Source organism: Staurois parvus, unplaced genomic scaffold (assembly GCF_062004578.1).
Source record: "Staurois parvus isolate SC_StPar_1 unplaced genomic scaffold, SC_StPar_1.0 ptg002937l, whole genome shotgun sequence".
In the NCBI taxonomy this organism is placed as follows: domain Eukaryota; kingdom Metazoa; phylum Chordata; class Amphibia; order Anura; family Ranidae; genus Staurois; species Staurois parvus.
The window spans coordinates 1-105,000 of NW_028320733.1; the positions used below are offsets into that span (position 1 = coordinate 1).

General features: G+C 48.5%; 2 protein-coding genes across 2 annotated transcripts; one reads left to right on the top strand and one right to left on the bottom strand.

Moving 5' to 3' along the window:
* Positions 1–13,517: 13,517 nt before the first annotated feature.
* LOC149428900 (homogentisate 1,2-dioxygenase-like) lies at positions 13,518–76,237 on the top strand. Its single transcript, XM_089666956.1, has 14 exons — positions 13,518–13,653; positions 41,226–41,297; positions 43,851–43,939; positions 45,876–45,981; positions 48,441–48,491; positions 48,673–48,764; positions 53,195–53,229; positions 60,025–60,104; positions 60,211–60,310; positions 62,359–62,483; positions 63,707–63,811; positions 63,899–64,025; positions 70,811–70,992; positions 75,619–76,237. The coding sequence occupies exons 1-14, from the start codon at positions 13,639–13,641 to the stop codon at positions 75,745–75,747; spliced, it is 1,308 nt and encodes a 435-aa protein (XP_089523082.1). The 5' UTR covers positions 13,518–13,638; the 3' UTR covers positions 75,748–76,237.
* Positions 76,238–79,206: 2,969 nt separating this feature from the next.
* Positions 79,207–88,286, bottom strand: LOC149428901 (NADH dehydrogenase [ubiquinone] 1 beta subcomplex subunit 4-like). The gene is made up of 3 exons (XM_089666957.1): positions 88,056–88,286; positions 82,295–82,441; positions 79,207–79,333 (listed from the first exon to the last, which is right to left on the bottom strand). The coding sequence occupies exons 1-3, from the start codon at positions 88,230–88,232 to the stop codon at positions 79,271–79,273; spliced, it is 387 nt and encodes a 128-aa protein (XP_089523083.1). The 5' UTR covers positions 88,233–88,286; the 3' UTR covers positions 79,207–79,270.
* Positions 88,287–105,000: the final 16,714 nt, after the last annotated feature.

Below are 105,000 nucleotides of genomic sequence, written 5' to 3' on the forward strand. Positions count from 1 at the left end.
CTGCAGAGAGAGCCATACAGGGGATCGGTTCCAGTAACTCCCCACCACACTCATCACCCTCCCTGTGCACCATACATTTCCCCCTGCTGCCCAGGCCCCTCCTGTGTTCCCCCACAGTGCTGCCGGCCTCCCTCCTCTCATTCGTACCCGCAGCACACAATAGGAGAGTGGGGGAAGGGTCTGGTAAATATGTCACATTTACTGGCCCCTTTCCTGAATTAACACAATGAGTGATCGATACCTATCACTCACTGTGTTCATTCATACTGAAGCATAGTAAACTGTGTTTTTTTTTTTTTTATGGGCGGGGGCCCTGTCGGGTTACCTCTATGGGGCCCCGTGGTTTCTAACAGCGGCCCTGATGACAGGTGGTGAGGAGACAATATGTTGCCTTCTCACCACCTGATCTATACCCATGATTGCCGTGCAATGCACACAATTGCCGCATGTTAGTACGCAATTAGAGGTTTAAATCGGGTATGAGGAGGTGACACCGTGCCCAGTGATCTGACTTCTCCCGCGTTGTTCAGGCAGACTGCTGCCTCTTTAACCACTTCCAGTCCAGACACTCCCCCCCCCCCCCCCCTTCCAGTGCGGACACTTTCCCCCCCTTCCAGTGCGGACACTTTCCCCCCCTTCCAGTGCGGACACTTCCCCCCCTTCCAGTGCGGACACTTTCCCCCCTTCCAGTGCGGACACTTTCCCCCCCTTCCAGTGCGGACACTTTCCCCCCCTTCCAGTGCGGACACTTTCCCCCCCTTCCAGTGCGGACACTTTCCCCCCCTTCCAGTGCGGACACTTTCCCCCCTTCCAGTGCGGACACTTTCCCCCCCTTCCAGTGCGGACACTTTCCCCCCTTCCAGTCCGGACACTTTCCCCCCTTCCAGTCCGGACACTTTCCCCCTTCCAGTCCGGACACTTTCCCCCCTTCCAGTCCGGACACTTTCCCCCCCTTCCAGTCCGGACACTTTCCCCCCTTCCAATCCGGACACTTTCCCCCCTTCCAGTCCGGACACTTTCCCCCCTTCCAGTCCGGACACTTTCCCCCCTTCCAGTCCGGACACTTTCCCCCCTTCCAGTCCGGACACTTTCCCCCCTTCCAGTCCGGACACTTTCCCCCCTTCCAGTCCGGACACTTTCCCCCCTTCCAGTCCGGACACTTTCCCCCTTCCAGTCCGGACACTTTCCCCCCTTCCAGTCCGGACACTTTCCCCCCTTCCAGTCCGGACACTTTCCCCCCTTCCAGTCCCGGACACTTTCCCCCCTTCCAGTCCGGACACTTTCCCCCCTTCCAGTCTGGACACTTTCCCCCCCCCCCTTCCAGTCTGGACACTTTCCCCCCCCCTTCCAGTCCGGACACTTTCACACTTCCCCCCCCCCCCTTCCAGTCCGGACACTTCCCCCCCCCCTTCCAGTCCGGACACTTCCCCCCCCCCCCCCCTTCCAGTCCGGACACTTCCCCCCCCCCTTCCAGTCTGGACACTTCCCCCCCCCCCCTTCCAGTCCAGACACTTCCCCCCCCCCCTTCCAGTCTGGACACTTCCCCCCCCCTTCCAGTCTGGACACTTCCCCCCCCCCCCCCTTCAAGTCTGGGCACTTCCCCCCCCCCCCTTCCAGTCTGGACACTTTCCCCCCCCCCCTTCCAGTCTGGACACTTTCCCCCCCCCCTTCCAGTCTGGACACTTTCCCCCCCCCCTTCCAGTCTGGACACTTTCCCCCCCCCCTTCCAGTCTGGACACTTTCCCCCCCCCTTCAGTCTGGACACTTCCCCCCCCTTCCAGTCTGGACACTTTCCCCCCCCCCCTTCCAGTCTGGACACTTTCCCCACCCCCCCTTCCAGTCTGGACACTTTCCCCCCCCCTTCCAGTCTGGACACTTCCCCCCCCCCCTTCCAGTCTGGACACTTCCCCCCCCCCTTCCAGTCTGGACACTTCCCCCCCCCCCCCCTCAAGTCTGGGCACTTCCCCCCCCCCCCCTTCCAGTCTGGACACTTTCCCCCCCCCCCTTCCAGTCTGGACACTTTCCCCCCCCCCTTCCAGTCTGGACACTTTCCCCCCCCCTTCCAGTCTGGACACTTTCCCCCCCCCCTTCCAGTCTGGACACTTTCCCCCCCCCCTTCCAGTCTGGACACTTCCCCCCCCTTCCAGTCTGGACACTTTCCCCCCCCCCCCCTTCCAGTCTGGACACTTTCCCCATCCCCCCCTTCCAGTCTGGACACTTTCCCCCCCCCCTTCCAGTCTGGACACTTCCCCCCCCCCTTCCAGTCCGGACACTTTCACACTTCCCCCCCCCCCTTCCAGTCCGGACACTTCCCCCCCCCCCCTTCCAGTCTGGACACTTTCCCCCCCCCTTCCAGTCTGGACACTTTCCCCCCCCCCCTTCCAGTCTGGACACTTTCCCCCCCCTTCCAGTCCGGACACTTTCACACTTTCCCCCCCCCCTTCCAGTCCGGACACTTCCCCCCCCCCCTTCCAGTCCGGACACTTCCCCCCCTTCCAGTCCGGACACTTTCCCCCCCCCTTCCAGTCTGGACACTTCCCCCCCCCCCCCCCCCCTTCCAGTCTGGACACTTTCCCCCCCCCCTTCCAGTCTGGACACTTTCCCCCCCCCCCTTCCAGTCTGGACACTTTCCCCCCCCCCCTTCCAGTCTGGACACTTTCCCCCCCCCCCTTCCAGTCTGGACACTTTCCCCCCCCCCTTCCAGTCTGGACACTTCCCCCCCCCCCCCCTTCAGTCTGGACACTTCCCCCCCCCCCCTTCCAGTCCGGACACTTTCACACTTCCCCCCCCCCCCCTTCCAGTCCGGACACTCTCCCCCCCCCCTTCCAGTCCAGACACTTTCCCCCCCCCCCTTCCAGTCTGGACACTTCCCCCCCCCCTTCCAGTCTGGACACTCCCCCCCCCCCTTCCAGTCTGGACACTCCCCCCCCCCCTTCCAGTCTGGACACTACCCCCCCCCTTCCAGTCTGGACACTTTCCCCCCCCCCCTTCCAGTCTGGACACTTTCCCCCCCCCCCTTCCAGTCCAGACACTTTCACACTTCCCCCCCCCCCCCTTCCAGTCCGGACACTTCCCCCCCCCCTTCCAGTCCGGACACTTCCCCCCCCCCCTTCCAGTCCGGACACTTTCCCCCCCCCCCCTTCCAGTCTGGACACTTCCCCCCCCCCCCCCTTCCAGTCTGGACACTTTCCCCCCCCCCTTCCAGTCTGGACACTTTCCCCCCCCCCTTCCAGTCTGGACACTTCCCCCCCCCCCCTTCCAGTCTGGACACTTTCCCCCCCCCCCTTCCAGTCTGGACACTTTCCCCCCCCCCCTTCCAGTCCGGACATTTCCCCCCCCCCTTCCAGTCCGGACACTTCCCCCCCCCTCTCCTGTCCAGGCCAATTTTCAGCTTCAGCGATGTCACATTTTGAATGACAATTGCGCGGTCATGCGACACTGTACCCATATTAATTTTTTTGCATTTTTTTGAGACCAATATTTTGGTAGTATTCACCTCCGGGATTTTTATTTTTTTGCTATATAAATGAAGTACAAACATTTTGAAAAAAGTGTTTTTCTTATAAAATTTTGCAAATAATCTTTCTTCATATATCTTGGCCAAAAAAATCCAAATTAGTTTATAACCAAAAATTATAATTTTTCAAAATTTTTTTTTTTACAATTTTTTTTTTTGTTTATATTATTATTTATGGGTTTTTTTTTTACATACTATCACCATAGTGACACTGTACTACTTGTGGGGGCTGATGAAGATTTTTTTTTTTCTTTTTTTTTACACTGATTGCTTTTACACCCGTAAAGGATGTAAAAGCAATAATGTCTCCTCTCTGGCTGCATTCTTGCAGCCATTGAGAAATACTGTGTGAGCTGTGTTTGGTCACAGCTTATCACATGGTACAAGGCTGCTGTGAATGGCCCTGTACCTTGTGATCTCTGTGATCATTCACAGATTTCACACGTAGTAAGCAATGATGTCAGGAAGTGACATCTTGATCACTACTATTCATGTAATCACTGATTGGCCAATCAGTGATCACGTGATCTGGACCTCAGACAGAGGTCCCTACAGCGATCGCGGTGCTGCGGTGGAGCAATGGATGGGCGGGTACGTTTAGAAACGTCCACCGCTCTGGCTGTGCTCCCGCCTGGCCGTTTATGTACATGGGCCGAACGGGAAGTTCTTAAAGCGGAGCTCCACCCCAAAGGGCAAGTTCCGCTTTAAGGACTGCTCCCCATTAAGGATTGGCACCTTTGGGGGGCGTGGGAGGAGCGGGTACCCAAATTTGACAGGTACCCGCTCCCACTTCCGGTCCGATCGCCTAGGCGATCAGAAACGGAAGGTGTCCTCCCCCCTTCCCTCCCCGTTTTTTGTAGCTTTTGACTTTTATTTTTTGACTGGGTGAGTGGAACTCCGCTTTAAGGGTGCCTCCCCCGGATGTACAGGATCCCCGCCACCTCCCCTGGCACTGGGCGGTCCTTAGGGATTCAGAGAGTGTTTGTGATGTGATAGTGTCATCACCATTTTCTGTGACATTGTACATCATGGGTGACGCCCCCCATAAGGCGGGTCCCTGACACCCTGCGCTCACAGGAAGTGGATTGCATGATGCTGGGTGTCAGTGAGCCCAGAAGAGGGCCACACACTGGATCACAAAAAAGACGAGTCTGCAGAGGACAGCCCTAGACAGAGGGCGAGTTCTGCAGCAAGAAGTGACAGTTGTATCACCCTCTGGTTTTGGGGGGAATGCTTGGCTGGAGCAGAACTTTATCTCTTTCAGCATGTACCAAAAACATTCAAATTTTTCAGTTTTCGCCAGACTGACCGTTTTATTGCATCGAACGAACACCAGGCAGGACTGTAATAGTCGTCACTTTTACCTTCCTAATTGCTCCTCTTTTCTTGTCTGCAGATTCCAGGCTACTCAGACCGGAAGCGGTTCGGAGGATCATTCAAGAGCCTGCACTATGACTGAGATCATTTGGGGAGGAGATGCCACACCTGACACCTCCCATGAAAATGTGTCCTTGCCCGCCCCCTTTAAAGGAGCAGAACAGGGAATACACCCACTGCATTGTGGGAACATTTTTTAATTTTTTTTCCTGGTTCATACCTGCTCTGCGTCCCGAGGAGGAGCGAGCACACACAAGGTTTCATTTTTTTAATCTCCCCACCCGAGGCTGACTGTTCGAGGGAATGACACCCACAGACAATGTTTTCGTCACTGGTGTCAGGTTTATGTCACACGGCCACTTCATCTGCAGATATTGCTTAGCAGAGAAAAAAAAAATGGCATGCACCAGGGGCGGATTGTCAACTCGTGGGGCCCTTGGGCAATAGGGGATCATGGGGCCCCTGTGTCCTTGCCCAAACTCAAAAAAGCCCATGAAAAAGGTACCAGGGGCATCTCATGGGCCCCCTACTGACCCCGGGCCCTCGGGCAGCGCCCGAGTTTCCAAATGGTCAGTCCGCCCCTGGCATACACTCTGCTAAATATGCATTCGTACATTTGGGACGAATTCAGCCCTTTTTCCTGGACTCCGGTTTTTGGAGAATTTAGGCCAGTCTGACCAGAGTATGTGCCGGGAATATGTTTTGCTCATGATACCTAGTCCCTCCTGCTTGTTGGACGCCACGGGGAGACTGAAACATATCATGGAAAATTGCAGGCACGCTGTGATCTGTTATGGAAAACGTCTTTCGTTTTTCCATGTTTACCTTTTGATGCGTTTTTTTTCCCTTGTCTGTTCTATCACAGAGATCAATGCAACCAATAAACCGAAACAAGACCCGTGTGTTACTTCTTTAACCACTTGCCTTCTGGAAGGTTTTACCCCCTTCATGACCAGGCCATTTTTTTGCTATTCAGCACTGTGCTACTTGAACTGGTAACGGTCAAGCAACACTGCACCCAAATGACATTTATATCATTTTTTACACCAACAGAGCTTTCTTTTGGTGGTATTTGATCACCCCGGAGTTTTTAATTTTTTTTATTATAGAAAGGAAAATAAACTGAAATTTTTGAAAAAAAACATTATTTTTTTACTTGCTGCTATTAAACGTCCAATAAAATCAAGTTTCTTAAAGTTTGGTGGAAAATGGGGGTAATGGTCTGAGAAGTATTGATCTCACTCCAGCATGTGCAGTGATATGTAACAGGTGTAGTGCAATATACTCCATATTGCCAAAAGGTAGCTCAGACGATGGAGAAGAGGTCCCTGTTAAGATCAAGCATACCTGACCCCAAGAAGCTGAAGTGCTAGGATCACATGACTTGTCTCATATGCAGCAGAGTACCAGTACTAGTGCCGCACTACCTTTTGGTGAGCTGGTGAGCACCAGTGGCCTAGTACAGTTGCAAGAAAAAGTATGTGAACCCCTTGGGATTACATGGAGTTTTGCATGAATTGGGCATAAAATGTGCTCTGAACGTCGTCTAAGTCACAACAATAGAAGAACGCAGTCTGCTGAACATAATACTACACAAACATTAGATGTTGCCATGGTTTAATTGCACATAACATGTAAACATTCACAGCGCAGGGAGGAAAAAGTATGTGAGGCCCTAGCTTAATGACTTCTCCCAGAGCTAATTGGAGCCAGGAGTGAGCCAACCTTGACTCCAATCAGTGTGATGATATTGGATGTGTTGCTGACAGCTGTCCTGCCCTTAAAAAACACACACCTGTTTTGGGTTTACTGGTTTCAAGAAGCACTGTCTGATGTGAACCATGCCTCGCAGAAAAGAGCTCTCAGAAGACCTACCATCAAGAATTGTTGACTTGCATGAAGCTGGAAAGGGTTACAAAAGTATCTCCTTGAGCCTTGATGTTCCTGTGTCCACGGTAAGACAGACTGTCTACAAATGGAGAAAGTTTAGCACTGTTGCTACTCTCCCAAGGCGTGGTCGTCCTGTAAAAATGACTGCAAGAGCACAGCGCAGAATGCTGCATGACGTAAAGAAGAATCCCAGAGTGTCAGCTAAAGACCTACAGAAATCTCTGGCACATGCTAACATTTTTGTTGACACATCTACAATAAGGAAAACATGAAACAAGAATGGAGTACATGGGAGGACACCACGGAGGAAGCCATTGCTGTCCAAAAAGAAGATTGCAGCACGTTTGAAGTTTGCAAAAGAGCACCTGGATGTTCCACGGCACTACTGGCAAAATATACTGTGGACAGATGAAACCAAGATTGAGTTGTTTGGGAAGAACACACAACACTGTGTGGAGAAAAAAAGGCACAGCACACCAACATCAAAACCTCATCCCCACTGTGAAACATGGCGGAGGGAGCATCATGGTTTGGGGCTGCTTTGCTGCCTCAGGGCCTGGACGGATTGTTGTCATTGATGGGAAAATGAATTCCAGAGTTTATCAAGACATTTTGCAGGAAAACGTACGACCATCTGTCCGCCAACTGAAGCTCCGCAGAGGATGGGTGATGCAACAGGACAATGACCCAAAGCATACAAGTAATTCAACAAAACAATGGCTGCAACAGCACAGAATACGCCTTCTGGAGTGGCCCAGTCAGAGTCCTGACCTCAACCCGATTGAAATGCTGTGGCATGACCTTAAGAGAGCGATTCACACCAGACATCCCAAGAATATTGCTACACTGAAACAGTTTTGTGAAGAGGAGTGGTCCAAAATGACTCCAGATCGTTGTGCAGGTCTGATCTGCAACTACAGGAAACGTTTGGTTGAGGTTATTGCTGCCAAAGGAGGGTCAACCAGTTATTAAGTCCAAAGGTTCACATACTTTTTTCTCCCTGCACTGTGAATGTTTACATGTTATGTGCAATGAAACCATGGCAACATCTAATGTTTGTGTAGTATTATGTTCAGCAGACTGTGTTCTTCTATTGTTGTGACTTAGATGACGTTCAGAGCACATTTTATGCCCAATTCATGCAAAACTCCACGTAATCCCAAGGGGTGCACATACTTTTTCTTGCAACTGTACATCCTGGTCTTTCACATACCAGCACTGCAGTATCACTTGGTGACGTGGCGAGTCCCATAAGTGCAGTACAAGCTGGTGCGGTGGCAAGCACAAGTATTGTCCCGCAGCCACCAAGAATTCGCACACAGGCCCGTAGAGCCCATAGTGTCCTTTTGGATGTGCTTGCAAATCCCGATTGATAGCCCACAGATTCTGCAGCACCCGTACTTCCCCAATTCACTGCCCGACCCGGAATTCAGATGGAAACAGCAAATTTAACTCCTCCCCTTGATTTTTTGGAGCTGTTTTTCAAAAAAGATTTGTACAATTTGCTTACGGGCCAAAGCAATTTATATGCTCAACAATATATCGCCTCAAACCCAAATTCAAACCTTGCCAGACCATTTGTATAGAAACCCATTACGGTTTGCGAATGTAAAACTTTCTTGGGCCTAACCCTCAACATGGGCATTACTAAAAAAGAATGAGTTGCGATCGTACAAGTCCACAGACCCGATTCGTCATGTGCCCATGTTCTCTGCTGACCTGGCCAGGCATAAATATGAGACAATAATGCACTTCATGTATTTCAGTGATCACACTCTGTCCTCCTCGGGGTGACCCTGAACATGACCGGCTCTACAAAATTCGACCCCTCATAAACCACCTCACAGAGAAATTTGCAGATGTGTATACTCCCCAGCAAAACATCTGAGTGGATGAGTCCCTTATTCACTTTGCTGGCAGCCTTGCATTCAAACAGTACATCCCCAGCAAGCGTGCCAGATATGGGGTCAAATTGTATAAGCTCTGTGAGAGGGCCACAGGCTACAAATTTAGGGTTTATGAGGGAAAAGACAAGAGAAGTAGAGCCCCCTGACTGCCCAGACTACATGGGGAGCAGTGGCAAGATAGTTTGGGACTTGGTGTCTTTGTTCTGTAAGGGGTACCACTTGTACATGGACAATCTCTATGTTAGGGCAGGGCTGTGGAACGGACAGGTAGGCCTAGTGGCAGGGTAACGCACTGGCTGATGACAACCACCACCAACAGACCAAAGTCCCTCAGGGCGTGGAGTCTAAGTCCCATGCTGCCCTTCACTAGGGCCCCTGATGGTGGGGATGGACTTGACGCAGCCAGGAACCAGGTCGCAGCCCCCGAGACACCCCGGCTGCGGTAATGGCCGCCGCCAATGGCGTGTAGCTGGTAGGAATGACAATAGCGTAGTCAGGCAGGCCGGGTCGACAACAACGGGACAAAACGGTACAGAACAGTAGACAAGAATCACAGGTCACGGGCCGGGTTCAGCAACGGAAGGTCAGATCAAAGGAAAACACAGAGAATGGTCAGGTCACAAGCCGAGTCAGATTCCAGAAGAGTCACGAGAGTATGAACAGAGCTGTAGCAACACCAAGACACAAGTGCAAAGAGCATGTGCAGATCACAGGCTTATATGTACTCAGCCACACCCCTCTGGGGGATGGACCTCAGAGACCTAAAGGCATAAAAGACTCCCACCATGCTCTGCAGAAACCCAAGATGGACGCCAGCGCATGAAGCCGCACAATCTCTGGGAAAAGGTAGGACCTTGACACTCTATTCAAGCGTGCCACTATTTAGACATCTGTACAATCTTGGAATTGGCTCATGTGGCACCGTGCGACCTAATCGCCGGGGCTTCCCCCAACGGCTTGTAAATACAGGACTTAGAAAGGGGGAGAAAGCCTGCTTAAGGAATGATGAATTGCTCGCAGTGAAGTGGAAGGACAAACGGGATGTTTTCGTCCTGTCTTCCATTTACATAGACGCGACAGTCCAAATTAACACAACATCTGTTGTTGTGGAGAAACCCCTCTGTGTCCATGACTAGAACCTTAAAATGGGAGGGGTGGACTTCAATGACCAAATGATGAATCCGTACTTAGTTTCCCGGAAAGCTTGATACAAAAATATTTTTTTTATTTTCAATTGGCTATATATAATGCTTTTGTAATTTACAAAGCAACTGGACGAAGTGGATTCTTCCTAAAATTTCAAGAAGAGATCACTGCGGCCCTTTTGTATCCAGAAGGCGCTGTGGCCCAATCCTCAAATCCAGATGCAGTTAGCTGGCTGCCTGGGAGGCATTTTTGGGATGTCCTCTCTGGTACCCCAACCCAAAGGTCACCCCAAAGAAGATGTTGCGTCAGTAGCAAACACGGAATAAGACGCAACACCCACTTTTTTTTGTCCCTCCTTTCCTGGCCAATCTGGTCTCTGCCTCAAGGACTGCTTCCGTCACTACCATACACTAGCGGAGTATTAGTATAGGGTACAGCACGGCACAGTTCAGGGCACATATTCACCATTTTCACAGAGGGTCTCCAAAAATGTTCGATAGGAAAGTGTTCATCACATTATGAGAGATCCGAAACTCAGAGGTAGTTACAATAAAGCACTGACCCCGTGCCAGTATGTAAGCAGCGGTTGCACCATGCATGGGAGGTATCATCGTGAATGCCAGGTCAAGGGCAGTAATTCTAGCACTAGACCTCCTCTGTAAATCTGAAATTGTAGCTTGTAAAGGCTGTTAAACATTGCCTATGGATATTAAAAATGTATGCAGTTTGCTGGGCAGTTTCCTGTGCTAAGCACAGGTGGGTGGCACTGCTGGGCACTGATCTTCGGTGCCCTGAGGATCAGTGCCAATCCCTCCTCTGACAATTGCCTGTTATCGGCAGTACTCAGGCTGTGACAACGTGAGGAAAGTGCAGCTGATAACCGGCAACTGTATTTACCGGTGATCTGCTGTGTCATTGGACGCGGCTGATCACATGGTAAAAGGCCGCTGTGATTGGCCTTTTACCACATCATGTGATCAGCTGTGTCCATAGGACACGGAGATCGCCGGGTGTGCTCCCCTGGGAGCGTGCGGGAGGGCGCGTTGTGGGAGGACATCGTATGACACCCTCCCAGAACTGGACAATCGCGCTGTAGCCGTCATTTGGTTGGCTAGCGGTTAAACACAGAATTGTAATGTCCTGAGCAAGAACAAGACACGTCGTGCCCTGGAAAGAGAAATCCTCATGGGTCCCGCTGGTGACACCACTCTGCTGGGAAGGATCCAGAAGAGAGGGCTGGAACGCCCTTTCACCTCCCTGGCGGTATGATTATTTCAGATTTTTGGTGCTGAAAGTGGTGCCATTTTTTTGCATGGAAATATGTATTTTTTTTATTGTAGGCCTGTAATTTAGGAATACAGTGGGGATGGAAAGTTTGGGAACCCCAGCTAAAAATTTGTATTAATGTGCATAAAGAAGCCAAGGAAAGATGGAAAAATCTCCAAAAGGCATCAAATTACAGATTAGACATTCTTATAATATGTCAACAAAAGTTAGATTTTATTTCCATCATTTACACTTTCAAAATAACAGAAAACAAAAAAATGGCGTCTGCAAAAGTTTGGGCCCCCTGCAGAATTTATAGCATGCACTGCCCCCTTTGCCAAGCTGAGACCTGCCAGTGTCATGGATTGTTCTCAATCATCGTCTGGGCAGACCAGGTGATGTCAATCTCAAAGGTTTTGAATGCCCGGACTCATCTGACCTTGCCCCAACAATCAGCACCATGGGTTCTTCTAAGCAGTTGTCTAGAAAACTGAAACTGAAAATAGTTGACGCTCACAAAGCTGGAGAAGGCTATAAGAAGATAGCAAAGCGTTTTCAGATGTCAATATCCTCTGTTCGGAATGTAATTAAGAAATGTCAGTCATCAGGAACAGTGGAAGTTAAAGCAAGATCTGGAAGACCAAGAAAAATATCAGACAGAACAGCTCACAGGATTGTGAGAAAAACAATTGAAAACCCAAACTTTCGATCCCCATTGTAACTCACTGAAATCTGTCCGAACAAGAGTCTAGTAAACATCCCGGGTAGGATAAAACTTGAAACACGAAATCATAAATTATAATTTAATAATCATAAAAAATAATAATATAATAAATTTAATTCCATAATATAATCAAACCAAAAACACTGAAATGTGAAATATAGCGCCAAGTTGGCACATCGCTGAGCTCAGTCGCAGAATCGTTTTCAGTGTCTGATGAGGAATTTCCCCCACCAATCATCACTCAATTCTGCAAGTGGTTCTGATTTACTATCGCTGTTCTCTAGCCGGTCTAAAACCGCGTCTGACCTAAAGGGACGCTTTTTGGACGCCATGGACGTTTATCAGTTTCCAGGCAGAAAGGGCGGTAAAAATGCAGGCAGGGCGCCGGACAAAGCACTCGGGACAAAATGTATGTGAAATGGTTTGATACAGGAATGTTATACTATGTAATAAACCTTTTAAAAAAGATGTCATTTTTTAAAATTTTAAAATTTGGCGCCCATAAGTCCTGATGTCACAGGGACCGGAACACGGAAGCCGGATGCCGGCATCGGCTGGAGGAGATGGCCGGGGACGCTGCAGGGGACACATCGTGGGAGCGAAGGACAAGGTAAGCGCTGCAGGGAATCCCTATGCAGCGCCGCATGGTACGCCCGAGTGTAGCTCGGGGTTACTGCTTTTGGTACTGAAACTTTACCCCGAGCTTCACTCGGAAATACCGCTAGGAAGGTTAAGCACGGTGTCCGGCGCGATGACGTCACTGGACAAGCAACGACTCGTTTCCGAGCATGTGCTTTTGGTGATGGCCGGTCACCTTTCCGAGGTTCGGCTGCCGGGGGGGTAGCAATCCGGAGACCTACCTCACATGCCCACAGAAGGGGCTCTGCATGCCAGCTGTGACACATGGGCCATAGGTCAGCCAATCCTGGTTTAGTTGCTCGGGTGTAACATTATTATTCTTTTTTTTTTCACTAAACTTTATTTTTTAGCACCAAACGTGCAGATTGCCTCTGCTAACCGCCTTCTGAAAATGTTAATTGATTGGCTGTTTTTGATTTTTAGTTCTTCTGCTACTACACCAGTCTTGTCTTCACTTGTTGCCAGGGGCGGACTGACCATTTGGAAACTCGGGCACTGCCCGAGGGCCCGGGGTCAGTAGGGGGCCCCATGAGATGCCCCTGGTACCTTTTTCATAGGCTTATTTGAGTTTGGGCAAGGACACAGGGGCCCCATGATCCCCTATTGCCCGGGGGCCCCATGAGTTGTCAGTCCGCCCCTGGTTGTTGCATACTTGTTTTCATTCAAGCCAGAAAACTTGCAATGTACAGTCTGATCTCTGGGCTCCTTCTACAAAGTTACAATGTACAGTCTGATCTCTGGGGGAGAAGAGACTGAGGAAATGCTGCTTTCTACCTGCAGCAAACTGATGATATCATCTGAGCCTTGGTAAAGTCATTGGACTGGAGCGCAAGGATGGCCTTGGATAGGTAGGTAGGTTCTTTTCTGATCAATGATCCCGTTGCTGTACATCGTGGTACGCCGGGAATTTATTCCTTGAGACTTGTACAGATAATGATTTTGCTGCAGAGGGCTGTGTACTTTTATCTGTGCCGAGTTTTTCTCTCTGAGTTTTTCTCTCTGTGTTTTTTGGTTGTCTTTTCACGTCCCAACTCCCCCCATCCCACCCCCAGCCAAAATTGTGCAAGAGTCCAGAGGCCTGTGTTTGATTAAAGCCACATTGAGGGAATGTTTAAATCTGGAGGAGGCCAGTCAGAGCTCAGCAGAGGAGCAGAGAGGTGACAACGGCAGAGATGGCGGAGCTGAAGGTACGTTTCCTGCTGGAATATATATATATAATTTTTGATGATTTTCTTTTTTTTGGCTAGTAAAATCAGGCGTGGATTCTGACATGTCGAGGGCGGCGGTGGTGAGATCTCTGCCCTGTGTTCCCAGCTCCACCCCCCTGCCGCATTTATTAGAGGGGATGCTGCTGCTGCGATTATTAGAGGGGTCTGCCATGATTATTAGAGGGGACGCTGCTGCGATTATTAGAGGGGACGCTGCTGCTGCGATTATTAGAGGGGTCACTGCTGCCGCGATTATTAGAGGGGACGCTGCTTCAAAGATTATTAGAGGGGACGCTGCTGCTGTGATTATTGGAGGGGACGCTGCTGCCGTGATTATTAGAGGGGGTCGCTGCTGCGATTATTAGAGGGGTCGTTGGTGCTGTGATTATTAGAGGGGTCGTTGGTGCTGTGATTATTAGAGGGGACGCTGCTGCTGCGATTATTAGAGGGGTCGTTGGTGCTGTGATTATTAGAGGGGACGCTGCTGCTGTGATTATTAGAGGGGTCGTTGTTGCTGCGATTATTGGAGGGGACATTGGTGCTGTGATTATTAGAGGGGACGCTGCTGCTGCGATTATTAGAGGGGTCCTTGCTGCTGCGATTATTAGAGGGGTCCTTTCTGCTGAGATTATTAGAGGGGTCCTTTCTGCTGAGATTATTAGAGGGGTCGTTGCTGCTGCGATTATTGGAGGGGACGTTGGTGCTGTGATTATTAGAGGGGACGCTGCTGTTGCGATTATTAGAGGGGTCCTTGCTGCTGCGATTATTAGAGGGGTCCTTGCTGCTGCGATTATTGGAGGGGTCGCTGGTTCTGCGATTATTAGAGGGGACGCTGCTGCTGCGATTATTAGAAGGGACGCTGCTGCTGTGATTATTGGAGGGGACGCTGCTGCTGCGATTATTAGAAGGGACGCTGCTGTTGTGATTATTGGAGGGATCGTTGTTGCTGCTGTGATTATTAGAGGGGTCGCTGCTGCCGCGATTATTAGAGGGGTCACTGCTGCCATGATTATTAGAGGGGTCTCCTGGAACTGCAAAGACTGCAGCAAAGTTGTCCTTTCACAGCTCATAAAAGACTGGTTACAATACGCCCGACAACACCTTGACCCGCTTCTCCGGGCTTTTGTGTGGCGTCGGCGCAGTAAAGGCTTCTTTCTGGCAACTCCACCATGCAGCTCAATTTTGTTCATGTATCGTATTGTGCTTCTTGAAACAACCGCACCATCGTTTTACAGAGCAGCCTGCAATTCTCCTGAGGTTACCTGTGGGGGGTTTCTCTTTGTATCCTGAACAATTCTTCTGGCAGTTATGGCTGCAATCTTCCTACCTGGCCTTGGCTTGGTATCAAGAGATCCCAGAACTTTCCACTTCCTAATAAGTGATGGAACAGAACTGATTGGCATATTCAAGGCTTTGGGCATCTTTTTATATCCTTTTCCTTCTTTATAAAGTTCTATTACCTTGCTACGCAGGTCTCTTGATAGTTCTTTTCTGCTCCCCATGGCTCAGTCTCTAGCCTGCTCAGCGCATCCATGTGAGAGCGAACAAACTCATTGACTATGCACAGACACGACTTGCAATTTAAAAAGCCACAGATGTGGGAAATGACCCTTTAATTGTTATTGTACCCGGTGTGTGTGTCTCCTTGTGTGTCTGTACCAAGGCCGAACGTTCCAGGGGGCGGAGACTTCTGTACCAAGGCCGAACATTCCAGGGGGCGGAGACTTCTGTACCCAGGCCGAACATTCCAGGGGGCGGAGACTTCTGTACCAAGGCCGAACATTCCAGGGGGGCGGAGACTTCTGTACCAAGGCCAAACATTCCAGGGGGGCGGAGACTTCTGTACAAAGGCCGAACATCCTAGGGGGCGGAGACTTCTGTACCAAGGCCGAACATCCTAGGGGGCGGAGACTTCTGTACCAAGGCCGAACATTCCAGGAGGGCGGAGACTTCTGTACCAAGGCCGAATGTTCTAGGGGGGCAGAGACTTCTGTACCAAGGATGAACATTCCAGGGGGCGGAGACTTCTGTACCAAGGCCGAACATTCCAGGGGGGCGGAGACTTCTGTACCAAGGCTGAACGTTCCAGGGGGCGGAGACTTCTGTACCAAGGCCGAACGTTCCAGGGGGGCGGAGACTTCTGTACCAAGGCCGAACGTTCCAGGGGGGCGGAGACTTCTGTACCAAGGCTGAACATTCCAGGGGGCGGAGACTTCTGTACCCAGGCCGAACATTCCAGGGGGCGGAGACTTCTGTACCAAGGCCGAACATTCCAGGGGGGCGGAGACTTCTGTACCAAGGCCAAACATTCCAGGGGGGCGGAGACTTCTGTACAAAGGCCGAACATCCTAGGGGGCAGAGACTTCTGTACCAAGGCCGAACATCCTAGGGGGCGGAGACTTCTGTACCAAGGCCGAACTTTCCAGGAGGGCGGAGACTTCTGTACCAAGGCCGAATGTTCTAGGGGGGCAGAGACTTCTGTACCAAGGATGAACATTCCAGGGGGCGGAGACTTCTGTACCAAGGCCGAACGTTCCAGGGGGGCGGAGACTTCTGTACCAAGGATGAACATTCCAGGGGGCGGAGACTTCTGTACCAAGGCCGAACGTTCCAGGGGGGCGGAGACTTCTGTACCAAGGCTGAACGTTTCAGGGGGCGGAGACTTCTGTACCAAGGCTGAACGTTCCAGGGGGCGGAGACTTCTGTACCAAGGCCGAACATTCCAGGGGGGCGGAGACTTCTGTACCAAGGCTGAACGTTCCAGGGGGCGGAGACTTCTGTACCAAGGCCGAACGTTCCAGGGGGGCGGAGACTTCTGTACCAAGGCCGAACGTTCCAGGGGGGCGGAGACTTCTGTACCAAGGCTGAACGTTCCAGGGGGCGGAGACTTCTGTACCAAGGCTGAACGTTCCAGGGGGCAGAGACTTCTGTACCAAGGCTGAACGTTCCAGGGGGCGGAGACTTCTGTACCAAGGCCGAACGTTCCAGGGGGGCGGAGACTTCTGTACCAAGGCTGAACGTTCCAGGGGGCGGAGACTTCTGTACCAAGGCCGAACGTTCCAGGGGGGCGGAGACTTCTGTACCAAGGCCGAACGTTCCAGGGGGCGGAGACTTCTGTACCAAGGCTGAACGTTCCAGGGGGCGGAGACTTCTGTACCAAGGCTGAACGTTCCAGGGGGCGGAGATTTCTGTACCAAGGCCGAACGTTCCAGGGGGCGGAGACTTCTGTACCAAGGCCGAACATTCCAGGGGGTTGAGACTTCTGTTCCTCCTGTGCCACTGCTGAAGCCACAAGCCGCTGGGAGGCCCGGGTGGGGGGACCGGACCTCCGCAGCCATCCCCGCAGAGCACTCTGCAAGAGACCCCCCCAAGGTCAGGACTATTATTCGCTGCAATGCCCCAGGGTTGGGAGTACCCACTGCCCCTCTGCTAAATACCCCAGGGTGGGAGTATCTGCTGCCATCCCCCCCATACTCTGGGACCTGGATTACCCACTGTGCTGTGTGCTAGACTTCTTTGCTGTGGGCCCCATGATACCCTACCTAATACTCTGGGGCCCGGGTTATCCACTCTGCTATGTGCTGAGGAAGTTCGCCCCCCCGCCTTCTTGTTCCTGTCGCCTGCTGTGAGCCAGGACCTACCTGCCAGAGCCGTGAGTGTCCGCAAGCCACCTACCTCCCTGGAAGCCGCTGCTGCTGAGCGTCTGCAAGTCGCCTACCCCCCCCGGAAGCCGCCTGCTGCTGAGCATCTGCAAGACGCCTATCATGAGTGTCCCTAGAAGCCATGAACTGCCCCTGTTGTGTGCTCAGACTACCCTTGCCATGAACTTTTTGCTAAAAAAAAGTCTAAGAACGCTGGTTTGCCACGTTTTACTGCGTTTTGCCGCATTGTAACCACTTGCCGTCCGGACGGTGGCAGTACAGGGGCGGGTTGCCGTTCATAAATGGCGCCCGCCATTTTGGACTATGGAAGCATGCAGCACCGCGATCTGGTGCCCACTGTGTCACCGATCGTCGAACAGGACCTCTGTGCGAGGTCCTGATCATGTGATCACTGATTGGCCAATCAGCGATCATATGCAGAGTAGTAAGCAAGATGTCACTTCTGACATCATTGCTTACTACGTGTGAAATCTGTAAATGATCACAGAGGTCACATGGTACAAGGCTGCTGTGAATGGCCCTGTACCATGTGACCTCTGTGATCATTCACAGATTTCACACGTACTAAGAAATGATATCAGAAGTGACATCTTGCTTACTACCGTGCAAGCTGTGACCAATCACAGCTATCACAGTATTTCTCAATGGCTGCAAAAATGCAGCCAGAGAGGAGAAATGATTGCTTTTACAGCCTTTATGGGTGTAAAAGCAATCAGTGTAAAAAGAAAAAAAAATCTTCACCCCCCCCACAAGTAGTACAGTGTCACCATGGTGACCCTGTACTGCTAGGGTGGCAGTATGTAAAAAAAAAAACAAAAAAAAAAACAATAATGTAAAAAAAAAAAAAAAAAATGTAAAAAAAAATTTTTTAATTATAATTTTTGGTTATAAACTAATTTGGGTTCTTTTTTTTTTTTTTTTTTACTAAAAAGATAACTGAATAAATTTTTAGACTTTTTCATTTATATAGCAAAAAAAAAATAACAATCCCCGTGGTGAATAAATACCACCAAAATAAAGCTTTATCTGTCTCAAAAAAATGGTAAAAAACTCCTATGGGTACAGTGTTGCATGACCGCGCAATTGTCATTCAAAGTGTGATAGTGCTGAAAGCTGAAAATTGGCCTGGGGGGGGGGGGGGGGGGAGGGGGTGAAAGCATCCGGACTGGAAGGAGGTGAAAGCGTCCGGACTGGAAGGGGGTGAAAGCGTCCGGACTGGAAGGGGGTGAAGGCGTCCGGACTGGAAGGGGGTGAAAGCGTCCGGACTGGAAGGGGGTGAAAGCGTCCGGACTGGAAGGGGGGGAAAGCGTCCGGACTGGAAGGGGGTGAAAGCGTCCGGACTGGAAGGGGGTGAAAGCGTCCGGACCGGAAGGGGGGGAAAGCGTCCGAACCGGAAGGGGGTGAAAGCGTCCGGACTGGAAGGGGGTGAAAGCGTCCGGACTGGAAGGGGGTGAAAGCGTCCGGACTGGAAGGGGGTGAAAGCGTCCGGTCTGGGAGGGGGGGAAAGCGTCCGGACTGGAAGGAGGTGAAAGCGTCCGGACTGGAAGGGGGGGAAAGCGTCCGGACTGGAAGGGGGGGAAAGCGTCCGGACTGGAAGGAGGTGAAAGTGTCCGGACTGGAAGGGGGGGAAAGCGTCCGGACTGGAAGGGGGGGAAAGCGTCCGGACTGGAAGGGGGGGAAAGCGTCCGGACTGGAAGGGGGTGAAAGCGTCCGGACTGGAAGGGGGGGAAAGCGTCCGGACTGGAAGGGGGGGAAAGCGTCCGGACTGGAAGGGGGGGAAAGCGTCCGGACTGGAAGGGGGTGAAAGTGTCCGGACTGGAAGGGGGGGAAAGTGTCCGGACTGGAAGGGGGTTAACAGCTTAAAAAACTCCTCTAGAATCCCACTAGTTCTGTTTTTTTTTCCAGCCAAAAAATGCTGATTCCAGTCTGTGTGTACCTGGGAATGTAGAAGTCTGTGTGTACGGACACCGAGGATAACATGCTGGGGGGTTTACTAACTGTAGAAAAAAACGCCAAAAGCCGCTGTAAAAACGTCCCGTGTGCATGAGGACTAAGGCTCCATGCACACTGGGTGCGTTTTAATGACGCTGGTAGCATTAGCTGTATGAAGTCACAATAAAAGCAGCGTTTGTTAGCATTTTTGCATTAGCGTTTTGCCGCTGTTTGCGTCTTTTAGCGTTTTTTTTTACCATAAAATTTTTTTTTTTGGCTCAAAAAAATTCCAAAAACGCTGGTTTGCCACGTTTTGCCACGTTTTAACAGCTAAAAAACTCCTCTAGAATCCCACTAGTTCTGGGTTTTTTCCAGCCAAAAAGCACCCCTGCTAAAAAACGCTGATTCCAGTCTGTGTGCACAGACACACAGGATAACATGCTGGGGGGGGGTTACTGGCTGTAGAAAAAAAAGCCAAAAGCCAAAAACAGTCGCTGTAAAAACGTCCCGTGTGCGTGAGGACTAAGGCTCCATGCACACTTGCTGCGTTTTAATAATGCTGGTCACGTTACAAACATGAGTTTTTCAGCGTATTTTTGCATTAGTGTTTTGCCACTTTTTTCCATGTTGTGCCGCTTTTGACTCTTTTAGCATTTTTTTACGCGCAGAAAAAGCCCCAAAATGCTGGTTTGCCATGTTTTAACGTGTTTTGCTGCATTTTAAGCCCTCATGCACACTGGGGGGGACATTTTCATCATGCTGGAGACGTTAGCTGTGTAAAGTTAAAAACGTGAGTTTTTCAGCTGTTTTAGCATTTTTGCATTAGCGTTTTCCCGCATTTTTAGCGGATTTTTTGGGTCAAAAAAACTTCCAAAAATGCTGGTTTGCGGCGGCTTACAAGAGTACAAGGATGATGATGATAGATATGGGCTTACTTGCTGACTGATTGATACACAGAAGAGTACAAGGATGATGATGATAGATATGGGCTCACTTGCTGACTGATTGATACAGAGAAGAGTACAAGGATGATGATGATAGATATGGGCTCAGTTGCTGACTGATTGATACAGAGAAGAGTACAAGGATGGTGATGATAGATATGGGCTCACTTGCTGACTGATTGATACAGAGAAGAGTACAAGGATGATGATGATGATAGATATGGGCTCACTTGCTGACTGATTGATACAGAGAAGAGTACAAGGATGACGATGATAGATATGGGCTCACTTGCTGACTGATTGATACAGAGAAGAGTACAAGGATGATGATGATAGATATGGGCTCACTTGCTGACTGATTGATACAGAGAAGAGTACAAGGATGATGATGATAGATATGGGCTCACTTGCTGACTGATTGATACAGAGTACAAGGATGATGATGATGATGATGATATGGGCTCACTTGCTGACTGATTGATACAGAAAAGAGTACAAGGATGATGATGATAGAGAATGGGCTCACTTGCTGACTGATTGATACAGAGAAGAGTACAAGGATGATGATGATGATAGATATGAGCTCACTTGCTGACTGATTGATACAGAGAAGAGTAAAAGGATGATGATGATAGATATGGGCTCACTTGCTGGCTTTGACTGATACAGAGACGAGTACAAGGATGATGATGATGATAGATATGAGCTCACTTGCTGTCTTTGATTGATACAGAGAAGAGTACAAGGATGATGATGATGATAGATATGAGCTCACTTGCTGTCTTTGACTGATACAGAGAAGAGTACAAGGATGATAATGATAGATATGAGCTCACTTGCTGACTTTGATACAGAGAAGAGTACAAGGATGATGATGATAGATAAGGGCTCACTTGCTGTCTTCCATGACCTTTGAAGCTTAGCAGGCTCTGGTTGCACTTTGGATGGGCCCATTAAGCGGAGGGGTGGAGTGGAGGGGAGTGTTCTCTTCCCAGCCAATCACAGCCTCCGATTACACATCTGCCCAGCGGTTCCGACACATGGAATCCACACGGAACTTCAAACACAAGTCAGATTCCTGCCGCTGTCACCGCTTAACCCCGTCCTGGCCAGGACCGCCCGTCGCTCCGCTGCCAACAGCTTTAAAGGATCAGCGCAGCGAAGAAGAAAGTTACTTTGTATCAAAATGATACATTGGGGGGTTATTTACTAACACTGGAGAGTGCAAAATCTGGTGCCGCTCTTCATAGAAACCAATCAGCTTGCAGGGTTTTTTTGTCAAACAAGCTGAAGTTGGAAGCTGATTGGCTCCCAGACACAACTGCACCAGATTTTGCACTCTCCAGGTTTAGTAAATCTCCCCCATTGCGTCAGATACCAGCGCAGAGAAATCTATACAGAACCTGAGATATTTAGGATCCATGCGAACCGCTGCGGGTGTGTATGTTAACCACATCATTGCTTACTACGTGTGAAATCTGTAACTGATCACAGAGGTCACATGGTACAGGGCTATTCACAACAACCTTGTACCATGTGACAAGCTGTGACCAATCACAGCTCACTCAGTACTTCTCAATGGCTTCAGGAATGCAGCCAGAGAGAAGGAGAAATGATTGCTTTTACATCCTTTATGGGTGTAAAAGCAATCAGTGTAAAAAAAAAAATAATAATAATCTTCATCACCCCCCACAAGTAGTACAGTGTCACCATGGTGACACTACTGCTAGGGTGATAGTATATAAAAAAAAAACCCATAATCCTATTAAAAAAATTAAATAAAAATGTAAAAATGTTTTTGAGAAATTATAATTTTTGGTTATAAACTAATTTGGGTTATTATTTTTTTTTACTAAAAAGATAACAATACATTTTGGCCGAGATTTATGAAGAAAGATTATTTATTTGCAAAATTTTATAAGAAAAACACTTTTTTTTTCAAAATTTCTGGACTAATTCATTTACATAGCAAAAAAAAATAAAAATCCCAGAGGTGAATAAATATCACCAAAATAAAGCTTTATGTGTCTCAAAACAATGCTAAAAATTCCTATGGGTACAGTGTTGCACGACCGCGCAATTGTCATTCAAAGTGTGAAAGCTGAAAATTGGCCTGGACTGGAAGTGGGTGAAAGTGTCCGGACTGGAAGGGGGTGAAAGTGTCCGGACTGGAAGGGGGGGAAAGTGTCCGGACTGGAAGGGGGGGAAAGTGTCCGGACTGGAAGGGGGGGGGAGTGTCCGGACTGGAAGGGGGGGGGTGTCCGGACTGGAAGGGGGGAAAGCGTTCGGACTGGAAGGGGGGTGAAAGTGTCCGGACTGGAAGGGGGTGAAAGTGTCCGGACTGGAAGGGGGGAAGTGTCCGGACTGGAAGGGGGGAAGCGTCCGGACTGGAAGGGGGGGGGGAGTGTCTGGACTGGAAGGGGGGTGGAGTGTCCGGACTGGAAGGGGGGGAAAGCGTCCGGACTGGAAGGGGGGGAAAGCGTCCGGACTGGAAGGGGGGGAAAGCGTCTGGACTGGAAGGGGGGGAAAGCGTCCGGACTGGAATGGGGGGGGAAAGCGTCCGGACTGAAAGGGGGGGGAAAGCGTCCGGACTGGAGTGGGGGGGGGGGGAAAGCGTCCGGACTGGAAGGGGGGGGGGAAGCGTCCGGACTGGAAGGAGGGGAAAGCGTCCGGACTGGAAGGGGGGGGGGGAAAGCGTCCGGACTGGAAGGGGGGGGGAAGCGTCCGGACTGGAAGGGGGGGAAAGCGTCCGGACTGGAAGGGGGGGAGAGCGTCCGGACTGGAAGGGGGGGAGAGCGTCCGGACTGGAAGGGGGGGAGAGCGTCCGGACTGGAAGGGGGGGGGAGCGTCTGGACTGGAAGGGGGGGGAGTGTCCGGACTGGAAGGGGGGAAAGCGTCCGGACTGGAAGGGGGGAAAGCGTCCGGACTGGAAGGGGGGGAAAGCGTCCGGACTGGAAGGGGGTGAAAGTGTCCGGACTGGAAGGGGGTGAAAGTGTCCGGACTGGAAGGGGGTGAAAGTGTCCGGACTGGAAGGGGGTGAAAGTGTCCGGACTGGAAGGGGGTGAAAGTGTCCGGACTGGAAGGGGGGAAGTGTCCGGACTGGAAGGGGGGAAGCGTCCGGACTGGAAGGGGGGGAAAGCGTCCGGACTGGAAGGGGGGTGAAAGTGTCCGGACTGGAAGGGGGGGAAAGTGTCCGGACTGGAAGGGGGGGAAAGTGTCCGGACTGGAAGGGGGTGAAAGTGTCCGGACTGGAAGGGGGTGAAAGTGTCCGGACTGGAAGGGGGTGAAAGTGTCCGGACTGGAAGGGGGGAAGTGTCCGGACTGGAAGGGGGGAAAGCGTCCGGACTGGAAGGGGGGAAAGCGTCCGGACTGGAAGGGGGGGAAAGCGTCCGGACAGGAAGGGGGGGAAAGCGTCCGGACAGGAAGGGGGGAAGTGTCCGGACTGGAAGGGGGGAAGCGTCCGGACTGGAAGGGGGGGGAGTGTCTGGACTGGAAGGGGGGTGGAGTGTCCGGACTGGAAGGGGGGGAAAGCGTCCGGACTGGAAGGGGGGGAAAGCGTCCGGACTGGAAGGGGGGGAAAGCGTCCGGACTGGAAGGGGGGGAAAGCGTCTGGACTGGAAGGGGGGGAAAGCGTCCGGACTGGAAGGGGGGGAAAGCGTCCGGACTGGAAGGGGGGGAAAGCGTCCGGACTGGAAGGGGGGGAAAGCGTCTGGACTGGAAGGGGGGGAAAGCGTCCGGACTGGAAGGGGGGGAAGCGTCCGGACTGGAAGGGGGGGAAAGTGTCTGGACTGGAAGGGGGGGGGAGTGTCCGGACTGGAAGGGGGGAAAAGCGTCCGGACTGGAAGGGGGGGAAGGCGTCCGGACTGGAATGGGGGGGGAAAGCGTCCGGACTGAAAGGGGGGGGAAAGTGTCCGGACTGGAGTGGGGGGGGGGGGAAAAGCGTCCGGACTGGAAGGGGGGGGAAGCGTCCGGACTGGAAGGAGGGGAAAGCGTCCGGACTGGAAGGGGGGGGGGAAAGCGTCCGGACTGGAAGGGGGGGGGAAGCGTCCGGACTGGAAGGGGGGGAAAGTGTCCGGACTGGAAGGGGGGAAAGCGTCCGGACTGGAAGGGGGGGGGGGAAGCGTCCGGACTGGAAGGGGGGGGGGGAAAGCGTCCGGACTGGAAGGGGGGGGAAGCGTCCGGACTGGAAGGGGGGGAAAGCGTCCGGACTGGAAGGGGTGGGGGGAAGCATCCGGACTGGAAGGGGGGGGAAGCATCCGGACTGGAAGGGGGGGAAAGCGTCCGGACTGGAAGGGGGGGGGAAGCATCCGGACTGGAAGGGGGGGGAAGCATCCGGACTGGAAGGGGGGGAAAGTGTCCGGACTGGAAGGGGTTAAGTTAACAACATCCCGAAATTGGTTCACAAAACGTGGTGCGATTTGCAGAATCGGATCGCATGGGTGTGAATACCTATGCGATGCAATTCTAGTGCAGACAAAAAAAAAGGGTCCTGCGCCTTTTTGGTGCAGAGGCGGAGCGGTTTGCGCAGGAATGCGGTGCGGTGTGAGTTACATGCGATATGCCGCACCGCAGAAGTGTGATCCCGGGCTCAAGCTCAAAAAATGCCTTCACACCATTTAGCTTCTAGGAGCTTAAAAAAAACACCAGCGCCTATGGCAGCATTCATGAACGTGTACAAAAGCATGCGATTTCACGCAAGTTTTACCGCTGTTACCCTCGCCTTTCCATTCAATGTTAATGACACCCAAATGCAGCAAAAAAAAAAAAGACTTTTTTTATCATGAAAAAAGCGCATCAAATGCAGCAAAATGTGTGATTAAAAAACACACACAATGCTTGGTGTTGAAAAAGGTACAACCTACTTTTGCGCATTTGTCACGGGTAGGCTGGCCCCATTGAAACCTATGGGTGAACGATGCAAAAAAACACGCAAAAATGTGGCGGGATTTGGCTTGAGTTCACAAAACACCAAATGTGAATGCGGCCTTAAAGGTGAACTCCGGGCCAATGGTGAAATACACAGATTAAGGCCTCATTCACATGCCATACACCTCTGCAAAGGACCATTTTTACACGCAGATTGCGTACTGAGCCCTTTGGTTGTCTGGCGTGGATGTACACTTGCGACGCGCTTGGAGTTCCAGACAGATCTGCGCAGATGTCCCCTGGCCATTGTTTTTAACAGGCAGCCTGAGTACAGCTTCCCAGAACACCTGAACCCTCTCTGCGGGTAAAGTTGGCTCTTTGCATGGATGTACAGAACAGACCACCTGTGTGAATGAGGCCTATATACACCATATTGCCCCAAGTATTGGGCCGCCGGCCTTTCCACACACATGGACTTTAATGGCCTCCCAGTCTTAGTCCGTAGGGTTCAATATTGAGTTGGCCCCGCCCTTTCCACACACATGACCTTTAATGGCCCCCCAGTCTTAGTCCGTAGGGTTCAATATTGAGTCGGCCCCGCCCTTTCCACGCACATGACCTTTAATGGCCCCTCAGTCTTAGTCCGTAGGGTTCAATATTGAGTTGGCCCCGCCCTTTCCACACACATGACCTTTAATGGCCCCTCAGTCTTAGTCCGCAGGGTTCGATATTGAGTTTGCCCCGCCCTTTCCACGCACACGACCTTTAATTGCCCCCCAGTCTTTGTAGGGTTCAATATTGAGTTGGCCCCGCCCTTTCCACACACATGATCTTTAATGGCCCCCCAGTCTTAGTCCATAGGGTTCAATATTGAGTTGGCCCCGCCCTTTGCAGCTATAACAGCTTCAACTCTTCTGGGAAGGCCGTCCACAAGGTTTAGGAGGGTGTCTATGGGAAGGTTGGACCATTCTTCCAGAAGCACATTTGTCAGGTCAGGCACTGATGTCGGGGGAGGAGGCCTGGCTCGCAGTCTCCGCTCTAATTCATCACAAAGGTATTCTATGGGGTTGAGGTCAGGACTCTGTGCAGGACAGTCAAGTTCCTCCACCCCAAACTGGCTCCTCCATGTCTTTATGGACCTTGCTTTGTGCACAGTCATGTTGGAACAGGAAGGGGCCATCCCCAAACTCTTCCCACAAAGTTAGGAGCATGAAATTGTCCAACATGTTGCTTTAAGAGTTCCCTTCACTGGAACTAGGGGGCCAAGTCCAACCCCTGAAAAACAACCCCACACCATAATCCCCCCTCCACCAAACTTTACACTTGGCACAATGCAGTCAGGCAAGTACCGTTCTCCTGGCCACCGCCAAACCCAGACACATCCATCGGATTGCCAGACAGAGAAGTGTGATTGGTCCCTGAAGAGAACACGTCTCCTCTGCTCTAGAGTACAGTGGCGGCGTGCTTTACACCACGGCATCCGATACTTTGCATTGCACTTGGTGATGGAAGGCTTGGATGCAGCTGCTCGGCCATGGAAACCCATTCCATGAAGCTCTCTACACACTGTTGTTGGGCTCATCTGAAGGCCACACCAAGTTTGGAGGTCTTTAGCTATTGACTCTGCAGACAGTTGGTGACTTCTGCGCACTGTGCGCTTCAGCATGCGCTGACCCCGCCCTGTCATGTGACATGGCCTACCACTTGGTGGCTGATTGGGTGTTGTTCCCAGTGGCTTCCACTTTGTTATAATCCCACTAACAGTTGAGTGTGGAATATTTAGTAGCCAGGAAATGTCACGGATGGACTTATTGCCCAGGTGGCCACCTATCACGGGACCACGCTTGGAGTCACTGAGCTCCTGAGAGCGACCCATTCTTTCACCAATGTTTGTAGAAGCCGTCTGCATGCCTAGGGGCTTGATTGTATACACCTGTGTCCATGGAGGGGATTGGAACACCTGAATCACATGATATGGAGGGGATTGGAACACCTGAATCACATGATTGGGAGGGGATTGGAACACATGATTGGGAGGGGATTGGAACACATGATTGGGAGGGGATTGGAACACCTGCAGCACATGATTGGGAGGGCGGGGACAATACTTTCGGCAATATAGTGTGTGTGTGTATACAGTGGATATAAAAAGTCTTCACACCCCTGTTAAAATGTCAGGTTTCTGTGATGTGAAAAAATGAGACAAAGATAAATCATTTCAGAACTTTTTCCACCTTTAATGTGACCTATAAACTGTACAACTCAGTTGAACAACAAACTGAAATCTTTTAGGTGGAGGGAAGTAAAAATAAAACACTAAAATAATTTGGTTGCATAAGTGTGCACACCCTTACACTAATCCTTTGTTGAAGCCCCTTTTGATGTGATTCCGGCACTCAGTCTTTTTGGGGAGGAGTCTATCAGCATGACACATCCTGACTCAGCAATATTTTCCCGCTCTTCCTTGAAAAACACTCCAAATCTGTCAGATGGCGAGGGCATCTCCTGCGCACAGCCCTCTTCACATCCACCCACAGATCTTCCATCGGATTCAGGTCTGGGCTCTGGCTGAGACATTTCAAAGCTTCCATCTTCTTCTGGTGAAGCCATTTCTTTGTGGATTTGGATGGATGCTTTGGGTGGTTGAAGGATGAAGTTCCTCTTCATGTTCAGCTTTCTGGCAGAAGCCTGAAGGTTTTGTGCCGATATTGACTGGTATTTGGAACTGTTCATAATTCCCTCTACCTGGACTAAGGCTCCAGTTCCAGCTGAAGTAAAACAGCCCCAAAGCATGATGCTGCCGCCATGCTTCACAGTGGGTACGGTGTTCTTTTGGTGATGAGCAGTGTTGTTTTCGTGTCAAACATATCTTTTGGAATTATGGCTAAAAAGTTCAACCTTGGTTTCCTCAGACCAGAACACATTTCCCCGCATGCTTTTGAGAGACTTCAGATGTGTTTTTGCTAAATTTAGCCGGACTTGAATGTTTTTCTGCGTAATAAAAGGCTTCCGTCTTCCACTCCACCCCATAGTCCTGACATATGAAGAACACGGGAGATTGTTGTCACATGGACCACACAGCCAGGACTTGCCAGGTATTCCTGCAGCTCCTTTCATGTTGCTGTAGGCCTCTCGGCAGCCTCCCAGACCAGTTTTCTTCTCGTCTTTTCATCCATTTTGGAGGGACGTCCAGTTCTTGGTGACGTCACTGTTGGGGATGTCACTGTTGGTGACGTCACTGTTGGTGAGGTCACTGTTGGTGAGGTCACTGTTGGTGATGTCAATGTTGCGCCATATTTCCTCCACTTGATGATGACTGTCTTCACTGTGTTCCATGGTATATCTAATGCCTTGGAAATTCTTTTGTCCCCTTCTCCTGACTGATACCTTTTAACAATGAGATCCCTCTGAAGCTTTGGAAGCTCTCTGCGGACCATGGCTTTTGCTGTAGGATGCGACTAAGAAAATGTTAGGAAAGACCGACTACAGCAGCTGAACATTATTTGGGGTTAATCAGAGGCACTTTAAATGATGGCGGGTGTGGACTGACTCCTGTGTAACATGATTGTGAATGTGATTACTTAATTTTGAACACAGCTGCATCCCCAGTTATAAGAGGGTGTGCACACTTATGCAACCACATTATTTTAGTTTTTTTATGTTCCTTTCCCTCCCTAAAAGATTTCAGTTTGTTTTTCAAATGAATTGTACAGTTTAGAGGTCACATTAAAAGTGGAAAAAGTTCTGAAATGATTTATCTTGGTCTCATTTTTTTTACGTCACAGAAACCTGACATGGGGAGGTTATGTCCTCTTTCTTTGCTGCAGTTTCACTTTCACTTACAGTTCTAATACCCATTTGCAGCAGACTGAAGAGCTCATCTCTCTGCTGTCTCCTTCTATCAGCTAGCTTCTTTCACTGCAGCGGATTCCTCGTGCTGCTTCTCCTTTCCCCTCTCTGGGCTCCGCTGTACTGAAAGAGTCTGATACCAAATGTCAGATGTCAACTTCAGGACCATATAAGCTTGTATATGATTTGTGGCTTTTAGCTCGGCCTGCAGATCAGCTTTGAGGGCCCATTCACACTTCTGTGGCCCCGCATGCTACATGCATTTGTGCCAAGCAGTGCTGTTCATTCTGAATGGCACCCCAATGGACTAGCCGACAGGCATGCCACAAAGGGCAACCAGCAAGCCCACGTTGACTTGCGTTGCCAGCAATAGTTCCATGCACCTTCTTTGTTGCATTACGCAGCCCAATCGAATTAATGTATCTAACAGCATGCGTTATCGTGCTTGTGCCAATGCACCACAATAGTTTGAATGGGCATTGATTCTGAAAATGCCAGTTACCTGGCTGTCATGCTATTCTAATGGCTTGTTTTCCATTGTACTAACCTGGAACCAGTGGCGTTCCGAGGCAGGTACGAGGGGTGGGGTGACACCTACCGCACGGGGTGACACCGGACCCCTCCACAAAAAGGTAAGTTGTAAAGCAAGTTGATGACGCGGGGATCGTCAGCTTTCTATACAACTTACCTTTTCGTGGAGCGGGTCCGGTGTCACCCTGTAGAGGGTGCATGCCGACGATCCCCGCAGGATGGATCGGATCTGCGGATTGGGGAGCATAATGCATCGGAGTCTGATCCATTATGCTCAATCTGCAGATCCCATCCATCCTGCGGGGATCGTCGGAGGGGGTGTCACCAAGTGTTATCGCACCGAGTGACACCAACCCTAGGGACGACCCTGCCTGGAACATGTGTGCATGTCATGTTTGCACTGACTCGACTCACAGATCTGCAAGTTTGTTCAAGCGCCCCCCCCCCCACAAAAAACAACAGACCTCCCCAGAAAAAATAGATTGCCACACAAAAATAGATCCCAGCCAGCATCAATAGATTCCCCCCCCCAGCAACAATGGACGCCTGCAACAAAATACCACCCAGGAACAATAGATCTCCCAGCAGCCCAGCATCAATGGACCCTCCAGCAGATCCCGTCCAGCAACAATTGACCTCAGCAACATAAGCCCCCCACAATCAACAACAGACCTCCCCAGAAAAAAATAGATCCCAGCCAGCATCAATAGATCCCCCCAGCAACAATGGATCCCCCGCAACAAAATACCACCCAGGAACAATAGATCTCCCAGCAGCCCAGCATCAATGGACCGTCCAGCAGATCCCTTTCAGCGACAATTGACCTCAGCAACATTAGCCCCCCCGTCCCACAATGGACAACAGACCTCCCCAGAAAAAATAGATTGCCACGCAAAAATAGATCCCAGCCAGCAACAATAAATCCCCCCCTGCAACAATGGACCCCCGCAACAAAATACCACCCAGGAACAATAGATCTCCCAGCAGCCCAGCATCAATGGACCCCCCAGCAGATCCCTTCCAGAAACAATTGATATCAGCAACATAAGCCCCCCCCCCCCAATCAACAACAGACCTCCCCAGAAAAAATAGCTTGCCACACAAAAATAGATCCCAGCCAGCACCAATAAATTCCCCATCAGCCAGCATCAATAGACCCTTTCTGGACACCCTAGAACCCCATGCCCCTTGCCATTACTTACATTCAGTGCTGGAGGTGCCGGAACTGCGTCCCCCCACATTCGTGAAAAAAAAAACCCCTTGAATTATCATTGAACAGCTGCACTTAGTTCCGCCCTCATCCCTTATGATTGACAGTACATTGCTCTATCAGCAGGAATTTAGGGAAATGAGCTCAGGGCACCACCGGGCCCCCCCACCACCCCCAGATTCCCAGCTTCCTTTATAATTAATAAAAGGTAAATTGCATTTCTTTTATAACAAATTACATTGAAAATACTAGATTGAAAAAAAAAAAAAAATACGAGTGGCTAGAGGTGGACTATGAAAATATATATGATGACAGGTCCACCTTAAGTCATGCATAATAATCCCAGGGGAGTAAGGGGTCCCAGGTACATATGGCGGTCTCGATGTCTTTGGCTGGTGTCTTCGGGGGTTAATCCTGCATTCTCTCCCCTCATGCGATTAAGCACAATGTTAATTACTGGATTCTCAGCCACCTGTAGGAGACGTCCTGCCATTTATAAATAAATGATTGGGGTTTGTTTCGAGTGTCTTACTGCCACGTGCTGCGATCACCAGCGCTGGCTGTGCCGCACCCCGATGGCGCACGGCCTGAAAAGGTCACCCTGCTTGGATATTGGTTCCTTGGTGGGGGGGGGGGTACAGGGGGTGCCCACTAAGATAGAAGGGGAGGGGCTGCTAAATATTTCACAGCTCTGCGTGTGAGAGAGATTAGCAAATGTCACCAAAGCCACAGACAAAGGCGCCAAAGCCTGGAGCTATGCGGGTTTTGATGAAAGAACAAAGTCGAGAAATACATACAGACTGCCTTCAGTTTACTTGTGGATTCTTCTAAAAGTCATTTTTCAGCTCGTCTGCTGTAATTAATGTCATGAATACTACTGCCAGACTCATCCACCCTACCAACCATCTGCCACCCATCTCTGCCAACCCTCCACTGATTTCCTTTCACCTCTGCTCCAAGCTATATCACCAACCACCTAGTGTCCACCACCCCTCTCTGCCAACCCTCCACTGGCTTCCTTTCACCTCTGCTCTGAGCTATATCACCAACCTCCTAGTGTCCACCACCCCTCTCTGCCAACCCTCCACTGGCTTCCTTTCACCTCTGCTCCATGCTATATCGCCAACCTCCTAGTGTCCACCACCCCTCTCTGCCAACCCTCCACTGGCTTCCTTTCACCTCTGCTCCAAGCTATATCGCCAACCTCCTAGTGTCCACCACCCCTCTCTGCCAACCCTCCGCTGGCTTCCTTTCACCTCTGCTCCAAGCTATATCACCAACCTCCTAGTGTCCTCCACCCCTCTCTGCCAACCCTCCACTGGCTTCCTTTCACCTCTGCTCCAAGCTATATCGCCAACCTCCTAGTGTCCACCACCCATCTCTGCCAACCCTCTACTGGTTTCCTTTCACCTCTGCTCTGAGCTATATCACCAACCTCCTAGTGTCCACCACCCATCTATGCCAACCCTCCACTGGTTTCCTTTCAACTCTACTCCAAGCTATATCACCAACCTCCTAGTGTCCACCACCCCTCTCTGCCAACCCTCTACTGGTTTCCTTTCACCTCTACTCCGAGCTATATCACCAACCACCTAGTGTCCACCAACCCTCTACTGGCTCCCTTTCACCTCTGCTCCGAGCTATATCACCAACCTTCTAGTGTCCACCACCCCTCTACTGGCTTCCTTTCACCTCTTCTCCGAGCCATATCACCAACCACCTAGTGTCCCCCACCCCTCTCTGCCAACCCTCTACTGGTTTCCTTTCACCTCTGCTCCGAGCTATATCACCAACCACCTAGTGTCCCCCACCCCTCTCTGCCAACCCTCTACTGGCTTCCTTTCACCTTTACTTCAAGGTATATCACCAACCACCTAGTGACCACCACCTCTCTCTGCTAACCCTCCACTGGTCTCCTTTCACCTCTACTCCAAGCTATATCACCAACCTCCTAGTGTCCACCACCCCTCTCTGCCAACCCTCTACTGGCTTCCTTTCACCTCTGCTCCGAGCCATATCACTAACCTCTTAGTGTCCACCACCCTTCTATGCCAACCCTCCACTAACTTCTCTTCACTTCTCCCCTGATTTCCTCACCAACGACTCAGTGTCCTCCACCCCTCTATATCAATCCCTCCACTGGCTCCTCTTCACCTCTGCCCCAGCTATATCACCAACTGCTCAGTATTCATCACTCCTCTATGCCAATCCCTCCATTGGCTTCCCTTCACCTCTCTTTGGATCTACATAATCAACCTCTTAGTGTCCACCACCCTTCTCTACCACCCCTCCACTGACTTCTCTTCGCCTCTCCCCTAATTTTGCTCACCAATGGCTCAATGTCCTCCACCCCTCTCTGCCAATCCCTCCAGTGACTTTCCTTCACCTCTGCTCCAAGCTACATCACCAACCTCTTAGTATCCACCACTCCTCTCTGCCAACCCTCCACTGGCTTCCCTTCAACACCACCCTGAGCTACCTCAGAAACCACTTAGTGTCCACCTCTCCTTTCTGCCAATCCCACGACATGCTTCCTTTGACCTCTGCTCCAATTTACATCACCAGCTGCACAGTATCCATCACTTTTCTCTGCCAATCCCTCTTCTGACTTCCCTTCACCTCTCTTTCGAGCTACATTATCAATCTGTTAATGTCCACCACCCCTCTCTGCCAATCCATTCACTGACTTCCCTTCAACTCTGCCCCGAGCTACATCATCAACCACTCAGTGTCTCAGTGTCCACCACTCCTCTCTGCCAGTCCCTCAATTTACTTTTTTATTATTATTATTATAATACAGGATTTATATAGTGCCAACAGTTTGTGCAGCACTTAACAATGTAAGCCTTCCTTTGACCTCTGCTCCAAGCTACATCACAAACCACTCAGTGTCTTCCACTCCACCCACCTCTTAGTGTCCACCACCCTTCTTTGCCAGTCCCCCCACTGGCTTCCTTTCACCTCTGCTCTGAGCTACATCATCAACCATTCAGTGTCCACAACCCCTCTGCCAAAACCCCACTTGCTTTGACTTGCTCAACATATACTAAAAACATGCAAAGCCATCTACACCCACACCTGAAATATAACTCACAAGTAGAATGACCATTTAAAGCATATCTAAACCCAAGAACAAAATGAAATATATTGCATCTTACTGGTTTTTAGATATGGTTGCTGCATTTGTTTTCTTTTTTTAGGCCAAGCATATTTTCTGTCTGATCAATGTTTATAAACAATGTTACTTTGTATTTCTATAGCTCCCATCTGAACAATGTTTCTAAACAATGTTACTTTGTCTATCTCCCGTCAGATCGATGTTTATAAACAATGTTACCTTGTATCTCTCTATCTCCTGTCTGATCGATGTTTATAAACAATGTTACCTTGTATCTCTCTATCTCTCGTTTGATCGATATTTATAAACAATGTTACTTTGTATCTATCTGCCGTCTGATTGATGTTTATAAACAATGTTACTTTGTATCTCTCTATCTCCTGTCTGATCGATGTTTATAAACGATGTTACTTTGTATCTCTCCATCTCCTGTCTGATCGATGTTTATTAACGATGTTACTTTTGTATCTCTATCTCCCATCTGAACAATGTTTATAAGCAGTATTAATTTGTATTGCTGTATCCTGGTATCAATAATATGTATAAATGCTGTGTCAAAGAGTCAGTTTTTTTCTTTACAGCAGCTTCTGCATTTTATGTATTTATACAGCAACTCCCAACTGTGATTTTGACAGTTGGGCATTACTGGCAAGTGCGAGGGGGAACAGCAGGGGAGAAGAATGACAGGATGTACTACATACATCTATGTGATTCCATGATTTTGTGAATACCCAACTAGTTACTAAGTCCTGTTATGGATCCTGGAGACTTTGTAGATCTTTGGGTAGGATAAAAGATCCTTTTCTGGGTCCACATCTTACCTGGTAGTCACACTTCATTGTGAGTCTCAGCTGTCCATAGGCCATCTGACTGATGATCGGGACTTTCTCTCTCTCCTTTATATATATGTGATCTGACTGATGATCAGGGTTCTCCCTCTCCCTTATATACACTATATTGCCCAAAGTATTGGAACCTCATCCCTTTAAAACCAAACACATGTTACACTGTTCAACAGGTAAAAAGTTTTGGACATAAAATTAGCTAATCTTACATAATTTTGGGGTGCTGAAAACGAAAATGACCCTAAAAAATGTTGATTGGCTCTAGTTTCCATGATATATTCACCCATCTAATGACGTAAGCCATTCAAAATTATGATGCAACTTCAGCTGCATATTGCGCAATTGATACTGGTGACCAATAGAAAATGTCATGTATACTGAGATGATGCAATATTAGTCTTTAATTGCATCACTTCACTGCATAAAAGCTGCAGTATCTCTAGCTGATTGGAGTTCGTCTTTACATTTGGTTTTCTGCTTATATAGGCTACTCAGTAATGCCTCCAACTTGTGTGAATAAAGCAGATAATTTCTGCTATATCTGCGGTGAAATAACTTTTATCTCACAAAAAAGGAGGATAACAGGAATGATTAAGAAAGCCTGCAACTTGTATTTTGGCTGCAAGATAGGAGACCAGGACAAGAGCTGGGCACCACATATATGCTGCAATTCTTGTGGGACGGCACTGGAGCAATGGTTGAATGGAAAAAAGGCATCTATGCCTTTCGCTGTGCCAATGATTTGGAGAGAGCCAACAGATCATGTTAGTAATTGTTACTTTTGTATGGTGCCTCCAATTGTAAAAGGGCTAAATAAGAAGAAAAAGTTATCTGTGCACTATCCAAATATTCCATCGGCAATACGTCCAGTTCCTCATGGAGAGGGGCTACCAATTCCTAAAGCACCAGAATCCTTCGTGGTTGAGTCAAGTGAGGAAGAACCTGAAGCGTGTAGTCACGTGCAGTTGTAAGAGATAGCCCTTTCCTCGAATACAAGAGAAAAGCCAAGAGAAGCAAAACCGACACAAACTGAAGACAAAACTAGTGAGAATCCTAAGTATTAAAATGATTCAACTTAGCTTATGGCTATAATTTTTCTTGGTAATCCTATGCAATATATTATGCCATTTAGGCTTTGTTATGTAGTCATATCACTTGCTTTATATTTGTGGAAAGACATCTATCTATATAATTATTGTGCATTATGTAGTCATTACGCCTATAGTAGAAAACTTTCCGTTTACAGAAAAACTAGAGCCAATTGACAAATTTCATTGTTATATTTGAACTCAGAATGTGAAATTCATTAAGAAATGGATCCTTTTGTTTCCAAAACTGGCAAAAAATAAAAATTTGTTGAACAGTGTTATTTACAAAGGTTCTGAGGCTAATTTAATTCACATAAGGCACTAAGTGAGTTTAATTACCACCTTAATCAGCCATGGAACCGGTGTAATTAATTTGTGTTTGGTTTTAAAGGGATGAGGTGGCCATTCTAATTGGGCTGCCAGCCTTTCCATGCACATGAACGTTATTGGCAACCCTATGTCCTGCCCTTTGCAGCTATAACATCTTCACCTCTTCTGGGAAGGCCGTCCACAAGGTTTAGGAGGGTGTCTATGGGAAGGTTGGACCATTCTTCCAGAAGCACATTTGTCAGGTCAGGCACTGATGTCGGGGGAGGAGGCCTGGCTCGCAGTCTCCGCTCTAATTCATCCCAAAGGTGTTCTATGGGGTTGAGGTCAGGACTCTGTGCAGGACAGTCAAGTTCCTCCACCCCAAACTGGCTCCTCCATGTCTTTATGGACCTTGCTTTGTGCACTGGTGGGCAGTCATGTTGGAACAGGAAGGGGCCATCTCCAAACTCTTCCCACAAAGTTGGGAACATGAAATTGTCCAAAATGTCGCCTTAAGAATTCCCTTCACTGGAACTAGGGAGCCAAGCCCAACCCCTGAAAAACAACTCCACACCATAATCCCCCCTCCACCAAACTTTACACTTGGCACAATGCAGTCAGGCAAGTACCGTTCTTCTGGTAACCGCCAAACCCAGACATGTCCGTCAGAATGCCAGACAGAGAAACGTGATGGTCATTCCTGAGAACACGTCTCCACTGCTCTAGAGTCCAGTGGCGGCGTGCTTTACACCACGGCATCCGACGCTTTGCATTGCACTTGGTGATGGAAGGCTTGGATGCAGCTGCTCGGCCATGGAAACCCATTCCATGAAGCTCTCTACGCACTGTTGTTGGGCTCATCTGAAGGCCACACCAAGTTTGGAGGTCTTTAGCTATTGACTCTGCAGACAGTTGGCGACTTCTGCGCACTGTGCGCTTCAGCATGCGCTGACCCCGCCCTGTCATGTGACGTGGCCTACCACTTGGTGGCTGAGTGGCTGTTGTTCCCAGTGGCTTCCACTTTGTTATAATCCCACTAACAGTTGAGCGTGGAATATTTAGTAGCCAGGAAATGTCACGGATGGACTTATTGCCCAGGTGGCCACCTATCACGGGACCACGCTTGGAGTCACTGAGCTCCTGAGAGCGACCCATTCTTTCACCAATGTTTGTAGAAGCAGTCTGCATGCCTAGGGGCTTGATTGTATACACCTGTGTCCATGGAGGGGATTGGAACACCTAAATAAAATGAGTTGGAGGGGATTGGAACACCTGAATCACATGAGTTGGAGGGTGGGGCAAACACTTTTGGCAATATAGTGTGTGTGATCTGGCTGATGATCAGGACTCTTTCTCTCCTTTCTATATGTGATCTGACTAACACTCAGGGCTCTATCTCTACTGTGGTAATCTTCTGCTGGGTGAAAAGACTGAGTACTGACAAAACACTAAAAATGTGATATACTACGCACTTGCTCTACAAAGTCTTTCTGCATCGAACTATGTTTGTTTACTTCCAGGACAAACCTACTCAGACTGTTCCTGGGTGTCCCTGTCTCATGCATGATTTACTGCTGCTACCACTTGATCCTGTACCCCTTACACAAAAAAAAGTAAATATCAATTAGTACTGTGATTGGTTGCTAGGGTCTCCTGTACATCATTGATCTTTGCACCATATTATGAAATATAATCATTTTTATTGCTGTGCATCAATGAAGATAAGTATTCATGGCCCCCGTCCCCCTCTGGTTGATGATGCAGTCTCTGAAATGCATCCCAGATGCATCCGGAATCTGACACATTCTAACTCAGCATCTTTATCTGGCAGACAGCGAGTTATGGTGCGTCTGCAGCCCAATACAGGACCAATCAATACGACTCTATCCACCTTCTAGAAATTCCACCCACATCCACCATCAGGAGGACCAGTACTATCCATCTTCTATACTGGAGGACCAGTCCTATCCATCTTCTATACTGGAGGACCAGTACTATCCATTTTCTATACTGGAGGACCAGTACTATCCATCTTCTATACTGGATGATCAGTAGTATCCTTCTTCTCTACTGGAGGACCAGTACTATCCATATTCTATACTGGAGGACCAGTACTATCCATCTTCTATACTGGAGGACCAGTACTATCCATCTTCTATACTGGAGGACCAGTACTATCCATCTTCTATACTGGAGGACCAGTAGTATCCATCTTCTATACTGGAGGACCATTCCTATCCATCTTCTATACTGGAAGATCAGTACTATCCATCTTCTATACTGGATGATCAGTAGTATCCTTCTTCTCTACTGGAGGACCATTCCTATCCATCTTCTATACTGGAGGATCAGTACTATCCATCTTCTATACTGGATGATCAGTAGTATCCTTCTTCTCTACTGGAGGACCAGTACTATCCATATTCTATACTGGAGGACAAGTAGTATCCTTCTTCTATACTGGAGGACTATTCCTATCCATCTTCTATACTGGAGGACCATTCCTATCCATCTTCTATACTGGAGGACCATTCCTATCCATCTTCTATACTGGAGGACCATTCCTTTCCATCTTCTATACTGGAGGACCAGTACTATCCTTCTTCTATACTGGAGGACCAGTAGCATCCTTCTTCTATACTGGAGGACCAGTAGTATCCTTCTTTTATACTGAAGGACCAGTAGTATCCTTCTTCTATACTGGAGGACCAGTCCTATCCATCTTCTATACTGGAGGAGCATTCCTATCCATCTTCTGTACTGGAGGACCAGTCCTATCCATCTTCTGTACTGGAGGACCAATCCTATCCTTCTTCTGTACTGGTGGACCAGTCCTTTCCATCTTCTGTACTGGTGGACCAGGCCAATCCTTCTTCTGTACTGGTGGACCAGTCCCTTCCATTTTCTGTACTGGAGGACCAGGCCTATCCTTCCTCTATACTGGAGTACCAATCCTATCCATCTTCTGTACTGGAGGACCAGTCCTATCCTTCTTCTATACTGGAGGACCAGTCCTATCCATCTTCTATACTGGTGGACCAGTCCTATCCATCTTCTATACTGGAGGACCAGTACTATCCATCTTCTATACTAGAGGACCAGTACTATCCTTCTTCTATATTGGAGGACCAGGCCTATCCTTCTTCTGTACTGGTGGACCAGTCCTTTCCATCTTCTATGCTGGAGGACCAAGCCTATCTTTCTTCTATACTGGAGGACCAGGCCTATCCTTCTTTTATACTGGAGGACCAGTCCTATCCATCTTCTATACTGGAGGACCAGGCCTATCCATATATACATATAGCAACAAAAAAAATTTTCAGCGGAACAGTCAAGTGCAGCATATAAAAATCAAATATAAAAAATGTTCAATAAATGTGAAACAGTAAAGTGCAGCATAAAAGTGAGAATATATAAAGTCCATAAAATATCAGTGGAGTAAGAGCTATAAATTGTCCGTAAGGATATAAGTACGGCAATCCCGGTGAAATATTGTGAAGTGATCCAGTAGGGAATCCACCACCTCTGTCAGATGTACACTCACCAGACATCTACTGGTAAACGGCATGTAAGCACATCTCATCTGGGTACAGGTAACAGCAATGAAGCCTCTGCAAGGGCTGCTCAGCCAAGGGCACAAAACGCAGATGGACCCTCTCATATGAGGAATAGCAAGATGACCACCGTTCCAACCTTCGGCAATGGCGGCGTGATGTCAGCAAGTGCTGCTCTACCCGACGTGTTTCGTGCGCATGCATGTCTTCAGGGGTACGCTCACTGTGGGTGTTGCATGTCATTAGAGACTGCAAAGTCTAGTCTTTTCAATCTGACAGATCCTGCCTTACTAGAAGTGGGTTCATTTAGACGTAAACCGTAACTGGAGGATATTTTGTTTGCTCTTTAAAAATTTTAAAGGTTTTCCCCTATAAATTTGTCGCCTTTTTTCATGATTTTACCATCTCAGTGCTGTTGATTGCCCCCAGCCTCTTTCAACCACTTCCTGTCTACATATACATGCAATGGCAGCAGCAGGGGTGGACTGACAACTCATGGGGCCCCCCGGGCAATAGGGTATCATGGGGCCCCTGTGTCCTTGCCCACACTCAAAAAAGCCTATAAAAAAGTTCCAGGGGCATCTCATGGAGCAGTGCCCGAGTGCTCGAATGGTCAGTCCGCCCCTGGTCAGCAGTACATCATAGCCTTGAACCAGCTTCCGGATAGTGACAACAGTGGACCATGTCTGATCGATGCGTGTCCCTATAGTCACTTGTGGTCACCACCAGAAGCATTGTGAGAGGTGACAACGTAGGAGAGAAAATTGCGAGACAGTTGTCACCCCATTACGAGAAGTGCCTGTTATTCAGCAATCTTGTGACTTCTATCAGTGTCCAGCAGAGCACTGGTTAAAGCTTGTAGGAGGAGTTTTTATTCTGCTCTGACTGTCCTATGAGGCTGCATAACCCCTGACCCCATGGCTGGACAGTGCTGATTGGCCCTTTGCTGATCACATGCACCCTCCCAAGAAAAAAAAAACTCTCTAGCAATAGACACCAAATTGAGCATGTGCAGCTTGCCCCCAAGTCTCTCTTCTATCAGCAGATGGATTGGGGATAGTAGAAGAAGGGGAGGATCAGAGAAGACAGGATCAAACAGTCTTTTTGCACCCCTTAGGTTCCACAGTCAGAATAACAAGTGCCTGTCAGGCTCATTGGAGTTTGTGTTAATGAAGGCTGCAGATTGAAAAAGACTTTTGAAATGACACCAATATGTTAGAGCTTACGAGATTTTAGTGATCATTTACTTTACGTATTTGTCTAACTCAGCCTTTCTCGATAAGGGTGCCATGTCCTTCATGTAAACCTCCCCTGAGTGCAACTCAGGCTGGCCATACACTATACAATTTTCTGTCCAATTTCTGCCTAATTTCCTTTAGATTTACCTTCAACTATGTAGTGCAAGAGCCGGCCTGATTGGATACAACCGAAAGTGTTGTTAGGTTTGACCTCATATTATATGGTTTTTGGTAAATCTAAACCAAAAATCTCGAGAAAATTGTATAATGTATGGCAAACTGCTCAGATCTACACAGTACAAGAAGAAAACAAACGTGTACATTATATTGTATGACAAGTAACAATGTAACATACAATGTATCATCAGTTTGTATGCTGACACCTCTGTCCCTCTCTGTTCCCAGTATATGTCTGGATTCGGCAATGAGTTTGCCTCGGAGGATCCTCGCTGCCCAGGTGCCTTACCTGAGGGACAGGTGAGTCCACAGTACATTATACAGGGTGTCCCTGAAGTCAGGACATGTCGGCCAAATGCAGATTGTCAATACATTTATCATCGTTTTATGTCATTGGAATATTAATCAATAACATCTTCAATGGGATTTCCTCCATTTGTGAGGCAAAGTTCCATATGCTTTGCAAGATTCACATGAACCCGATGCAGTAACTCCCCATTTCCGGCAATTTGAGTACATTCGTTCATGATGCGTTCCTTCAGGTGATTCACATCTGTGATTTTCACTGAGTACTCCTTTAGCATACCTAAAAAAAGTCAAGGGGACCCCGCATTCACTATATCCGCTCCCCCGGACCCCGCATTCACTATATCCGCTCTCCCGGACCCCGCATTCACTATATCCGCTCTCCCCGGACCCCGCATTCACTATATCCGCTCTCCCCGGACCCCGCATTCACTATATCCGCTCTCCCCGGATCCCGCATTCACTATATCCGCTCTCCCCGGACCCCGCATTCACTATATCCGCTCTCCCCGGACCCCGCATTCACTATATCTGGTCTCCATGGACTCCGCATTCACTATAGCCGCTCTCCCCGGACCCCGCATTCACTATATCCGCTCTCCCCGGACCCCGCATTCACTGTATCCGCTCTCCCCGGACCCCGCATTCACTATATCCGGTCTCCCCGGACCCCGCATTCACTATATCGGCTCTCCCCGGACCCCGCATTCACTGTATCCGCTCTCCCCGGACCCCGCATTCACTATATCCGCTCTCCCCGGACCCCGCATTCACTATATCCCCTCTCCCCGGACCCCGCATTCACTATATCCGCTCTCCCCGGACCCCGCATTCACTATATCCCCTCTCCCCGGACCCCGCATTCACTATATCCCCTCTCCCCGGACCCCGCATTCACTATATCCCCTCTCCCCGGACCCCGCATTCACTATATCCGCTCTCCCCGGACCCCGCATTCACTATATCCCCTCTCCCCAGACCCCGCATTCACTATATCCCCTCTCCCCGGACCCCGCATTCACTATATCCGCTCTCCCCGGACCCCGCATTCACTATATCCGCTCTCCCCGGACCCCGCATTCACTATATCCGCTCTCCCCGGACCCCGCATTCACTATATCCGCTCTCCCCGGACCCCGCATTCACTATATCCGCTCTCCCCGGACCCCGCATTCACTATATCCGCTCTCCCCGGACCCCGCATTCACTATATCCGCTCTCCCCGGACCCCGCATTCACTATACCCGCTCTCCCCGGACCCCGCATTCACTATATCCGCTCTCCCCGGACCCCGCATTCACTATATCCCCTCTCCCCGGACCCCGCATTCACTATATCCTCTCTCCCCGGACCCCGCATTCACTATATCCCCTCTCCCCGGACCCCGCATTCACTATATCCCCTCTCCCCGGACCCTGCATTCACTATATCCTCTCTCCCCGGACCCCGCATTCACTATATCCCCTCTCCCCGGACCCTGCATTCACTATATCCCCTCTCCCCGGACCCCGCATTCACTATATCCGGTCTCCCCGGACCCCGCATTCACTATATCCCCTCTCCCCGGACCCTATATGTACACATATAGTGATATTTCCTGTGTCCAGACTTTAGTGACATCCTGTAGAAGAGGTTATTGGGTGGCATCACAAATTCTTCAATAGGGAGAAATAAACTTCCACCATAATGTGTGTGCTTCACTCTCAGTCACCAACCAGATTCCACTATTCTCTGCTGGTTTTATTAATATTATTTTTATTTAAATTTAATATGATACAATAATATAGCTCTGACATATACCGCAGCGCTGTACAGAGATCACTGAGCCAGTCACATGTCCAGAGGAGCTTACATGCTAATGTCCCCTCCCCCACAGTCACATCAGTCTCTGTACCAGAGGAGCTTACACTCTAATGTCCCCTCCCCCACAGTCACATCAGTCTCTGTACCAGAGGAGCTTACACTCTAATGTCCCCTCCTCCACAGTCACATCAGTCTCCGTACCAGAGGAGCTTACACTCTAATGTCCCCTCCCCCACAGTCACATCAGTCTCTGTACCAGAGGAGCTTACACTCTAATGTCCCCTCCTCCACAGTCACATCAGTCTCTGTATCAGAGGAGCTTACACTCTAATGTCCCCTACCCCACAGTCACATCAGTCTCTGTACCAGAGAAGCTTACACTCTAATGTCCCCTCCCCCACAGTCACATCAGTCTCTGTACCAGAGGAGCTTACACTCTAATGTCCCCTCCTCCACAGTCACATCAGTCTCTGTATCAGAGGAGCTTACACTCTAATGTCCCCTACCCCACAGTCACATCGATCTCTGTATCAGAGGAGCTTACACACTAATGTCCCCTCCCCCACAGTCACATCTGTCTCTGCACCAGAGGAGCTTACACTCTAATGTCCCCTCCCCCACAGTCACATCTGTCTCTGTACCAGAAGAGCTTACACTCTAATGTCCCCTCCCCCACAGTCACACACTGTTCAATGTAAATCTGTCAGTGTGTGGGAGGATCCCTGTTTCTATTGTCTGTTACAGAATAATCCCCAGGTTTGTCCGCACGGTCTGTACGCAGAGCAGCTCTCCGGCTCGGCCTTCACCTGTCCCAGGAGCTCCAATAAGAGAAGGTACCCTCTGATGTTCTGTGTTCATTCTGTGATTTGTGCCCAGGATCCGATCTATGACAACCTGAGATGCCAGCTGTATCGTCTAATCCCCCCCGGGGCCCAGTATGTGGCAGGAGGGTCACATGTGGCCCTTTGATACTTCTCGTGTGGCCCTTTGTAGACCCCAGTTATGGCAGTGGGAGCATTGATTTGTAAAGAAGCAGTAATAACAGAGATTTCTAACCATCTCCCATCACAGATTAATGCTGAATTCTTTTTTTAATCACACCAATATTTGATGACAATTAACAATGTATCGACTCATTCATTTTTTTCATCTTTGCATATATATTCTTCAGCTGTGCTGGAAAGTATTCTTCAACGAAACACTTCAGTGGGCCATTCTGGGTTTTTTTCCTAAATGTAGAACTCCCAACCAGGGGCAGACTGACAACTCATGGGGCCCCCGGGCAATAGGGGATCATGGGGCCCCTGTGTCCTTGCCCAAACTCAAAAAGCCTATGAAAAAGGTACCAGGGGCATCTCATGGGGCCCCCTACTGACCCCGAGTTTCCAACTGGTCAGTCCGCCCCTGCTCCCAACATGAGTTTTCTTTCCATCTCTGGATAGTGAGAGGAAGGATTGGATCCCCTTCCTGACACCAGATGCAAAGGGTGCCGGAGTTCCGGTTCAACGTAATTGGAGTCGTTTGCTATTGGTTACCACCCTTGGCACAAAACCACTTCTTCTTGCATTGCTTCCTTCAAGGGACAGTCCACCTAAAAATGATGTCAGTCAGTTGTAGGAGGACTGTTCTGGGCTGGGCTTCTGTTGTATCTTGGCTGGTTGTTTTCTAGCTCAGACTTTGTATGTTCCAACTCTTCCTGTTATATCCTTCATAACGTAAAGAGACTTGGGAACTCAGCACAGGGATGGTGGGAACCCCTCATAATGGGCACAGCGGGTGTACAGACCCGGGAACTCAGCACAGGGATGGTGGGAACCCCTCATAATGGGCACAGCGGGTGTACAGACCCGGGAACTCAGCACAGGGATGGTTGGAACCCCTCATAATGGGCACAGCGGGTGTACAGACCTGGGAACTCAGCACAGGGATGGTGGGAACCCCTCATAATGGTCACAGTAGGTGTGCAGACCTGGGAACTCAACACAAGGATGGTGGGAATCCCTCATAATGGGCACAGCGGGTGTACAGACCTGGGAACTCAGAACCGAGATGGTGGGAACCCCTCATAATGGGCATAGCGGGTGCACAGACCTGGGAACTCAGAACAGAGATGGTGGGAACCCCTCATAATGGTCACAGTAGGTGTGCAGACCTGAGAACTCAGCATAGGGATGGTGGGAACCTCTCATAATGGGCACAGTGGGTGTACAGACCTGGGAACTCAGAACAGAGATGGTGGGAACCCCTCATAATGGGCACAGTAGGTGTGCAGATCTGGGAACTCAGCACAGGGATGGTGGGACCCCTCATATTGGGCACAGCAGGTGTTCAGACCTGGAAACTCAGCACAGGGATGGTGGGAACCCATCATAATCGACACAGTAGGTATGTAGACCAGGAAATTGGTGCAGGGATGGTGGGAGTTTCTCATAATGGACACAGCAGGTGTACAGACCTGGGAACTCCGCACGGGGATGGTGGGAACCCCTCATAATGGGCACAGTAGGTGTGCAGACCTGGGAACTCCGTATAGGGATGGTGGGAACCCCTCATAATGGGCACAGCGGGTGTACAGACCTGGGAACTCAGCACAGGGATGGTGGGAACCCCTCATATTGGGCACAGCAGGTGTGCAGGGAACCTGGGAACTCTCTGGTTCACTGATCCAATGGAGATCTAGTACTATGTACCTCCAGTAGGACACTAGAATATCCTGAAGACCTTTCTTCTCTGACTTGATAATGATGTCTTGTCCTTCACTGTTGGCAGCTGGCTGTATCGTATTTTACCTTCTGTCCGCCACAAACCATTTCAGCCGTACAAGCAGAGTAACCTGACTCATAACTGGGATGAAGTGGAACCGGATCCCAATCAGGTACTGTGGGAAAAAGATCGATATTTTACATTGGGTGATGGATCGGTCATTATAAATGGGTGAAGTAAAAAAACGCCAACAAACCTATCAGTGTGTGAAACGGACATTCCCTATTGACCATGGCCATATCTGTTCACTAGCCACACAGGCTATTCGCTATGGCAACATGGCCAATGGGTGGGAGGGGGTCAAGGGCGCTTAGATGCCAACATAGGGCGCTGATAGTCAGTATCACAATCTGGTGTCTAATTAAATATTCAAGACTGCCTGCCAGTGCTATCCACCCATGCACATCCTTTTTTTTATCTTTACACCAGAGATACATATGGCCAAAATTATGTGGACCCTTCGCCAAACAACTCCAGGTGTCTCCTGCGAAGGGTACTGCAGCACACAAAGACATTTTAGGCAATTGTTCGCTATCAACCTTTTGATGGTGAAGGACCTTTTTTGTTTCAGAATGACTGTGCCCCTGTGTACAAAATTGACTCCATAAAGACATGGTTTGACCTGTTTGGTATGGAGGAACTTGAGTGTCCTGTACAAAGCCCTGACCTCAACCCTACTGAATACTTTTGTGATAAATGGGAATGCTGAGTCAGGTCTTCTCATCATCAGGACCTGACCCTACAATGGGTACAAATTCCTGCAGACACACTACAAAATCTTGTGGGAAGCCTTCCAGATGAATGAAGGCTGTTATAGCCACAACGGAGGGGGCAACCTCATATTAATGCCCATGGTTTTGGAATGGGATGTCCTACAAGGTCACTTGGGTGTGATAGTCAAGTGGGATGTCCTACAAGTTCATAAATGTGTGATAATCAAGAAGGATGTTCTACAAGCTCATATAGGAGTGATGATCAGGTGGGATGTCCTACATGTTCAAATAAGTATGATGTTCAGGTGGGATGTCCAACAAGTCCATATAGGTATGATGGTCAGGTGGGATGTTCTACAAGCTCATATAGGTGTATTATGTCCTAAAAGCTCCTATAGGTGTTATGGTCAAGTGGGATGACCTACAAGCTCCTATAGGTGTTATGGTCAAGTGGGATGACCTACAAACTCATATAGGCATGATGTTCTGGTGGGATGACCTACAACCTCATATGGGTATGATGCTCAGGTGGGACGACCTACAAGCTCATATAGGTATGGTGTTCTGGTGGGACGACCTACAAGCTCATATAGGTATGATGTTCTGGTGGGACGACCTACAAGCTCATATAGGTATGATGTTCTGGTGGGATGACCTACAAGCTCATATAGGTATGATGTTCAGGTGGGATGACCTACAAGCTCATATAGGTATGATGTTCAGGTGGGATGACCTACAAGCTCATATAGGTATGGTGTTCTGGTGGGATGAACTACGAGCTCATATAGGTATGATGTTCAGGTGGGATGATCTACGAGCTCATATAGGTATGATGTTCAGGTGGGACGACCTACAAGCTCATATAGGTATGATGTTCAGGTGGGACGACCTACAAGCTCATATAGGTATGATGTTCAGGTGGGACGACCTACGAGCTCATATAGGTATGATGTTTAGGTGGGATGACCTACGAGCTCATATAGGTATGATGTTCTGGTGGGATGACCTACGAGCTCATATAGGTATGATGTTCTGGTGGGATGACCTACGAGCTCATATAGGTATGATGTTCAGGTGGGATGACCTACAAGCTCATATAGGTATGGTGTTCTGGTGGGATGACCTACGAGCTCATATAGGTATGATGTTCAGGTGGGATGATCTACGAGCTCATATAGGTATGATGTTCAGGTGGGACGACCTACAAGCTCATATAGGTATGATGTTCAGGTGGGATGACCTACAAGCTCATATAGGTATGATGTTCAGGTGGGACGACCTACAAGCTCATATAGGTATGATGTTTAGGTGGGATGACCTACAAGCTCATATAGGTATGATGGTGAGGTGAAATGACCTACAAGCTCATATAGGTATGATGGTCAGGTGGAATGACCTACAAGCTCATATAGGTATGATGTTCTGGTGGGATGACCTACGAGCTCATATAGGTATGATGTTCAGGTAGGATGACCTACGAGCTCATATAGGTATGATGTTCAGGTAGGATGACCTACGAGCTCATATAGGTATGATGTTCTGGTGGGATGACCTACGAGCTCATATAGGTATGATGTTCAGGTAGGATGACCTACGAGCTCATATAGGTATGATGTTCAGGTAGGATGACCTACGAGCTCATATAGGTATGATGTTCAGGTAGGATGACCTACGAGCTCATATAGGTATGATGTTCTGGTAGGATGACCTACAAGCTCATATAGGTATGGTGTTCTGGTGGGATGACCTACAAGCTCATATAGGTATGATGGTCAGGTGTACCCAAACATTAGGCTATATAGTATATATAATTATACATTCTAAATTCCCCTATTAACTAGTTTGTGTTCCTCTGCAGTTGAGGTGGAAATCATTCATAATAGAGGAGAAGAAGCAGGACTTTGTGGATGTAAGTATTTTTTTTTGTAACAAAAGAATCAAACCCCCACCCAGCTCATGAACTGTGTTTGCTGATAATATTTATGTTGACAATCTGTTTACTTTCAAATCTGACAAAATGGCATTTAACTCCTATGTAAATTTAGTTGATAAGTAAGAAGTAATGACCTGTGCCGTCTATGCCTTGGCAGGGTTTGCGCACAATCTGTGGAGCCGGTGATGTAAAGTCACGCAATGGAATTGCCATCCATATTTACACGTGCAACACCTCCATGATTGACAGGTATGAGGGTAATATGGACTTTCTGTACTTTTTCCCTGAACTCACACTCTACCCTCTAATATAGCACCATGTGCAACGTGTATCTTCATACTGTCCCTGCTCTCTATCCTGCCCCTGTCCCTGCTCTCTATCCTGCCCCTGTCCCTGCTCTCTATTCTGCCCCGTCCCTGCTCTCTATCCTGCCCCTGTCCCTGCTCTCTATCCTGCCCTGCTCTTTATTCTTCCTCTGCTCTCTTTCTTGTTCCTGTGTCTGCTTTCTATTTTGTACATGTCCCTGCTCTCTATCATTTTCCTGTGTCTGTGCTCTCTCCTATCCCACTCCCTGCCCTCTTTTATGTCATTGTCCCTGCCCTCTATCCTGTCCCTGCCCCAGTTGTCTATCCTCTCCCTGCCCTCTGTCCTGTCCCTGCTCTCTGTCCAGTCCCTGTCCTCTATCCTGTCCCTGTCCTTTATCCTGTTGCTGCTTTCTATTCTGTCCATCTGTCTGCCCTATATCCTGTCCCTCCCCCTGCCCTCTATCCTATCCCGTCCCTGCCCTCTGTCCCGTCCCTCCTCCTCCTCTCTATCCTGTCCCTGCTCTCTATCCTGTCCCTCCTCCTCCTCTCTATCCTGTCCCTGCCCTCCATCCTGCCCCTGCTCTCTATCCTGCCCCTGCTCTCCATCCTGCTCCTGCCCTTTATCCTGTCCCTCTCCCTGTTCCTGCCCCTGCCCTCTATCCTGTCCCTGCCCTTTATCCTGCCCCTGCCCTCTATCCTGTCCCTGCCCTCTATCCTGTCCCTGCCCCCGCCTTCTATCCCACCTCTGTCCAGTCCCTGCCCTCTGTCCAGTCCCTGCTCTCTATCCTGTCCCTGCCCTCTGTCCAGTCCCTGCCCTCTGTCCAGTCCCTGCCCTCTGTCCAGTCCCTGCCCTCTGTCCCTGTCCCTGCCCTCTATCCTGTCCCAGTCCCTGCCCTCTATCTGCTCTCTATGCTGTCCCTGTCCCTGCTCTCTCTCTCTGTTCTTCACTCTACACTCTGTCCCTGTCCCTGCTCTCTCTCTCTGTCCTTCACTCTACACTCTGTCCCTGTCCCTGCTCTCTCTGTCCTTCGCTCTACACTCTGTCCCTGTCCCTGCTCTCTCTGTCCTTCGCTCTACACTCTGTCCCTGTCCCTGCTCTCTCTGTCCTTTGCTCTACACTCTGTCCCTGTCCTTCGCTCTACACTCTGTCCCTGTCCCTGCTCTCTCTGTCCTTTGCTCTACACTCTGTCCCTGTCTCAGCTCTCTCTGTCCTTCGCTCTACACTCTGTCCCTGTCCCAGCTCTCTCTGTCCTTCGTTCTACACTCTGTCCCTGTCCCAGCTCTCTCTCTCTGTCCTTCGCTCTACACTCTGTCCCTGTCCCAGCTCTCTCTCTGTCCTTCGCTCTACACTCTGTCCCTGTCCCTGCTCTCTCTGTCCTTCCCTCTACACTCTGTCCCTGTCCCTGCTCTCTCTGTCCTTCGCTCTACACTCTGTCCCTGTCCCTGCTCTCTCTGTCCTTCGTTCTACACTCTGTCCCTGTCCCAGCTCTCTCTCTCTGTCCTTCGCTCTACACTCTGTCCCTGTCCCAGCTCTCTCTCTGTCCTTCGCTCTACACTCTGTCCCTGTCCCTGCTCTCTCTGTCCTTCCCTCTACACTCTGTCCCTGTCCCTGCTCTCTCTGTCCTTCGCTCTACACTCTGTCCCTGTCCCTGCTCTCTCTGTCCTTCGCTCTACACTCTGTCCCTGTCCCAGCTCTCTCTGTCCTTCGCTCTACACTCTGTCCCTGTCCCTGCTCTCTCTGTCCTTCGCTCTACACTCTGTAGAGGGAAGGACAGAGAGAGCAGGGACAGGGACACTCTGTCCCTGTCCCAGCTCTCTCTGTCCTTCGCTCTACACTCTGTCCCTGTCCCAGCTCTCTCTGTCCTTCGCTCTACACTCTGTCCCTGTCCCAGCTCTCTCTGTCCTTCGCTCTACACTCTGTCCCTGTCCCAGCTCTCTCTGTCCTTCGCTCTACACTCTGTCCCTGTCCCAGCTCTCTCTGTCCTTCGCTCTACACTCTGTCCCTGTCCCAGCTCTCTCTGTCCTTCGCTCTACACTCTGTCCCTGTCCCAGCTCTCTCTGTCCTTCGTTCTACACTCTGTCCCTGTCCCAGCTCTCTCTGTCCTTCGCTCTACACTCTGTCCCTGCTTTCTCTCTCTGTTCTCCGCTCTACACTCTGTCCCTGTCCCTGTCCCAGCTCTCTCTGTCCTTCGCTCTACACTCTGTCCCTGTCCCAGCTCTCTCTGTCCTTCGCTCTACACTCTGTCCCTGTCCCAGCTCTCTCTGTCCTTCGCTCTACACTCTGTCCCTGTCCCAGCTCTCTCTGTCCTTCGCTCTTCACTCTGTCCCTGTCCCAGCTCTCTCTGTCCTTCGCTCTACACTCTGTCCCTGTCCCAGCTCTCTCTGTCCTTCGCTCTACACTCTGTCCCTGTCCCAGCTCTCTCTGTCCTTCGCTCTACACTCTGTCCCTGTCCCAGCTCTCTCTGTCCTTCGCTCTACACTCTGTCCCTGTCCCAGCTCTCTCTGTCCTTCGCTCTACACTCTGTCCCTGTCCCAGCTCTCTCTGTCCTTCGCTCTACACTCTGTCCCTGTCCCAGCTCTCTCTGTCCTTCGCTCTACACTCTGTCCCTGTCCCTGCTCTCTCTGTCCTTCGCTCTACACTCTGTCCCTGCTCTCTCTGTCCTTCGCTCTACACTCTGTCCCTGTCCCTGCTCTCTCTGTCCTTCGCTCTACACTCTGTCCCTGCTCTCTCTGTCCTTCGCTCTACACTCTGTCCCTGTCCCTGCTCTCTCTGTCCTTCGCTCTACACTCTGTCCCTGTCCCTGCTCTCTCTGTCCTTCGCTCTACACTCTGTCCCTGTCCCTGCTCTCTCTGTCCTTCGCTCTACACTCTGTCCCTGTCCCTGCTCTCTCTGTCCTTCGCTCTACACTCTGTCCCTGCTCTCTCTGTCCTTCGCTCTACACTCTGTCCCTGTCCCAGCTCTCTCTGTCCTTCGCTCTACACTCTGTCCCTGTCCCTGCTCTCTCTGTCCTTCGCTCTACACTCTGTCCCTGTCCCTGCTCTCTCTGTCCTTCGCTCTACACTCTGTCCCTGTCCCTGCTCTCTCTGTCCTTCGCTCTACACTCTGTCCCTGTCCCAGCTCTCTCTGTCCTTCGCTCTACACTCTGTCCCTGTCCCTGCTCTCTCTGTCCTTCACTCTACACTCTGTCCCTGTCCCTGCTCTCTCTGTCCTTCGCTCTACACTCTGTCCCTGTCCCTGCTCTCTCTGTCCTTCGCTCTACACTCTGTCCCTGCTCTCTCTGTCCTTCGCTCTACACTCTGTCCCTGTCCCAGCTCTCTCTGTCCTTCGCTCTACACTCTGTCCCTGTCCCTGCTCTCTCTGTCCTTCGCTCTACACTCTGTCCCTGTCCCAGCTCTCTCTGTCCTTCGCTCTACACTCTGTCCCTGTCCCTGCTCTCTCTGTCCTTCGCTCTACACTCTGTCCCTGTCCCTGCTCTCTCTGTCCTTCGCTCTACACTCTGTCCCTGCTCTCTCTGTCCTTCGCTCTACACTCTGTCCCTGTCCCTGCTCTCTCTGTCCTTCGCTCTACACTCTGTCCCTGTCCCTGCTCTCTCTGTCCTTCGCTCTACACTCTGTCCCTGTCCCAGCTCTCTCTGTCCTTCGCTCTACACTCTGTCCCTGTCCCAGCTCTCTCTGTCCTTCGCTCTACACTCTGTCCCTGTCCCTGCTCTCTCTGTCCTTCGCTCTACACTCTGTCCCTGTCCCAGCTCTCTCTGTCCTTCGCTCTACACTCTGTCCCTGTCCCAGCTCTCTCTGTCCTTCGCTCTACACTCTGTCCCTGTCCCTGCTCTCTCTGTCCTTCGCTCTACACTCGGTCCCTGTTCCAGCTCTTTCTGTCCTTCGCTCTGCACTCTGTCCCTGTCCCAGCTCTCTCTGTCCTTCGCTTTACACTCGGTCCCTGTCCCAGCTCTCTCTGTCCTTCGCTCTACACTCTGTCCCTGTCCCAGCTCTCTCTGTCCTTCGCTCTACACTCGGTCCCTGTCCCAGCTCTCTCTGTCCTTCGCTTTACACTCGGTCCCTGTCCCAGCTCTCTCTGTCCTTCGCTTTACACTCGGTCCCTGTCCCAGCTCTCTCTGTCCTTCGCTTTACACTCGGTCCCTGTCCCAGCACTGTGTTGTGAAATACATTTTATTTTCTTCCTTCTCTGTGACTCTAATGGTCAAACAGTATTGGACATCCAGCTGAGGCCATTCAACCTCTGAGGGTTCACTGAGCCCTCTAGTCCCTACCCTGTCACTGACATTCCCACTCCTTACCCATCATACAGTCACAGGATATCTAGAACAATCTGCGTTCTCTGAAGTCTTCTGATATATTTCCTCTTCCCATTTCTAGGTGTTTAAATAACTCGGACGGCGACTTTCTCATCGGTGAGCGGCACTTTAGCTACAAAGAATCTGAAAAATAATTTCAAACGTTAACGTCTAACAAAGTTAGAACAGTGAAAGAGGGTTCAGGAATCAGGAATATGTGATTTTACTCTTTAAAATCATCAAAAAGCAATGTGAGACAATTGGAAACTATGTGAGTATAACCTGCGCAGAGAACCAATCAGACTGGCTGCTGCTGCTGGCAAAATCACAAATGTGTACCGGAGAACAAATGTGTGAGTGCAAACAGAAAAAGTGCTGCGCTGCCTCTACCAAAGAATAAATAAATAAATGAACTCCCTGCTACATAAAGGAACCCTACAAATGTGCATTTACTACAATGCCCCAATGTGGGCCGACAATTATATCCCTCCTCCCCCCCCCGTGACTACATCATAAATAAACCAATATGTAAGTTCAACGTGCGTAAACGACAAAAGTGCTAAAAATAGCACATATACAATGCCATCAACCTGTGTATACAGTGAAATTGTATAAAACAATATATATATATATATATACACACACACATATATATATACACACATATATTATTATACAGGATTTATATAGCGCCAACAGTTCGCTCAGCGCTGTACATTACAATGGGATACAATACATGAGACAGTACAGTAACAATACAATACACGAGGGGTTTGAGGGCCCTGCTCCTTGGAGCTTACAATCTAGGAGGGAGGGGATGGTGGCACAGGAGGAGATAGCTGTGGGGGATGGAGTGGTAGGAGGAGTGGAGGAGATCGGCAGTTAGCAGAGGGCGGGGTAGGCTTCCCTGAAGAGATGGGTTTTCAGGGTGCGCCTAAAGGAGAGGAGAGTAGGTGATAATCTGGTGGATTGGGGTAAGGAGTTTCAGAGGGTGGGTGATGCCCTGGAGAAGTCCTGGAGGCGGGCATGGGAGGAGGAGACCAGGGAACTAGAGAGAAGGAGGTCTTGTGAGGAGCGGAGTGTGCGTGTTGGGCGGTACTTGGATATTAGGTCGGTGATGTAGTTCGGGGCAGTATGGTGGACGGCTTTGTACATCAGTGTTAGGATTTTGAATTTGATCCGTTGGGCAATCGGAAGCCAGTGGAGGGATTGGCAGAGGGGGGTGGAGGACACTGAGTGGAGGCCAGTGGAGGGATTGGCAGAGGGGGGTGGAGGACACTGAGTGGAGGCCAGTGGAGGGATTGGCAGAGGGGGGGAGGACACTGAGTGGAGGCCAGTGGAGGGATTGGCAGAGGCGGGGAGGACACTGAGTGGAGGCCAGTGGAGGGATTGGCAGAGGGGGGTGGAGGACACTGAGTGGAGGTCAGTGGAGGGATTGGCAGAGGGGGGGAGGACACTGAGTGGAGGCCAGTGGAGGGATTGGCAGAGGGGGGTGGAGGACACTGAGTGGAGGCCAGTGGAGGGATTGGCAGAGGGGGGTGGCAGAAACGGAGCGGTTGGAAAGGTGGATGAGTCTGGCAGCCGTATTCAGGATGGACTGAAGCGGGGATAGCCTGTTGTGAGGCAGGCCAGTGAGGAGGGAGTTGCAGTAGTCCAGTCGTGATATGATGAGGGAGTGGATGAGCTGTTTAGTGGTTTCTGGGGTTAGGAACGTGCGGATTTTGGCCATGTTGTGGAGGTGGAGTCTGCACGAGTTTGTTAGCGATTGAACTTGGGGCTGGAAGGACAGATTGGAGCCTAGAATGACACCAAGTACTCTGGCCTGCGGGGTGGGCCTGATGGTGGCATTGTGTATATATATATATATATATATATATATATATATATACACATACACATACACACACGCTATATATATATATACATGCTGCAAACAGTGACCACATAAACACCCAGCATGCATGAGTAGAGAACACCACCATGATCCTATGATCCTTGGGTGACAGATTTAAATGGTCTGATCATGGTAGTGTTCTCTACTCAGGCATGCTGGGTGTTTATGTGGTCACTGTTGGCAGCGTGGAGAAACCCTCAAAGACCAGGTGAAAATAAAGAAATAATAAAGAAAACGAAGGATTGCTGGTGGAGGAGAACTGTGGAGGTTTTGGAGGAGTTTTGTCGCAGACGATTGGTCTAGAGGTGTTTCCACTATGGAGTCTGTCATCAGCGTATAGAGGTACCTAGACCACACGGACAGCCAACCTTCCTGCAGGAGAGCGCTGCAACATCTCATGCTATAATTGGCCAACCATTCCAGGTGGTCAGTTATCTGTGGTGAGGGGGGGCTCTGGAGGGGGAGCACCGATTGGAGCACAACGCACAGAGAATTGCTATGGATAAGAAGATTTACTACTGTATCACTTAGTATTCACATTGGATGTGGATGGGGGTTTCTTTGTGATGCGATGAAGCCTGCTGACAGCTGAAACATTTAAAGAATGTTTTTAGTTTTAGTAGCTGTCGTGGTCGAACTTTCATTAGGTTCAAATGTTCGACCGCAAACCGAACAGCCCATCACTATTTGGAAGTATATACGATTGGATTTTCAGACTGGACCAATGCTGGCAGAACCTTGTTCTGAGGACTCAGAATATTTGTATGGGAAAAATATATTTACGACCATCTTAGTGTCTTTAGAAGAAGACACCATATTACAATTTACAGCAGCAAAGTCTCACTTTATGGCAGCCACTATAGATACCTAGAATGTGACTATTGTCACTGGAGCTAAAAGTGAGGAAAAATCCAAAATGTTGAGTTGTCAAAAGAACAAGACGCTTATTCCAGTGACAACTGGCCAAGAGGGGATGAGACTGGGTTTGGTCCAAACCAGAAAGCCAGCTGTTGGTGCCAGGCACTTACACAAAGGGGCGGGAATGATCATGACATCATTGCCCTAATATGGCCACTCGGCCATTATTAGGTCGGTCATTGATCAGATATGGCCACTCAGCCATTATTAGGTCGGTCATTGATCAGATATGGCCACTCAGCCATTATTAGGTCGGTCATTGATCAGATATGGCCACTCGGCCACCATTAGGTCGATCATTGATCAGATATGGCCACTCGGCCACCATTAGGTCGGTCATTGATCAGATATGGCCACTCAGCCACTATTAGGTCGATCATTGATCAGATATGGCCACTCAGCCACTATTAGGTCGGTCATTGATCAGATATGGCCACTCAGCCATTATTAGGTCGGTCATTGATCAGATATGGCCACTCAGCCATTATTAGGTCGGTCATTGATCAGATATGGCCACTCAGCCATTATTAGGTCAGTTATTGATCAGATATGGCCACTCAGCCACTATTAGGTCGATCATTGATCACATATGGCCACTCAGCCATTATTAGGTCAGTTATTGATCAGATATGGCCACTCAGCCACTATTAGGTCGATCATTGATCAGATATGGCCACTCAGCCACTATTAGGTCGATCATTGATCAGATATGGCCACTCAGCCACTATTAGGTCGATCATTGATCAGATATGGCCACTCAGCCATTATTAGGTCGGTCATTGATCAGATATGGCCACTCAGCCACTATTAGGTCGGTCATGGATCAGATATGGCCACTCAGCCATTATTAGGTCGGTTATTGATCAGATATGGCCACTCAGCCATTATTAGGTCGGTTATTGATCAGATATGGCCACTCAGCCACTATTAGGTCGGTCATTGATCAGATATGGCCACTCAGCCATTATTAGGTCAGTCATTGATCAGATATGGCCATATTAGGGAAATGATGTAACGAGCATCGTGGCTTTTTTTGCGTGGAATCCCCCGCCATCTGCTCATTGGCCAAGGAATGACAACTGCCTTCTGGGTTTGGATGAAACTTCCCATCATTTCTTGCTGTGTCCCTAAGTCAGGACGTGAAGCAAAATCTCCCCAATGGGACAAAGGCAGGGAAAAAAATGAGTGAGGCTACAACACATCCAAAAATCAAAAACATTTTTTTTTTTGGCTCTAGATATAATTTAAGAGGGATAAAAAAGAATTAAAGTTATCAGTATGTACTTTTCTTATCTCTGCAGTCACTTCCCGTTTGCATCTGGTCCAGAGGCGGACTGACCATTTGGAAACTCGGGCACTGCCTGAGGGCCCGGGGTCAGTAGGGGGCCCCATGAGATGCCCCTGGTACCTTTTTCCTAGATTTTTTTGAGTTTGGGCAAGGACACAGAGGCCACATGATCCCCTATTGCCCGGGGGCCACATGAGTTGTCAGTCCGCCCCTGATCTGGTCATATTTCTTACAGCAGGTCCAAAGTGATATTGTACTCCAAAAAGGCAAATGGATAGAACTGAGGGTGGGAGCTAAGTGGGCGCTGCGTGCTATCATATGTGTCATGTTTCATATGTATGTAAAGGCAGATATGGTGAAGCAAGCTCTGTGCTTTGTATAGATTTAATTTGAATCTCATTTCCTGATTTGGGGCATAGTTCAGTTGTTGGTATAAGAAAAGTTCCTTTGTCAAATACACTATATTGTCAAAAGTATTGGGCCAGCCCTCCAAATTATTGGATTAAGTGGTTCCAATCCCCTCCATGGACACAGGTGTATACAATCAAGCCCCTAGGCATGCAGACTGCTTCTACAAACATTGGTGAAAGAATGGGTCGCTCTCAGGAGCTTAGTGACTCCAAGCGTGGTCCCGTGATAGGTGGCCACCTGGGCAATAAGTCCATCCGTGACATTTCCTGGCTACTAAATATTCCACGCTCAACTGTTAGTGGGATTATAACAAAGTGGAAGCAACTGGGAACAACAGCAACTCAGCCACCAAGTGGTAGGCCACGTCACATGACAGAGCGGGGTCAGCGCATGCTGAAGCGCACAGTGCACAGAAGTCGCCAACTGTCTGCAGAGTCAATAGCTAAAGACCTCCAAACTTGGTGTGGCCTTCAGATGAGCCCAACAACAGTGCATAGAGAGCTTCATGGAATGGGTTTCCATGGCCGAGCAGCTGCATCCAAGCCTTCCATCACCAAGTGCAATGCAAAGCGTCGGATGCCGTGGTGTAAAGCACGCTGCCACTGGACTCTAGAGCAGTGGAGGCGTGTTCTCTGGAGGGACCAATCACGCTTCTCTGTCTGGCAATCCGATGGACATGTCTGGGTTTGGCGGTTGCCAGGAGAACGGTACTTGCCTGACTGCATTGTGCCAAGTGTAAAGTTTGGGGGAGGGGGGATTATGGTGTGGGGTTGTTTTTCAGGGGTTGGGCTTGGCCCCCCAGTTCCAGTGAAGGGAACTCTTAAGGCAACATTTTGGACAATTTCATGCTTCCAACTTTGTGGGAAGAGTTTAGGGATGGCCCCTTCCTGTTCCAACATGACTGCGCACCAGTGCACAAAGCAAGGTCCATAAAGACATGGAGGAGCCAGTTTGGGGTGGAGGAACTTGACTGTCCTGCACAGAGTCCTGACCTCAACCCCATAGAACACCTTTGGGATGAATTAGAGCAGAGACTGTGAGCCAGGCCTCCTCCCCCGACATCAGTGCCTGACCTGACAAATGTGCTTCTAGAAGAATGGTCCAACCTTCCCATAGACACCCTCCTAAACCTTGTGGACGGCCTTCCCAGGAGAGTTGAAGCTGTTATAGCTGCAAAGGGCGGGGCCAACTCAATATTGAACCCTACGGACTAAGACTGGGGGGCCATTAAAGGTCATGTGCGTGGAAAGGGCGGGGCCAACTCAATATTGAACCCTACAGACTAAGACTGGGGGACCATTAAAGGTCATGTGTGTGGAAAGGCAGGAGGCCCAATACTGAACCCTACGGACTAAGACTGGGGGGCCATTAAAGGTCATGTGCGTGGAAAGGCCGGCTGACCAATACGTTTGACAATATAGTGTACGTCGAAATGGAATAATATTGGCTTATTACAAGTCCCAGGATTTATTTTGTAGTTTATGTTCTCATTACATTCTGTACTATAGAATCATTTTGGCAGCTGCTGTAATAAATGGAAAAAAGGACTATATTTCTTATTCCAAACAGAAAGTGTTCCCAGCTGGTACACTGGCGCCCTCTATCGTCTGATTGTAATAACTGTCTGCAAAGAATGGAAAATGTTGGAAATCTTTACACACAGAACTTAGTTTCTATAAAGAGAACCTGTTATTTTAAAAAATGGCAAGGCCTTTCCCCTCCCATTATATGGTTTTAAAAAGAACCCCATATATTTTAATAGCAGTCTGTCCAGTAACATTGTGGGAGCGTTCTCTTTTTCCGTGGTGGTGGCTGGGGGCTCCATTCCTCTAGGACCATGTGGCACTTATATATTGACATATGGAGGCTGCTCAGTCCTGGAGCATCGCAAGTCCAGCCTACCTGATATCAGATCCATACAGGAATTTTAACAAGGCAGTAGTATGTATCATTCAAGCGAGGATAAAGTATTTGTGGAGACCGTACAAATGTAAAAGGGCCCTCTGGGACTTAGGGGCCCATTTATACTGGATGTGGTTCGGATAAACGTGCAGTGATCCCATTCATTGTCATGAGACCTGAATACAACTCACTTCATCTATGGATTGTGGATGGGGGGGGGGGGGGCAAATATCAGCCTTGCACAAGCGATAATACAATTGCCCGCAGTTATGTCATTTTGGGGGGGTTTTATTGCTACAAACAGGTTCTTGTGAATAAAAAAAAAGATTAACAAAAAAAAAAAAATTGAAAAAAAAAGATTAACAAAAAAAAAAAAAATTGAAAAAAAAGATTAACAAAAAAAAAAAAAGATTTAAAAAATTGAAAAAAAAGATTAACAAAAAAATGTTTTTAATTAAAGCATCCTTAAATTTCCTGTGTTTTTTTTTCTCCCCGACAGTTCCTCAGCAGGGAAAGCTCCTCATCCTGACGGAATTTGGGAAGATTTTGGTGGAGCCCAAGGAGATCTGTGTAATTCAGGTATGATAACACTCATTGATAACACTGCGGCAGTGCATGGAGTCTCCTGTCCCATCCCCCATACCTGAAATTCACCTGTTTTCCCCATTCTGCCCCCCCCCCCCAGCAAGGCATGCGCTTCAGCGTGGAGGTCTTTGGGGACTCCAGAGGATATGTCCTTGAGGTGTTTGGCGTCCATTTCGAGCTCCCTGATCTGGGGCCAATTGGTAAGAAAATCTAAATACTGTTAAAAGGAAGGTAAGGGGGGGGGTATTGGTGCTTTTTTTTTTTTTTTTGTAAAACCCGCTTCCACGCCGCCCTATAGCAGAAATAGTGCTACAGGGTGGCACGGATGCGCAAAATCCCATGAGATATATATATATATATATATATATATATATATATATATATATATATACACACACACACACACATACATATATATATATATATATATACACACACATATATATGGGCCCCGGGCGGTGATTCCCCGCCAGCAACCGGCAATCTCCAAGTATTACCGACAGGGGAGAGACCTGTGTATAAAAAACACAGATCTCTTCCCTGTCAGCTCCTGCACACTGCTTTGTATGGCTCTGCATAGCACAGCCATACAAAGCAGTGTGCTTACAGTGTACATCACACACACAGCATACTGTGAAATAGCACACAGTTAACCCTTTGCTCACCCCAGATGTTAACCCCTTCCTGCCCAGTGCCATTAGTACAGTGTCAGTGCTTTTTATTAGCACTGATCACTGTATTGGTGGCACTGGGGATGTCAGTGACACCAAGTCAGTCCCCCCCCAGTGTCAGAATGCCCGCCGCAGTCCCGCTATAAGTCGCTGATCACCTACATTACTAGTAAAAAAAAAAAGAAAAAAATTTCAGTATATATACCGCCATTTGTGCACGCTATAACTTTCACGTAATCCAATTAATTTACACGTATTGGGATTTTTTGTTAACAAAGACACGGAGCAGAATACATTTTGGCCTAAATTTATGATGAAATTTGATTTTTTTAAATTTTTTTACTAGACATGTTTAATAGAAAAAAGTCTAAAGTATATATATTTTTTTTTTTTAAATTGTCCGTCTTTTTTTTGTTTATAGCACAAAAAAATGAAAAAACGCAGTCGACCAAATACCACCAAAAGAAAGCTCTATTTGTGGGGAAAAAGAGGACATACATTTCATTTGGGTGCAGCGTAGCATGACCGCACAATTGTCAGTTAAAGTAACGCAGCGTCGCATCGCAAAAAATGGCCTGGTCGGGGGGGGGGTAAATCCTCAGAAAGGGGGGGGGGGGGTAAATCTTCAGAAGAGCGAAGGGGGTTTTTAGCAAGCTTGCTCTTCTGTATTTTTGTTATTGGATTAAAAATAGAAATGTGCAGATTGGCCACCTAAGGGAGCCTCATTCAACCTCCCTGCTTAAAGTGGACCTGTCAGTAACATTACAAATCTGCATGAATACATTCCTGACCCATTGTTTTGAAACAAATCTTTTTGTCCTGAAAACTTCACCTTTATCATTAGAAAGCTGTCCTTGTGCTCCAGTCAGTGGCTTTGCCTAGGCTGGGATGATTTGATCAGTCTGCTGCAGGCATTAGGAAGCATTTCCTCACTCCCCCCAATGATCAGACAACATTGCATTTGCTACATTGTAACTTTGAAGAGGGGAACCCGGAGATCAGATTGCAACATTGTAACTTTGAAGAGAGGAACCCGGAGATCAGATTGTAACATTGTAACTTTGAAAAGGGGAACCTGGAGATCATATTGCAACACTGTAACTTTGTAGCAAGTCACAGAAGGCTGCAGCAGGGGCTGATCTGTGTCAGACATTTATGAACACAGCAAGGGCATGTGGATTTCCAGTACATGTTTGTGTGCCAGCATCCAAGTTTAGGCAGTAGATGGTCATTCTGTAGAGAAAAATAAATGGAGGCATTGATCACTGTGGCCACTGAATCCACATTGTCAGGCATTGTGATCACTGTACGTGATTCAATGTAACAATTCCAGATATGTAACATTTTATAGCAAGTATGCACTTATTATGAGAAATATGCCTGGTGCTAGGCCTCTTGGGATAGGATATCAGCTGCAAGATCTGTATTTCCCCATTGGGGTGGACCTGTCTCCATTCATAACATTCCCACTATCAGGGCGCCTAAAGGCATACTAGGAGTCAATTTCTTTATTGTGTGTTGTGCGGTAGACATGAAATCACGGGGTTCACACATATACCCATCATGTGTTACCATAGGGGCCAATGGACTGGCAAACCCCAGAGACTTCCTGACCCCAGTGGCCTGGTTTGAAGACCGGATTGTGAAAGGCGGCTACACAGTAATCAACAAGTACCAGGGCAGACTGTTCACCTCCCTGCAGGTATGTCCATCTTTCTGCCAGATACAATGGCAAGCTTGTTCTTCCATATTTTTGTAATAGAGATTTGTAGATTGGCCATTAGAGGACGCCTCAACCTCCCTGCTTAAAGTGGACCTGTCAGTAAAGTGTACCTTGCCTTATCAGTAAAGTGAACCTTGCATCTCAGTGAAAAAAAAAAAACACATGGAGGGAAAAAAGTTAGATAATACCTACCTCTACCTGGCTTCCTCCTGCAGTGGCTAAGCAAGGGTAAAGTCAGATTCCTCCTGATCTCCCAGAATGTTGAATAGTCCAAATCTTGTGAGCTGACCCTGTATTGTGTTGCAGTGTCTTCTTGTGAGATTTAAGCTACTCTGCATTGGTGATGTCTTTGTCGCTTGTAAATTTGGGCCTCGCCTTGCTCTTCAGGATTATCCTGCTGTTGGCCAATTTTACACTGAGCATGTCGAATAGTACAAATCTTAAGAGATGACCCCGTATTGCGTTGCAGTGTCTTCTTGTGAGATTTGAGCTACTCTGCATTGATGATGTCTTTGTCGCTTGTAAGTTTGGGCCTCGCCTTGCTGTTCAGGATTATCCTGCTGTTGGACAATTTTACACTGAGCATGAGTGTTTTTTTTTCTTATTTTTACTGCATTGGTACATGTACTCCATGGAAGTGTCCAAGCCTCCCATGCCCTTTTTTAACAGTAGTTTGCCTATTAGCCCTAAAGGCGGCCAGAATTTAACAGCAAGATTTGTCCCCCATAGACTTCATCAGAATTCATCTGTAACCCTCTGTTCACATATTTGCGGCTGTGCGGACCACGTTTTGCACGGGCACGAGAGCTCATTCATTTGAATGGACTCCCATGCCCGTGACACACAGGGTAGAAGTCCCTGCACTTCTTTGGAAAACGCAGCCGAGGTTCCCAGTACGGCTGCGTTTTCCAGTGCGGGCGGCATGCCATTAGAACTAATGGCACCCACCCGCGGGTCCGCATTTCTCTGTGTGGGTGGCTTTTCGTGCGGCTCCGCAGCGGCACCACCGCACAGATGTGAACCTAGATTTCCCCATCACTACTACATTGATAACGCATGTGAAAATGCATGAACATACACATGAAATGGTGTGAATCTGACCTTAGGGAGATGTTAGATTATAAGTAAAGATTGTACGGCCAGCTTGCAGGTCAGAGAAGAACATTCAACTATTCAGATTTTTGTTTTTTATCCCTCTGAAGGACTTTTCTCCGTTTAACGTTGCCGCTTGGCACGGGAACTACGCACCCTACAAGTACAACCTGGATAACTTCATGGTCATAAACTGCGTGGCGTTCGATCATGCCGTGAGTCTGTGTAATTTCATTTTTTTTCAGATGTTCTTGGAATGTTTAGATGGTGCAGTAACAAAGTTGTGTACATCCTGATTGCAGGACCCGTCTATCTTCACCGTGCTTACAGCCAAGTCTCTGAGGCCCGGTGTGGCGATCGCAGATTTTGTCATCTTTCCTCCACGCTGGGGCGTGGCAAACCACACCTTCCGCCCGCCATATTATCACAGTGAGTAAATTGGGATGCCGGGCTAGGGGTGTCAGGGTGCAAACCAGAGACCTTTGTGGACACTGAGTACTAAAGATCCAGTATTAAAAGATAACCTGTCATCAAGGTGAATTTGGAACTCAACTAGAGTTCCTTCAAAAGGTGCTCGGGGTTCCTTGACCTATGAGCAATGTAAGGGACATTCTTCCTTTTGGCCACCAATATAAGCAGCAGTCTTCCCAATGAACGCCATTTTAGTGGCGGGCAGCACAAGGAGGAAATAAACCACTAGCCAAGAGGAACAATTCCTGGCTCTGATTCTGAGGAAGAAAGAACCGCTCTTCTTCATCCTCTTCTTCTTCTTCCTTCTAATCTTCTCCCACCCCTCATCAGCAGAATCCCCTTCAACAGAAGGTGAGACATGGGACATGGACACCCCTCCCTCAGCCCCATCGGCTTCACCCCCATCCAGCACCCCCACACTTTTGGCCACGTTGTTGAGAATGGAGGTTCTTCCCAATGAACGCCATTTTAGTGGCGGGCAGCACAAGGAGGAAATAAACCACTAGCCAAGAGGAACAACTCCTGGCTCTGATTCTGAGGAAGAAAGAACCGCTCTTCTTCATCCTCTTCTTCTTCTTCTTTCTAATCTTTTCCCACCCCTCATCAGCAGAATCCCCTTCAACAGAAGATGAGACATGGGACATGGACACCCCTCCCTCAGCCCCATCGGCTTCACCCCCATCAAGCACGCCCACACTCTTCTGGCCACGTTGTCGAGAATGGAGGTTGAGTAGGCCGAGAGGGAAAATCCACTACCCCCTCCCCAGCAGCTTCCGCTAGTCTGGAGGATCTGCACACAGTAGAATTAGGAACCACCGCAGGAGGGACAGACTCAGGGACCACATTACTAGGGGAAACAATCTGATACAACAGATGGAACAGACACAGGAGGGGCAACAACGGTTTCCTCCCTAGCTTCAGCTGCCTCATCCTCTTTATCAAGCCTCTGCATCTTAGCCTCCAATCCTGGCAAGTTATGTAGTGCCTCTGGGCACTGACTATATGGATGACCCAAGTTCTGACACAAACAGGGGCGGACTGACCATTTGGAAACTCGGGCATTGCCCGAAGGCCCGGGGTCGGTAGGGGGCCCCATGAGATGCCCCTGGTACCTTTTTCATAGGCTTTTTTCAGTTTGGGCAAGGACACAGGGCCCCCATGATCCCTTATTACCCGGGGGCCCCATGAGCTGTCAGTCCGCCCCTGGACACAAATTGCACCAAATCCTGGCACTGTGAGCATTTCTTGATGGTGCAGGATGATGCAAATTGACCTTTCTCTCCACAATTATTACATACCTCAGGCTGACCCTGATAGAAAATGGTCAGCCTATCCCTCCCCAAAAAAGCTGAGCAGGGCAGGTGCTGAACCACATTGCCCAGCACCCTCAATTGCAGCACCACGTTCCAGGCCCCTATCCACATTCATCAAGAACCTTCCCCAGTGGAGTGAGAACCTCACCATATTGGCATAGCCACGCTACCAAAACAGCCTCTGGTATTGATTTGCTACGGACCAGAATTGTCACCGATTTTATCAAAGGCTGCCTTGAAACCACTTTGGCACCAAACCTCTCCACAGCCGAAGGCCCCGGCACTTCCTATACCTCATTAATTGCTGGCACACTCTTAGTTCCTGCTGTCTTCACAAGTGTCCATACTGCTGCAACCATAGATGCTTCAGCTCCAGCTGGCATCTTCTCCTCCAGCACAGGGCTTTCAGCTGAGGACAGTGAAGTTGAAACAGTTGAAATATCACTGACACAGGAGCAGGGGCGGACTGACAACTCTTGGGGCCCCTGTGTTCTTGCCCACACTCAAACCACACCCAAAAAAGCCTATGAAAGGTACCAGGGGCTTCTCATGGGGCCCCCTACTGACCCCGGGCCCTCGGGCAGTGCCCGAGTTCCCCAATGGTCAGTCCGCCCCTGCACAAGAGACCTCCATGGCTGCTTCCACTCCACATGCTGCACTGTGCTGATCCCCTCCCCCACCAGCATCAATCACCTGTGCAACAGAGGGAGGCTCAGATGCAGCAACATAGTCTTTGGAGCTGGCAGTCATCTTACCTGTAGTAGAAGTCTCAGAGAAACTACTGGTCTCAGCAGGAACAGTGAAAATGTCCAGGATGTCCTCTGATGGTCTGGTGACACCTCTACTAGGGGTTTTCCTTGTCTATCCACAGAGGGTTCCTCCACAGCAGAAGGTCCCACAGGCTACTCTTTACACAGCTCCTTCTCTTTCTGCTCCTTAGCCGGGACACCATCCACCACAGCTGGTGGGGCAGACATGTTGGAAGGAGCCATCTTTGTGTGCTGGGATTTCTCCACCTGTACTGGCTTCACTGGTTTGTACCTCCTGTGCCCATCCTCAGGGACATCTGAAGGGTTATCAGAAAAAGTGAACCTGTCTGCCCTCAGGGGTGACTCCATCAGCTGAATGAATGTTAGGACGCCATGTTCACTCTCAACCCCCTGGCGATTCCCAAGGATGACATGGGGGAAGAGAAGCTGAGGCAGATGGAGCCGGGTCGTCTGTTACCTGAGGTTGTTGATCCACAGAACTTGCTGATGTCTGGCTGGCAAATCGCCTCTCATTGTCAAACTTTTCTTTAAAAGCTCCACTTCTGGTTTTCAACTTTTCCAACAAAAATATTTGTTCCTTTTCCTCCATCTACTGTAACTCTGGCTTCATGGTCAATCGATTCTTACTCCAAGCCTGGCAGTATTTGGCTCTCAAGGATTTGTGTTCAGCTTTCAAAAATTTACACTTCTCCTCAGCTCTTCCAATCGCCATAAAGCGATCAATAATTTTCTGCCTGTAGACATCCATATCCTCACCAGGGCCTGGACCCACATTCAGGTCCTCCTCTTCCTCACTGGGCCCTGTGTCTTTAGGGGAATCCCTCCCTGGGCCTCCCCAGGATCAGGAATAATTCCTGGGCCAAGCAAGCAGTCAAGGCCCAGGCTTGAAAATGTTGGATCTCAGAGAGAGATCCTTCAGTTGGTCCTCCTTCTCCCACTGACCAACAATGTAAATTACATTCTTCCCACTGGCCATCAATGTAAGGGGCATTCTTCCCACTGACCACCAATGTAAGGGACATTCTTCCCACTGACCAGCAATGTAAGGGGCATTCTTCCCACTGACCCCCAATGTAAGGGACATTCTTCCCACTGACCACCAATGTAAGGGACATTCTTCCCACTGATCACCAATGTAAGGGACATTCTTCCCACTGACCACCAATGTAAGGAACATTCTTCCAACTGACCCCCAATGTAAGGGACATTCTTCCCACTGACCCCCAATGTAAGGGACATTCTTCCCCCTGATCACCAATGTAAGGGACATTCTTCCCACTGACCCCAATGTAAGGGACATTCTTCCCACTGACCCCAATGTAAGGGACATTCTTCCCACTGACCCCCAATGTAAGGGACATTCTTCCCACTGACCCCCAATGTAAGGGACATTCTTCCCACTGACCCCCAATGTAAGGGACATTCTTCCCACTGACCCCCAATGTAAGGGACATTCTTCCCACTGACCCCCAATGTAAGGGACATTCTTCCCACTGACCCCCAATGTAAGGGACATTCTTCCCACTGACCCCCAATGTAAGGGACATTCTTCCCACTGACCCCCAATGTAAGAAGCATTCTTCCCACTGATCACCAATGTAAGGGACATTCTTCCCACTGACCACCAATGTAAGAAGCATTCTTCCCACTGACCACCAATGTAAGGGACATTCTTCCCACTGACCCCCAATGTAAGGGACATTCTTCCCACTGACCCCCAATGTAAGGGACATTCTTCCCACTGACCCCCAATGTAAGGGACATTCTTCCCACTGACCCCCAATGTAAGGGACATTCTTCCCCCTGATCACCAATGTAAGGGACATTCTTCCCACTGACCCCAATGTAAGGGACATTCTTCCCACTGACCCCCAATGTAAGGGACATTCTTCCCACTGACCACCAATGTAAGGGACATTCTTCCCACTGACCCCCAATGTAAGGGACATTCTTCCCACTGACCCCAATGTAAGGGACATTCTTCCCACTGACCCCAATGTAAGGGGCATTCTTCCCACTGACCACCAATGTAAGGGACATTCTTCCCACTGACCCCCAATGTAAGGGACATTCTTCCCACTGACCACCAATGTAAGGACATTCTTCCCACTGACCCCCAATGTAAGGGACATTCTTCCCACTGATCACCAATGTAAGGGACATTCTTCCCACTGACCCCCAATGTAAGGGACATTCTTCCCACTGACCCCCAATGTAAGGAGCATTATTCCCACTGACCCCCAATGTAAGGGACATTATTCCCACTGACCCCCAATGTAAGGGACATTATTCCCACTGACCACCAATGTAAGGGACATTCTTCCCACTGACCCCCAATGTAAGGGACATTCTTCTCACTGACCCCCAATGTAAGGGACATTCTTCCCAGTGACCACCAATGTAAGGAGCATTATTCCCATTGCCCAGCAAAGTAAGAAGCATTCTTCCTATTGATCTCTAATGTAAGGAACATTTTTCCAACTGACCACCAATGTAAGGGACATTGTCCCACTAAGCACTCATGTAAGGAGCAGTCTTCCCACTAGTCACCGGTGTAATGGGGCCCTTCTTACACTGACTCTCCCAAAGACCACGAATGGGTCATTTTCCTACTGATCACAAGTCTAAGAGGGCTCATCTCCACTAACCACCAATGTAAGGAAGCATTGTACTGACCATCAATGTAGGGTGGCATTACACTGACCACTAATGTAGGGGGACCTTTACATTGAACATCATGGTTAGTAGGCATTATTATGTAGCCTGAGCTGTAGATACAGTAAGTATTAGCTGGGTGCCTCAAACTTTACAGCTATTTCAAGGGTTCCTCCATCTTAAAAACAGGCTGCTCTAACTCCTTGTAGGTATACCCTGTGGACCCTGTAGTATATAATGTGGCCTACAGAACACCTCTCCTTGTGTCATGCATATGAGAAGTTGGAGGTGTTCAAGATCATGAGAGCAACCTAGGATGACCAGGCTGCTCCTCTCTAGATACAGTACGAATAATGACTGTTGTCACCCTAGGACAGGAGTGCGTTCACCTTAGAACAGGTTAGGTGGCTCTACCAGGTCAGGGTTTCTGGAGCCCTCCAGAAAATGATCAACTTTCTGGAAGAGGGGTGGAAGAGGCCCAGATCTACATGTTTGAGGGACCTTGGCCAATCCACTGGCAGGAGGCTGGGATGGTGACCAAGGCAACCCTCAAGTATCACAGAGCCTGGGGAATACTGTGCAGTGTTGGGTGGAAGATGGATTGAGGAAGGCTGGAGTGAGGAGACTGGGATAGGGCCCCAGGGAGGGGCCTACCTACAGGTAGAATGCTGGAAAAGAGGATGTCCACTGCCTTAAGGCCTCCTGGGGAGGACATCCTGTGTAGCAGGGAAGGAGCCAGCCTAGCGTAAGGCCTGAAGGCAGCCACCAACCCACTGAGTTAACAGGAGAGGACAGTGTGAGTACTTCTACACCCCCTGAGCCAGATACGGGGAGAGGGTGGTCAGGTGTAATACCCAACTAGCTTCTCATCTGGGACTGTTCAATCGGCAGCTCTTGGGCCCCCTTGCTCAGGGATACCCTCAGGCAACTGGGTGAAGAGGAGGAATCATCCGGGGTCTGAGGAAGAACACCAAAGAGCCTTTAGTACTCTTTAAGAAGAGACTGTTGCTATCTGCATTTGTACATAGTTGCTAAGGAGTTGTCCTCAAGCTTGACAGTTCCTCGGGCATCCCATGTAATCCTAAACCCCATCCAAGTTCCTAACCAGGGGCGGACTGACCATTCGGGTTCGCGGGCACTGCCCAAGGGCCCAGGGTCAGCAGGGGGCCCCATGAGATGCCCCTGGTACCTTTCATAGGCTTTTTTTGGGTGTGGTTTGAGTGTGGTCGAGGACACAGGGGCACCATGATCACCTATTGCCCGGGGGCCCCATGAGTTGTCAGTCCGCTCCTGTTCCCAACCTTAAGGAAAACCATAAAACCGAGCTCAAGGACTGTTTACTGACTCCAAATGTGCAAGATGTGGAAAATGCATGTTGCCTGGCTGCATTGAGCTTTAGGGGGACCCAATTCCAATCCAGCGGCCCCTAAGGGGGTAGTGCTACAGTAGATGAAGGTTTTAGTAGTGTTTGTCCAGTTTTTGTTATTTTTTCTGTCTTTCTGTCCTGGAGACTGCTATTCACTATTTTGTACCCTGGTGTCACTGGGACAGGAAGTTGAAATGTCTCCAGTGGGGACACACTTGGTTAATTTAACCCCTTCCCCACTGAAGTAAGAAATAAACTTTTTGTTGGCACTAATCATGGGGCCCCCGGGCATAATGGGATCATGGGGCCCCTGTGTCCTTGTCCACACTCAAAGCACACCCAGAAAAGCCTATAAAAGGTACCAGGGGCATTTCATGGGGCCCCCTACTGACCCCGGGCCCTCGGGCAGTGCCTAAGTGCTCGAATGGTCAGTCCGCCCCTGGTCACTACATTCAGCTTTTGTTCTCTCCACTCATCCCGGGCCCAGGTATGGCAGGCAAAGAGAACCTGTCACACCATGGAATTTAGTTTTAGAACCTCCACGTTCTATAGGGCGGCCATCGTGGTGAACCGGTGTGGACGCCCTTCTCAATTCTGTATTTTGAAGACGGTGGTCACTTCTGTTTCCTTTATTCGCAGGGAATTGTATGAGCGAGTTTATGGGGCTCATTAAGGGTCATTACGAAGCCAAGGAGGAGGGCTTCCAGCCGGGCGGGGGCAGCCTGCACAGCGCCATGACACCTCACGGGCCGGACTATGAGTGCTTCGAGAAGGCCAGCAACGCCAAACTGGAGCCTGAGCGGGTGGCCGACGGGACAATGGTAAGTGCGACATCTGGTACTGCGTAGGAATCAATTAATTAATATTAAAAGAAATAAAACAAATGAATATTTATTATTATACAATATACTACATTATGGCCAGTAGATGGCGCTGTCAATCATAGGAAATAATCACATCACAAACAATAGGCTGATAATTCATTGCGCCTGTGTGAATGCTTGACATCCGCAAGGCAAATCTCTTCTACACAGACCCCCAGGATTAGAATGAGAATACGCATGCAGACGATGTTTGAATAATGCAGGCCATAGACGGTTCAAAAATCGGACGATTTTTCGTCCAAAAAATGAAACATCGTTCTTTCTGTAATCCAATGTTGCCACCAATGATTTCGAAAATCGGTCATTTTTCACGAAGTTTCCAGCATGACCGATAAACGAAATGAGGAGGAACCATGAAAATCGGCCGATGCCATTGCCCCACTAACAGTGCGAAAATCGGATGATTTGCGAACCGTCTATGGCCTGCAGAACTCCTTGCCCTCCAGAGGATTCCCCTCCCCCTTCCTGACCATTTTTTGCGTTACTTTAACTGACAATTGCGCGGTCATGCAACGCCGCACCCAAATTAAATTTAAATTCTTTTTTTCCCACGAATTGAGCTTTCTTTTGGTGGTATTTGATCACCTGTGCATTTATTTTTTTTATAAAAAAAAAAAGACCGACAATTTTGAGAAAAAAACTATATTTTTGACTTTTTGCTATTAAACATGTCCAGTAAAAAAAAATTACAAAAAAAAAAAAAAAAAGACCGACAATTTTGAGAAAAAAACAATATTTTTGACTTTTTGCTATTAAACATGTCCAGTAAAAAAAAAATTTAAAAAATTAAAAAAAAAAAAAAGACCGACGATTTTGAGAAAAGAAAATATTTTTGACTTTTTGCTATTAAACATGTCCAGTAAAAAAATAAAAAAAATCAAATTTTGTCAAAAATTTAGGCCAAAATGTATTCTGCTTCGTGTCTTTGCTAAAAAAAAAGATTCCAATACATGTAAATTAATTTGTTTCCGTGAAATTTATAGCGTTTCATAAAAGCGTTTCATAGATACTGGAATTTTTATTTAGTTATTTTTTACTAGTAATGGCGGCGATCACTGATTTACAGCAGGACTGCGTTACTTTAACTGACAATTGCGCGGTCATGGAATGCCGCACCCAAATTAAATTTATGTCCTTTTTTTCCCACAAATTGAGCTTTCTTTTGGGGGTATTTGATCACCTGTGCATTTATTTTTTTTATATATAAAAAAAAAAGACTGACAATTTTGAGAAAAAAACAATATTTTTGACTTTTTGCTATTAAACATGTCCAGTAAAATAAAAAAAAAAACACCGACAATTTTGAGAAAACAAAATATTTTTGACTTTTTTTGCTATTAAACATGTCCAGTAAAAATTTAAAAAATCTAATTTTGCCAAAAATTTAGGCCAAAATGTATTCTGCGAAATGTCTTTGCTAAAAAAAAAAAATCCCAATACGTGTAAATTAATTGGTTTACGTGAAATTTATAGCGTTTGCAAATGGCGGGATAGATACTGCAATTTTTATTTAGTTATTTTTTACTAGTAATGGCGGCGATCACTGATTTATAGCAGGACTGCGTTACTTTAACTGACAATTGCGCGGTCATGCAACGCCGCACCCAGATTAAATTTCCGTCCTTTTTTTTCCCACGAATTGAGTTTTCTTTTGGGGGTATTTGATCACCTGTACATTTCTTTTTTTTATAAAAAGACTGCCAATTTTGAGAAAAAAACAATATTTTTGACTTTTTGCTATTAAACATGTCCAGTAAAAAAAAATTTAAAAAAAAATAAATAAAAAGACCGACAATTTTGAGAAAAAAACAATACTTTTGAATTTTTGCTATTAAACATGTCCAGTAAAAAAAAAATTACAGAAAAAAAAAAAAGACCGACAATTTTGAGAAAACAAAATATTTTTGACTTTTTTTGCTATTAAACATGTCCAGTAAAAAAATTAAAAAAATCTAATTTTGTCAAAAATTTAGGCCAAAATGTATTCTGCAAAATGTCTTTGCTAAAAAAAAAAATCCCAATACGTGTAAATTAATTGGTTCACGTGAAATTTATAGCGTTTGCAAATGGCGGGATAGATACTGAAATTTTTATTTAGTTATTTTTTACTAGTAATGGCGGCGATCACTGATTTATAGCAGGACTGCGTTACTTTAACTGACAATTGCGCGGTCATGCAACGCCGCACCCAGATTAAATTTACGTCCTTTTTTTTCCCACAAATTGAGCTTTCTTTTGGGGGTATTTGATCACCTGTGCATTTTTTTTTTATTAAAAAAAAAGACCGCCAATTTTGAGAAAAAAACAATATTTTTGACTTTTTGCTATTAAACATGTCCAGTAAAAATTTTTTTAAATAAATAAATAAATATTAAAAAAAAAAAGTCTGACAATTTTGAGAAAACAAAATATTTTTGACTTTTTTTGCTATTAAACATGTCCAGTAAAAATTAAAAAAATCAAATTTTGCCAAAAATTTAGGCCAAAATGTATTCTGCGAAATGTCTTTGCTAAAAATAAAAAATCCCAATACGTGTAAATTAATTGGTTTACGTGAAATTTATAGCGTTTGCAAATGGCGGGACAGATACTGCAATTTTTATTTAGTTATTTTTTACTAGTAATGGCGGCGATCACTGATTTATAGCGGGACTGCGTTACTTTAACTGACAATTGCGCGGTCATGCAACGCCGCACCCAGGTTAAATTTACGTCCTTTTTTTCCCAAGAATGGAGCTTTCTTTTGGTGATATTTGATCACCTGTACATTTCTTTTTTTTATAAAAAAGACCGCCAATTTTGAGAAAAAAACAATATTTTTGACTTTTTGCTGTTAAACATGTCCAGTAAAAAAAAAAATTAAAAAAAATAAAAATAAAAAGACCCACAGTTTTGAGAAAAAAACAATACTTTTGACTTTTTGCTATTAAACATGTCCAGTAAAAAAATCTAATTTTGTCAAAAATTTAGGCCAAAATGTATTCTGCGAAATGTCTAAAAAAAAAAATCCCAATACATGTAAATTAATTGGTTCACGTGAAATTTATAGCGTTTGCAAATGGCGGGATAGATACTGAAATTTTTATTTAGTTATTTTTTACTAGTAATGGCGGCGATCACTGATTTATAGCGGGACTGCGTTACTTTAACTGACAATTGCGCGGTCATGCAACGCCCCACCCAAATTAAATTTACGTCCTTTTTTTTCCCACGAATTGAGCTTTCTTTTGGGGGTATTTGATCACCTGTGCATTTATTTTTTTATTAAAAAAAAAAAGACCGCCAATTTTGAGAAAAAAACAATATTTTTGACTTTTTGCTATTAAACATGTCCAGTAAAAAAAATTTAAATAAATAAAAAAAAAAAAAAAAAAGACAATTTTGAGAAAACAAAATATTTTTGACTTTTTGCTATTAAACATGTCCAGTAAAAAAAATTAAAAAAATCTAATTTTGTCAAAAATTTAGGCCAAAATGTATTCTGCGAAATGTCTTTGCTAAAAAAAAAATCGCAATACGTGTAAATTAATTGGTTTCCGTGAAATTTATAGCGTTCATAAATGGCGGGATAGATACTGCAATTTTTATTTAGTTATTTTTTACTAGTAATGGCGGCGATCAGCGATTTATAGCGGGACTGCGGCGGACATTCTGACACTGGGGGGGAACTGACTTGGTGTCATTCCCAGTGACACCAATACAGTCACCAGTGCTAAAAACAAATCACCAACACTGTACTAATGAGACTGGGCAGGAAGGGGTTAACATGAGGGGCGATCAAAGGGTTAACTGTGTGCTGTTTCACAGCATGCTGTGTGAGTGCTTCACTGTAAGCACGCTGCTTTGTATGGCTGTGCTATGCAGAGACATACAAAGCAGTGTGCAGGAGCTGACAGGGGAGATCAGTGTTGATTATACACAGGTCTCTCCCACGCAGGGGCGGACTGACCATTTGGAAACTCAGGCACTGCCCAAGGGCCCGGGGTCAGTAGGGGGCCCCATGAGATGCCCCTGGTACCTTTTTTATAGGCTTTCTTGAGTTTGGGCAAGGACACAGGGACCCCATGATCCCCTATTGCCCGGGGGCCCCATGAGTTGTCAGTCCGCCCCTGCTCCCACATACTTGGAGATCGCTGGTTGCTGGCGGGGAATCACCAGCCGGGGCTAACTGTGTATTGGGTGTGTTTTACTAGGGGGGGGCGGTGTCTGTGTGCTTCACTGTACTCACACAGCTTTGGATGGCTGTGCTATGCTGTGCAGTGTGCCCGAGCTGACAGGGAGGAGAACTGTTAGTAAACAAAACAGTTCTCCTCCCCGTCGGAGATCCTCGGTAATCACTGGGCGCCGGTGATTAATCACCAGCCGGGACCTGGTGATTGAAAGCCGCAAATGGCGACCGTCTCGCGCGCACCCTCCACCCGGAGATGCAAAATCACATATATACAGTGTACGTGATTTTGCGCCCCCGTGGCGCCCCGTAGCAGTATTTCGGAAAGCTTTACTAAACTTGATCATCTGAATACAGATCAGCGTATAAAACGATTGCTTCTCCCCCCTCCACAGGCATTCATGTTCGAATCCTCGCTGAGCATGGCCGTCACCCGCTGGGGGCTGGAGACCTGCAACCGTCTGGACAAGGAATATTACCGCTGCTGGGAGCCCCTCCGCAGCCACTTCAACCCCCCCATCTGAGAGTAAGAAGTGACCGCCCTCCCCGCCCCCGCCTTATCTACGTCACTTGAAGTCAAATAGAGACAGTCCCGTTATATCCCCTAAAAGTATACAATGTAACTATAAATGATCAAAATAATTACCTCGTTATATTGAAGAGGTCACATGACCTGGGTGAAATCTGCTCATGTCCAGGGCCCCTCATCCTCCCCTGTTCATATGTAGCCAATGGGATGCGCTGCTATAGGTGTACAGCTGCACCGCCCGACTTTGATTTGTATCCCCAACACCTGTGACCCCCAGAAATACGCGTTGTACCCCCAACTGCGCCCTGAAAGCTCACCGCACACTGCTGAGGCCCATATGAACAAGGCTTGCAGAAAGGTGTCATAGAAAGCTGCAGACTCTGTAGAGTGGTGTCACCCTCCTTGGTGCTACAGGTGTGCAAGTCACAAGAACGGCTGAACAGAAATGGAAAAATTGCAGCAAATAAAGCTTTTCTCATGCCGGAGTTCAGCTTAAATGTATTAAGAGACATAATTCGTAATGTTTGTTCCGTGTATAAATTCGGCTTCTTATAAAGTATAATAACCATTCATTCAGAGTGAGTGCGCGTGATTGGACTGAATCTGCAGGTGTGCAGGGATGGTGGGAACCCCTCATAATGGGCACAGCGGGTGTACAGACCCGGGAACTCAGCACAGGGATGGAGGGAACCCCTCATATTGGGCACAGCGGGTGTACAGACCCAGGAACTCAGCACAGGGATGGTGGGAACCCCTCATAATGGGCACAGCGGGTGTACAGACCTGGGAACTCAGCACAGGGAGGGTGGGAACCCCTCATATTGGGCACGGCGGGTGTACAGACCTGGGAACTCAGTACAGGGATGGTGGGAACCCCTCATAATGGGCACGGCGGGTGTACAGACCCAGGAACTCAGCACAAGGATGGTGGGAACCCCTCATAATGGGCACAGCAGGTGTACAGACCCGGGAACTCAACACGGGGATGGTGGGAACCCTTCATGATGGGCACAGCGGGTGTACAGACCCAGGAACTCAGCGCAGGGATGGTGAGAATCCCTCAAAATGGGCACAGCGGGTGTACAGACCCAGGAACTCAGCACAGGGATGGTGGGAACCCCTCATAATGGGCACAGTGGGTGTACAGACCAGGGACCTCAGCACAGGGATGGTGGGAACCCCTCATAATGGGCACAGCGGGTGTACAGACCCGGGAACTCAGCACGGGGATGGTGGGAACCCCTCATAATGGGCACAGCGGGCGTACAGACCTCGGAACTCAGCACAGGGATGGCGGGAACCCCTCAAAATGGGCACAGCTTGTGTACAGACCCGGGAACTCAGCACAAGGATGGTGGGAACCCTTCATGATGGGCACAGCGGGTGTACAGATCCGGGAACTCAGCACAGGGATGGCGGTAACCCCTCACAATGGGCACAGCAGGTATACAGACCCAGGGATGGTGGGAACCTCTCATAATGGGCACAGTGGGTGTACAGACCCAGGAACTCAGCACAGGGATGGTGGGAACCCCTCCTAATGGGCACCTGGAAAGGTCTTCATCCATTATTCAAATTGGGCACATTTGTGTTAAATCCACCAAATGTCTTTGCAAACTCAGATATTACCTTGTGACAGTAGCAATGACATCACTGTCCTGTACATAGCCTGGGCAGAGAGCAGAGCTGTGGGAGGTTCTCATTGTGTTTGGAGCACTCGAGCCCTTGAGGGTCCATACTACATCCACCCCAAGATCTGATGTCCCATGATATTCCGTTACCCTTCCCCACGCCTATTTGCCTGGACCCATTCATTCCCAAGCCTGCTCGCTTCTTCCCACCTCAGCCCCGCTGCGACTCTACCCTTCTATAGGATTCTGTTTGGTATGTTTGCCCTCCCCCTAAAAATAACGTCCAGAGATACGGAGGGTTCAAATTTAAACCTGACCTTGCTAAAATGTGAGTCTTCGCCCTCTAATTACTGCTATGGCCAGGGTCAATGTCTACGGTCCTCCGTTTTTTTTAAAACAAAGGATCAGTTCGTATTCTGTGACACAGTTCGGGGGCTGGACCATATTCAGTAGGAGTAGAAAAATGCCCCAATAGGTACAGGAGTCATTATGTCCATGGTCTGCGTGGAGTAGATGTGCCCCATGTAGGCGATCAGACGAGCTACAGGTGCCCCTACATCAGTGGCGGTACCAGTGGCCCTACGGAGGTGGTCAGAGGAGGTACCAGAGGTGTCATTATGTCCATGGCCAGCATGGGAGTAGATGTGCCCCATGTAGGCGATCAGATGAGCTACATGTGCCCTACATCAGTGGCGGTACCAGTGGCCCTACAGCAGTGGTCAGAGGAGGCACCAGTGGCCCTACAGCAGTGGTCAGAGGAGGTACTAGAGGTGTCATTATCTCCATGGTCAGCGTAGAGTAGATGTGACCCATGTAGGTGATCAGACGTGCTACAGGTGCCCCTACGTCAGTGGCAGTACCAGTGGCCCTACAGCAGTGGTCAGAGGAGGTACTAGAGGTGTCATTATGTCCATGGTCAGCGTAGAGTAGATGTGACCCATGTAGGCGATCAGACAAGCTACAGGTGCCCTTACGTCAGTGGCGGTACCAATGGCCCTACAGCAGTGGTCAGAGGAGGTACCAATGCCCCTATGGAGGTGGTCAGCGTAGAGTAGATGTGCCCCATGTAGGCAATTAGATGAGCTACAGGTGCCCCTACATCAGTGGTGGTACCAGAGGCCCTACGGCGGTGGCCGGAGGAGGTACCAGAGGCCCTACGGCGGTGGCCGGAGGAGGTACCAGAGGCCCTACGGCGGTGGCCGGAGGAGGTACCAGAGGCCCTACGGCGGTGGCCGGAGGAGGTACCAGAGGCCCTACGGCGGTGGCCGGAGGAGGTACCAGAGGCCCTACGGAGGTGGCCGGAGGAGGTACAAGTGACCCTACGGAGGTGGCCGGAGGAGGTACAAGTGACCCTACGGAGGTGGCCGGAGGAGGTACAAGTGACCCTACGGAGGTGGTCGGAGGAGGTACAAGTGACCCTACGGAGGTGGTCGGAGGAGGTACAAGTGACCCTACGGAGGTGGTCATTGGAAGTAAAAAATGCGCATCTTCTGGCTTCCAGTCCCTGACACCCTCTTTCCAATCCTACCACAGGGACCGGTCGTGGGTAACCATTGGGCCGTAGTTTTCAGATTTCTGCTCTAGGACTTGCTGTACTAGACCCTTTGTACTGCATAGAACCCTATGAAGGGGAAACAAAGGAAAGATGGAGGAGTGCGCAGAGGCGTGCGCTTGGTGCGACGATTGCCCGATAACGGGTTTCGGTAATGTTTTACACATCTGACATATTTACACCTTTATTTTAGAATATTTTACAATTCTGTTCCCATATATAGTATTACAGGTTCCTTAGAAATCCAGCCAAACAAGTAAGAGAGGAATCATCGTATGACAAAACACGTTTATTTCGGAGGACTGGCGGCTCTGTCTTGGCGGGCGCAGTGGTGCTCAGAGTGTAAATGAAAAGGGATTGTCGTCCTTTCCTTCCTTAAACTCCCTCTCCTTCCGTGCCTGTGAAGGGGTGAACACAGAGAGAGGGGTCACTTCATTAATGACAAAACAGAAAAAAAACAAAAAAACAGACCAATCGCAGAACAGCAGGCAAGGCCTAAACCTCAGAACATGGGCTGTGCGAGTGCCAAGCCTTACACAGGCTCACCCTCCTGACAAAATCAGGTGATGTCACCCTGTGCAGCGCGAGTCCAGGAGAGAAAAAGCTGGCCGCGCTCCATGGAAATGTAGCCTCTGACAACTTTAGAAGCCCAGACAAGCAAGGAGTCGTGGCTTAAGACCCCCTCCTCTGACTGGTTTCCCCCCTAAAGCAAGGGGTGGCGAACTGGTGGCCCTCCAGCTGTTGTGAAACTACAAGTCCCATCATGCCTCTGCCTTTGGGAGTCATGCCTGTAACTGTCAATCCCTCATGGAACTTGTAGTTTGGCAACAACTAGAGGGCCGCCGGTTATGACACCCGTGCCCTAAAGAATAGACGTGGGGGTCAGGCGGGGACTCTTTGTTCATTTGTCTGGTATAATAAAGTTGTCAGCTTTTGAATGTTCAGGACATGCAGCCAGCTTCTTTTTTTGCTCCTTGACTTGCTCAGTCACTGGTGGACGGCCATTCTTCCCACCTGACCAATAACGGTTTGAGCTGCAGCAGCCAATAAATCCGGTCTGCTGCATGACCATAGTCTCCATCCAGCCATTGCACACAATGCAGCCCGATTCACCTGTACTTCTCAACCGAAAATAATCCCTGGTGATCCTGCCATGAAGGTCCCTCCTGTTATAGGGTGACAACGCTCTATCCATGTCGCCCAATTGTGCTCCTGTGTTGTCATATGGAATGAAAACAATGGCTGGCCTTAACTCTGCTCCTATCAGTCTCGTAGATTTCTAAATTGTGCATCAAACCTGACAAAACCTACTGGGGGGATCACCACCACAGGGGGGGTTGTAGGTAAGGCACAATGTAGAACCAATAAATACACTCCTTAGTGTTGTGTAGCCAAAAAATACAAAAAAAAGCAAAACTATTTATCCTGTGCGACTGTATGTATGTATGTACCTTCTGTGAAACTGGGGACAAAATCGAATGTTATTAAGCTCGTTTCCCTCCAGGTCGAATGTTATTCATTCATAGAGTGAATCAGGAAAATACTACGTTATGTCCACTAGAGGGAGATCATAGTAAATATTTATTGTCTTTGATCATCAGCTCCATGTAGTGGACACCAGGCCATGAAAGCCTTGATGCGGCAAACACCATGAACTATGGGAACCACAGATGTCATCTTATATGCTTCCCACCCGCACCTCGGACTCTCACCTCACAGGAAGAACCAGGATGGTGAAGATTGGGGGAAAACCAACAATGAACTCATGAACTACTACCCCCGGCTTCTTACCTCCCTACTCCGAGCTCTGCTGTACAGGGATTATAGCAATCAGGCACCAGACACCACCTCCCACGCGTACCCCCCTCGGCACCAAATACCACCTCCCAAGCGCATTCCCCCCCCAGCACCAGACACCACCTCCCCCACACACACCCCCAGGAAGCAGACAACACCTCCCACACACATACCCCCAGGCACCACCTCCCACACACATACCCCCAGGCACCACCTCCCACACACATACCCCCAGGCACCACCTCCCACACACATACCCGCAGGCACCACCTCCCACACACATACCCGCAGGCACCACCTCCCACACACATACCCCCAGGCACCACCTCCCACACACATACCCCCAGGCACCACCTCCCACACACATACCCCCAGGCACCACCTCCCACACACATACCCCCAGGCACCACCTCCCACACACATACCCCCAGGCACCACCTCCCACACACATACCCCCAGGAAACACCTCCCACACATACCCCCAGGCAACACCTCCCACACACATACCCCCAGGCACCACCTCCCACACACATACCCCCAGGCACCACCTCCCACACACATACCCCCAGGCACCACCTCCCACACACATACCCCCAGGCACCACCTCCCACACACATACCCCCAGGCACCACCTCCCACACACATACCCCCAGGCACCACCTCCCACACACATACCCCCAGGCACCACCTCCCACACACATACCCCCAGGCACCACCTCCCACACACATACCCCCAGGCACCACCTCCCACACACATACCCCCAGGCACCACCTCCCACACACATACCCCCAGGAAACACCTCCCACACATACCCCCAGGCAACACCTCCCACACATACACCCAGGCAACACCTCCCACACATACACCCAGGCAACACCTCCCACACCCCCCCCCCCCCCCCCCCGCAGCAGACAACAGCTCCCACACACACACCCCCCCAGGCAGCAGAAAACACCTCCCACACATACCCCCAGGCAACACCTCCCGCACGTACACCCAGGCAACACCTCCCGCACGTACACCCAGGCAACACCTCCCGCACGTACACCCAGGCAACACCTCCCGCACGTACACCCAGGCAACACCTTCCGCACGTACACCCAGGCAACACCTCCCACACGTACACCCAGGCAACACCTCCCACACGTACAACACCTCCCACACACCCAGACACCAGGCCCTGCCATTACTAAATTAGCACTCTCTTTGCACACCACCACAGGAGTATGTGGACATTGACACAACAACGTTCAGGCTGCCAACCCAATCTAACCTCTTCAGCGAGCCAAAGATCCATTAGGGTGCCGACCACATCAAGGAGCAATAACTAAAATCAGGACAGGCTTATAAACTTCACCCAAAATCCTGGATTGCGTTTGGTAAAACGGCAAAGGGTTAGTAGCCCTCAGATCCCAGGAAGTAAGAAAATCTCCCCAAAAGGGAAACAGGCAAGGGAAAAAAAACAAAAAAAAATCTCTAAAGAAATCTAAAAAACCCCCAATGGACCGGAGTGATCTTTAATGGAATCTGTTCATTCATATCACATCCCCGAGTCACTTACCCGATCCCAGCCTGCGACAACGTACAAGAAGAGCAAAGGTCCAGCGAAGGACAGGGCGCCGCGCAGACACACTTTAGGGGTCAGTCTGGCGTTGGGCAAAATGTTGTAATTGCGTGCGAACATCCATCGTTCCACCGCCGGGTCTTGCTAAAGGAGACAAGAGAAAGACATGTGACTTCAGGGAGGAGTTCACGGAGCCCGACGCTGTATATTACACCGAGCAGATCACCCCGAGACTCGGAACTAAACGGAACCTTTCTATTCATCCGCTCCTACTGTAGACGGCCATGACTTCCTCTCCGACAGTTACATGTCTGAATTTACTAGGTTGGATGTACAGGTCGTAGGTAATTCGGGGACAAAAACAGTAGGTTGTTGGCAACGACGACTCGGCATGATAGACCTGTCACTATTATCCCTGAAATCTGTGCCACGGACGGGGTGGTGGTGTCCTCCCAAGAAGCTATTTTGAACGAATTTAAAAATTACTACACCTCATCTTTTCCCTCTAATTTCAACCCTTCTGATTTGGCTGCTCTGTTAGATCCTTTGGCCCTTGGTTGGCTTTCCAATTCGGAATGTGCCGTTAGTTTCGGACATTACCCCAGAGGAGGTCTCCACGGCTGTAGGCTCCTTCCCTAATGGCAAGGCTCCGGGGCCTGGTGGCCTCCAGATGGACTTCTACATGACTCGTACAGATGTTCTAGCCCAGGGGTGGGCAAACTTTTTGACTTGAGGGCCGCAATGGGTTCATATATTGGACCCGGGGGCCAGACCAAGAGTAGATGAATGATGTGTATGTGTCATCCATAGTAAGTATAGTAATATTCCCCCATAGTAAGCATAGTAATTAATCCCCCATATAGTAATTCATCCCCCCATATAGGAATTCATCCCCCCTATAGGAATTCATCCCCCATATAGTAATTCATCCCCCATATAGTAATTCATCCCCCATATAGTAATTCATCCCCCATAGTAATTCATCCCCCATATAGTAATTCATCCCCCATATAGTAATTCATCCCCCATATAGTAATTCATCCCCCCTATAGTAATTCATCCCCCATATAGTAATTCATCCCCCATATAGTAATTCATCCCCCATATAGTAATTCATCCCCCATAGTAATTCATCCCCCATATAGTAATTCATCCCCCCTATAGTAATTCATCCCCATATAGTAATTCATCCCCCATATAGTAATTCATCCCCCCATATAGTAATTCATCCCCCCATATAGTAATTCATCCCCCATATAGTAATTCATCCCCCATATAGTAATTCATCCCCCATAGTAATTCATCCCCCATATAGTAATTCATCCCCCATATAGTAATTCATCCCCCATATAGTAATTCATCCCCCCTATAGTAATTCATCCCCCCTATAGTAATTCATCCCCCATATTAAGTCCCCAAGTCCCCCCTGTGTCAATTCACTTACCTTTGCTCCGTGCGTTCCTCTCGCCGTGTTCCCGCGCCGTTCCGGTGTAGCATGAAAATCTGTCTCCTATGAGGATCTGTCCCCCTCGACATATCTGCGCATGTGCCAGTTTCAGGCATTAGCAGCCGATCGGCGATCTCCGGCACATGCGCAGATACGTCGAGGGGGACAGATCCTCATAGGAGACAGATTTTCATGCTACACCGGTCTTCAGGGCGGACTGTGAGAGGAGCCTAGCTCCGCGGGCCGGATTAAAAGGTCCGCCGGGCCGTAGTTTGCCCATTGCTGTTCTAGCCCCTATATTGACCTCCCATGCATGAGGCACACATAGTATTGCTCCATAAACCGGGCAAGGATCCGAAACTTTGCACTTCATAAAGGCCTATAGCTCTTCTTAACAGTGACCTCAAAATCCTCACCAAACTTTTATCCATTAGGCTGAATAAGGTGATAAAAGTCAATTATAGACTCAGAGCAGATGGGTTTCATGCCTGGTAGATCCTCTAATATACATATCACTCACCTAAATGAGGGCTCTAGGACTACAGCCACTCTAGATATGGAGAAAGCCTTTGATACGGAGGAATGGGTTTACCTATGGGAGGCGTTACGTTGGATGGGTTTCCCTTTAAGGTTTATAGAATGGCTACAGACCCTATACTCGAAATCCTCTGTCAAAGCTACGGGTGGGTGGCCTTCTCTCTACTTCCTTGCACTTACAATGTGGTACCAAACAAGGATGTCCCCTCCCCCCAGCCCTCTTTGCTGTGGCGATGGAGCCTATAGCTGAAGCCCTTCCAGTTCCTCCAGATATTGTTGGCCTCCGGGTGGGATGGTTGAAGGAGAGGGTGGCCTTACATGCAGATGACCTTTTATTGTTTCTAAATGATGCCGGGCCTTCCCTTCATCTTATGGACTCATTCTCTAGATTCGCAGGTCTGAGGGTCAGCCGTTAGTTTCGGTCATTACCCCAGAGGTCTCCACGGCTGTAGGCTCCTTCCCTAATGGCAAGGCTCTGGGGCCTGATGTCCTCCCAATGGACTTCTACCCATGGGAGGCGTTACGTTGGATGGGTTTCCCTTTAAGGTTTATAGAATGGCTACAGACCCTATACTCGAAATCCTCTGGCAAAGCTACGGGTGGGTGGCCTTCGCTCTACTTCCTTGCACTTACAATGTGGTACCAGACAAGGATGTCCCCTCTCCCCAGCATGCTTTGTTGTGGCGATGGAGCCTATAGCTGAAGCCCTTCGAGTTTCTCCAGATATTGTTGGCCTCCGGGTGGGATGGTTGGAGGGGAGAGTGGCCTTACATGCAGATGACCTGTTATTCTTTCTAAATAATGCTGGGCCTTCCCTTCATCCTATGGGCTCATTCTCTAGATTCACAGGCCTGAGGGTCAACTGGCATAAGTCACTGTTCTTCCCGGTGGATGAGGGAGCACCGGCCTCCTCCTCTACTTCTCCCTTACAGTGGGTGGATAAATTTACTTATTTAGGTTTTGTAGTCCCCAAGAAGGCCTCTGATTTTATAGAATTGAATCTCCATCCAATATGGTCCGAGGTCAGGTCCAAACTGAAGGCATGGAGTAACTTGCCCCTTTCTCTAATTGGCCGTATTAATCTTTTAAAAGTGAAAAATACTTCACAAATTTACGTATATTTTTCAAATTTCCCCACAATGGCTCCCCAAGTCATTCTTTTTAAAAATAAACCAATTGTTCCCTCCATTTCTTTGGGGAACTAAGCCTCCCAGATAGAAGCTCACTACCCTCACTAGACCTACGGATAGAGGAGGTTTGGCAATGCCGGATTGTTTCAAATACTTCCTTGCTGCTCAGCTTGTTACTGTGCACTGGTGGTTACAGCCAGACTTGACCAACACCTCTATTTTCCTGCAGGCCGCCATTTTGAAATCTCTGGAAGCCCTCCAATCTCTAGTGTTCAGGGGATTAAGATTGCCCCATAGCCTCACAACATCCATGTATACCACTCTTCGGGCCTGGGCTTAGAACGGAATCCCTCCCCTCTAATACCTTGTCCCGGCATACTCCACATTGGCTGAACAGCTCACTTTCCCACGATCCCGGAATCCCTAGGCCTGGGCTAAATACAAAATTAAAACACTGGAGCACATCACTGGTCATAATGGTTTGATCCCTTTTCATTTCTCCAATCTAAATTCAATCTGCCCTCGCAGTATTACTATAGATATCTTCAGCTTCTCCATGCCTTCAGAAACCAGTTCTCAGGTCAACCAATTTCCCTCTCGTACTCGGAGCTGGAGGCTACCAAATTTGGAAAAACCCACGTTGGAATTATACCGATACCTTCTTGTGGCGGCCAACTCCGAATTGGCATCCCTACATCAGAAATGGAGGGTGAATATCCCTAGCCTGGATGATGAGGACTGGTCCAAGATTTGGGATTCTCCCTTCTCTCCCCTAGTCTCCACCAGAGAGAATTCAATTTAAAGTTCTACAGAGGGGCCTACTTGACTCCACATCGGCTGCACAGAATGAACCCTTCCCTCCCTCCAGCATGTTGGCGTTCGTCACATCAGGATGGGGAATTCTTTCATATATTCTGGTCTTGTCCGCTATTGTGTCTTATTGGCAGGAAGTGTTACAAATAATTGGAGATAGAGTGCAAATCACAGTCCCCCTTGACCCGAAGTATTGCCCGTTGGGGCTGGTGGAACCCTAAGCTCCCGCTGGGGCCAAACGTACCCTTCTTAATACTTTGTTATGTTTGTGCTGGAAGCAGCGCTCTCCTCCTGCCAGAACTTTCTGGAAACGTTTAGTAAACCCTAATCTGCCCCTATATCAAACTAAAGGATGCCCCCGTAAATTTGACAAAATTTGGTCCTGCTGGTTAGATAAGGTCTCCACCGCCACCATGGCGGATGATAGGCGGATGATAGGAGGACTTGATTTGTTTGTAGTTATTTACTGTGTGTTTCCTTAATTGTCGAGTCCCTTCCGTGTTCTTATGGTCTCTTCATCTAACTGTACTGGGTTAAGCCTTGCATGTCCTGTACCCCCCCCCCTCCCCCACCTCATCCAGGGGTGCTTTCCAGTTAGTTTCTGTGTTAGATTTGTTGGGCCTATGGCTCTACCCCTGCGGGGGCTCCTTTGGTTTAAAGTTTTCTTCTGTCGTCTGTGTTTATTAAGAATAATAAAACAATTAATAAAAAAAAAAAAAAAAAAAAAAAAGTGAACCTTTCTCATACCTCTACCCATCCATCATACCCATCCCCCTCCACCCATCCATTATACCCATCCCCCTCCACCCGAGGGCCTCTACCCCTCCATTATACCCATCCCCCCCCTCTACCCCTCCGTTATAGCCATCCCCCCCCCTACCCCTCCGTTATACCCATCCCCCCCTCTTCCCCTCCGTTATACCCATCCCCCTCGGGCCTCTACCCCTCCGTTATACCCATCCCCCCTCGGGCCTCTACCCCTCCGTTATACCCATCCCCCCTCGGGCCTCTACCCCTCCGTTATACCCATCCCCCCTCGGGCCTCTTCTCCTCCGTTATACCCATCCCCCCCGGGCCTCTTCTCCTCCGTTATACCCATCCCCCCCAAGGCCCTCTAGCCCTCCGTTATACCCATCCCCCCGAGGACCTCTACCCCTCCGTTATACCCATCCCCCCTCGGGCCTCTACCCCTCCGTTATACCCATCCCCCCTCGGGCCTCTTCTCCTCCGTTATACCCATCCCCCCTCGGGTCTCTTCTCCTCCGTTATACCCATCCCCCCTCGGGCCTCTTCTCCTCCGTTATACCCATCCCCCCTCGGGCCTCTTCTTCTCCGTTATACCCATCCCCCCTCGGGCCTCTTCTCCTCCGTTATACCCATCCCCCCTCGGGCCTCTTCTCCTCCGTTATACCCATCCCCCCAAGGGCCTCTACCCCTCCGTTATACCCATCCCCCCAAGGGCCTCTAGCCCTCCGTTATACCCATCCCCCTCTACCCATCCATTATACCCACCCCCCTCCACCCAAGGGCCTCTACCCCTCCGTTATACCCATCCCCCCTCTTCCCTTCCGTTATACCCATCCCCCCTCTTCCCCTCCGTTATACCCATCCCCCCCTCTACCCCTCCGTTATACCCATCCCCCTCCTCCCGAGGACCTCTACCCCTCCGTTATACCCATCCCCCCCTCTACCCCTCCGTTATACCCATCCCCCCCTCTACCCCTCCGTTATACCCATCCCCCTCCTCCCGAGGACCTCTACCCGTCCGTTATACCCATCCCCCCTCTTCCCCTCCGTTATACCCATCCCTCCCCAGGCACCCATCACCCACCACCAGCCCCTTCCTATGGGGGTTGTTAAGTTCCAGTTGATATTCTCTCTTCAGTCTCGCCCGGATGGCCACCCGCTCCTCCTGCAGCCTCCTCTGCTCCAGGGTCTGTTCATAGTACCGGGCCGGGTCCAACCCCTGCGGTCGGCTCGCAAGTTTGCTTTCCGGGTATCTCTCCATGACACAAGGACACTCCGGACTCCAGGCCTCACACAGCTTTATTCACAGCGGACAAACTGACAGCACCGTACCCGAGAGTGCCGCTAGATGGCGCCCGTGACACTGCGATACCACGGAGAGCTGCTAGAGGGCGCCCGAGACACTGCGATCCCACGGAGAGCTGCTAGAGGGCGCCCGTAAGACTGCGATACCACGGAGAGCTGCTAGATGGCGCCCGAGACACTGCGATACCACGGAGAGCTGCTAGATGGCGACCGAGACACTGCGATACCACGGAGAGCTGCTAGATGGCGCCCGAGCACTGCCAACAGAGATGGCGCTAAATACAGAGCGATACCACTTATAGCCAGTAGACGGCGCGCAATACAAAGCGATACCACTTTTAGCCGCTAGATGGCGCTCAATACAGAGCATCCATCCATCTATAGATTATTCCGTGGATACAATGTAACATCCAGCCATCTATAGATTATTCCGTGGATACAATGTAACATCCAGCCATCTATAGATTATTCTGTGATTACAATGTAACATCCAGCCATCTATAGATTATTCCGTGGATACAATGTAACATCCAGCCATCTATAGATTATTCTGTGATTACAATGTAACATCCAGCCATCTATAGATTATTCTGTGATTACAATGTAACATCCAGCCATCTATAGATTATTCCATGGATACAATGTAACATCCAGCCATCTATAGATTATTCCGTGGATACAATGTATCATCCAGCCATCTATAGATTATTCCATGGATACAATGTATCATCCAGCCATCTATAGATTATTCCATGGATACAATGTATCATCCAGCCATCTATAGATTATTCCATGGATACAATGTAACATCCAGCCATCTATAGATTATTCTGTGGATACAATGTAACATCCAGCCATCTATAGATTATTCTGTGATTACAATGTAACATCCAGACATCTATAGATTATTCCATGGATACAATGTAACATCCAGCCATCTATAGATTATTCTGTGATTACAATGTAACATCCAGCCATCTATAGATTATTCCGTGGATACAATGTATCATCCAGCCATCTATAGATTATTCCATGGATCCAATGTATCATCCAGCCATCTATAGATTATTCCATGGATACAATGTAACATCCAGCCATCTATAGATTATTCTGTGGATACAATGTAACATCCAGACATCTATAGATTATTCCATGGATACAATGTAACATCCAGACATCTATAGATTATTCCATGGATACAATGTAACATCCAGCCATCTATAGATTATTCCATGGATACAATGTAACATCCAGCCATCTATAGATTATTCCATGGATACAATGTAACATCCAGACATCTATAGATTATTCTGTGATTACAATGTAACATCCAGACATCTATAGATTATTCTGTGGATACAATGTATCATCCAGACATCTATAGATTATTCCATGGATACAATGTAACATCCAGCCATCTATAGATTATTCCTTATATTCTCTCCATGTGTCTCCACCCTCCGCGCCTCTGAAATGAACGCAGGCCAGTCCCATTGCCCTGTGCAGACGTCACACTGTGATTGGGTTGAGGATGAGACAGTTTCCCAACCAGAACGGAATCCCAGTGTCCCCGCCAAGAATATTTCTTGCGTCCATCTTGGGCCAGACAGGACGCCCTCTCCCCGCTCGCTGCGTCTCAGCATCTGATGTTTTCAAACACAGCACAGCGCGATTATAACAAAGTGGAAGCCACTGGGAACAACAGCCACTCAGCCACCAAGTGGTAGGCCACGTCACATGACAGGGTCAGCGCATGCTGAAGCGCACAGTGCGCAGAAGTCACCAACTGTCTGCAGAGTCAATGGCTAAAGACCTCCAAACTTGGTGTGGCCTTCAGATGAGCCCAAAAACAGTGCGTAGAGAGCTTCATGGAATGGGTTTCCATGGCCGAGCAGCTGCATCCAAGCCTTCCATCACCAAGTGCAATGCAAAGCGTCAGATGCCGTGGTGTAAAGCCCCCAGGAGTTGGCCCCCAGGTTCGCACATATCTCAGGAGGGATTTTGGCCCACTCCTCTTGGAAGATCCTCTCCAAGTCATTAAGGTTTGGTGGCTGACGTTTGACAACTCGAACTTTCAGCTCCCTCCACAGATTTTCAATCGGATGAAGGTCTGGAGACTGGCTAGGCCACTCCAGGACCTTAATGTGCTTCTTCTTGAGCCGCTCCTTTGTTGCCTTGGCCGTGTGTTTTGGGTCATTGTCATGCTGGAACACCCATCCACCACCCATTTTCAATGCCCTGGCTGAGGGAAGAAGGTTCTCACCCAAGATTTGAGGGTACATTGCCCCGTCCATCGTCCCTTTGATGCGGTGCAGTTGTCCGGTCCCTTTAGCAGAAAAACACCCCCAAAGCAGAATGTTTCCACCACCATGTTTCACAGTTGGGATGGTGTTCTTGGGGTCATAGGCAGCATTCCTCCTCCTCCAAACACGGTGAGTTGAGTTGATGCCAAAGAGCTGGATTTTGGTCTCCTCTGACCACAACACTTCCCACCAGTCCTCCTCTGCATCATTCAGATGTTCAGTGGCAGACTTCAGACGGGCCTGGACATGGGCTTTCTTGAGCAGAGGGACCTTGCGGGCACTGCAGGATTTCAGTCCTTGTCGGCGTAGTGTGTTACCAATTGTTTTCTTGGTGACTGTGGTCCCAGCTGCCTGGAGATCATTGACAAGATCCTCACGTGTAGTTCTGGGATGATTCCTCACTGTTCTCATGATCATTGACGCTCCACGAGGTGAGATCTTGCATGGTGCACCAGACCTAGGGAGACTGACACTTGTTTTGTGTTTCTTCCATTTGTGAATGATTGCACCAACTGTTGTCACCTTCTCACCAAGCTGCTTGGCCATAGTTTGGTAGCCCAGTCCAGCCTTGTGTAGGTCTACCATCTTGTCCCTGACATCCTTGGACAGCTCTTTGGTCTTTGCCATGGTGGAGAGTTTGGAATCTGATGGTTTGATTGCTCCTGTGGACAGGTGTCTTTTATACAGGTAACACAATGAGATTAGCAGCACTCCCTTTAAGAGACTGCTTCTAATCTCAGCTTGTTACCTGTATGAAAGACACCTGGGAGCCAGAAATCCTGCTGAATGATAGGGGATCAAATCCTTCTTTCCCTCATGAACATGCAGATCAGTCATCATTTGTTAGACGCATTTCTGCTGAATTTGTTGTTGTATTCTGTCTCTCAGTGTTACACCGAACATTCCATTGTTAGACCGATCATTTCTGTGTGAGGGGCGAACATTCCATTGTTAGACCGATCATTTCTGTGTGAGGGGCGAACATTCCATTGTTAGACCGATCATTTCTGTGTGAGGGGCGAACATTCCATTGTTAGACCGATCATTTCTGTGTGAGGGGCGAACATTCCATTGTTAGACCGATCATTTCTGTGTGAGGGGCGAACATTCCATTGTTAGACCGATCATTTCTGTGTGAGGGGCGAACATTCCATTGTTAGACCGATCATTTCTGTGTGAGGGGCGAACATTCAGCATCAGCCGGGGAGCAAATACGCATCTCCTTCACTGTATAGTGTATGTGGATTGCTTTAACTGGCCATTTGCTTCTCCTGGTGGTGGTGAGATGCCGCTCCTCGCGGTTTGGGGGTGGGGAATCGCCATGCCCATGAATGGGTTACACTGTAGATCTGTCAGCTATGTGGGGAGATGTATCTGACATCCAGTATCCAATCAGATGACACTGCTCCAGCAAGATGCAAATGTGCTTAAGGCATGCTGAAATGATACAGAACAATATGAACCAAAGGCCACTTTAGCATGCCATCAGTGCAGATTAAGGTGCCTTAAAGTACAACTAAAGGCAAGACTTTTTATTTTAGATTTGGAAGGAGTAGTGAAGGGTTAGAACCACCGTCATGTTTTTATTGCTGTCTGCATCCCAGTTAGGGCGCTTTGCTCTCTTCGATTGTCACACAAAATGGAAGCTGCATTGCCGCCAGAACAGGAATAAAGGGAAATCTTCCAATGGGGACGCTTGGTCCTGTGACAACCATCTTCAAAGGGATTTGTGAAGATGTTGAGTCTACAAGACAGGAAGTGATGGGAAATCTCCCTGTGGGGACACAGATTTTAAAAAAAGTTTTGTTTTTATACGTTAAGAGCCCACACAGCTTGATCATTTCAGGCCAATATGGCGGCCACTCAGAGGCTGTAAATGCTGCGTCAGGTCGATCGGTTATATTCGCCCCCTGGCAGCGCTGTTTTACTTTTCTGGGTCTCCAGCAGCTCTGAGTTGTGAACTCAAACCCTAAGTACAGCTGAAGGCCCGGCCCGCTCCCCTGCGCCCACTTGGGCCGCGTCTCATCCCTCTCGCCCGGCGTCTGGGGGGCGATGAAGTCACCGCTGTATGTTCCATGTTTCTGCAGCTTTGTTCTCTTGTTCGGTCCGATCTGGGAAGGCAGATTGTGCTTTGGGATCCGGCCAACAATTACAGAGAAAACGCTTTCCTCTCCCAGTCTGCCCGGACACGTCAGGAGGGGCGCCAGGAATGACATTAACCCATTGGAGGGACCACTGAGGAATGAGGGCAGCTATGAGAGAACTGAGATCCCAGCTCATCACTACTCATACATGTGACATACGTGTGCCTGAATTATAATATACTATAGCGGTGATGTCACTCCTGTATAATATATCTTATATCCGGAGGGCGGTGATGTCACTCCTGTATAATATATCTTATATCCGGAGGGCGGTGATGTCACTCTGTATAATATATCTTATATCTGGAGAGCGGTGATGTCACTCTGTATAATATATCTTATATCTGGAGGGCGGTGATGTCACTCCTGTATAATATATTTTATATCCGGAGGGCGGTGATGTCACTCTGTATAATATATCTTATATCCGGAGGGCGGTGATGTCACTCTGTATAATATATCTTATATCTGGAGAGCGGTGATGTCACTCTGTATAATATATCTTATATCTGGAGAGCGGTGATGTCACTCTGTATAATATATCTTATATCCGGAGGGCGGTGATGTCACTCTGTATAATATATCTTATATCCGGAGGGCGGTGATGTCACTCTGTATAATATATCTTATATCTGGAGGGCGGTGATGTCACTCTGTATAATATATCTTATATCTGGAGGGCAGTGATGTCACTCCTGTATAATATATTTTATATCCGGAGGGCGGTGATGTCACTCCTGTATAATATATCTTATATCTGGAGAGCGGTGATGTCACTCTGTATAATACAGTTGCAAGAAAAAGTATGTGAACCCCTTGGGATTACGTGGAGTTTTGCATGAATTGGGCATAAAATGTGCTCTGAACGTCATCTAAGTCACAACAATAGAAGAACACAGTCTGCTGAACATAATACTACACAAACATTACATGTTGCCATGGTTTAATTGCACATAACATGTAAACATTCACAGTGCAGGGAGGAAAAAGTATGTGAACCTTTGGACTTAATAACTGGTTGACTCTCCTTTGGCAGCAATAACCTCAACCAAACGTTTCCTGTAGTTGCAGATCAGACCTGCACAACGATCTGGAGTCATTTTGGACCACTCCTCTTCACAAAACTGTTTCAGTGTAGCAATATTCTTGGGATGTCTGGTGTGAATCGCTCTCTTAAGGTCATGCCACAGCATTTGAATCGGGTTGAGGTGAGGCTCTGACTGGGCCACTCCAGAAGGCGTATTCTGTGCTGTTGCAGCCATTGTTTTGTTGAATTACTTGTATGCTTTGGGTCATTGTCCTGTTGCATCACCCATCCTCTGCGGAGCTTCAGTTGGCAGACAGATGGTCGTACGTTTTCCTGCAAAATGTCTTGATAAACTCTGGAATTCATTTTCCCATCAATGACAACAATCCGTCCAGGCCCTGAGGCAGCAAAGCAGCCCCAAACCATGATGCTCCCTCCGCCATGTTTCACAGTGGGGATGAGGTTTTGATGTTGGTGTGCTGGGCCTTTTTTTCTCCACACATAGTGTTGTGTGTTCTTCCCAAACAACTCAATCTTGGTGTCATCTGTCCACAGTATATTTTGCCAGTAGTGCTGTGGAACATCCAGGTGCTCTTTTGCAAACTTCAAACGTGCTGCAATATTCTTTTTGGACAGCAATGGCTTCCTCCGTGGTGTCCTCCCATGTACTCCATTCTTGTTTAATGTTTTCCTTATTGTAGATGTGTCAACAAAAATGTTAGCATGTGCCAGAGATTTCTGTAGGTCTTTAGCTGTCACTCTGGGATTCTTCTTTACCTCATGCAGCATTCTGCGCTGTGCTCTTGCAGTCATTTTTACAGGACGACCACATCTAAGGAGAGTAGCAACAGTGCTAAACTTTCTCCATTTGTAGACAGTCTGTCTTACCGTGGACACATGAACATCAAGGCTTTTGGAGATACTTTTGTAACCCTTTCCAGCTTCATGCAAGTCAACAATTCTTGATCGTAGGTCTTCTGAGAGCTCTTTTCTGTGAGGCACGGTTCACATCAGACAGTGCTTCTTGAAACCAGTAAACCCAAAACAGGTGTGTGTTTTTTTAAGGCAGGACAGCTGTCAGCAACACATCCAATATCATCACACTGATTGGAGTCAAGGTTGGCTCACTCCTGGCTCCAATTAGCTCTGGGAGAAGTCATTAAGCTAGGGCCTCACATACTTTTTCCTCCCTGCACTGCGAATGTTTACATGTTATGTGCAATTAAACCATGACAACATCTAATGTTTGTGTAGTATTATGTTCAGCAGACTGTGTTCTTCTATTGTTGTGACTTAGATGACGTTCAGAGCACATTTTATGCCCAATTCATGCAAAACTCCACGTAATCCCAAGGGGTTCACATACTTTTTCTTGCAACTGTATATCTTATATCTGGAGAGCGGTGATGTCACTCTTGTATAATATATCTTATATCTGGAGAGCGGTGATGTCACTCTGTATAATATATCTTATATCTGGAGAGCGGTGATGTCACTCTGTATAATATATCTTATATCTGGAGAGCGGTGATGTCACTCTGTATAATATATCTTATATCCGGAGGGCGGTGATGTCACTCCTGTATAATATATCTTATATCTGGAGAGCGGTGATGTCACTCTGTATAATATATCTTATATCTGGAGAGCGGTGATGTCACTCTGTATAATATATCTTATATCTGGAGAGCGGTGATGTCACTCTGTATAATATATCTTATATCTGGAGGGCGGTGATGTCACTCTGTATAATATATCTTATATCTGGAGGGCGGTGATGTCACTCTGTATAATATATCTTATATCTGGAGGGCGGTGATGTCACTCTGTATAATATATCTTATATCTGGAGAGCGGTGATGTCACTCTGTATAATATATCTTATATCTGGAGAGCGGTGATGTCACTCTGTATAATATATCTTATATCTGGAGGGCGGTGATGTCACTCTGTATAATATATCTTATATCCGGAGGGCGGTGATGTCACTCTGTATAATATATCTTATATCTGGAGAGCGGTGATGTCACTCTGTATGATATATCTTATATCTGGAGAGCGGTGATGTCACTCCTGTATAATATATCTTATATCTGGAGGGCGGTGATGTCACTCCTGTATAATATATCTTATATCTGGAGAGCGGTGATGTCACTCCTGTATAATATATCTTATATCCGGAGGGCGGTGATGTCACTCTGTATAATATATCTTATATCTGGAGAGCGGTGATGTCACTCCTGTATAATATATCTTATATCTGGAGGGCGGTGATGTCACTCCTGTATAATATATCTTATATCTGGAGGGCAGTGATGTCACTCTGTATAATATATCTTATATCTGGAGAGCGGTGATGTCACTCTGTATGATATATCTTATATCTGGAGAGCGGTGATGTCACTCCTGTATAATATATCTTATATCTGGAGGGCGGTGATGTCACTCCTGTATAATATATCTTATATCTGGAGAGCGGTGATGTCACTCCTGTATAATATATCTTATATCCGGAGGGCGGTGATGTCACTCTGTATAATATATCTTATATCTGGAGAGCGGTGATGTCACTCCTGTATAATATATCTTATATCTGGAGGGCGGTGATGTCACTCCTGTATAATATATCTTATATCTGGAGGGCGGTGATGTCACTCTGTATAATATATCTTATATCTGGAGGGCGGTGATGTCACTCTGTATAATATATCTTATATCTGGAGGGCGGTGATGTCACTCTGTATGATATATCTTATATCTGGAGAGCGGTGATGTCACTCCTGTATAATATATCTTATATCTGGAGAGCGGTGATGTCACTCCTGTATAATATATCTTATATCCGGAGGGCGGTGATGTCACTCTGTATAATATATCTTATATCTGGAGAGCGGTGATGTCACTTTGTATAATATATCTTATATCTGGAGAGCGGTGATGTCACTCTTGTATAATATATCTTATATCTGGAGGGCGGTGATGTCACTCCTGTATAATATATCTTATATCTGGAGGGCGGTGATGTCACTCTGTATAATATATCTTATATCTGGAGGGCGGTGATGTCACTCCTGTATAATATATCTTATATCTGGAGGGCGGCGATGTCACTCCTGTATAATATATCTTATATCTGGAGGGCGGTGATGTCACTCTGTATAATATATCTTATATCCGGAGGGCGGTGATGTCACTCTGTATAATATATCTTATATCTGGAGGGCGGTGATGTCACTCCTGTATAATATATCTTATATCTGGAGGGCGGTGATGTCACTCTATATAATATATCTTATATCTGGAGGGCGGTGATGTCACTCTATATAATATATCTTATATCTGGAGGGCGGTGATGTCACTCCTGTATAATATATCTTATATCTGGAGGGCGGTGATGTCACTCTGTATAATATATCTTATATCTGGAGGGCGGTGATGTCACTCTGTATAATATATCTTATATCTGGAGGGCGGTGATGTCACTCCTGTATAATATATCTTATATCCGGAGGGCAGTGATGTCACTCCTGTATAATATATCTTATATCTGGAGGGCGGTGATGTCACTCCTGTATAATATATCTTATATCCGGAGGGCGGTGATGTCACTCCTGTATGATATATCTTATATCTGGAGGGCGGTGATGTCACTCCTGTATAATATATCTTATATCTGGAGGGCGGTGATGTCACTCTGTATAATATATCTTATATCCGGAGGGCGGTGATGTCACTCCTGTATAATATATCTTATATCTGGAGGGCGGTGATGTCACTCTGTATAATATATCTTATATCTGGAGGGCGGTGATGTCATTCCTGTATAATATATCTTATATCCGGAGGGCGGTGATGTCACTCCTGTATAATATATCTTATATCTGGAGGGCGGTGATGTCACTCTGTATAATATATCTTATATCTGGAGGGCGGTGATGTCACTCCTGTATAATATATCTTATATCTGGAGGGCGGTGATGTCACTCTGTATAATATATCTTATATCTGGAGGGCGGTGATGTCACTCTGTATAATATATCTTATATCTGGAGGGCGGTGATGTCACTCTGTATAATATATCTTATATCTGGAGGGCGGTGATGTCACTCTGTATAATATATCTTATATCTGGAGGGCGGTGATGTCACTCTGTATAATATATCTTATATCTGGAGGGCGGTGATGTCACTCTGTATAATATATCTTATATCCGGAGGGCGGTGATGTCACTCTGTATAATATATCTTATATCCGGAGGGCGGTGATGTCACTCCTGTATAATATATCTTATATCCGGAGGGCGGTGATGTCACTCCTGTATACCTCATATCGGCAGTGTACAGCAGGGACTGTAGTTGTGATGCTGTTTGCACAGTCGGATGTTCCTTGTTCTCCAGCGGTTGGATGCGGCAGTATGTGTCGCAGTGTCGCAGTGTCGCAGTGTCGCAGTGGCGCAGTATATCGCAGTATCCAGGCCGATTGAGTTGTATAAATATTATAATGGTTCGGTCAGGAAGGATTGTACACAAAGTCACATTCCAGGGCTCACACAATCCTGTGCTCTATGGGGGTTACATGGGCTGCACTCAGGATTCCAGTTCTCATGGCGGAAAGCAGCTGTTCTCTATTACATGATGTTTATCGCCTCCAGAATGCCTTGTTGTTATAAAGACAGAAAATGCAGCCAAGACCTCTGTACACCGAGATGTGGTTCCTTCACTCCAAAACAATCCATGGATACTTCTTCAGTTTTGGATGGGGTGGGGAAGTAATAGCCCCCCAGTCAGGTTTTATATTCCAGTCTGTTCTCAGGCACTTTCAGTCCTGGTGCCAAAATTGTCAAAATTAGCCTCAAATGTATTCATAAAGACTGCCTAGGTTGGGGGTCAGCAACAGATCGATCACAATCTACCTGTCTATGGCAGCCATGTAATGGTTGATACTGACCAACAAGCGGCCCCGTCACAAGTGCTTGCACCTGATTGGAGCAGGAATAGGCATTGCAGAGCCATGGGAAGTTCTAGACTTCTAGCTGTGGGGAGACCTTGGGAGGACTTCCCCAACCTTGCTGGATGCCGCTGCATCTGAAATCAGTGAGTTTCACAAATGGATGGGAGAATTCGTACTTTGGGCAATTTTATATTAGGGGAGTAGATGTTTGTACTGAAAGGGGGTGTATTTGTGCTTGTGTTACTTACTCCTCCTGACCTCTGCACTGTATGCTGCATACTACTGACCTCTGCACTGAGTGTTACATACTACTGACACCTCCACTGTATATTACATACTACTGACCTCTGCACTGTATGCTGCATACTACTGACCTCTGCACTGAGTGTTACATACTGCTAGACTCTCCACTCTGTATTACATACTACTGACCTCTGCACTGTATATTACATACTACTGACCTCTGCACTGTGTATTACATACTACTGACACCTCCACTGTATATTACATACTACTGACCTCTGCACTGTATGCTGCATACTACTGACCTCTGCACTGAGTGTTACATACTGCTAGCCTCTCCACTCTGTATTACATACTACTGAACTCTGCACTGTGTATTACATACTACTGACACCTCCACTGTATATTACATACTACTGACCTCTGCACTGTGTATTACGTACTGCTGACACCTCCACTGTATATTACATACTACTGACCTCTGCACTGTGTATTACATACTACTGACCTCTGCACTGTGTATTACATACTACTGACACCTCCACTGTATATTACATACTACTGACCTCTGCACTCTGTATTACATACTACTGACCTCTGCACTGAGTGTTACATACTGCTAGCCTCTCCACTCTGTATTACATACTACTGACCTCTGCACTGTGTATTACATACGGCTGACACCTCCACTGTATATTACGTACAGTATATTACATATATTACGTACGACTTCTGCACTGTGCATTACATACTTCTGACCTGTGGACTGTGTGTTACATACTACTGACCTCTACAGTCTGTGTTACATACTACTGACCTCTGCACTGTGTGTTACATACTGCTGACACCTCCACTGTATATTACATACTACTGACTTCTGCACTGTGCATTACATACTTCTGACCTGTGGATTGTGTGTTACATACTTCTGACCTGTGGACTGTGTGTTACATACTACTGACCTCTACAGTCTGTGTTACATACTACTGACCTCTGCACTGTGTGTTACATACTACTGACACCTCCACTGTATATTACATACTACTGACTTCTGCACTGTGCATTATATACTTCTGACCTGTGGACTGTGTGTTACATACTACTGGCCTCTCCACTCTTCATTAGTTAATGCTAATCCCTGCTACTATTGACCTCTGCACTTTGACTTACTTACTACGGACGCCTGCACTGTGTGTTTCATACTACTGACCTTTGGGTTCCTGTGTGTATTGCACTTGCACCCTTTACTCTGTATTACATAATACTGGTCCTCTATATTCTATGTTACTTTCTCCTGACCCCTGCAACTACATTACATACTACTGACCCCTACATTCTACAATACTTACTCCTCACCCCTGCACTCTGGATTACATATGGGCAGCTAAATGGTTAGCACTTCCAACTGGCAGTACTAGGGTTGTCAGTATCCCAACCATAGCACCACCTGCCTGGAGTTTGAATGTTCTCCCTGTGCCTGCGTGGGGTTTCCTCTGGGTACTCTGGTTTCCTAACACACACCAAAGATATGCCGGTAGGTTAATTGTCTCCTGTCTAAATTTATTTATTTCAGGTACTTATATAGCCCTGTCAATTTACGCCACGCTTTACATATATATTGTACATTCACATCAGTCCCTAACCCTCAAGGGGCGTACAATCTAAGATCCCTAACCCTCAAGGGGCGTACAATCTAAGGTCCCTAACTCACATTCATACATACACATACTAGGGACAATTTAGACAGGATCCAATCCACCTACCAGCATGTCTTAGGAGTGTGGGAGGAAACCGGAGTACCTGGAGGAAGCTCACGCAGGCACAGGGAAGACATGCAAACTCCAGGCAGGTGGTGCTGTGGTTGGGACACAAACCGGCGACCCGAGTACTGCCAGGCGGAAGTGCTAACCATTTAGCCACTGTGCTGCCCTTAGCCCTAGTATGTGTATGTATGAATGTGAGTTAGGGACCTTAGATTGTACGCTCCTCGGGGGCGGGGACTGATGTGAATGTACAATATATATGTAAAGCGCTGTGTAAATTGATGGCGCTATATAAATAAATGAATAAAATAAATAAACATACTACTGACCCCCAAACTCTACGTTACTGCTGTTCCCTACGTTCTCCATTACATACTCCTGTGTGTTACTCACTGCTGACCCCTAAGTTCTGTGTTACTTACTCCTGACCTCTGCCCTTAGTGTTATATACTCCTGACCTCTGTGTTATATACTCCCGACCTCTGACCTTAGTGTTATATACTCCTGACCTCTGACCTTAGTGTTATATACTCCTGACCTCTGATATATACTCCTGCCCTCTGCCCTTAGTGTTATATACTCCTGACCTCTGACCTTAGTGTTATATACTCCTGACCTCTGACCTTAGTGTTATATACTCCTGACCTCTGACCTTAGTGTTACTTACCCTGGAGAGGATGGTGATGAGAGAGAAGGAGATATATAACAATAGGGAGAGGAGGGGGACAGTGATAATGAGGTTATATAATGATGGGAGATATAATAAAGGAGGATACAGAGATAATGGAGCAGCTGAAGCTCCATGCAGAGGTGGGATCAGAAGGTCTGTACACTGTACACTGGTGTGATGGGAAGCATTGGGATAGTCCTGACTGGTATGATGTGCTGGGCTGTATCCAGGGAATATAAGGTGACTGATGAGAGGATGGGGTACACAGGAAGATGGGGTAGACAGAGGGGATGCAGTGCAGGAGGATGGGGTACACAGGAAGATGGGGTAGACAGGAAGATGGGGTAGACAGAGGGGATGCGGTGCAGGAGGATGGGGTACACAGGAAGATGGGGTAGACAGAGGGGATGCAGTGCAGGAGGATGGGGTACACAGGAAGATGGGGTAGACAGAGGGGATGCGGTGCAGGAGGATGGGGTACACAGGAAGATGGGGTACACAGGAAGATGGGGTACACAGGAAGATGGGGTAGACAGAGGGGATGCGGTGCAGGAGGATGGGGTACACAGGAAGATGGGGTAAACAGAGGGGATGCGGTGCAGGAGGATGGGGTACACAGGAAGATGGGGTACACAGGAAGATGGGATAGACAGAGGGGATGCAGTGCAGGAGGATGGGGTACACAGGAAGATGGGGTAGACAGAGGGGATGCGGTGCAGGAGGATGGGGTACACAGGAAGATGGGGTACACAGGAAGATGGGGTAGACAGAGGGGATGCGGTGCAGGAGGATGGGGTACACAGGAAGATGGGGTAGACAGAGGGGATGTGGTGCAGGAGGATGGGGTACACAGGAAGATGGGGTACACAGGAAGATGGGGTAGACAGAGGGGATGCAGTGCAGGAGAATGGGGTACAGAGGGTTGATGGAAGACAGGAGGATGGGGCAGATAAGAGGATGGAGTACAGGGGGATGGGTTAGACAGGAGGATGGCGTATAGGAGGATGGGGTAGACAGTAAGATGGGGTATAAATGAGAGGATGGGGTAGACAGGGGGATGGGATAGACAGAAGGATGGAGTACAAGAGGATGGGGTAGACAGGAGGATTGGATAAACAGGAGGATGAAGTAGACAGAAAGGGATGGGGTAGACAAGAGGATGGGGTATACAGGGGGAGTGGATATATAGGAGGATGGGAAAGACAGGAGGATGGGAAAGACAGGAGGATGAAGCACAGGGGGTTAGGATAGAGGGGGATGGGGTACAAAGAGGATGGGGTAGATAAAAGATGGGGTAGAGGAGGAAGGGGGGTAGATAGAGGAAGGGGTACAGAAGGATGGTGCAAAAAATGAGGCAGATGAAAGATGGGGTAGAGGAGGATGGAGGATGGGTACAGGAGGAGGGGGTGAATAGAAGGGTATAGGGTACATGAGGATGGGGTAGATGGAGGAGGGGGTAGAAAGGAGGGGATTGGTTACAGGAGTATGGGGTAGATGGAGGAGGGGGTAGATGGAGTGCTGGGTATACAGGAGGATGGGGTAGATGGAGTGCTGGGTATACAGGAGGATGGGGTAGATGGAGTGCTGGGTATACAGGAGGATGGGGTAGATGGAGTACGGAGTAGACAGATGAGGGGGTAGATAGGAGGGGATGTGGTAGATCTATCATGAATGCTGCTGCAGACTCATCCACCTTACTAACCGTTCCATATCTGCCACCCAGCGGTGTATTTAGGTTTCGTGCTGCTCTAGGCAACACAAACATCAGCCCCCCTCACCCGCAGAGAGAGCCTGAAACTGACCAATACCACCACCCCCTTCCCCCCCCCCCCCCCCCCCCGTAGAGAGAGCCTGACATTGGCCAACAACACCCCTGCCCCCCCCCCCCGCCTACCCACCCAAGAGACCCTTCCTCTAACACTCATCACCCCTGCCTTCCTGGCAAGAGAAAGACACTCACCTTCACAGCTCTGGACATCCCTGGGAACTAGAGTCGGTCTCTACATACACCATTAAGCAGCCCGCAGCCTCTCTCAGATCCTACCTGGTCCCCGTGCCGCATGTGTACCCTTTTCTGTCCCTTCTTCCAGGAACGGTGCTGCCCCCCTGAAAAGTGCCGCCCTAGGCAAATGCCTTGTTTGCCTTGTGGTAAATACACCCCTGCTGCCACCCCTCTCTGCCAATCCCTCCACTGGTCTCCATTCAGTGTCCTCCACCCCTCTCTGCCAATCCCTCCACTAGCCTCCACTCAGTGTCCTCCATCCCTCTCTGCCAATCCCTCCACTGGCCTCCATTCATTGTCCTCCACCCCTCTCTGCCAATCCCTCCACTGGCCTCCATTCAGTGTCCTCCACCCCCCTCTGCCAATCCCTCCACTGGTCTCCACTCAGTGTCCTCCATCCCTCTCTGCCAATCCCTCCACTGGCCTCCATTCAGTGTCCTCCATCCCTCTCTTCCAATCCCTCCACTGGCCTCCATTCAGTGGTACAGGGGGATGGAGTAGATGGAGGAGGGTGTACATGAGGAAGGGGTACAGGGGAAAAAGTAGATGGGGAGGCAGGGGGATGGAGTAGATGGAGGAGGGGGTACAGGGGGATGGAATAGATGAAGGAGGGGATACAGGGGTTTGGAGTAGATGGAGAATGGGGTATATATGAGAGGTTGGGGTAGCTGGAGGAGGGGGTACAGGGGAATAAAATAGCTGAAGAAGGGGGGTACAGGGGGATGGGGTAGATGGAGAAGGGGGTACAGGGAGATGGAGTAGATGGAGAAGAGGGTATATAGGAGAGGATGGGGTAGATGAAGAAGAGGGTACAGGAGGATGGGGTAGATGGAGGGGGTAAAGCAGGATGGAGTACATAGAGAAGGGGGTACAGCGGGATGGGGTAGATAGAGGAGGGGGTACAGCGGGATGGGGTAGATAGAGGAGGGGGTACAGCGGGATGGGGTAGATAGAGGAGGGGGTACAGCGAAATGGGGTAGATGGAGGAGAGGGTATATAGGAGAGGATGGAGTAGATGGAGGAGGGGTACAGGGGGATGGGGTAGTTGGAGGAGGGGTATATAGGAGAGGATGGGGTATATAGGAGAGGATGGAGTAGATGGAGGAGGGGTACAGGGGGATGGGGTAGTTGAAGGAGGGGTATATAGGAGAGGATGGAGTACAGAGGGGATGGGGTAGATGGAGGAGAGGGTACAGGGGGATGGGGTAGTTGGAGGAGGGGTATATAGGAGAGGATGGGGTATATAGGAGAGGATGGAGTAGATGGAGGAGGGGTACAGGGGGATGGGGTAGTTGAAGGAGGGGTATATAGTAGAGGAGAGGGTATATAGGAGAGGATGGAGTTTATAGGAGATGAAGGAGTACAGGGGGGGGGGGGTAGATGCAGGAGGGGTATATAGTAGAGGATGGGGTATATAGGAGAGGATGGAGTAGATGGAGGAGGGGTACAGGGGGGTGGGGTAGTTGGGGGATGGGGTACAGGGGGGGGGGTAGATGGAGGAGAGGGTATATAGGAGAGGAGAGGGTATATAGGAGAGGATGGAGTAGATGGAGGAGGGGTACAGGGGGTGGGGTAGTTGGGGGATGGGGTACAGGGGGGGGGTAGATGGAGGAGAGGGTATA

Excerpts from the sequence above, each read along its gene's own strand:
- LOC149428900 (XM_089666956.1), top strand. Across the intron at positions 48,492-48,672 it reads AGAAGCAGGACTTTGTGGAT|GGTTTGCGCACAATCTGTGG; the intron begins GTAAGTATTTTT and ends ATGCCTTGGCAG. Across the intron at positions 70,993-75,618 it reads GGGTGGCCGACGGGACAATG|GCATTCATGTTCGAATCCTC; the intron begins GTAAGTGCGACA and ends CCCCCTCCACAG.
- LOC149428901 (XM_089666957.1), bottom strand. The coding sequence starts at position 88,232 with ATGGAGAGATACCCGGAAAGCAAACTTGCGAGCCGACCGCAGGGGTTG. Across the intron at positions 82,442-88,055 it reads CCCATAGGAAGGGGCTGGTG|CAAGACCCGGCGGTGGAACG; the intron begins GTGGGTGATGGG and ends TGTCTCCTTTAG. Across the intron at positions 79,334-82,294 it reads TTGTCGCAGGCTGGGATCGG|GCACGGAAGGAGAGGGAGTT; the intron begins GTAAGTGACTCG and ends ACCCCTTCACAG.